The sequence below is a fragment of the Acomys russatus genome, chromosome 1 (genome assembly GCF_903995435.1).
Source record: "Acomys russatus chromosome 1, mAcoRus1.1, whole genome shotgun sequence".
Lineage (NCBI taxonomy): Eukaryota > Metazoa > Chordata > Mammalia > Rodentia > Muridae > Acomys > Acomys russatus.
Genome location: NC_067137.1, coordinates 52885224 through 53029402, shown reverse-complemented (window position 1 = coordinate 53029402; position 144179 = coordinate 52885224). Strand labels below are relative to the sequence as shown.

At 41.3% G+C, this 144179-nt stretch overlaps 2 protein-coding genes across 2 annotated transcripts; both read left to right on the top strand.

Annotated features, from left to right (window-relative positions):
- Positions 1-34714: 34714 nt before the first annotated feature.
- On the top strand, positions 34715-107510 carry Scin (scinderin). The gene is made up of 16 exons (XM_051145087.1): positions 34715-35007; positions 40875-41029; positions 45296-45457; positions 61876-62025; positions 82954-83046; positions 85478-85610; positions 86935-87023; positions 88133-88348; positions 90612-90733; positions 91078-91168; positions 94772-94942; positions 98344-98521; positions 98760-98881; positions 103566-103643; positions 105759-105819; positions 106326-107510. Exons 1-16 carry the CDS (start codon positions 34809-34811, stop codon positions 106451-106453), a joined length of 2148 nt encoding a protein of 715 aa, XP_051001044.1. The 5' UTR covers positions 34715-34808; the 3' UTR covers positions 106454-107510.
- A 15050-nt stretch (positions 107511-122560) lies between these two features.
- Positions 122561-123388, top strand: Arl4a (ADP ribosylation factor like GTPase 4A). Its single transcript, XM_051145086.1, has one exon. The coding sequence runs from the start codon at positions 122615-122617 to the stop codon at positions 123215-123217; it is 603 nt and encodes a 200-aa protein (XP_051001043.1). The 5' UTR covers positions 122561-122614; the 3' UTR covers positions 123218-123388.
- Positions 123389-144179: the final 20791 nt, after the last annotated feature.

The window sequence follows — 144179 nt, the reverse complement described above, 5'->3', positions numbered from 1 at the left end:
ACTTAAAACGGTTGCTATGTAACAAATCCATGCGTACAATACTTCACTGAGCAAAATAAGTAGTTCAGATTCAGCAGCGAATGGCAAGAGCAAGTGTGGAATCACTGGCTGCTGTTCCTGATGGGTTTATCTGTGCGGTAAATGAGCCAGGTCTGGAAGGTGCTTTCTTTTTTTCTCTTTTAAAATTTATTTAGTATGCATACAGTGCTCTTGCCTGCCACATACACTTGCACACCAGAAGAAGGCATTTGAGCATATTATAGATGGTTGTGAGCCCCATGTGGTTCTGGGAATCGAACTCAGGACCTCTGGAAGAGTGAAGCAGGCAGCGCTCTTAAGCTCTGAGCCCAGGAAGGAGCTTTCTTAAGTTTGAGAAAAATATTTTAGATATGATTAGAGAATCAGACGCCGTTTACCAGGAGTGTATAATATATATAGTAGTAATAAAGCAAGTTCATGGAACAAATGCATGGACAAATGAAGCTTTTTCTTTTTTAAGAGGGCTGTCTATTTTACCTTTATACTGTTCTGATATAAAAAGTAACTAAAAACAAATTAGATCTGTGAGAGTTTCATAACCGTGTTTTGATAATAGTTATACCTTCTCTCAACCCCTTCCAGATTTGACTCTCCCCTTTTACCCCAAATGTGTGTCCTTTTTCTTTTATTTATTTATTTATTTGTTTGTTTGTTTGTTTGTTTTTCGAGACAGGGTTTCTCTGTGTAGCCTTGGCTGTCCTGGACTCGCTTTGTAGACCAGGCTGGCCTCGAACTCACAGCGATCTGCCTGCCTCTGCCTCCCAAGTGCTAGGATTAAAGGCTGCGCCACCACACCCTTTTTCTTTTAATACTATGAAGATCAGTTTGTGCTTCCTGAGTATACTTGAATGTGTCATCTTCCACTGTAGTATGGCAGACTTACCAGGGCTTTACTCTCAGAGAAAGTCATCTCTTCTGTGGCCTGGGGTGAGATTTCACGCCCGCTACCTTCTGTGCTGGGATTTGGTGGCGTGGGCTTGCGCAGGTTTGAGCATGCTGTCCCAAGTGCTGTGAATTCGCCCTCGCAATGGCCCAGACATATTCAGAAGACACTGTTTCCTTGTAGTCACTCATCACCTCTAGCTTTTACATTCTGTCGGTGCCTCCTCTGCAGGTATACCTGAGCTGTTTGAAGGTGATAGGAAGGCACGATGTATGTTTCCTTCAGGGTTGAGCATTCAGCAATCTCATATTTTCTGTTCTGTACCTCAGTCGGTTTTGTGTTCATCATCAACTTCAAACAGAAGTTTCTCAGCCAAGGGTTGAGATATGTATTGACCTGAGTATCAACAGCACTGTGTTTGTAGCTTTCAGTTTGGTCGCTGCGCAGGCGTATCTACCCTGTAGATCAGACGCGGTGCACCGCCGCCATATTGGATCTCTCCAGAATGAAGATTATTTAAAAAGGATATCTCCTTATTTAATATGTTTCTTTCTGATGATTAACAATTTAATCTATAGTCAAGAATTGGGTTTATAATTGAAAAGGATATAATGAAATGCAGAAGCAGAAATGAGGTAAAATACAATTCTATCACAATATGGATATATTCTACTACAAGAAAACCAGTTTCAGCATATACATACGACTCTTCCTATGCAAAGAGAAAAAAATAAGAGGGCAGATACTGCACAAATGTGAGAAAAATAATGAATTTCTTTTATTTATAGTTTACTTGTAAAAGTGTGGTTCCCAGGGTCAGATTGTTTTTTTCATACTCTCCACTAGCTGTGCATAGTCCTATCGAGCCTCTTATTTATAAATGGGATTAACAGTAAGAATTCTAAATATTGATGGCGGTGTAAAGTGCTTACAGCTGGGCCTGGCTTACTTAAGTATTCAATGACTATCAACCTTACGACATTTTCATACTTGTTAGTGTAGATGCTGAGAAACCACAGGCAACAATTGTCTTGTTGAGGGAATCAAATCACTTCTACCCACAAGTGAAATACCGGGCTGTTGGAGATAGGGGCCAAGGAAACATTGTGTTTCATTTGTGCATGGTCATCAGTTGCACATGGTTTCTGAGGCTTCCTTAAATATTTCTCAAATCCTAGTTAGAATTTTAAGACTTATGAAGTAAAGTTCAAGCAATGAAGTACAATTTTATTTTAACGGAATTAGTTTCTGCAAATGAGTGAATTGGAAGCATAGTGTTACAACTGTTGTAACCACCAGATGGCAGTATTGTTATAGATGGATTTCAATGTGGCCTTAATACTGTTCAGTGTTTCCTGTGTGCTGTGGGAGGATTCATAGCTACTCATTAAGAAGAGTGCCCTGCTGAACTTCTGCTTGCTACTGTCAATGTTCCCTGTTCTGGGCCATGTCAGTTCTACTTTTGAAGAGAGACCCTTGTATTTTATTTGAGCATACAAATTTTATTTCAGCTCAATGTAGTTCATTTAAGTAATTAAAAAAAAAAAAGCCCTCACTTACTTTACAGCTTATTAAAAGCAATTAATTGTTACTCTGATTTAGGCATGTTTTGATACTTTTGCTATATCCCTTAAGCAAGTTCCCCTCAAAGCAAACAAAACCAAACTCAAAGCATACCTCTCAAACAAACTCAAGTAATTCCATCTGTAATTAATATTAAGTTGCCAACGTGGCCAAAGGACCTCATGGAACCCATGAACAACCCAAGCTGTTAGTTGATCTCTACAAACTGATTTTAAGTCCCTATTGCTAAAGACAAGACCTATACAACTTGTTGAACGTGGAGAGAGGATAAGTTGGTGTCTACCTAAAGCCTTCACTTCTACGGACTTGAAGGCACTCTGCATGATTGCAAAGGAGAAAGGTAAACATCAACCAGCTACAAAGTCTTTGCAATCTACAATGGTGACCTGACTTCAGGATACCACTACTGCAACAGTGGCACAAAGCTGTGGGAGTAACCAGTCACTATCTGATTGGATTTAAGGCCACTCTACACGATGGAACTCATATCACTGACACCTCTTTGAGTGGCCTGGCTAAGAACTGGAGCTAGGCCAGGAACCTAGGGGAAAACCAAATACCACTGTTCTGCTGAAAGAATATGGCTGTAAAACAACTCCTAATGATGGTCTACTATACTGAGAGAGAGAGAGAGAGAGAGAGAGAGAGAGAGAGAGAGAGAGAGAGAGAGAGAGAGAGGCAGAGAGAAAGACAGAGACAGGCAGAAAGACACAGACAGACAGAGAGACAGAGAGACAGAGAGTCCTTGGAACACTCAATCCGAACAGGGAGGTCTCTATCAAACCCCTGTCCTCAGCATACACAGAACCCTACATAAGAGGAGGTAGGAAGACTGCGAGAACCAGAGGGGATGGAGAACACTGAGAGATGTATGCATGTGTATGTGCTTGTGTATAAAGTGTATTCTTGTACCTGCATACCAGGGTATACATGTGGATGTCAGATGATAACTTTGGGGAGTCAGTTTTCTCCTTCCACAGAAGATTCTGGAATTAAACTCAGGTCACCAGGCTTGTTTGGCAAATGCTGAGCTGTACTACTAGTCTGATCTCTCTCTCTCTCTCTCTCTCTCTCTGTGTGTGTGTGTGTGTGTGTGTGTGCATGCTAGCATGTGCAAGCCTATCTGTCTGTCTGTCTCTGTCACTCTCTCCCTTGCCTTACTCTCTTGTTTGGTTGGTAAAATGTTTGATATAAAATCACAAGAACCTGAGCTCAATTCCTAGAACACCATGTAAAAATGCTGCATGTAACAGCAAGCGCAGAGATAATCCCAGTCTTGGGAAAGCAGAAATAAGTGGATGCCTGGAGGTCACTGGCAAGCCTACACTATTCCATGAGTAGGGCAAGTGAGAGTGCCTAGCTCAAAAAGTAAAATGGCTTGTTCCTGAGGAAGCTAACCTTAACACACACATATACATGTATCTCTATACACATACACAAAAATAATTCCCACACACACATAAACAGTAGTTCCTAATTATTCAGGAATAATTAAAACATATTTAAAGAAGTTCACAGCCACCCTTTGTTACATAGAGAGTTTAATAACAGCCTAAGACACTGGTGACTCTGTCTTAAATCCCAGCCCTTTGGGAGGCAGAGGCAGGCGGATTGCTGTGAGTTCGAGGCCCTGTCACCACTGTGCTTGGCTGAGTTCATAAATCTGTGGTTCTGGAAACTTTGGTGGTGGTCATGGGGTTTTGGTGGCAATGACAATTTTGGCTGCGGTGGCTTGGGTGGCAGTTGTGGTGGTGGTGGATGTGGTGGCAGTGGGGATGGCTGTAATGGATTTGGTAACAATGGAAGCAGTTTTGGAGGTGGTGGAAGCTACGGTGATTTTGGCAATTACAACAACTAGTCTTCAAATTTTGAACCAATGAAAGAAGGACACTTTGGAGACCGGAGCTCTGGTCTTCATGGTGGGTGGAGGAGCCAAAGAAGTGATGGGAAACTACAGGTTACAGCAGATTTGTGAACTCAGGCAAGTCCAGTGGTGGCAGAGCCTCGTACTTACTTTATTTGTGACTAATTGTATACCAGGTTATTTTGGTTTCTGATCTATGGAAGTGTGAAACATTCCAACAGAAGGTTTTGCTGTAGACCCCCTTTCACCTCTGCTGTTGATTGTTAAATGTAATAGTCTGATCATGACACTGAATAAATGTGTCTTTTTCATTTTGTTTTGTTTTGTTTTCGAGACAGGGTTTCTCTGTGTAGCCCTGGCTGCCCTGGAGCCACTTTGTAGACCAGGCTGGCCTGGAACTCACAGTGATCTGCCTGCCTCTGCCTCTGGAGTGCTGGGATTAAATGCATGAGCCACCATACCCAGCTTTTCTTTTCTTCTTTTTCTTGTGTGTGTTTGTGTGTGTGAGTGTGTGTGTGTGTGCGCTGTGTAAGTTAGTCTACTCTGAACCTATCTTGGTAAACTTCTCCAACAGTGTGAAATTCCTTCAGAGTGGTTCTAAGTTCCATCTGGAATTTATTCATGGTTACTTGGGTAGAGAGGCCATTGTCTTTTAAACCCTTGGTGTAGTTAAATCGCCCATTACTATTGTGACTTCATTGAGTTTCACTATTGAAAAGGTCATCCAGGCAAGGTCACAGTTTGCTTATAAAATGGTTGTTGGCACACCCTATGAAATACCAAAATTGAATAATGGTACGAGATAAAGTAACAGATGGGAATGAAACTGATGTAGCATCCATTATCATGCGTAACCAATCAATAAACACTTTAATTCTCTTTGGGAAATATGTGCCATTCACATTACAATGTCCCTGGGGAAGGAGGTGCTTTAGAGAGAGACTTCCAGGGAGCAGAAGGTGGACTTGGAGCTGGGCTTTGCAGGGCAAGACTAACTTCAGCACACCTACCAGAAGGGAGAAGTAAATCTAACAGTTTGCCTTTCCTGGGTCCTAACCGCCAAAGTAGGTACCTAGGCAGCCGCATCATGTGCAAACACATCATGTGCATGGATATGTTGTGGTAACTTTCTTGTTTTGTCTTTGTGTTATGTTCAGTACATGCCTGTGGCCACTGAAAAGATGATACACAAGACAGCACAGAAAGACTTGTCACCTTCAAGCCTTGTGACTGCACTTAAGATTCAAAACTAACTGTACGAAATTTTCACAGGCTTTTTTTTTTTGAGAGAGAGAGAGAGAGACAGACAGACAGACAGAGACAGACAGACAGACAGACAGACAGACAGACAGAGACAGAGAGAGACTCTTTGTAGCCCTGACTATCCTGGAACTTGATATATAGTTTACGATGCCCTTGAACCCACAGAAATCTGCCTCTGCCTTCCAAGTGCTGGAGTTAAAAGTGTATGCCACCATATCTGGATTTTTAAAAGATGTGACTAAGTCTTTTCCTCCACATGTGTGAGCATGTGTAGTGTCCCAAAGGACAGAAGACAGCACTGGATCTACTGGAACTGGAGTTGCCCACTGTGTGAGTGGCCTGTGTGGGTGCTGGGAGCTGAACTCATGTCATCTACAAGAGCAGCACGTTCTCCAGCCACTGAGGCAACTCTCCAGCATCACAGCTTTCAAGTCAGAGTATGTCCAGCGTTGTTGCTCACAGCACATCGGAACAGGAGTTTTTACTGAATGGTGAGAACCCTGCCTTTTTCTTAAAATGTGAAGAGTCATTATTTGGATTATTTTTATTTTCCCTCTAATTATGACTATCGTTGATATAGCAGGTTGAAGGCTGAGTGCTGTGAGGACTGTTTCCCAAATCTCCCCTTCTCCCTACTGGGAGCCCATGGGCCTCAGCTTAGTGAGTTTAAATATTATATTCAAAGAGGAAGTTCTGACGAGAAGTCCTGTTCCCCCTTTCTCTCTCCTTCTCTCCCTCTCCATCCTTCTCCCTTGCCCACACACAGTTGAGAAAACATACTTTTATGATGGTTTAAAGTCTACCCTAAGCAAATAAGACAGTTCTGTAATTTCTGAGGTCTAGATGAACAAGATATTTGCTTGGTGCACAGCTAAGCATTTAGAGCACACCTCCTCATCATCTGAGATACGAGCTCCCTGTGTAGCTAGGTTAGGCTAGAAAGCACTGTATGCCTGAGGATTGTCATCTTCCTATCTCAACTTCCTGGGTGTAGGATTAGAGGGTGTGTGTGACCAGGCCTGGCTCTAAAGCAAAGATTCATAGCTACCAATTTAGAAAAAAAAAAAATACCTACTAAAGTCAATGCATTTTTGCTTTTGCTGGTCTCCTTTGTAACATCTTCCATGAGACACACAGCAGGCAGCAAGGAATATGCACAGTACATTTGCAGACTGTGTGGGAAAAGTTTATGAAGACATACCCAAGTAGGCAGGCAGAGAATTCAGGATTTGTTGCTGGATGCCTACTACACAATTATTTTTTTTAACTCAAATAGACTCTAGCCCAGAAAAATTATAATACCATAAGAACACTGGATAAAGTATTTTCTTTGTGCTCAAAGCATTTTAAGTGGAGATAGAAAGACCCAATAATTATTATTTTCTCAGGTTTTAGTGAATTTTGAAAACCATCAGTAGACTGGCAGCTTTTAGATTTCTCAGAAGTATTAGCAGTCATCCATGTTTATTTTCCCAATGTCTATGACTGGAGAGCGTTTTTGCCAGGCTTCCACTGGGGAGTGTCTATACATCCTTGCCCGAGCCTTTGTCTGGGAGCTGGGGCTGCCCACAGCAGGTCTGAAGAGCCAGAGGGTCTCAATAGTGCCCATCCAACAACTGCTGAAGTTCTGCTTGACCCTGTTCCCTAGAATGCCCCACAGGGGTCAAGGTTCAATATGTGCTCCTTTGCCATTTCTGCCCCCACTTGCCCACACTCTCGCCTTTCTTTTGAGAGGCTCCCGTACTTTCAGCAGCATCTGGATTCAGTGTCTGCTTCTGGGGAACCCAACCCAGACACCAGGAAGCAGAGGAGTGATGCTGGGAGGCAGGAAGCCAGGCCAGGGATCCTACCTGGCATGCAGTCTTGGACATGTTAGGCACACAGACTCTCTCTCAGGCGTTTACCCATGAGATGGCAATCATGTCTTCTAACCCGAGATGGAGACACTGGACTCTGAGTAACCTGGTGCCCACTCACTTCTCACATCTCTCCTTATGAGAAGGGGAGAAGTAGCAGATTCATATAGAGCACGAGTTGACCTGTAATTATGTGATACTGAATTATTTACTTAAAATTTTGAATCTAGTTTCTTGGGTCTTTAGATCATTATAAAATATGACATATATGAACTGTGGATGCAGCCACTGATATCACTTTGATTCAATTATTATTTAGAACTATTGATGATATAGTCACTCATGTTGCTTGACAGCAGGGATATACTGAGAAGTGGACTTCAGGATGTTTTTTGTTGTTGTGTGGACATCCTAGAGTGACTTCACATGGATCCAGGTGGTACCCATGTATGCTACATACCCAGGCTCTATGGTATGCGTATTGCTTCTAGGGCTAAGGTAGAATGAAAAGACAGGGCCAAGTGTGGGCACAAGGAAGGGAAAGGCTCCTCCACACTGGGATTCCGTTTACATGCTTTTTGGATGAGAGTCAGGAACAGCAACACAACTAATGCAATCACCTAGACAGATGAAAGTAGTTTTCCTAAAGACGTCTCAAGCAAGGGAGTTCAAAACAACAAAGGAAGTGGGCCTGAATGTTTGTGGTCTTGAGGGATATTTTTCCCTGACAAATAAAAGAGGTATAGAAAACTTTTATATTTGTTTATTCATTTTTGCTCAAGGTAACCAGTGCTATTGATGCAGAAGAGAAAAGTGATTAAAAACCCACCAATTCTCTTAATGCTTACAAAACTGATATAACATTAAACTTAATTTTCTTAGAATGCACATATTTCTTACGCTAGTAACAAGGACCAAGTTGTATCTGTAGATATGTAGATGTGAATATATAATGGAAGCCACCATTAGGCTTCCTCTTCTGGACATATGCCAAGACAGTCTGTCTTCATAAAAGGCAACTGGAGCCCGAGGATGCTTTTATTAGTCAATGTTCTGTTCCTGGGAAGAGACACCATGACCATGGCAACTCATATAAAGCAAAGCATTTCATTGGGGCTTGTTTATAGTTTCAGAGCTTTAACCCATTGTTATCCAGGTAGGGAGCATGGTGGCCTGCAGGTAGACAAGGTGCTGGGAGGGAACTGCTTCCACCTGCCTGTCAACCTGAATCCATATTTCTAAGGCCACGGTCATATTTGAATTGGAATAAACCCTGTCTTCTCTTTCAGGTGGGGTCTGTGTTTCATATCAACAACCAAAACTCAAGTTGACTAGCTCAGCGCAGTTCTAATTCCGTGTCACAGCTGTAGTCATGCTCAGCCTTTTCCTCCCCATGCCTGTCTGACGTTGGCTCCAGATAGCTGCATGGGAGGGATGGAGTGGACAATGTTGAGCCGTCAGACTTGCAGTCCTACGCTCGAGGGACCTAGGAGTGAAGCTTCAGTCTTGAGCTGGCTCTGTAGTCTGGTCTCATCTTTCTTTGCTGCTTCTCTGGAAAGCTGATGGAGAAAACAACATAAGATGTCCTGAAATCCCCTCAGATGATCTGAGCATCTCCTAATGAGAATGCTGATGAATTGTGGCACCAGCCTGAATTCCAGAGATGTCTGCACGCTCCCAGAGACACGAGGAACTTCTAAAACAACACATGTTTCCAGGCAGAGTTGTGAAACTTGAAACTCCCTCGTTGCAACATGGGTGTGATTATTGTCACACAGTTTTTCTTTTGTTTGTCAAGTTTGCACTTTGCAGCTATGAATGAGTGCCTGTGGAAGTTTTACTTTCCATTGCTGTGCAGAGTTCAGGAGGTGCTCCAGGCTGAGGTTAACTAAGAAGAGGCAGACAAGGGGGGAAAAAACTCACTGTTTTTGACCACTCAGCCTCTCTATGGCAGGTACTGTAATTTAATGTCCAAGTCCTTTGGAGAAAAAGAGGTCTGTATATCACATCCTGTCTCTTAAAGGCTGGCTACACTGCTGCACGGAGAGGAGTAATTATTGGGTGTACATATAAGGGTTTTATTTACAAACTAGAAGACAGTGTGGCAGCCAGAGTTGAAGCTGCTCAGAATCAAAAGGGTACTTGCCTAGCGGGGCGTTATCCCACGATAAAGGATGGGAAGGCTTCATTTATGGCACAGACAAATAATGTTGCTAAAAAACATGTTAGGTTGAGAGTTGGAGGAAGGTGACAGGTAGTTTGTAATAGTGTTTACTTCTAAGGAAAACAACAAACAAACCAAGAGTGACATGCCGGAGCACTTTGTATACACAAAGTGCCACAGGGCCTGGAACAAACTCTTCTTGCTGTATTTATGGATGTTGAGGTCAATAGCTGGATCGTTTTTGTTTGTATTTTTCCTAATACAGTAGTCTGAGCCTCTCAAATACATTAAGAAGGAGAAGACATCTAAGAATAAGACATTAAATGTCTACCCTGACGATCATGAGGCTGAGGCATCAATCACAGTTTCAAGGGACTGAAACGCTCCCCTTTTAGCGATGGAACTGTTTTCTAAAAGGCTGTTTTGAAAGGCTGTTGAAAATGAAACCAATGACTTGACACCGCTGTTCTGTTTCTGATCAAGGCTTGATAATCATTTCATGGAGGAGGAAAGGAGAGGTCAGACTGGGTTATCTTATTTCCTTCGGGATTTATTCCCTGGGAAAACTAGCCAAAATAAGGTCAGTCGGATCTTACTATCTCTGAGCAGAAGCAGCACTCTCTGGAAAGACGAGGGAAAGAATTCTACCACTTAAAAAAGGGTTCTCTGCGCCGCTCAGGCTCCCTGAAAAGGATCCACGGAAAAGGGCTATATTCTTTTCAAAAGCAAATACAGAAATGTAGCAAATATTGGTTTCACTACATTTCTATGGTGAATTTACTCAGGAAATGTGACTGGAGAGGTTGGAATGCCCCGGATTTAGTCCTTGGCCTCATTCTTTTTTTTTTTTTTTTAATTTTATTTTATTAATTTATTCATATTACATCTCAGTGGTTATCCCATCCCTTGTATCCTCCCATTCCTCCCTCCCTCCCATTTTCCCCTTACTCCTCTCCCCTATGACTGTGACTGAGGGGGACTTCCTCCCCCTTTATATGCTCATAGGGTATCAAGTCTCTTCTTGGTAGTCTGTTATCCTTCCTCCGAGTGCCACCATGTCTCCCCATCCAGGGATCGTGGTCAAATATGAGGCACCAGAGTACATGTGAAAGTCATACCCCACTCTCCACTCAACTGTAGAGAATGTCCTGTCCATTGGCTAGATGTTGGTAGGGGTTTGATGTTTACGGCCTGTATTGTCCTTGGCTTGTGCCATAGTTTGAGCAGGACCCCTGGGCCCAAATCCGCCCATCATAATGTTCTCTTGGCCTCATTCTTTCTCATCTCCACACTTGTCCGGGCTGTCTTCTGGCTTATACTTTTCTACGTACACACTTCACCCTGATATTTCTCCTATACCCACACTCATGAACTCTTGTCCATGATAACCTATTTGGCACCTCTCTACCCACTCCAATAATCCTTGGCTCCCTATAGTCAATACTCACCCCTTCCCTCATGCTCAACCCTCTCATGGGCTTCTCATCTCTGTGATTGTCTTCTTCCACAAGCTCAGGCAAAAGCAAAAATAGTGCGGTGCCAACCTTGTTTGCTTTATTATCCCCTGCCCCATAAGCTCTTGCCTCACAAGCCTAAACACTTTTCAAACCCTCTAGTAGACATACTGGTCTAAATCCCAGTCTCTTTTGTTTGAATTTTTGAAGTGGGGTCCCATCTGGGTCCCCTGGAGACCCAGGCCCAGCTCAGTCTAGTCACAAAACAGCAATGGCTGTTTCGTTCTGTTGAAATGCAGTTCCCATCATGTTACTCATTTCCCTGAAACCTCTCAGTGTCTGCATCATATGTGAACGTCTTTCAGTGGTCCACTGTCCTTTGGGCAGGTCATTTCTCTGTGCTCACGTCCACTTCCTCAGATCACTCCATCTTCTTTCTAACAGAAGTACTTCATGAACTCAGAGAGATTTGTCCTGTGCTCTCTATGGTGTCCCAGCACCAAATAAAGCATCAAATGCTCGAGAAATGACTCCACTTGAAAAGCTGAGTGCCACGTATAGAGCAAAGGTGCCCATGAAGAGCAAATGGCTTCTCAAGATAGGGAACACTTAAGCATTTTAGGATTTCTCCTGTTCTCCTTCTCTTTTTCCTCCTCCTCCTCCTTTCTTCACTCCCCCTCTTTCTCCTTTTTCTCTTTCATTTCCTTTTCCGCCTCCTCTTCCTCCTTCTCCTCCTTTACTTCCTCCTCCTCTTCCTCCTTTACTTTCTCCTTCTTCTTCTCCCTCCTTCCGCTTACAGCTTGAGCTCCTTCCCCCTCCCCCCCCGCCCAAAACAGGTAGTTGTTGAGTTTTAAATCTCTTGTGTTGACTTCTTTGTCTCTGAATAGCCATGTAGGATCAGCTGGAGAGAGAGTGACTTGAGAACATTGGCATCCTACTGGATGAGACAGGCAGCTTTTCCAGAAAAATTTGGCAGAAGCATCTTTAAAAAATAGGTGCACAATAGTACTGATTTGGACTTCCTAAAGCTATTCATAATGAAGAAAGTGAAGCAATGAAGAAAGTGACCCACATTTATATTAACTTGAGCAACCATGGTGACCTAAGGATGACCTGGACTCATATGCACTGTCAAACAATTGAGTTTTCCACAAGCCTTCTGCTCAGCAGCTTGTAGCTCCCTTCATGACAGTTCTGAGAAAGTAAAAACCTTGAGCAGGCTTTTTTTTTTTTTTTTTGACATGGACCACCTAAACAGTGACATCATTGTCAAGGTTATGTGGGAATTATCAAGCACTTCTTTTAGAGAGAGAAAAGAGACCCATGGCTTACAAGGCTAGTATCAGCCAGATACAGGTTAATTCAAAAGAAATAGTTTCTCAGCCAGACAATGGCAGTTCTTAGTGGTTTTGGCACAGTTTTCAGGATCCTTTAAGTGCATAGCTGCAGACTGTATTTTTGTTTCTGTCTGCATAAAAAATATGGAAAATTCAAAACAATTATTGTGCCAAACATACATATTCATTGCTATTTATTATAAATTAGATATAAACATCATTCTGGAGTAAGAATAACTAATTTTTAGTGAGCCCCTTCTGTAAATATTATAGCTATTTGTTTCATTATGTGTAATGTAACTTACACTATACATATGCATATTTTATACACACATTATATGATGAAATTATATATATTATCATTTATATTAATCATTATATAGAAGTATGTGTGTTAAGGAAATTATTCATTTTCCAGTGGCCACAGAGCTGTATAAAGAGGATGGTTGTAATGAAATCAAGATAGAATTAATTTTCTTTTATTGCAGTGTCTGGCTTGTGAACTACTGACTTCCCTTGCTTTGCCTTCAGAGCAGGCAAAGGCAAGAAACAGGGTCCAAGGAGTCTTTCCATCCCAACTTTTGCCACTGAAAACAAATTTTACTAAACTCTACCTCCCTAACCAGGTACTAGACATACATGTTCATATGTCTACAGATTGTGATGCAGAGAGTAAAAGGTATATTATTTTAAAATTGAAGGGTGTCCTTTCTATGGTTTTGGAAAAATTAAAATATAATTGCTCATTTCTTAATGACTACAAATTATTGTATTTTATGATTGGATACAAATATTAAACTATTTGCATGCAAAATTAAAATATTCAGATTTCAAGTGACTTACCTGTCATTGAGATAGTACTATAAGCCTTTTATTTTATTTGGTTTTGTTTTCTTCTTCAACTTCATGAACAAAAATTCTCATTTTTTTTGTTTGTGGTGCTGGAGTATCTTGGTAGCTAATTTCTCTACCACTGGACCTTCATTTATGGAACTTTTAAGCCTCTTAAAGGTGGGCAAATTTTTTTGTAGAAAAAAATCTAGCATTAATAATCTTATGAGGAAATATTAAAGGCTATTTTACTTAAACTGAGAATATTCATGGGTCATTTAAATAATGCTAAAGAAGACAAGCTCCTTGAAGACCTGAAGATGCCACCCTCCTCTAAAGACTAGGATTATTATTTTACTCTTCTTATTCTATGTGATCATGGCAAGAGGCTGAAGAGGTAAGGTGTCATACTTAAAGCCTGAAGGGAGAGGCCTCCTGAATTATTTTAATTAACATATTAACATTCTCTTACTGATTTTTCATCTACTAAAATGTTTAAATTATCATGAAATGTCATAACCAATGGTGTAAATAGATATTATAACATAGGAGAGGCTCTTTAAAATGAGTTGATCATTAGTCTAAATATGTCAAAATGATTAGCTGATTATAGGTATTTTGTGCAGTTGTTCTTTGAGCTATCTTTAAAAAAACCTAGGAAATGGAGTCAGCATAGATGTCCATCAACCAACAAATGGATAATGATAATATAGTCATATGAATAATGGGATTTATTCAGCTGTAAAGAAAATTTAAATTATGAAAATTTCAGGAAAAGTGAGGTAACCCAGACCTAAAAAGATAATTCTAACATGCTTTTTCTTTTTCATTCTCTCTCTCTCTCTCTCTCTCTCTCTCTCTCTCTCTGTCCCCCACTTTGACCTTCCCCTTTGATGTTTTGAGACAGGTTCCATCTCTGGTGCCTCTGGCCTAGAACCCACTATATAGACCAAGCTAGCTCTGAAATCATGGAGATTTGCCTGTCTCTGGTTGCCAACTGCTGAGATTAAAGGCATGTGCCACCACACCCAGCTCTCATGTGTTTTCTTTCATCTGTATACTCTAGACTTGAATCTAAAAAGTACTCTATTTGCTTAATTTGGAATGTCTGTAAAGATCTGAAAGTAAGGATGAGGTCATGGTGGCAGTAGGGAGGCCTTAAAAGGGGGGGGGGGGCTGATATAATAGAGCATGAAAATAGAGGTAGGAAATACTGGAGGTGACAAAGATTAAATAGGAATGAGGTGGGGGTAGGAAAGAAGAGGAATGTTGGGGGGGGCAGTAACCAAAACTAAAGAAGTCATATGAAAATCTGCTATTTTATATGCTATTTACAAAACATAATTCAAAAGAGTTTGAATCAAGGTATCCTCCAGTGTCAGATGGGGGATACTGCTGTTGTTGTTTTAAATGAAAATGACCCCAATAGAGTCACAGGGAGAGGCGTTATTGGGGGTGTGGCCTGATTGGAGTAGGTGGGGCTTTGCTGGAGGAAGTGTCTACCTGGAGATGGGCTTTGAGGTTTCAGAAGCTCAAGCGTCACTTTCTCTTCTGGATGCCCACAGATCCAGATGTATAACTTTCAGCTCCTCTCTGGCACCATGTCTGCTTGCATGCCACTGTGCTCTGGCCATGATGCTTATGGACTAAATCTCTGAACTATAAGCCAGCCACAATTAAGTGTTTTCCTTTGTAAGAAGAATTGCTGTGGTCATAGCATCTCTTCATGGCAATACAACCATAACTAAGATAACATCCCTGTGAGTTTTTGGCCGGGAAGGCTCCAGAGGTCTCCAAAGCTATACCGCTTATTGTCATTCTCCTTTGTAAGACTCCATTGGTGAAGATACCACACACTTTGGTTGTAGAACACAAAGAGACCATGATAGAACTGAATGAACTACCAGCTTTCTCTCTGCTTCCTAGCTCTCCTAGTGCTGGAAATTTCTGTGTAGTCAGCTTGAGGAGAAAAATCAGCAACTGTCTTTCTAAGCTTTGGGTCTTGCATGTTACATTACACACTTGCAAGACAGGATATGCTTACGGTGCAAGAGAGGCACAAATTTTATGGGAGATAACCAACTGACTTCTTAATGGATCCACAGCGGGCTGCTAATGCTGGTCCAAGATAAGATCATTTAGCGCCTGGACATGCAACATTCCAACTTCTCCACGTCACTGCAGTTCAATTCAGTCTTTGCAGGCACAGCTTCTTTCCGTGAATGCTTACTCACAAAATGTTGGTTCAGAATCGGGACCATGGACTCCTGAAAATACATCTTACTACACTGCCCTAAGCATACCCCGTGGCACTTACAGTTTAATGATTTTTAAAACTACATAATGCTTTAGTTTTTTATCCTTTTAATATGTAGTCAAGATCTTTAAACATTATAGAAGCAATAGGATTGTGAACCCTATCTGCAAATCACCAAGCATAATAATTACTATCACTTGGGAAATTCTATTTTACCTGCCTTTTCATAATTTGTTTTTGGAATTCATGAAACTAAATACTCTTATTCACAAATATTTTTTACTCTATCTCTAAACGAGAAGGAAAAGCTTGTATCCTTTTTACCCTTTTATTGCATGAGTATGCATATATCAACACTTCATTACCATTATTTAATTCAGTATTGAAATCACAATAAAAAGACGTAGGTGCAGAGAGGGAAAGCATATTAAGCCTCAGCCCTACACAAGAATTACAGGCAACTAAGAAACTCTGAGAGTGGGAAAAGAGACTTCCCCTGGGAAGAGCACATCAATTGGTTACTCAATACCTAATGGCTGTCCCCCAAAACATATACCTGTAAGTAACATTGTACAGAGTGATCAGGCTGTATTCATTTATTAAACTCTGTCTCTCTCTCTCTCTGCTTGTTAACATATGTTAACAAGGAAAAAGTGACCATGATATGGGACAGGGATGTGCACAAGAGGAGTTGAAGTGAAGAGAAGAGAAGGAAAGTGATGTAACTACATTATCATCTCAAAAGATTAAAAAAAAATATGAAAAAGACCCCCAGAAAAACATCAGTGCAAGAGGATAATGGTTGAGACCAGTGGCTGCAGCAAAGAGAGAAGAAATTATGGGAACCCATGCCAAATTCTGCCATGTCAGAAATCCTGTGCTTAGGCTGTATGCTGTGACCTTCGAGTTGCTGACCTTCGCCTCATGAGGGCTTGTGTTCCAAGCTATCCTTGGACTATTTACCTTTGAAAGAAGTAGGGAAATCTCAACTTGGAACCACCCAGAGGATCTAGGAAGTTCTTACAAGGAACTACTCAGAGAACTAGGAAATTCTACAAGGAGCAATTTAGGCTATTGTATTCTTGCCCTGGTGCTAGGGTGAGTGAGATAAGAATAGATTCTATTGACCTTGCTCTATATATGTTCCTGCTAGTCAGCAATAAAGTGAATCTTGATCAGAAATTTCCTGACTTGATTTCTTGCATCTCTGTATCCTACTTTCAATCCCCACTCCCTCTTTCAGGTGAACCCTGATTCGATTTTTCCCTCGGGCTGGGACCCAACAAGAAATGTTTTTCTTTGCTTACGTGTACTCGAAACACCCAGCGAGCCATATCCTTTGTGTTGCGTACCTACCTCAAAAATATACCTCACGGCTTGCTAGAATATTTGTTGCTGCATAACATGTCCCAAATCCATGCTATATGAAGCATACTATTCTTAACACTCATTTGAATGTTTTCACGACAGCTTTTAGGCTATAAAAAAAAAATCTAAATCATAAATACAAGTATTTCTCTGAACATTCCTAAGCTAGATAGTAATAAAATAGTCAATGAGTAACTCAGGTTTCACAGTCCATGTGAAACATTTCCGGAATTAAAAAAAAAAAAAAAAAAAAGTCACCAAAGTTAATAGTATACAGTAATGGAACACAAACCACTACCTTTACTTCCAATAATTCTCAAAAATCTTCCAACTTCCTCTAAATTCCTAAGTAGTTTTTTTTTTAATGGCAACTATAAAATTTGCACACAGGTAGAAAATCACTTAAAAATCTGCTGTTTACATCTAAAAGTAAAATGTAAAAGTGTTTGTTTGTTTGTTTTTTGAGATAGAGTCTTATGACATAGCCTTGTTTAGTCTGGAGCTTTCTATCCTTGAGCTTGGCCTTGTTAGCACAGGCGTCACAGGTGTGCGCCACCTCACCTGACATGCTTTAAAACCTTACTCATGTTTTGTGTTGTGTTATGATTCTGAATCTCAGGTGCACAGAACTGAATTGGTGGTATTCTTTGGTTTCTGGCTTTTTATTGTTGTTATTTGTTTTTCATCCTGAGGATTAAACCTAGACCTTCATGTATGCTAGTCAAGTACTCTATTAGATATCTTTTTACTTTTTATGTTGAGGCAGGGTCTCTCTAAGTTGCCCTGGCTGGCCTTGAACTCACTCTGTAGCCTAGACTAGCCTAGAACTTTTGATCTTCCTTCCTCAGTGTTATAAGCCCCTGAGTTTACAGGTCTGAGCCATCAGTCCTGATGTCTTAGCATGACTCCCACTTATTATTGACCTATGCTGTTTCCTGCTCTTAAGTTTTATTGCATGGCTACTTCATTTGCCCCTCCAATTTCTTTCTTTCTTTCTTTTATCCTTCCTTCCTTCCTTTCTCTTGCTTGCTTTCTTTTTCTTTTTCTTTTCTTTCTCTCTGTTTCTTTCTTTTCTTTTTTAAGACAGGTTTCTCTGTGTAGCCTTGGCTGTCCTGCACTCACTTTGTAGACCAGGCTGGCCTTGAACTCACAGAGATCCTCTTGCCTCTGCCTCCATGAGTGCTGGGATTATAGGTGTGCGCCCCTGCGCCCGGCTTGCTCCTCCATTTTCATTCTCCTTTCTATTCTTCCCAAGCACCTGCTCACGTTCAATTTAGGTATACTCTTCCACATTACATTTCAAACGTTTTCCAATATTTGCAAACATGCTAACCAATGACATTCATTTTTGCTAATATAAGCATGCTTTTTTTTATTGCTCTATTTTATTTGGCTTTATAATTTTGAAATCTGTCCATAGCATTCTTGCCTCTGACTCTGCTGTCTTTCTTCCCACAAGCATCCATCTCCTATACTGTAATTATACATGTTCTTATTCTCCTTATTCAACTTCCTCATTGTTTGACTGCCTTTGGGGGACAAGTTCTCACACAGTTTTGAGTTGGACTCAAGCTCACTATGTAATTGAAGATCACCTTGAACTTCTGATCCTGCTGCTACTCATCCCAATTTCCACAATTAGGTCTGTACCCCACCCCATGGCTTTGAAGTGTTGGGGGGGGTGAACACAGGCTATTATGCATGCTAGGCAAGCATTCCACCAACTGACCTACACCCCAGCTCTGCTTTCCATTTCTTTCTATCACATATATGGTCTGGCAAGTATCATTGTTCATGCCTCCTGATGAGGAGCATCTGGGAAGCACTCCGAGACCAACAGAATACAGGAGTACAAGTCTTAATTAAAGTATTAGTATATACCTGCACTTTTCACTAAATATCATCAGACTACTTAAAAACTGTCCCCATCATGTCAGATCTGCCCACAGGTCTCTCCTTTCCTCACATTCTGACTGGACTCTGATGTTCTAGAACTGGAATCTTTCTGGTTGTAAACAAACCGACAGCTTTAAAATAGTGTCACAGATGCAGGACAATCACATCAGTTGTACTGTTGGGGCCTGGTCTTAGGTAAACAATGGGGATTCAGGTTCCATGTCTACATCTGGTGTTTGTGCAACTCAGTTCCTATTTTGTAGTCTGTAACACAGACAGATACACAAGTCAGAGCTGCGGTGAGTAAGAATCAGGAATGCATTTAAAAGGGCTTAGAATGAGCCTGCTAGTATCAAGCACATGGATAATGCCTGTCCTGGCCTTTCTTTCATTAATGACTACTTGTTTTTGTTTGTTTGTTCATTTGGTTTGAGATAGGCTCTCATTATGTAGCCCTGGCTAACGTGGAACTCTCTATGTAGACCTGGCCTCAAACTCACAGAGATCAATCTGCCTCTGCCTTCTGAGTGCTGAGATTAATGGCATGTATAATTATTTAGTTATGTTTAATGTTCAATTATAAAGTGTTTAAGAATTGTATAAAATCTGGAATATGATTTCCAGCTATACTAATATGGGAACAAATTCTGAGATAATAGCACATCTCAAAAGGGCAGATGATATCAACAATAAAAATTGATGTTCAATTAATTTTTAGTTTTCTGTGGAAAAATATGGGAGCATTGATAAGCATTGATAACAAAACAAACAAACAAAACCCCACCCACCCAACCAACCAAAAGCCAGAATGTTGCCATGTGAAAAGAAAACATACCCACAAATATATATAAAAAGTTACAAAGTAAGAATTTTTTTTTAAATATTTTATTTTATTTGAATTGGTGTTTTGCCTGCATATATGTCTGTGAGAGGGTGTCAGACCCTCTGGAACTGGAGTTACAGACAGTTGTAAGCTGCCATGTGGGTGTCAGGAATTGAACTCAGGACCTCTGGAAGAACGAGCAGCCAGTGCTCTTAACCATTGAGCCATCTCTCCAGCCCCCAAAGTAAGAATTTTATGTATGAAAAATACTAAGATTCATGTGAGAAATAATGTCTTCAGAACAAAAGAACTGAACACTGATGCTGGATCAGACCTGACAGGATTCATTCTTCCCAGCATGCTAAACACTGACATTCTGCATGCTCCAGGTTCCAGCCCCAGGCGCCTCAATTGCTGTCACCCATCAGAACTGGACAGCTTCCAGGACAGTGTTGTAGAAAACATCTGATCCCAGTTGGTCCAGCATTTCAGACTGTTCTGCACAGGACTCCTATTAAGGCTGGAATTTCTCAACATTTAGAAATGGGACCACAAATGCTATCCCTGGCTTGCTTAACCATTTCTCCAAATTTTTTTGGCCCCTTCAAAGGTATTATTTGTCCTAAATAAGCCTGAAAATACCTTAAGAGAACAATGTCCCATTTCCTGTAAGGGGGTTGGGTAGGTCTGTTTGCTCTCTTGGTCTACAAATGCTTATTTTCATCAGAAAGTGGTTATAAGTTATTATTGGTCTTATACAGAGAGAAAGCTAGGTTGGACTCAGGGACATCTCTCTTTTCTATTATCTTTCTTCGTAGGTAAGGAGATAGGAGCTGAAAAGAAAGAAAGGGGGATATAGAAATATTGAGAGGGGATAGAACAAAAGGTAGATTATTGAATCTACCACTCAACTCAATGCCTTAATTGTTACTCACAAATAAGGTTATTTTTAATTCATTGGTATAGAATTTGGTATATTGATGCAAATCATGGCCATGTCAAAAACTATAATTTTATTACAAGAATATATATGCTAGGTCTAATAGATAGATATGATTCTGAAGATATATAAGGTAAAATAATTAAATAAGCTCCTGAAAAGCCTCAGAGACCTACAGAATATGGCATTTAAAGATGTTTTTATTATTCTAAAGGTTCTTTGACAACAAGACAAGTTAACTCCAGCCTACCTCAAAGAAGACGATGAACATCAAAGAACCTCCTTATGGAGCTGGCTTCAAATGTGGCAAACCAGCCACTGGGCAAAATGTCTTCATTTCTGCAACAGACAGAGTTCTGCCTAAAAATGGGCAAGTTTAGATGCAGGCAGAGTTGACAGCTGAACTCTGCCAGGACAGGGTAAGCAAGTCCTCAATAGTTCCTGCCTTGCAAATATATCTATCAGAGATATTGGACTAAAAGACTGAAGATGATGCTCCAATGTTATAGAGAGAGTTGGGTGACTGTTCAGGCAGTAAACTGTCTCAGTCATTGTTTCATTTTGGAAGCTGCTAACTTGCCCCCCGGGTTCACTCAGATATTTAAGTTTTATTCCTTCTCAAGTCTCTGATGGGTTTGAAGACCAGATAGTTTAGTCTTCCAATTAAGCTTAGTAGGTTAGGTGTTAAGGTGTTTTTAGATCAAGATAGATATTTTAAGTTAATAGAGATGAGATATGATAGATACTGGTTTTCATTCAGAAATTTAGACCCAACAAGATAGGAAAAATGCTTTCTTCATGTTTGCCAAATACAAATAGCCAAATTACTATGGATGTAACATTTATATAACTCCTGATTGTCTCATGGTTCTTCCTGCTGTATATAGTTTATTTTATTCATGTGTAATAATATAAATGTATATGTTTAAAAATAAACATAATAAAAACACTGAAAACAGAAAAACACTAAGCTTCAATTCAGCATCTGCAAATAGATTACTAAAGAAGGTATACTGAGAAATGTGATCATCAATTTGGACAAAGATTAAATTTCTATATTATATGATAGCACAAATATATTTCAAATGGGGCAAGAGTCCAAAAAGGAAAAAAGATCTACCATTTTTATAACAGAGCATATGGGGATGCTATATTTTTCTTTTTCTTTTTTTCTAATTTATTATATTTTATTCAGATTACATCCAGAATGTTATTCCCTGGCTTGTATCTTCCCGTTCCCACACTCCCCGCCCCCCCCTACTTTGTCCCTATTCCCTCCCCTAGATCTCTGACAGAAAGGGACTTCCTCCCCCCAACATATGTTCACAGCATATCAAGTCTCATCTGGATAGCCTGGTTCCCCTTCTTCTGTGTGCCCACTGGGCCTCCCCACCAAGGGAAAGTGATCAGATCGTATTTTTCATTTACACAATGAAATACTACTCAGCTATTAAAAACAAGGAAATATTGAAATTGGAAGGCAAATGGATGGAACTAGAAATGATCATCCTGAGTGAGGTAACCCAGACCCAGAAACACACACATGGCATATACTCACTTATAAGTGGGTATTAGCCCATATAGATGTCCTCTGAGAGACTCTACCTAGTGGGGGATTGGAATAGATGGTGGGACTCACTGCTGGATTGTGTTCCAGAGGTACACAGAAATGTTCACCCCTGAGAGTAGCCTGATTGGGAGGAAATACCTAGCGCAATGTATTAGAAATACCCAAGCTGAGACCATCTAAGATGGCGTTGATTGCATACTGTGTCTGATCCATGGAACAGCAGTGACTGCACAGTCACCAAAGGACCATACTGAGAGCTCCAAAACACAGTGCTGGTGTTTCCCAGAAAGAAAGTCATGTGGATCATCCATGCCCTCCCTCTGCAGCACCATGGGAACACGCTCAGGCCTCACAGACCTGCTCTCAGGGTCGGGGCCATGTTCAGTGCTGAGAGCTGGATCCTGCAGAGGTGGATACTAGGTGAAGCACCAAGGTGGGGCCCCAATATGGATGGAGCATGGAATGGAACTAGAGACTCAGAGGGTGCAAATCAGCAGTGCCACAAGTTCCCGGGGACAAGAAGCTGAGCTGGGCCAACATCAATGATTTCTGTGAGCTACTCAACGAAGACTTTGAGAGACCTCCGCTTGCCATCTGCTTGATGGCCCACAAGATCCAGTACCCACAGGACTAGGAGGCAATCCAGGCCTTGACGGCCAGCAACAATCTGGCAAATTGAACAGAAACAGGAGAGCTGGCCCGAGGACATGGAAGCAGGAGAGCTGACCCCAAGGACACAAGAACAGGAGAGCTGGCCCTTAGGACATGGGAACAGGTGAGTCAGCCCTGGGGACATGGGAGCCTGAGAACTGACCCTGCCTTGAGGACACAGGAGCAGGAGAGCTGTTCCTGTCCTGAGGATACGGAAGTGGGAGAACGAGCCCCACTCCGAGGACATGGGAGCAGGAGAACCTGCCCTGACGGAGAACACAGGAGAAGGAGAGCTGGCCCTGCCCTGAGGACAAGGGAGTGGGCCCTGATGCAGGGCTCCGAGTGAATCTCACCCCAACATCTATCCCATGTATAATATGCTGGAGCACATGAAGGGGCTGGACCTGCAGATTCAAAGACTAAGAATCTTCTTGACACACAGCAACAACAGGGTATCCGACAACAATCCCAGTGAGGACCCAGTAACAATACTGTAGGCCTCCAACCAGACCCATGACTTGTAGCAATGAACATTTGAAAGTAAACATATGTGGACAAAGGGCTCTACTGTGTGATACACTACAGATTCTGTGACAAGAATTTTTTGTTTGTCTGTTTGTTTTATTTTACTGGGGGGAGGAGAGGGGTTTTGGTGCATGACGTGTAAATCATAGACGTTCAATAAAAGTAAAAAAAAAAATTGGTTAGGGGATTGATAAAAACATGATTATAAAAATAACTCTGTTCTGTCATGGTTTACCAATGATGACTAAACTTATGACCAAGGAAAGGTTAAAACACATGTCCGGGCACAAAAATGATCTGATCTATGTTTTAGAACAGCATGCAACTATCCCTGCCAACTGAATTCTGTATAAATAAAAATAAAACACTCTGATTATGAGTCAGTCAGGATGTAAAACTCCTCCTGAGGCAGGGTGAAAAATGAGAGTCACTGGCTCATGAGATCTATTCAGGCTAACAAAGACAGATTTAAAGACATATATTTAACCCCCTTGTTCTCACTAGCAATATTGAGAAATAACTATTTTTTTTTTTTATAAACTGGGTCATACAGGGAACTGCTGTGTTCTGTAGTGATATGCCATGTGGGGAGTCAGGAAAGTTCCCAGTCTCTGTACTTAGATATCTTGATGCTGAAGGAACTTCAGTTCAATGGTTGTCATTTTATTATGGACTGTTAAATATAATTGGGACATGCAGATTGTCGGTTGCCTCATAAATGATTGTAGTCTTTATTATATCCTTGACTGTGCTTGTGGTCATGATTGATTGCCAGGGCAGGCTTTATTTGACCTCCTACATTTGTTTCAAAATTAAACAAAGGTAAATAACTAAATTGTTGCATATTGTTAAGGATAATATGAGATGCAAGTTGATGGTCAGTCATATCAGGCAATCAATTGCTTGACAATTAACACAGAGGCAGGAAAGACTATTTTCAAGCAACTAACATAAAAATGTTAATGGTAAATGCCAGACTGCCACCCGTCCCTTTCAATAGAAATTAAAGGAGATATTAAAGATTATCTGCTTTTATGTTGATATTGGGGCTTCATATACTCAGGCCATATCTGAAAAGAAAAAAATAGAGCAACAAAATCCTTTAAAAAATCTCTCTTCTAAGGGCAAAGCTCATAAAATCTTGGGTGAATGGTGTGACTACAAAATTGTCTCTTGCTATGTTGTCTCTGTTAAATGCACCCATTACTGCTGTAACATATTGGACTTATGTGCCTGATCTTCCTTTGCTTCACTTTGTTAACTGAAAAAAAGAGAATAATATTCATATTTATAACAAGAAATTTTAGAACTTGGATGCCACTGTTTATGATTATATTAAGCAAAGATAATTTGACTATTGATATTCAGGCTTTGCATGATAAAATTTTAAAATAAATTTAAAATAAAATAAAAAATTAACTCTTGTAATATATAAAAATACAGAGGCCAACCAACAAATCCAATCTAAAGAGATTTATTGTATGGAGATGGAGAAAAAATAGACAATGGGAGAGCCTAAATGGAGAGAGAAAGAGAGAGAGAGAGAGAGACACAGAGAGAGAGACAGAGAGAGAGAGACAGAGAGAGAGAGACAGAGAGAGATATGGAGAGATACAGAGAAGAGGGAGGGAAGAAAGAATGAGAGAGAGAGAAACCCGGGAGAGAGCAGGAGAAAAGAAAGGTGCCCTATTCTCAAGGTGGGATGAATAGTTTTTGGATTTCCAACAGACTTTTATAGTCATTTTAGGAAGGTTGGTTGCAAGTTGCTAATGGTCTCGATCAGGGAGAAAACAATATGTAATTTATAACACATAACTAAAGACAGAGGTTTAACTCAGATATGCTAACCCTCAAGCTTGTCAGACATCTGCTGAATATGGCATTAAATATATTTAAGCTTTTTATGACAGAGGCTTCCCAAATACTAGCAGGAATTCCCTAAGGTCTTCAAGAAGATTTGGACACAGTGACAGATGACTTCAACTCTGTTTTGTGGTGTTCTAACCACTTGGCAAGACTGCCCCCAATGCCTCACCAACTGTTATGGTCTAGCCTGAACTGTGGACAAACTAGATACTCGGGGAGTTATTGTTAGTCTTTCTTATGTTCCCCCCCCCTTTTTTTTTTCACAGAAATAGCCTCTGGTCTTCTGTGCATGATGGCCAGACTGCCTCTGTTCATGGTGCCCACAGAAATCACTGGAGACAACTGTGTAGATGGTGGGCTGCCCAGTCATCTGTCATTCTCTGTGATACATAGATTCATCTAGGTTATCTCTCTCAGGTCTTTGATCACACTGGCTAATGGTAACTTGACAGCTAGAGGACAATTAGATCCACTGTCAGTTCATTAGTCAATTCATTAGCTAGTTAAACCTACTAGGTACTAGGTCTCTTATTTTAAAGGCGAGCAGGTTTGCCTTACTCATAGGTGTTATGTTAAAAGGTAAAAGGATTTCAACTATTCCTTCATTTAAATGACTGCTCCCAATAATCAATGGCCCATGCCTCCTGGTGAATAACTGAATAGAAAAAACATAGCCGGGCGTGGTGGCGCACGCCTTTAATCCCAGCACTCGGGAGGCAGAGGCAGGCGGATCGCTGTGAGTTCAAGACCAGCCTGGTCTACAAAGTGAGTCCAGGATGGCCAAGGCTACACAGAGAAACCCTGTCTCGAAAAACCAAAAAAAAAAAAAAAAAAAAAAAAAAAGAAAAAACATAAGGTTTATATAAGGTCTGAATAGATGAAAGTTTAAATAAGGATCTAACAGTTGTATTGGCTGGAGAAAGTAATTTGATAATATTGTAAAACTTAGCCACATTCCTGCCTAGTATTTTCCCACTCAGGAGATAAGAGCAGGAGGATGAATTGTTCAAAATCTTCCTTGGTCTCATAGTGAGTTTGAGACCAGCCTGAACTTCAAGAGATTTTGTCTCATAAAAGCCAAAAGACCTGTAAGCTTTTTTAAAATGTAGAAGTTGCATGCTCGTAAGCAGTGCTGGGTAGGCTGAGGTAGGATGATTAAGAGCTTAAGGCCAGCAGGACCCTGGCCAAAAGACCAAACAAAACAATTAAAAGCGATTTAGTCTAATAATTATATTTTTAGAAGTCTACTTTATAGAAATAGCACTGTGCATATTCCAAAAACAGCATGCATGGAAATTTTTTCTTGAGATATTATTAAAGGAGATACATTTTGAGGCAACTAGAAGTACTCCAGTAAGGAAATAGTGTAATATTATATCATATCATATAATATTATGAAATACAAAGTCATCATTTTTAGGCAAGTAAATGTTTGCACACACACTTGAAAGGCTCTTCATAATTAAGTAGCACTTATATGTTTTGTATATAATGGGAGCTATATGCCATCATGATTCAAATGCCTGTGGGTAGGTGTGGACATTCATGTCAACCTGAACCACACGTCTGTATTGAGAGCTATATTTGTTGTCCAGAACAATTTTAAGAACTTAGTTGCACACTCCTTTAGTTCCTGTAACAATGACACCACATGGTCCTCTCAGTTTAGATCTCAGAACGTCGAGTTTCAGAGTCACTTTCTGGCAGCTACACAGCTGGAACCTGCAAAGCAGGGATCCAGGATAGCTGCTGCCAGAGCCTGTGCTGCACTCTCTACCAGTGAAAGATGGACAGACAGGTGGGACATGGGCATGGCTAAACCATCTCAAAACTTTATAAAGAGTGCATATCAATTTGTTAAGAAAGCCAGTCAATATTTTAATAATGCAGTCTCTTAGAAATAGAATTAAGTTGACCTATAAACAATCATGCAGTGATGTGTGTGTGTGTGTGTGTCTGTTAAAGATTCTCTGACAACAAGACAAGTTAACTCTTGGCAACACCCAGCCTGCCTCAAAGAAGAAGATGAGCGAGGCTGGCCGTGGTGGTGCATGCCTTTAATCCCAGCACTTGGGAGGCAGAGGCAGGCGGATCGCTGTGAGTTCGAGGCCAGCCTGGTCTACAAAGTGAGTCCAGGACAGCCAAGGCTACACAGAAAAACCCTGTCTCAAAAATCAAAAAAAAAAAAAAAAAAAAGAAAGAAAGAAAAAAAAATGAGCATCAAAGAACCTCCTTATGGAGTTGGCTTCAAATATGGCAAGCCAGCCACTGGGCAAAATGTCCTCGTTTCTGCCACAGACAGAATTCTGCCTAAAAAATGGGCAAGCTTAGATGCAGGCAGAGTCGATGGCCAAACTCTGCCAAGACAGGGTAAGCAAGTCCTCAATAGTTCCTGCCTCGCAAATATATATGTCAGAGATTTTGGGCTAGAAGGCTGAAGATGATGCTCCAATGTTATAGAGAGTGTTGGGTGACTGTTCAGGCAGTAAACTGTCTCAGTCATTGTTTCATTTTGGAAGCTGCTAACCTGCACTCTGGGTTCACTCAGGTATTTAAGTTTTATCCCTTCTCAAGTCTCTGATGAGTTTGAAGACCAGATAGTTTAGTCTTTCAATTAAGCTTAGTGGGTTAGGGGTTGAGATGTTTTTAGATCAAGATAGTTGTTTTAAGTTAATAAAGATGAGATATAATAGATATTAATCTCCATTCAGAAATTTAGACCCAACAACATAGGAAAGATGTTTACTTCAAGTTTGCCAAATGCAAATAGCCAAATCACTATGAATGTAACATTTATATAATTCCTGATTGCCTCATGGTTCTTCCTGCTGTATGTAGTTTATTTTACTCATGTGTAATAATATAAATGTATATGCCAAAAAGAAACATAATAAGAAATATCTTCAAAAAAAAAAAAAGAAAGAAAAGCATTATTTCAGTTCGCAGCTCAGGGGTACAGGGCTCTGTGGCAGAAAGCAGGGTGGCAGGGGCTTGAGGCAATTGCCCAAATGGCTTCTGCAATCAGGAAGCAGAGAGGGGTGAGTGCGGGTGCTCAGCTTGCTTTCTCCTTTTTATTCATCCAGAACCTCAGCCCATGCAATGATGGCACCCTTGTTTAGGGTGGGTCTTTCCATGTCAATTAATGAAGTCTAGCCCTTCACACACATGTCCAGGAATTCCTCTCCAGTGTTATTCTGGATCTTGTCAATTTGACAGTATTAACTGCCACAATGTGTAACTACTGTAGCAGTTAAAAGTGCACAATAAGGATAGCACAGAAAGTCAAAGAAAAGTGTTTTCTCATCTATGGAAAATGGCCATAGTGTCCCAGTGACCCAGGGCTCCTGGCAAAGTGTCCTGCCTTCTGTCATGAGTGTGTGGTGTCCAGGAAGGGTTGGTGAATGGCTTATTGACAACAGGAGAGGAACAGTGTAGACACAAAGGGACGAAGGTTCTCTTCAATAGACATCAAAGTACAGTGTTTCCTGAAGTATCTAAGACATACCTGACTGCTTCCTGCCTTGTGGTTTCAGGGAAATCTCAAAATACCAAAATGAGGGGAAGCAAAGAGTGAAAGAGTGACTGGATCATCCGTTGTACTGCACAGTGTCGACTCACCTGAAGGCAGGCAGATGCAGGAGCAAGATGGAAAGGTTCTAAAGGAAGCGTGACCTCTGGCTAACACAAGTAAGCCTCAAACAACAAACTTTGTTTTTTCATTTAGGTGAATCAATCCATTTCCAGGAAAATGGTTGTCTGGTTGTATTTGGCCTTCATTCTTTTCTTTTTTCTTTTTTAAATTTTCATTTATTTATTTATATTTATTTTTATTTCTTTTTTCCCATTCTTTTCTGTAGTCACATATTCCTGACATTTAAATGTGGCTGACAGATTCCTTGAAACTCTGAAGTGGCTAAGCCAGGACTACAAACCAGACATAGCATGTTAACTGTGGTCATTGGTGAAGAGACACAGCTGGAAAATCATACAAAAGAGAACAAGATGCCGCCACAGTGCCAGGCAGCATAAGCTCAGCTTTCTTTCGAACCATCTTTCCTCCAGTTGCAAAAATTTGTGCTTAAAGGATAAAGATGAATATTTTAAATCATAAATCTCTGTGATGATGAAACTGGTCCTCAACCTGTATTATCATTACTAGCTTACTCTGTTACATAAAGACCTCACAAGTCACCACAATGTCATCTCTCAGGACAAAATTTAGATGCAACCACCAAGCAGTTATAATCTTCTGTGCTGTGTTGGTTTTAAAAACATCATCAGCACAAAAAGGTTGAACCAAATAGAAATAAATTCTATTGATTCTCTTCCTGGTGCTGCTAATGAATCAGAAGGGTTTATCACAACAGTGGACCTTCAGCACCAATAAACGTTCACCTTAGTCCTGAGCCATGAACTATGCCTCTATAATACCAATAGTCTATTAATGTTAAAGACTCTTTTACCTGAGGGACAGTGCTCAAGTCCTTTATTGAAGCTTAAAAACAAAACAAAGCAAAACATTATGATCATTTCTAGTTCAATCCATTTGAGTTTCACACAAACTTTGGTGCCCCATATTTGACCACGTCCCCTGGATGGAGAGACCTGGAGGCACTCAGAGGAAGGATAGCAGGTTACCAAGAAGAGACTTGATACCTTATGAGCATATACAGGGGGAGGAGGTCCCCCTCAGTCACAGACATAGGGGAGGGGAGCAGAGGGAAAGCGGAGGGAGGGAGGAATGGGAGGATACAAGGAATGGGATAACAATTGAGATGTAATATGAATAAATTAATAAACTATATTAAAACAAAACAAAACACCTTACTAGAGCCAGAGAGATGGCTCAGCTGGCAAAGGTGCTTGCCACCTGATGACACAAGCTCGACAAAGCGAATCTGATCCTAGAACCCAAGTAAAGGTGGAAGAAGAAAAGTGGCTCCACAAAGTTGTCTCCTGACCTCCACAGGCACACCATAGTTTCATGCCCTGCCCCCGAGCAACAACAGCAATAGCAATGATAATAATAATGAAAACCTAGAAACTTGTAACCTGTCTCCTTGGGCTGCTGGATAATTCACCCCCACAGTACATTTCCACTTGAGTCTCCAAGCCTTGCAAAGGGCTTTTGCAAATTATTAACTGTGTTTATTGACTGTGCACTTGGGGTTTGACATGCATAGTCGTTTATTCCCTGCAACGCTCAAGTCTTCTGACCCCAGGTTCTATGTTTATGCCTGCAAATGCTTTGGTACATAAAACAGGAATCATTATAGTTTAGCAGAAGGGCCAGTAAAATAAATGTATTTTAACTGCATTCAGTTTACAATTTATAATAAAAGAAGAGTCATAAGTAAAACGTGTGAAGCGTCTCCCCTCAAGTGAACTTCCTGTCATTCATGTGTGTTTGGTTTTAACAACTGTGGCTGCTCTACAGTGAATAGAAATATGGTGACTAGCCTGGCATGGTGGCTCAGGCCTTTAATCCCCGCACTCAGGGAGTCAGAGGCAGGTGGATCTCTGTGAATTCAAGGCCAGCGTGGACTACAAAGTGAGTCCAGGACAGCCAAGGCTACACAACCAAACCAAAATCAAAACCAAAAACAACAAAAAAACTCAACCACACGAAAGAAAGAAGAAACTGGCAACTGTCCCCATACATCACACACCACATGGAGCCTTATTGGTGTATTATAAAACTGTTAACAAAAAGGGAAGTCTGAGGGAACTTGGACTCTCATTCTGAAGTGGTAACTACCAACATTTGCTCAAAAAATAGTTACTTTGTATTTTTGTAACTCAAAAGTAGCTATTAGTACATTTCCGAGATATAATAGGAGAAAAAAACAATTTTGGAAGAATACATAAATATGTAAGGAGAGACTAATGAATATACTTTCAGTAGTTGATTTCATGAGTAGATATGATGACATAAATATTGAGGTTTTATGTATGATTAAAAGAAGAATTATTAAATCTTTCAAGTTTTTCTTTTTCTGTGTACGTTTCTGTCTGTGTGGCTGCATGCCACCTGTGTGCAGGTGCTCGTCGTCAGAAGAGGGCAACTTGTCTCTGGGAGCTGGAGTTAAAAGCATTTGTGAACCAACCAGTGCAGGTACTGGAAACTGAACTTGGGTTAAGCAAGTTCTCTTAACCACTGGGCCATCTCCCTAACCTCCTCTCTTAGGCCTTTTACAAAACAGACAAATCAAGAAGAAAACCTTTACATAGCACGTGTGTGTGTGTGTGTGTGTGTGTGTGTGTGTGTGTTTTCCTGTTGCTGCTGACCTGCAAGAGAATATACTTTGCACATGCAGGTGAAAAGCTTGCAGTTTTTCTATATAAAAAACTATAGACATTTAATATTTAACTGTTCTTAAAAGGCATGGGGGCAGCCATGGTGGCACATACCTTTAATCCCAACTCTCACGAGGGAGAGGTAGCCAGTTCTTTATGAGTTTGAGGCTGGTCAGTCTACATGAGTTCTGAGACAAACAAGGCCATATAAAAAGAACCTATCTCAAAACTCTAAAAGAAAATAAATAAGAAAAGAAAAGAAAAAAAATCTTTTAAATTCCATTCTGTGAATTGAGGACTGACAAGCACTTGAAGCCAGTTTTTAAAAGTTATTATTATTTTATCTCATGTGTGTGGGTGTTTTGTGTGCATGTGTGTCTGTGAACCACATGTGTGTTTGGCACCTGCAGAGGCTGGAGGGACCTTGATTCTCCTGTAACTAGAATCATAGATGGTTGTAAGTTGCCATGTGTGAGCTGAGAATTGAACCCAGGTCCTTTGGAAGAGCAGTCAGTGCTCTTAACCACTGAGCCATCTCTCCAGCCCCAAGTCAGATGTCTTTACTAGCCTGCTCTAACAACTCACAAAGACTCAATTATATAAGTCGACATACTACTGTTTCAAGGATCAGACAATGAGGTATTTTCCCCCTTGGACATCAGCTCTCCAGAACACCAACCTTGAATCAGTCACAAGGCCCCAAATCCCAAGCCTTTGACTTTGGTAAAAGACTTGTTCCCATTGGCTTTTTCATTTTGGGATGATATAACTTATAGATTGATGAAAAGTAAATATAAAATAATACAAAACAACAGTTCAGTCATACCTATTCAACATACATTACAGTAATGCCAGGGGACATTGAGATGTCAGTCTTTATGTGGGCCTATGATCTGATTTTTAAACCTTCCTAATGCTGAGCCCCTTTAATATGATTCCTCATGTTTTAGTGACCCAAAGCATGAAAATTATTTTCTTTGCTACTTCACAACTGTGATTTTGCTGCTGTTATGAATTGTAATGTAACGATCTGTGCTTTCCAAGGGTCTTAGGCAACTCCTGTGAAAGGGTGTTCAACCTCCAAAGAGGCTCACAATATTATTTGCAAAATATAGACACAATTTAAACGCCTATGAACCTGGATAGACCAAATATAGTTGTATTAGATAGCATTTTATGTCGTCTATGCAAGAGGCAGCTCTACGAATATGGAGTGTTGCTATTCATTCTCTCTCTCTCTCTCTCTCTCTCTCTCTCTCTCTCTCTTCTTTCTTTCATCCCTCTATCCCTCTGTGTGTATGTCTGTCTGCCTCTGCCTCTCTGTCTCTCTGTCTCCCTATCTCTCTGTCTCTCTCCCCCCCTCAGTCTCTGTCTGTGCTATTGTCAGGAAAATGTAATCAGGACACATACGTCCATGGAGTACTTCCAGGAGGCTTTACAACTTTCTCCTGAGCTTAGGATATACACACGTACACAGTAAGGCCTGGCATGTGTCTCAGTTACTAGAGCAGCATCCATGAAGCCCTGGTTTGGTCCCCTGCACCAAATAAGCTTAAGATGTGGTAGCACACACTTGTAACTCTCCATTTGAGAGGTAGGGGGCTAAAAACAAACAAAAACCCCTCACAAACAAACAAACCCCACAACAATAACGACCCTTACAAGATATATACATATAATACAGAGACAGATGTAGTTGTTGCTGCTGTTTAAAAATAGCTGCATTATGCATATTCTTGTCGATTAATAATTTCTTTAGAAAAAATGAACAGTAAACTGGCAACCATTGGGGAAAGCAGTGGTGTGGCAGTGTGAAACGCAGAGGACTATTTATTGTACTTTTTATTTATTTTTTTGGTGGTGGTGGTGGTGGTTTTGAGTACGGATCTCACAGTGTAGCTCTGGCTGGCTGGCTGGCCTGGACTCCTCAACAATCTCCCTTCCTTGGCCTCTGGGATTACAGACCAGCACAGATTTTGTGCTATTTAATTTTTAACACTCAATGCATTACTTATTTTAAAATGTTCCTTTAGAAAAAAATAGGACGACGCCCTTACTATTAATGGCCTTCCAGGTGGTTCTGCAATTAGAGAGAAACAGTGAAACAGTTTACATACATTAAAAAGTCAACTGTCTAATCCTTTGTGTAGTTTCTGATTTGCGTTTTAAATAATAGAATTCTCTACCACAGTAGTTTCTAAATGCAATGAAGTGAACATAAATTATTCTCTAGAGAGCAAAACAAAGAAGTGTCGGTGAAACAATGAGAAAGGAGAGGCTGGAAACCAGGTAATTAAAATCTGAGCCCAGCACAGAGCATCCCCGGAGGGCCGCTGTTGTGTTTTGCAGCGACTTTCTTGGCTACCACAGACGTTACCACAGTTCCTGGACGCCAGGGAATATGCCGAGCTCTTACACTGGTAACACAGATAGTCTGTCAGATATTTATCTTTTTAAAAAATTTATTTATTTTTTGTTAATTTATTCTGATTACAACTCAATTGTTATCCCATCACTTGTATCCTCCCGTTCCTCCCTCCCGCCCGCTTTCACCCTATTCCCCTCCCCTAGGTCTATTACCGAGGGGGACCTCCTCCCCCACTACTTATCTTTTCTAGATAACCTGATGTGCTGTTGTACACGGAGCTTCCAAAGTTAGCCAAAGAGAAACTTGTGGCCACCAGGAGTGGAGAAGGTGTACAACACGAATCAAGAGAGCCGGCAATGTGGGACTTTTTCATTTTCAATATTTTTATTTTAAAAAATCTTTATATATTCACTTTACATCCTTATCGTAGCTCCCTCCTTCCTTTCCTCCTGGTCCCTCCCTCCAACCTCATCCCCGTATCTACCCTCACCAACCAAAAATGCCGGACTTTTCGCGCAATACTACTCTTCCGTGCTTGTCAAAGGGATACAGCCAGTCATTCCGACTCCTTGCCAGACCTATTTTGCGAGCTGAGGATACTAGTTCCTAACGCTTCCTCTCCTCGCCCTGGCATCACAGGATGAACTCCAGCAGGGAAGGAACAGGGGCTGCAGGGACCAGCGTGCACCAGCCGGGGTGATGAAGACAGAAGCCATCTGCTGCCAGGTAAAATGCCTCTTACAATATTTACTTACTTATTTGTTTTAGGAGGAAGACATTTCTTAGAGTTTTGATCAGCTGGGTTCAATCTGAGACTCAGGGGTCGGGCGTGGCTATTGGCTGCCCTCCCGGTCCCGCCTCCGGTCTAGGAGAGCCCTATAAAAGCTAGGCGAGCAGGTTCGCTTTCAACCGGCTCTAGCTTGGGCTTAGGGCGAGATCCGAGTCGCCACCTTTGATAGCATCACAGCAACCATGGCGCAGGCACTGCAGCACCCCGAGTTCGCACGCGCTGGCCAACAGGCGGGGCTGCAGGTGTGGAGGGTCGAGAAGCTGGAACTAGTACCAGTGCCCCAGGGTGTCTATGGTGACTTTTACGTTGGAGACGCCTACCTGGTGCTGCACACTGCCAAGGCGAGCCGGGGCTTTTCCTACCGCCTGCACTTCTGGCTGGGTAAGCAGTGAGCGGCTCAGGGCAAAGGTGGGCTCAGGGTCTGAGAGTTTTAGATAGTCACCTGGGCTGGTTGGGTGACACTCAGCCAACACCCTCCTGTAGCCTCGGGCCAGTTCCTGGCGTGCTGCAAACTCTGGTGAGGCTAGTCACCCAGGAGCTGTACGCACCAGCTTTGACCAAGCTACTTCTTGGGGTTCGCGATCATTCCAAGGTCTTTTCCCCCTTTAACTTCAAACACCAGTCTTTTCCTGGGACCCAGGCTGCTTGTGAGAAGCCCAAGGCTGGGTGCTGGCCAAGGTCTGAGCACCCTCCCGCAAGTTCAGTCCTGGTCTCTCAGGCAGGGTGGAGATGAAATCAAATTTGTTTGTGGATATCTGCTGCAGCTGGCGAGAAAAAATCCACGCCCAGCTCCAAACTTTTATTTCTTTTTATTTGTGGCCTTGGGGCACCAGTTTAGATTTCTCCGCTAATTGAGGTTGCTTGCCTGTGCCACTCCAAACCAAGATTCTCCCCGCACGACACTGCTTACGTGTTTGGGAAAAGATAAAGACATCACTTTTTTTTTTTTTTTTTAAAGTTTCCCTATGTGACTGTTGTATTTCTTGAGCTAGGTTACTTTGTTTTAAATTATTCATTTATTATTCATCTGTTTTTTTTTTTAAACAAGGACACAGTGTGGACCAGAACAGCTCCTTCAGCGGTCCTAATTATTTTGAGTTGTCTTGGTGCCAGACTTTCAGGACACTGGCCGTGTGTTCCACTTTCTCCACCTTCTACTTTTACCCGTAAACATCCTGAATGTTCACGCTCTCTCTCAGTGAGGTCTTGTGCCAGTAGGCACACCCTGTCTGACCGCGTGTGGATCATCTGAGCCTTCTTTTCAAGCTAGCTTGCCTTATACTAGTGTTTCTTTCAGTATATTTATTCTTGAGCTGGGGCGGCGGGGGGGCTGGCAGGGGAGAACATACAACTTTGAAAGCCACCGTTTCATTTCAATTTCAAACATCTGAAACATTTAAGAAACAAGTAAGAACATTTAAAAGTGATTTTGCAAGCATTAGCCGACACCAGGAGCAAGCATCTGAGCCGGGAAACACACTGGGAAAGGAAGTGCCCTTAATTATGGCACTGGGTACTTGCTTGTGGTGCCTGAGCTCCCATTGCTGTTCCCTCTTGCGACACTACTCCAGTCATAATCCACATGACATAGTAATGTATGCTCTATTCACAGAACAGTGACGCCAGGTAGAACAGCATTCCCACCTTGAACTTGAGTCTGGGATAGCTGAGTGTTTAAGTGTCAGCTGGGTGACTTTAAATGGGTGAGGAGAACTCAGCTTGCTGTTCATAGCAGCCATGTTTGGCTTCATCAGAAGACAGTTCAAAGAACACGAGGAGTCTAATTCTTTGATTCAGTACATTTCTTTTTATCCAAGCAGGGTCCTTAAGAACTGGGCTCTGCCAGGTTTGTAGATTCACTTCAACTATTTCTGTGTTTCTTTGAGACAGGAGCTTATAGCCAGGATGGCCCAGAACTCTCTGCAACTTAAGTGTAGCCCAAATTGGCCTCTCCTACTCTCTGCTCCTGCTTCCATATGCCGAGTGCCTGGCTCACTTATACTCTTAATCATCCATTTAGTGCTAACCAATTTCACAATTATATTAGGGCAGTTTGGGCAGAAACAGCTTACAGTCTTAAAAATCTGCAAAAGCTAAAGTTAATAGCATAGCAATTACAATCTAATTAATTTACAACTTTTCAGTCTTCCCAGGAGCCTCTAAGTACAGGATATTGATAGTTTATGAAACTTTCCAGATAATTTACCATCCCAAAAGTGCAATAAGGAAAAATAAGATAAACCGCTCGTGGTAGACTGTGATTAGTGACATGACAAGTGATTTACAGGCTTTGTGCTATACGAGCAAGTAGCCTTGATGGACACAGGGGAATAAAGGTGAGTGGGGAGGGTCCTGTGCCAAGACATAACCATCCGCAGAGGAGGAGGCAGGGCACGACCAGGCTTTCCCAGCTGCCTTTCTGACTTCAGTTCTTCAGGTATCGGAAAGAGTTTGTTCTGAGATTCGAACAGGGAAAAGGAGGATTGGAGGTTGCCTGAAGCCAGTTCCGGGAGGGAGATCCGAGAGGTCAGGGGAAAGAATGCTTGAGTCCACGGAAGAAGCTAGAAGGTCAACAAGAAGAAGTGAAGTTAAAGGCACACAGTGTACAAGTGAGGGGATAGACCCAACAGGAGGAAGTGGGGGTGGATGGGAGGGAGTCCGGACTAAGCTAGGGGAAATGCAGACAGTCTTCCTCTTATGTCTGTCCATGAAGTGTCTCCATAACACCAGGGCGTGTCTCAGATAACTGTGGTAATATCATATGTGTAGATGCAGTGAAAATAAGATGTTGTTGCATGTGACTGCAAATATTTTGGATTGTTCCTTCTTAGAAAACATCTTAGTATTGTACCTAGCCGTTGAACTGCGTCCACCTTTTGCCTGTAGCTCCTCTCAGCACCGTCTGTGGGTAGGGTTAGTTTAAAGCTGCTGTTGTGCCTGCAGCCTATATTACAAACACCTTCCCTCACCCTTTCTTCTTTGCCAGATTTAGATGTGACTTTAATCTATTTAAAAATAGCATGCATTTATGTCATAACTTGTATGTAGGTAGCCTTACACAGGGTACTGGGACACAAAAAGACTAGGTCACAATATATAAAATATAATATACAATACAAGGGCCTCATACTATACAAAGAGCTAGTGACAATACCAAGGAACCAATTATTGGGCCAACAAGTTGGCTTAGTGATTAAAGGAGCTTGCTGCCAAGGCCAACACCAACTGCCCATGTCCCATCCCTAGAACTTGCACGTGGAAGGAGAGAAGCAAGTCCTGAAAGTTGTTCTCTGAGCTCCACACATGTGCGGTGGCATGAACGTGCCTTTGCCTAAACTAAGTAAATAAATGTAGAAAAAATTTTTACAGAAAACAGCATGAGGGTCTCCTTAGCAATGAAGGTCTTTAGTATCTGGACACTGAAGGCAGGCATATGAATTAATTCTCAGTAAACCTGCAGAGAACTAACTTCGTATAGACACATCAGTGCGAACAAGGAACACTGGGGAAGCACAAGTAAGATGGACTGCATCCCTGTGGTACCCCAGTTGACATCCTCCGTGAAAGTCTGTACTTGCTTATACTTCGGTGTATCATACTATATATTAAGCCATACACACTATTAGCTCCCATGCATTTTCAGTTGGCACTACTCATCATATTGAAGATGCTCGTTCTTGTCTGTTCCTTATGTGCCAGGACTTTTAAAATCAGGAATGAGAACTAGGTACGTGCAGTTGTGAGACCTCTTTTTTGTTTGTAAAAGCAAAATACCTTCCAGTTTTTGGAGGGTCACATCGTACGTACAAGTGTAACAGCACATACCAAAATATAAAGCAGCACGTCACAGCGTGGCATAGCAGGCATCGGAAGAACTAGCTTTGGAAAGCAAGGGATGAGGTCACAGAATTCACATGGGAAATCAAGGGAAGTCAGAAGCAGAATTCATGGATGGACATATCTGAGTACCTGCTAGAATTTCGTCATGATTCAATAGACTTTCACTCAGTTCAATACATTAAAAAGGTTGATATTGGCTTCATCACGTCTTTCCAACCTTTGCAGGCTAGGGCTTTAGTTTATTATTTCTGATATCTCTGGCCCAGCACAGTACATAAACATCAACAGAAGAGAGCATGACCTAAGTAACTTATTTCCATCTCATTCATCACTTTCATGTCTACCATTCATGCCTACCTCAAAAGAGTCATGTTTCAACTTGTCAGGTAACACTGTTTCTGCCAAATATATCATCTTTAATAGCTCTGCTACCAACCTTGACTTAAGAATCTTCTTAAAGCATCTCCGTATGAAATTTACATTAAGAGCTGTTATTATGAGAACTGGAAAAATGAGCAAAGATTACAAAACTTCTATCATATCATGTCAAGATATTATTTTTTATTGTGTCAAGAACTGTTCTGGCTACTGAAGTTTTGATTGAGAAGATTCTTGCTATATAGGTCACCTGTGAACATGGAAGGGGGATTGTAAAGGAATTTGACCATTTCCCTAGTTTAGGTAACTGGTTTCCTTTCCTCAATTTTGGTGAATTTCAATTGGCATTATCCAGGGAAATACTGCTACTGCTTTCAAATTAATGGCTCGCTGGGGAAAGTTACATAGTGTGATCACCAAAGAATTTGCCACTAATAAGAATTGTAGCAAATGAATGCATGTGGGGCTGAGCAGATGGCCCAGCGGTTGGGAGCTCTTACTGCTCTTGCAGAAGCCATGAGTTCTGCTCCCAGCACCCTCACTGGGTGGCTCACACTGCCTGTAACTTCAGCTCTGAGCTGAAGTTCAGTGTCTTCCTCTGGCCCCCAGCACATACAGACAAGCATAGGGATGATTTTTAAAAATTTCCTTTAAAGCTTGTGTATTGTCCTTCCTCAGGGCTTGCTCTTTAGAGTTCTATAAACCTGTTTTAAAGTCTTTTATAACCTCAGGAGTATTCAGCCTCTCTCCGTGCCCATGATCTTCACAGCACCATAGTATAAAACAGGTCTGTTTCAGGGGGCTACTTGAATGTTATTCATATAAAACACCAGTACTATGTGGTCCTTGGAAAGAGTAGCATACATGTGTTGGTATTTGCATTATTATCCATTATACTTTCATACAGCTCAGATATAGTAACTGTTTTGAAGGTTTAGGATTGGGATTTAAAAAAAAAAATGAACTGTGAGTCTCCCTCAAGCCTCTTGTAGTTCTGAACATCACATACACTGTAGACATTGATCTTCAAGAATTTGACTTCAGCCAAGATGACTGATGCATTCTACTTCATACTTGTGAAAGTCCTAATTCTATCAGACACACAGCATTTAAGAGATGTCATCAATTAGTCCCTTTACCTGTTTTTCCATTAGTGATTATTTCATACAACAAAAGTAAGAAGACAGTGTGTGGAAACAGGATAAAAAATAGAGGACAGGTAAAGTTTTATTCATTTTCCTAACTTAAAAATTATAAAGATATTTAATTCTGGCCCTTAACGTATGTATTCATCAGTGACATACTGAAGTGTGGTGATAAAGCAGTTCCAAAATATTTTCCTGGGAGGATCTTAATAACTGTATGAAACTAATGCTTTCCTGAATCATGATAGCATACATTGATTTTCCCCCAAGCAGATCTGTATGATAGTGTTTCTTTTAAAACTTTTAAAAAAGAAACTGGAAAAGGCAGGAACATGGAAAATTATTGGTTACGAGCTTATCGTTTATCACAAGTTTATGTGATAAAACTTGTCACATGTTGGTTCTGATAAAGGATCTTTCAGCCCCAGACAGCTCTCTTGAAACATCACTGAGAAGAAAGATTCTGAGTATTAACTTGTCCATTGATATTGTCATTGTTCCACTGGGAGAGCAAGAAATTAGCCTCTCCTAGGCATGAGCTCCTTAATAACTAGTTACCCAATATAGACTGGCCAGTCCTGAAACCAAGTACACACAAACAAGAAAAATCACGCAGAAGATTGTTTCAATGTATTTGTGCATATATATTATACATATTCAAAGAATATAAAATATTCAAATATATACACACAGAAAAAGAGGATATCAATTTGAGAAAGAGAGATAGGAGGGGCTGGAGAGAGGAAAAAGAAAGGGGGGAGTGGTATGATTATATTTTAATTAAAGTGCATAAAAGAGAGAGAGTGCACTTCTGGTGTCCTTTGCATTGACTCTTTAGCCTCTGAGCTTTTTTCTCAAGTAATTGAGGGCCTGTGTTGGTTTCAGGGAAGGAATGTTCCCAGGATGAAAGCACAGCAGCGGCCATCTTCACGGTCCAGATGGATGACTATTTGGGCGGCAAGCCAATACAGAGCCGAGAACTTCAAGGCTACGAGTCTACTGACTTTGTAGGCTACTTCAAAGGCGGCCTGAAATACAAGGTGAGTGCTTCTCTCGGACACTTTCTACTGTGACATTTTTTCAAACAGTTTTTCTTCCTGATCATCCACACTTTATGTTTTCGTGGATTACAACTTCCACTGAGGGCATGAATTTGTTTGTTTGTTTGTTTTGTCTTAGAATCTGTTTTGTTGTTGTTTTTATATTTCAGGGTTTTTTGAGACTTATCCTCATATTTGTTGCATATTTGTTAGACATTAGAAGGTACTCAGTAAATGAAACTCAGTTTTAGACTGTGTGGTATGATGTAAATTATTATGACCTAATTTTTGTGGGCAATTTTTTTGAGACACCATCTCTTGTAGCCTTAGGCTAGCTTCAAATTCACTATGCAGTCAAAGGTGACCTTGAACTCCTGATCCTTCTGCCTCTACCTCCCAAGTGCTGGAATTATAGATGTGTGCTGCCATCTGGTTTATGCTGTATTTGAGATAGAGCCCAGAGATTTCCAAATGCTAAACAAACACTTTAGCAACTTTGATATACTCTGATTCTTTATAATAAAAAGTATATGCACTAATAGTTAAACAGGCCTACCTCTTAAAGCAATGCACAATGAAAGCTAGACCCCTTCTCTCTTACCCTTATTCTCCCATTGAGCTTTGCAGTTGGATCATCCTTCCTGACTCCTTGCCTCCCTGTCCCCATGTTCAGTTAAAACATGAGGAATGCCCTCCGCAGATGGACACCCCAAAGGCAAGCCTTCTCTTCAGAGGACATGCACCAGTGGGCACTCTGCACACTCTCTGCCTCACTCCTGCTGTGTCCCTAAGACATTAGAGCTAAGTTGGATTTCTGAACATATGTTAGTTTGTCTTTTAAAGTGGAAGATTTAAGTCAGGCTTGGAAATGCATATCCATATTCCCAACATTTGGGAAGTTGAGGCAGCGCAATCATGGATGAGTTCAAGGCCAGCCTGAACTATATAGCTATACTCTATATTAAAGTTTGAAGCAAACAAAAAACCAACCAACCAACAAACTAAGTAACCAGCCACACAAAACCAAAAACAATGGCTAAAAGGTGTCAGGCTTATGTCTAACTTTATCTGACTGTATCTTTGGTTGAATGTTTGCGATACCATGAGAGCAGAACAAAAGAACCATAAGGTTCCTTCTGTCGCTTGAAATCATTATTTCACACTAGGATGTAAACCACTTCAAACATGAGACCTCTACCTGTCGTTTTATCTATTTCCATGAGTTCCTCTGGTTTATGTCAAAAGAGCCTGAAGTTTCCTTCATGCCAACGAACCCAAGTTTGAGGAGCTTAAGAGCTTGTGTTTGTTCAAAGTGGGTGAGGTAGCGTCACCTTGTTAGAAACCGTTTTATCCACAGGTGACTGGCTTGCCTCAGGGAAGTGCCTAAGCTTTTTCAAATCCTTGGTCTTCTGGAATGTACAACATATTTTTACTAGCATTGCCCAGGGATTAAACATTACAGTAAGCAATAAAATTCAAATATACCACATACTCAGAACAAACTTGGCTATTAATAGGACCTTGGAAACCAAATTCTTGGATACATATGCCAAAATGGACATAGTAAACAGTAACTCTGTACTTGGTGGGTAAATATGGACCCAACAACACAATGCCACAAATCAGAATTTTTCAAAAAGGGGATTTTTTAAGTGGAGGTCACATGGATCATGGAGACAAGCCGATGCTCTGTCAGCAGCACAGTGCTGCTGTGAGAGGCTGCAGGAGCAACAGCTTGCTAGAACACGTGGCTTCAGAGATAACTAGCCACTCAGAATGGCAGTGATGGTCATGCAATGCCACTTCACCCTACTTTTATTTTCAAGTTTATAGATTATGCTAATCATGACACGCACATTACCTCATTTAATATAAACTCCCAGCAGGTGCATTTGCCATCATTACTACTCTGTTCAGCTAATTAAGGCAAGATTAAGAGGGTGTATGCAACCTACAAGGGTCTTTACTAATAAATATGTGACTGACTTACCCTGTGCTTCAGCTGGTAATCACCATTCTCGGCTTCTCTCAACATAAATAAGTGACTCATACATCAGGACAAAGATATAATGGAAGAGTACTTAGGAAGCCGTTTATTATTTTGAGTAGGCCAACTTGACAGAGCCTATTATTAACAGGTCTGTGAAAATCATGTCAAGTTGCTGTTCACCAGTGAGGGTCAGCTGGGAACTGTCAGGATCGCCTTCCTGTCTCAGTGTTTGGGTCATGTCTCTCTGGGCACTTTTAAGGCCAGCAAAGATACAGAAGTCCATTACCCTGGCAATGCATTTCTGGCTGACATACTTTTCTCAAGCACAGTGAGTCCCTTCACTCAGCCATGATTATAGGCAGCGATCCATCAGATATGTTCCTCTCACAAAACTGTGCTCACGGTCCCATTGGTTAGGAGGGTCATATGCTTTGCTGTGGCCACTATTGGTGAAATCAGAAAAGGTCTGGAAGCTTCTAGTTTCCATGCAGTGTTCATAAAAGAGCTATTTACTCACCAGTACAGACATATGTATGGTGTTTACTTTATTATTATTATTATTATTATTATTATTATTATTATTATTATTATTATTATTGTGTGTCTGTATGATATGCATTGGGGCAGGCCATTGCATGAGTGTGGAAGACAACTCTGTGCAGTCAGTTCTCTCCTTTTACATCCATGTAAGTTCCTAGGATTCAATTCAGGTCAGCAGGCTCGCCAGGCAAGTGCCTTTACCCACAGACCCACCTTGCCGGCCTGGCAACACACAGCTTTTTTTCTTGGGCATTTGTGGCATTGAATATTAGAGACAGTATTATTTTTAACTTTTAAAATTATATTTATTTATATCATGGGGTGTGTGCGTGTGTGTGTGTATGTGTGTGTGTGTCCATGTACATGCACCCCACACTTCTGGAAGTCAGAGGAAAACATTCAGGAGTCACTTCTCTCCTTTCTCCAACCATGTGGGTCCTGGGGGGTCAACACCAGGTTGTCAGACTTGGTGACAAGCAACTTTACCTACTCAGCCATCTCTGGCCAGAGAAAGAATTATATTTTTTATAAGAATGTTAAAATTTCAAAGTATACATTATTCTGATGGTTCACTCCATGGGACTGAATGTTTTATACCTGTCTGTGTGAGAGAAATGGGCAAGAGATATCAGTCTAAATCTGATTTTACATTATAAATGTTCACGTGTAGCATCCTTTACTATTTTTAAAAACCAGATCATATAGTATTCCTACTTATTTTTAAAAAGTGGGATGTTCCTCAGAAGCTGGAGCAGGATGTTATCAACTTGAGAATATCCTGGGCAGCTTAACACTACTGTTTAAGAAATGTGTGCATGTAGGTCTGTATATGTATGTGTGTATGTATAAAAATGCTAATACCAAATATAATGCAAAATAATTATGCACATTATCTGATTGATTGATTATGAAAACAAAGATACAGTTCCTAACATTTAATTAGGAATAGAGAAAATGTAAAAGATGATTGCAATACTATAAGATGTAGTGGGATCAGTTATACTTTTTTCCCTCAGAAACTCTCATTCAGTGCTCTTCGTTTTGCTGTGTTTGGGGATGGAGACTCAAGATTCTATATCTCCATTAACTTAAAGTAAAAATACTCATTCCTATTTTATTTGTTTTGTTGTTTATTTGGTTGGTTTTTTTGTTTTGTATTCTTCATAGGAACTCATGTTTAGCCACATCTATTTCCTTTTCTGCTCTGAGACAGTGGGGCAGTTGTAAGCTCTTCTCTGTAGTGACACTGGGAAGGTTGGGCCTTTGCTCCGCTCTGTGATGGTGGGAAGGTTGGTGGTCCTCTTTTCTATGAGTGACAATAAGAAGGTTGGGTTCCTGTTCTGAGCTACTGTAGCTGAGGCTTCTCATCCCCAATTTTTTTCCAGCCTCTTGTTGCTTTCTTGCCTACAATCCGACTGACATGAGCCATCTGGGAAACATCAGGGCAATCAATATTGACTTTTCTTTTTATGTAGCAGGGTATTCCTCACTGAGCGTCCTCAGGAAATATTTTTAATTTTATATTAAATATTTATAATGGGGGGAAAAAAGAGCAACTGCATCACCTGTTGATTTTACCAATAATTCTCCTTCATTTCACTTCCCACCAGTGCTGAGGTGGCCCATTTATCCTGGCCTCCTCTGTGCATTCCTGCCTTGAGACTTGTGCCTTGCTCTGTCTGGGTAGTAGACTCACCTCTCTTGGTTTTGTGTTGTGTTTTCTTCCCCATGGCCAGGCTGGAGGTGTGGCTTCTGGACTAAACCATGTTCTTACCAACGACCTGACAGCAAAAAGACTCCTGCACGTGAAGGGTCGGCGAGTGGTCAGGGCCACGGAAGTTCCCCTCAGCTGGGAGAGCTTCAACAAGGGTGACTGCTTCATCATTGACCTTGGCACCGTAAGTTTCAGAGGCATGTGGAGACATCCATGGGCATTTGCTACATCAGATCCGATGCACACGCCTTTAAAGATAACTTCTTTTACGTACTTGGCAGTCATTGAAATGGCACACAATGCGGGCCTTCAAAGACTCTTTGTTCCTTGATAGGTTTAGAATAGAAGGGTGATTTGGTTCTTCCTACATTAGAACAGAAAGTGAATGGTTGTCAGTGTATTTCCCCATGACTCTGGACAGTTTTGGCTCATTATGTTTGCCTTTGATTGTGTGGGAGGAAAATGTGGCATGGGGGTTGGGGGAATGGTTCTCTAAGCAACTAAAGGTTCCAGAATTTAAACTGGCTATATGGTAAGTCCAAACAACTTGAAGAACTACGAAGAAAATGTTTTAACATATAAGCATACATAAATGTGTGTGTGTGTGTGTGTGTGTGTGTGTGTGTGTGTGTGTGTACCATAGTACTTCGAGGTTTTCAATGACATTAGGATTATGAGATGAAAAGCCAGAAGTATAAATATTACATGTCATCTTAATGGCATGAGAAGTGGCATATTATATATAACTTACATTTTACCCCAAGAAATAGGTCCCTCTAATGTCAGGCAAATTTCTTAATCATTCTCATTATGACAAAGAAGAATTGTAAGGCCTACAGTAGAACCTCATAGGCATGGTTTATATTGTGTCTTCTAGACTTTCAAAGTCATAGTGAAGGGCATTTCCTGCCATTGAAGAACCATACGCCATGGCACAAGAAGGCAGGGAAGATGGATCCTGATTGTGTGATTGTGTTTTCTTCTTCCCTTCTCCTTGTGACTCCCATTCTTACCACGTGATTCACAGCCATGTTCTGATAGCTATTTCTTACACTGTGAGGCAAGCCCATCAGGTAGCATGCAGTTTGAATTGCCTGCCTTCCCATTCAAGGTTTCATAGACAGTAAATGGTGCAGCCTGAATGAGAGTCCAGGTTTTTCTGAGTCTTTTCTAAGCATTTTGTTTTACTGTGTCTAACTGGGCAGTATTTTGAGATAAAGTATCACATAGGCACCAAAAGGGTTTATTCTACATGCACAGAGCAGGGAGCAGTAGTGATTCTAAAAGTGGAGTTACGTGGTTAGTTCCATTTGAGTAACATGATTTGGCAACAACAAAGGCATCTGTCAGGGTTATAGTTTGGAGAACAGCCTAGAAACATAAGCTTCATCAGTTACTCTAAGTTAGGGTGTGCCTATTGCTTCAATACTGGTAGTCCACATTTTGATTGTTTGGGTTCATAGCATCTTGTGTGTGTGACTGAGATTCCAACAATACCAATGTTAAAATTACACTGCACCAGACATCTGTACAGGAGAATGGCCACTTTCTTATTCTGAAGTCTCATGGTCAATTTTATGAGAAATATCTTCCAACTTCAAAACCCAATCCACTCTGCTAACCAGATTTAAGATCTGGCCTTCATATCTAGGCACAAACCAGCCAGTAGACCGCTCCATCGTTATCCTACACCAGAAATAAGAAATACTTAGTGGAAGTAAAAGCCCAGAGGCGTCATCAAGCCACACGGTTCTAAAAATCAGCTACAATTGTCCTTCAAGGCCTGTGCCCTATTGTTTGTCTCAGCTGTAATTGAATTAATAATTAATTAATTTTAATGATAATTTTCTTTTTGAAACATAATAAAATAAAATATAATAAGATAAAACAAAAAAACTCAGCATATTGAAGTTGGACAGGGCAAACCAACAGAAGGAAAGAGCCCAAGGGAAAGCACAAAAAAAATCAGAGGCCTCCTCATTAACACATGCAGGAGTCCCATAAAAATGCTAACCTGAAAGCTACAATACACGTGCAGAGGATCTGGTATGGACCTGTGTTGGCCCTATGCTTTCTGCTTCAGTGTCTGTGAATTCACAGCATTGCACAATTGATTTAGAGGGCCTTCTTCTGGTGTCCTCCATCCCATTTGGCTCTTTCAGTCTTTATTCTCCATCTTCTGAAGGACTTCCTGAGATCTGAGGAAAAGAATTTGATGGAGAAATCACATTTAGAGCTGTGCGTACCACGTTTTGCTTGTCTGCCCCTCCTCCTGCCCTGTGTGTGTGTGTGTGTGTGTGTGTGTGTGTGTGTGTGTGTATATGTTTGTGTGTGTGTGTATGTGTGTGTTGTCTAGCTATGGGTCTCTGTAGTTGTTACCGTCTGTGGGAGAGGGAAGCTTCTCTGATGATGACTAAATGAGACACTGATCTGCAAGTATAGCATAATGTCATTAGGAGTTATTTTATCACTATTTTTTTTTTTTTTTTTTAAGACCAGAAGTACTTGGTTTTGCCCTAGGTCTCTGGTCTATCTACTCTCTGGTTCTTGGTCATCCAAGCAATATCAGGAATGGGTTCTATTTTGTGGGGTGTGCCTTAACTGAAATCACATATTGGTTGGTTACTCTCACAAGCTTTGCAACCATTGCACCAGCATATTTTGCAGGCAGGACAGGATTGTAGATCAAAGGGCTTGTGGCTGAGTCAGTATTTACCTTTCTCCTTTGGTAGCTTGCAGGGTACCCTCTTGTACCAAACCACTAGAAGATAGGAATGAAGGTCCTAAGTAGGCACCAGCTCAACCTCTCCATATTTCATGAGCTGTGTGGGTGTTATCTTCAACAATGGGACCTTGCTGTCAGTTTGTGGAGAGCAACCTATTCTTTTGGCAACAGCATGAGTAGTTTGGGGATTTCCATGCAACTCCTGTAGCCAAAACTTAATTGGGTACAACCCAGTCCTAGTACTGGAGACTTCATTTGGTAAGAAGAGATGACCAGCTGGGACTCCATCTTCCTCATTATTTGGAGACTTCATTAGGATCAACTTCATATATTTTTAGGAAGTTTCCATTGCATTAGGTTTCCATATCATCCTTCGAATGCCCCTCAATTCTAGCTGTTTCTCCCCACATCCCCTTCCCATCTCCCCTTCCCCTCACCACCTTATTCTCTCATTCTTAACCCCCTGCTCCAAGTCCACCCATAAAATCTATTCTATTTCTCCCTCCTAGGGAGACACACGCGTCCCTCCTAGTCCTTCCTCTATACCTAACATCTCTGGGTCTACAGATTATAGCTTGGTTATGATTTACTTAATGGCTAGTGTCCACATAAAGATATTTATCTTTCTTGGTCTGGGTTACCTCACTCAGGATGACTTTTTTCTAGTTCTATCCATTTGCCTTCAAATTTCATGATGTTATATATATATTTTTTTAACAGTTGAGTAATAATCCATTGTGTAAATGTACCACATTTTCTTGATCTATTCTTTCATTGAAGAATATCTAGGTTGTTTCCGCTTTTTGGCTATTGTGACTAGAGCACCAATGAATATGGCTGAGCAATTGTTCCTATGGTAAGATAGCATCCTTTGGGTATCTGCCCAAGAGTAATATAGCTGGATCTTGAGTTATATTGACCCCATCTTTCTGAGTAACTTTCACACTGATCTCCAATAGTGGCTGTACAAATCTGTACTCCCACCAGCAATGGGTGAGTATTTCCATTTTTCTACATCCTTGTTAGCATGATCTGCCATGTATGCTATCGATCTTAGCTATTCTGACAGCTCAGATGGGACCTCAAAGTGTTGTTTTGCATTTCTCTGATGGCTAAGGATGTTGGACCTTTTTAAAAGTGTTTCTTGGCCATTTGAATTTCCTTTATTCTTTATTTAGATCTGTACTTCATTTTTTAATTGGATTATTTAGTTTTTTGATATCTAGTTTCTTGCTGCCACTTCGTCTGAATGATAGCATCTTTTGCCTAGTTTAACAAGTCGCATTTATTAATTACTGATCTTGTTGTCTATGCTAATGGTGTTCTGCTTAGAAAGTCATCTCCTATACCAATGAGTTTAAAAAGCTATCCACCCACTTTCTCTTCTATCAGGTCTTTGATCTACTTGGATTTGAGTTTTGTGCAGGATTTTAAGTATGAATCTATTTGGATTCTTTTAGATGCAGACCTCCAGTTAGACCAGCACCATTTGTGGAAGATGCTGTTTTTTCCCCCAGTGTTTATTTCTGGCTGCTTTGTCAAAAAAATCAGGTGTCCATAGGTGTGTGGGATTATGTGATACCTCCAGCAGTTCCTTCATTATTCGGGGTTATTTTAGATATCCTGTTTTTGTTGTTGTTGTTGTTGTTGTGTGTTAGTGCTTCCATATAAAGCTGAAAATTATCCTTTCAAGATTTGTGAAGAACTGTATTGGAACTTCAATGGGAATTGCATTGAATCTGTCGATTGCCTTGGGTGGGATGGCTACTCCTTCATTATCACCAAAAGTAAAGAAATACTTATAGGGAGTAAAAGCCCAGAAGCATCATTAAGCCACAGAGTTCTAAAAATCAACTGCAATTATCCCCCAAACCTGTGCACTGAGTGCTTTTCTTAGCGCTTTAACACGTATCTTAAAGCTCTTTGCAAGTGTTTTTGCATATGAAATGGTATCACTTTGAAAGATAAAGAAGATCTCAGTTCCAGTTCAGGCTCTCATCTCTGATTAAGATGTTTCTGGAGACTTTAAACAAGAGGCACTTTCCCGTGGTGTGCTTCATCATGCTAGCAAGTCTTTGCTTTCTGAATTTGATGTGTTATGCAATTGCAGGAACGCCACAATCTATTAGATTATCATGAATGGCTTCCAATTCAGCTTTCTATCTGTCTACTCTTTGACCTTAGGCAAATGATTAACCTCTGGAACCTTGGGTTTTCTCTTCTTCCCACATCCTGCCCTGGCTTCCGGTTCCCTCTGTCACCTTACCTGACTGTGGTTCAGTCTCAGCTGACACACATCTGAGATGCAACAGTCATCGTTTTAGAAGTGTGAAGGAACAAAGTCCTTGAAGGTGTGTGAAAGTAACTTCATATCAAACGCTTGTCACTTGCCAAAGCTACCTTGTGGTGTGTGAGATAGTATGGGGCTGAATGTCTTGAAATATTTTACAATCTGCTGAATTCAAATCTGACAATACAAACCTGTCTGTCTGAGATTCTCCTGAAAGTTGTTTTCATGAAACTGTTATTTTTTGAAACAAATATTGAGGTCCACAATGGACTAGGTAGTGGGATGTGCTAGGCAGGTTGAGGTTCTAATGACAGGTGCTTCTTCTCATAGGCAATGCCGGCCTGTGGGTATATGGCCCATAAAACCTGACAGGATCAGGCTGTCTATAACCTAAGACATATGCTTGTTAGCAATTAATTTTTTTAAAAAAAGATTTTGCTTTTCTGTTAGTTGTGTGTCTACATGTGTGGCTATGTGTGAGTATGTGCACACGGGCTGAGGAGACCAGAAGAAGGCATCGAATCCCCTAGAATAGGAGTTACAGTTGACTGTGGGTCATCCAATGTGGGTTTTGGGAATTGAACTCTCCAAGAAAAGTATATGCTATTAACTGCTGAGCCATTTCTCCAGCTCTCAAACTATCCTTATTTTATGTAATTACCTTCAGCAACGCTCAAGTTTTTCCTGCTTTGGGGCCTCCTAGATCAGATGTGGAGGCAGTGTGTTTAGCTATCTCTCCTAGCATGGAATTTTCCTACACTCTGAAGGAATACCCAGGCAGGAGCCCTCTGACTCTAGAGAAAATGCCCAGACGATCTGTGTCTGAGTTACTAACCTTTGACCCAGTGACTTGTCAGTAAATGTTTCTAATAGTGATAATATCTTGTGATTATCTTAATAACTTTATTTGGGGGTGTGGTACAGTGAAGGCCATTGGATAAAATTTTTCTGAACCCTAATTTTTTAAAGGCAGCTTTGAGCTAATTATTCAAAGATCTCTATCTGCCTTAGAAGGCACTGACATGAAGCCATTGTACTTTAGGGTTGTTTTTACTACCCAAGTATGACAAATGCAAGTTAAATGCCCAAAGCTATCACTGAACCAAAGCCAGCTGGACAAAACTTAGCTTATGTGTGCAACTTAAATTCCATTGTTAATAATGTTTGAGAAATGCAGCTTTTGTGATAAACAGTATTGCTAACACGAGTTATATGTGCCTTAGAAGCACTTACTTTTCTGTAGGGTCTTCTGTAGGCTGTGGACACATTCCCTAAGCTTATAATGTAAATTGCTGAGCGCGAGACACCAGATTGTAAGGTAACAACTTTAATCAGTCAGTATGAAAGAAAATTGTGACCATCTTAGAGAGTGACTTATATATTTGTATTATTGTGATATGTCATTAGAAAATAACACAGGATGTGCTGGGTCTTCCCCCAGACCCCAGTACATGAGAGGTAGAGGTAAAAGAATCAGGAGTTCAGGGTCCTTCATTACATAGTGAATCCAATGTTAGTCTGAGAAACGTGAAACCCTGTCTCAAAAGAAACAACAGTCACAGCAAAGCACTGGTAACTTAGGAGCCGGAGCATGCCTCAGAGGGCTGTGTTCTCAGGGTTTGGGACATGAGGTTCACAAATACCCCTGAGTCAGCCACAAGTGGAGAATGAAGCCTCACCTGAGGGGAATTCCTGTGATGACTTTCTAACCCCACCCTTCTGCTTCTTCTGTTTCCCTGTTAATCCACTGGGCCAGCTACAAAGCTCACCCTACTCTGCTCACTGTGGCCTGCCACCCTCCCCCAATGTCCAACCACCTCGCTTTGAAAAAGCAGTCTCTACTTCCTTATTCACCAGGCCCCAGTCCACAGTATCTGAATTATACTCCCATCATTTCTTGGAGAGGATCTGTGATATGACTGATGGCTATAACCTTCGAACACCTCCATCACCTTTGTCCCCTCCATCTCTGGGCTGCGGTGAGCATGTGTGTTACTCCCACCTGGGCTGTGGTGAGCATGTGTGTTACTCCCACCTGGGCTGTGGTGGGCATGTGTGTTACTCCCACCTGGGCTGTGGTGAGCATGTGTGTTACTCCCATCTGGGCTGTGGTAGGCATGTGTGTTACTCCCACCTGGGCTGCGGTGAGCATGTGTGTTACTCCCACCTGGGCTGCGGTGAGCATGTGTGTTACTCCCACCTGGGCTGTGGTGAGCATGTGTGTTACTCCCACCTGGGCTGTGGTGAGCATGTGTGTTACTCCCACCTGGGCTGTGGTAAGCATGTGTGTTACTCCCATCTGGGCTGTGGTGAGCATGTGTGTTACTCCCACCTGGGCTGTGGTGGGCATGTGTGTTACTCCCACCTGGGCTGTGGTAAGCATGTGTGTTACTCCCATCTGGGCTGTGGTAGGCATGTGTGTTACTCCCACCTGGGCTATGGTGGGCATGTGTGTTACTCCCACCTGGGCTGTGGTGGGCATGTGTGTTACTCCCACCTGGGCTGTGGTAAGCATGTGTGTTACTCCCACCTGGGCTGTGGTGGGCATGTGTGTTACTCCCACCTGGGCTGTGGTGAACATGCATGTTACTCCTACCTTCAGCTTTGCTCCTCCCCTGCCTTCTTCATCTTCCTTTCAGGATACCCATTCTCATCTCTCTTTGTCTGATCTGAGTGCCCACCTACCATGAAGCGTCTTTTTTTAAGTTGATACCACTTTTAATAATTTTCTTGCTATCACACATCTTTTGTATCATACTCCCACAGTAATTTAACTGCCATGCACTGACAATTCTCAATATCATAGCCTAGCTCTGAGTTCAGGGTATGTTTGACTTGCCCAGATATCTCAACTTCAACTTTAAATGTATCATAAGACTCTTAAACTGAACAAGTTAAAAAACATCTAAATAAATAAATAAATAAGAAAAGAAGACCACCAACTTCACTCTCATTTCAGAGTGTTTCTCCTCCTATTGTCCTTAACTTGTAATGGTACCACTGCTTGCCTGGGCTGCCGAACTCCAAAGCCAGAGTCCCGCTGATAACTTCTCCCATGTGCCCCTTGCAGTTAGTCACTCTCCAAGCCTATTCTAGTCCTGTACATTCTTTTATCACTATGCCACCCAAGATACTGTGTGTGACATGCTTCCTCCGGAGACCACGTCTTTGCTTTTCCAGGTGGTTTCCTTCTCCTGGAATATTTTCCTTTTCTATGACCCCTTTCTCTAGCAAGTATCCAACTGCATCTCGTGCATAAAGCCTGGTACTTCACCATTCAGCATATATCGCTACAAAGGTGCATCTATGCAGCAGAGCTCATGTAGACCCATGGGAGCTTGTGGTCAGAGATGAGATTTTAATTTCCATCTACAACTCAGCCTGACTTTATCCTCATGGAGCTCTTTTTATGGGAGGGTCTAAAATGTAAATCATATACACATAGATTTAGAAACAAGGGTTCCTAGTACATTCTAGTACCGAAGGGGAAGACCATGCTGCTTCTTGAATACAAATCATCTTTGTGGCCATCATTCTTTCAATCTCTTTTCAGAAGAAAGAGCTTTTTAGTTGAGGCTGTGGCTTGGGGGTAGAGTGTTTGTCTCTACCCATGATGCCTTCGGTTCAACCTTTCTGCTGATAGGAAAAGACAAAGAAAAAGAACAACAACAAAAAACTACTTCTGGCAAAATCACATATTTTTTAAAAATTTAAACAGTGTTAAGTTTTCAAATGTTTACTTTTGCTTTAGGTAAAAAAAAAAAAATCTTAGTTTAAAAATAAAGGCAGGATAAACAAGTGTTCTTTATTCTGAATAAAGTTGTCCTTAGTCCAAAGTAATACGTAATACTAGTTTCATAAGAGGAAAAACTTTGTGGTAAGAAGAAAAGATAAGAAGAAAGATAAACTCAATCTAAGCTCTTACACTATACCCTGCAGTAAAAGCAGGGACGAATGGCAGTGCCTATGTGCTGCATGGTGGATAAGGGCGAGGAGCAGGTAACCTTTAACCTCTAGGTATGAGGCACAGAGTGGGACAGGGTAGAAGGTGAGCATGCTGGAGACAAGGCACAGTTGCTCTATAGTTGAGTTGTGCCTTTGTGTTTGAGTATTTTTGGGGAAAAATTAATGCCAAGCTTATCATTTGACCACAAAGGATTCTAAATTTGAAGATTTGGGTGACACTTTGGTGTGGATGACTTTTGAAGCTCCTTCTCCATGGGCTATTTATTCTAAAGTGCTGTGGATGTTGACAACCACTTCAGGATAGGAACTCTGTAATGGTGCTGGACAGCTCAGGGTCATAGGCACGGAGACTGTGTAAGTCATTTGAGTAGTTGAGTCACCAATGTATATGGCTACTAGAAATGGCTTTTGGCAAAGCATGACTGTAAACCTTTGATTTGTCAAACACTTCGCTAGTACAGATAAACCCTACTGTGAGGCTGGGCTAAGACACCTTCTGAAGCTAGCTGTTCACCTGGAGTTGGTGGGTGGCATTACCATCAGCAGATTTGCCCCAATTGTCCAAGTTGTTTATCCTTTCTTTGTCCCTCTAGTGCACTGGTTCTCAGCTTCCTAATGTTGTGACTCTTTAATACAGTTCATGCGGTGGTGACACCAACCATAAAATTATTTTCATTGCTACTTCATAAGAGTACTTTTGCTACTGTTATGGATTGTAATGTAAATATCTGTTCTTTCTGATGGTCTTAGGTAACTACTGTGAAAAGGACATTCAATCCCCCTGAAAAGGTTGCAACCCATGGGTTGAGAACCCTTGCTCTAGGACATTACTGAGTGGTACTGTCCATCAGTCCTGCAGATTTTACCCTTCTACATAGCCTCAGTTCTTTTCTGTTACTTCTGCTCTGCCCAAGTTAGGATGCAGTAACTTCTGGTCACCAAGTGTTCATTCCTCATCTAAAGAAGAATGAGCTAGTGAGAGGGAACAGCCTTAAAGGCAGGTGCCACTAAGCCTGGCAGCCCAAATGTGATCCCCAGGACTCACGTGGTGGAAGGAGAGAACCGACTCCTGCAAGTTGTTCTCTGATCTTCTCATGTGTATCATGGTATACACAAACACACACACACACACACACACACACACACACACACGCATACAAGCATGCATACAAATGATGCAATTCTAAAATAAAAGTAAATTAAAATGTATTAAAAGGAAATAAGTACACATTGAGAATGTTGAATTAAGTTGGTTATAGTATATAAACAAACATCTCTTTCTCTAAAAACCAAAGAAGTTAAAAGAAGATGTTGGATTTGAGGAGGTATCCTTCAAATCATTGTTTTACGCTTAGAGAACTTCTGGGCAAACGAATAGCTTGATGAATTTCTGTGTTTAATTAATTACGTCTAAGAACAACTAAACACAGGAAAAGCCAAAGAGAAGAAGAGGGAAAGTCTAAGCCACCATTTTTTGGTAAGGTTTTTAGAATAAATAACTTTGAAAAAGAACCCAAAGGCAGTGTAGCTCTGCCAACTTTACAGCGTTGTGAGTCAACATCACATGAGCTGCTTTGTGCCCTTTTCAATTAACTTCCAAAGGCATCATTGAGCACTAGTTTATTTTTGCCTTTATTTCCTGTCTCCAAGTGATGTTTGCCTCCCCTTTGATACCTTACTTATTAACTTTGACCACACAGCTGAAAGAAACATTTTGAAACTGCTGGCTGTGTAGACAAGAACTAGGCCCCCCTCCTCAAACGTGCCTGTTTCTGTGATTGTCATTTGCTTGCTTCTATTTCTGGCTACTCATGGATCAGACTAATTGATAATAACAGGTTGTCTTTAGGTCCTCATTTCTTCCTTTCCCAATTATACAGAATACTTCTGTTTTCTTTTAGCAGCCTGGATGGAAAAGTTACTACTGGAGGGTAGGGTTTCCTGCTGGGAGGATTTCTATGTCTGTGACGAGACAGACGCCATGACCACTGCAACTCTTATGAAGGAAAGTGTTTAATTAGGGCTGGCTTACAGTTCAGAGATTTAGTCCATTATCAGGATGGCAGGAAGCATGGTGGCACATAGGCAGACACAGTGCTGAAGAGAAGGCAAGAGTTCTGCATCTTAATCTGCAGGTGGCAGGAAGAGACTGAGCCACACTGGCCTGGCTTGAGCATCTGAGACCTCAAGACCCTCCCTCAGTGATACACTTTCTCCAACAAGGCCACACCTACTCCTGCAAGGCCACACCTCCTAATAGTGCCTCTCCCTATGAGCCTATGGGGGCCATTTTCCTTCAAACCACCACAGTAGGCATGGGCAATATGTATATCAACAACTAAAAATATAAACAAATTTCATTTCGACCTGTATGGGTGTGTCCAGATTTACAGAGATTTTTAAAAATATTCTTTATCCAAAGAAATACCACATCTAGTATTTACTAAATGCCTTAGTATCTTAGAAGGTAAAACAGTTGCCTCTGAAACCATGTTTACTTTATAATTTTTGTTGACTAATACACTGAGACTGACGAAGATGTTTTCAGTTAAATTCCATGAAAGTATTATAAACAGAGTAACTTAGGTTATGATGGAATTTTTGTTGTAATGGTATATATTAAACTATCATGCCAATCTAGACATCTCTTGTTTTTTATTATATTCTACACAGAATTGCCTTTTTAATCAAATCTAGAAAAAAGAACAAGTTGAGTTATAGGAGAATTTTCTGAAGTATGGTGCCAATTGAATACACAGTGTCCTTGTGTGGAATGGCTAAGCAGTCTTTCCACCTACCTCTGAATAAAAGGAGTGTTGGGCAGTGTAGTCTATTAATAGCTCCATCCACACTGCTTGCACACTGGGGCTCTGTTAAAATGAAACACCCTAGACACAGCGTCATATGTGAAGTATAAGCTGTTTAAATGGAAGGGATTACTATAATTCTGCTTATACTTTTAAAACAAGCTTTAACATGCTACTGCCGGCAGTCAGCCAACTACTTGCATATCAGATTAAAAGGATTAAACAGACTAGGGTTTAATTAAGGTGACTCTTCAAACTATTCCAACTTTTTACCATTGAAAGTCAAGTTTAGTAAGAAAATGTCATTTGTCTATAAATATGATGGAAATACTAACATAACATAACACAGATCATTCACTTGCATGCCAAACTGAGGCTGTTATTATTTTTTTTACAACAATTTTAGCTGTTTAGGCATTTGAAGTTCAAAGGAAGACTTGACTTAAAATGTTTACTGTTTTAAACATGGGTAATTCTTACCTTTTTTTTTTCCTAATTGGACCATAGAGACTGGTGTCTGTTTAAGCACTAGTGAGGAGTATTTATTACAACTGATAACTTATTTTATTGGTGAATTGATAAGCACACAAAGAGCTCCATCCAAAATTATAGGTAACATTTTGGAATCCATAGAGCATTATAAAATAGATATGTATATTATAATAAACCTATTATGATTAATAATGTTTATGAAATTGTAATTATCTATCAGACAATGTATATACAATCCACTGTTTCTGTAAGATTTTACAGATGGTAATAGAATTACTGATTTTACATAAATCTCTGAACTAGATGAGAGCTAATTGTACAAAGGAGACAGTGAAGACATAAACACAAGTTAGATGACTATGTAAGTATGGAGAAATTCTGTCATGAAGGTTACTAATTAGTCTGAGGAACCTAGAGAGTTATTTTACTGTATTATAAAATATTGTCACTCAAGCTTACTTTCTTACATCTACTACGAAAGGAATTACTTGCAAACAGTCATCAGCTGGGGTCAGGAAAGGACTCTGAGCTAAGACCCAGGGCTGTACTCAGCAGAATGGTGAGCTGGGTGCCATGTATGTTTTGTGTGCCCAAGGTGGCCGGCAGTGGTTTTGAGGCTAGTGTTTTCTGGAATCTCCCAGGTATCTTTCAATGAGTAGTTTCTCAGAAAGTCTCTCAGGGCAGAGCATTCTGTGAAGGCAGTCTGGCAGAAAGCCAAATAATTAAACATGCTTCTAATATCTGGAATTTCTGTGTTTTTATACTACAGAATGATTCAGCATGAACCGTGAAAGCAAAAGAAACTCCCATCTCTGTATATAACTCTGTGGTATTTTTTTTTTTTTTTAATGCCCTTTCTGCTCCATTGATCTACATTCTCAGTGACTAATTGTTAGTCATCGGAAGCCATGTGTTTTCATGCATTGTGATTGCTGACCTTGGCGTGGAATTCAAGTGGCTCTGCATGTATACCTCAAATTCCAATGTGCGGGTTCAGAAATGGGGCTGGAGAGGAAATAATAGGAATATACCACTCTGCTAGAAATATGGAAAACATGTACTTGATGCTATTGAGTAATGAAATCGTATTCTAGAACAAAATGGAATACGAGACACAGGTCTTTGTATTTCTTATCAAAGTCTGAGTTACTAATAGGTCTGTTTGTTCTTAAACAGGATTAAGGGTTAATAAGTCAGTTGGGAGCATGATAAAGAAAAGGCTTAGAAAGACAGTTGCAAGCCCATGTTGCTCAAAGCTGTGCCTCGGCACCCACAAGGAAGCTTATTCTCTTTTGGTGAGCTGTTTCTGAGTGACAAAATGACTCTGGAGTGAAGACATCCTACAGTGTGAGTGTAATTTCGTTTTGTTGTTAGTATCCATTGTATACACTACATCCCTGACTATATCCAAAGCCCGCAAACACACTGACATATCAGGGAGTAGCCACCCAGACCCTCCTTGTTCACACTTAGGGCTCCCTTACACGCAGCTGACACACTAACTACTTTCCACAGCTCGCTAGGTGAGACTCATGCAAGTTGGTGGAAAAAAAAAAAAAAGGTGGTGCAGATAAATATGTTAGGGCATGTGTTTCTCTGCACATCCACGCTGGTGGTTTTGTCATATTCAATTCTCTTTCTCCAGAACTGTCCTCACACCGAGCCCTACGCAAATGAATGGGACAGTAGTGGGTTTCTCTCAAGCTGGCCATGCCTCCATAGATCTCAAAGTTATGACTTCTCAAATACCTTTCTTTGTAGCCAGTGCACATTTTTTTGCTCTACTTAACTGTGTTCTGTGGCTTTATTTTATTCTTCCTAGTTTACCTGAGTGATCTCTATACCATATCAGAACATATACCTTCATTTTCATCTCTGAGTATCCTATATGGCGGTTTCATAACAATCCCTCTATTGATGTTTTTTTTTCCCTATCGCAGCTCACGTTGTATCCTTTCTGTAGTACAGAACCACAGAAGCTCCTGATATTAGAAGCATGTTTAAAGCCTTGGTCTACTGCTAGACTGCTCACACAGGATGTTCCTGTAGGTTTCTGTCACCTAAATAGTGTGTGATAATTTGGACCTGTCTGCTAGGCTGGGTGTGTAGGAAATAACTAACTTCTTTTATTTATTAAACCACATGGGTTTTTGTTGTTGTTGTTTGTTTTGTTTTGTTGTTGTTGTTGTTGTTTTTTTTTGATAAAATGTCTTCTTCTTAGGGAGCAAGGACATATGGGAGGTTTGGAGGGAAGAAAGGAGTAATGACATTATATTATAATCTCAAAAATAATATGTTTCAAATGTGTTTATTTTATGGTTGTAGCTCTATGTATTATGACCACTGTTATCAGTCTTAAATCTGTAATGTTTCAACCCAAATGATACATATTATAATCTCTGTGATATAACAAATGACTTTTCCTATTTCTCTTTATTCCTGGGCTAAGAGTAATTTTAGTAGTTCACCATCCAGTTCTCTCTATGCATCTTAACTTAAACATCTTATCATGTTTTGGAATATTTCATAGCTTCGTAATGCCTCACTAAGATCATATAATAGCTACAATTCTTGTAGACGTAGGTTTTTCTTCTCTTTTAAATAATTATTTTTTATAATTTATTCAGATTATGTCCTGATTGTTATCCACTCACTTGTATCTTCCGTTCCCCCCTCCCGCTTCTCTTCTATTCCCCTCACCTAGACCTCTGACAGAAGGGGACCTCCTCCCCCACTAGCTGACCACAGCATATCAGATCTCTTCCTGAGAGCCTGCTTCTCCTTCCTCTGTGTGCTCGCCAGGCCTCCCCACTAAGGGGAAGTGATCAAATAGGGGCACCAGAGTTCATGTTGGAGTCAGTCCCTGCTCTCCCCACAACTGTGGAGAATGAGCTGTCCATTGGCTGGATCTGAACAGGGAGTCTAGGTTTATTGTATGCCTTCTCCTTGGTTGGTACAACAGTTTGTGCAGCCCCCCATGAATAATTACTAAAATGAATCGTAAGTCAAAGATCATTAACTCTTTTTATGGCTCTTGATAAGAATTGTTGAGTGATTTTAGATGTCTTAGTTTCTTAGATTTAGTCAATCAATAATATATATATTTTAAAGATCCATGTTGTATGGGATTATTTATATATATTACATATATATATTATAGATGTAATTTATATAAATTGTATTGGCTAATTTTTAAAGAAATCAGCAAATGAATAAATTATTTGTCAAAAGTGTTAGTTATATCACATTTATGACCATCAAAGTTTAATACTTTAATAGATTTTGACTGTAGTTCTGAAATAAGGTACTTACAAATTTTAATCTAAGTAATCTATGTAAATTTACATTTATGAATTATAGTTAGTAGATATTATAAACACAGAGTGATGATAGATATCTGTATTTTTCATTTGAATGCCTTCTTTATAATGCTATCAAATCAATAAGATGCAGATAAAGACATAAATTTTTGCATACCTTAATAGTAGCTGATTGTAATTTTCTTTTTAAAAGATTCAATCTTTATATTTATTACTTGAGAGTTTCCTACACATATACAGCCCATTTTGGTCCTTCTCATTCTCCCTCAGTTCCTCCCTGTGGTTCCCTCCCAGCTTCATATATTTTGTTTTTTTTTATAACCCACTAAATCTAACTAGTGCTGCTTTTATGCACATGGGCGTGAGGCCATCCACTGGGCACACCCCTAAAGAAAACAGACTTTCTCTCCTAGCAGCTACCAACTGTCAGTGGTTCCTCAGCTAGATGTGGGGCTGGGTAGCCCTTCTGAAGGCTTTTGGGAGTTTTGATTGTGTTATCTTGTGCAGAACTCGTGTAAACAGCCACAGCTGCTGTGTGTTCAGGAGTGGAAGCAGACCCATCATGTCCAGAAGACACCGTTTTACCCACTTTTCCCTGACCTCTGGCTCTTAAAATCTTTCCACTCCCTTCTTCCTTGATGTTATCTGAGCTATTGTCAAAGAGTATGTGACATTGGTGCTTGAGTTATGGCTGAGCACTCTGAAGACAGTTATTCTTTGTACTTTGACAGTTGTGAGTTTCTTTGAACTATGATCCTCTGTTTATTCTATTATGTATTATTATGCCTCTGTATTTTTATTAAATTATATTTATTAAGCACTGTGAATTTAATGACTTTCTATTAACTACTGCCTTGAACTACGATCCTCTGTTTATTCTATTATATATTTTTATGCCTCTGTATTTTTATTAAATTACATTTATTAAGCACTACGAATTTAATACTAAGGCTGAAAGTCCTCTATATACTTTAGTTCAAAAGATCTGTCTTTTTCTCTTAGGAAATTTACCAGTGGTGCGGTTCCTCATGCAACAAATATGAGCGTCTGAAAGCAAGCCAGGTCGCCACTGGCATTCGGAACAATGAAAGGAAGGGACGGTCTCAGCTCATTGTGGTGGAAGAAGGAAGTGAACCCTTGGAGCTTCTGAAGGTACTGTTGAAAAGTCTGAGGCACACACAAGTGTGTGTGCGTGTGTGTGTGTGTGTGTGTGTGTGTGTGTGAGAGAGAGAGAGAGAGAGAGAGAGAGAGAGAGAGAGAGAGAGAGAGAGAGAGAGAGAGAGAGAGAGAGACTGAGAGACTGAGCAAGAGAGACACAGAGAGAGGCTAGGGGCTAGGGGAAGTGGGTAGGATCAGACATATTTTCAAATGGGTAGCCTGGCCTAAAATGAACTTTTTAAAAAAGCACAAAGGTTATGTAAGTCATGGTGCCATGAAAATTCAGTCATACCTGCTTTGTTTCAGGATCTCTTGATCCTAATTTATCTTTCTTTATTTGTCCTTTTGTCAGTATTGGTGCTTTTCAGTATTGGGCCCTGAGTATGATAGGCAAGTAAGTCACCTACCACTGAGCTCATCATCATATATTTTGAAGTTTATAATAGTTTAATCATCTAGATTTAGTTCTTTTTAATTGTACTAATTTTATTTAACTTAAAATGCTAACAACAACTTCATTAAAAGAATGAAAAGTCTAGGGCTGAAATAATAGCTCACCAGTTAAGACCACTGGCAACTCCTCTAGAGGACTCAGGTTCGACTCCCAACCCCCACATGGCTGGGAATGGCAGCCCAAAACCGTCTGTGACTCTAGTTTCAGGGGATCCAATGCCTTCTTTTATCCTCTGTGGGCACCAGGAATACATATTGTACACAGATATATAAGCAGACAAAACACTGATACACACACAAAGATAACACAATAAAAACACATTTTAAAAAGGATGGAAAAATCTTGTACCAGAGTGTTAAACATACCAGTGTTTTACATATTTTAACCAAGCTAAGAATCTTGTCGTATTATAAATAGAATATTTATGGCCTTACTGAAGTGAGGCCATTTTTAAGTGAATATGGAAATTAAATAAACATAGCTTTATTGAACTCACCGTTTATGTGCTGACTAGTTTTTATGTCAACACGACACAAACAAGAGTCATTTGGGAAGAAGGAACCTCAATTGAGAAAATGCCCCCGTCGATTTAGCTTTTGGGCATGCATATTCTTAATTCAGGAGTGACATGGATGGGCCTGTCACACAGGAGGTGGTGCCACACCAGGGTAGGTGGTCCTGGGTGGTATAAAAAGGCAGACTATGGGCAGCAAGCCCATGAGCAATGATCCTCTGTAGCAGTTGCTTCAGTTCCTGCCTCCAGGTTCCTGCCTTGAGTTTCTGCCCTGACTCTCTTTCATGATGGATTGTGATTGGAACACATGAACTGAAATAAACCCTTTCCTCCCTAAGTTGCTTTTAGTCATGGTGTTTTACCAAGGCAATAGAAACCCTAACTAAGACACTTTTCCTTCACACTAATCTCTGACAATTACTTGCAGCACAGTGGCATGGACACTCATGCTTGGAGTCCTTGCTTATTGTGTTTCTTTCAAAAAACTGAAAAAGAAAATGTAAGCATCCGATACATTGTGTTGTGCCAATAAATATTCAAATGCGAGTGGAAGGGAGATAAAACCTAAAGATACGAATTTAACTTTGAAATACTAGAGAGTTGGAAAGAGTTCCAATTGCTAAGATGCTGTTTGCTTCTCAGAGACTTTCTTTTTTTTTTTTTTAAACTCTTTAGCAATCTGTGCATGGGTGGTGTCTCTCCTCGGTATGTTCAGTTTCTGTGCTGCAGTTTCTCTCACAGCTCTTACTGGCATAGCGAACTGCAGTGAACTTCCAGTGAAGGCCTTCCTTAAGTGAAAGGGAGGTGTGTGTGTGTGTGTGTGTGTGTGTGTGTGTATCCTTCTGTCATGGGTGAACCCTGATGGCAACAGTGGTTTTCTGATGAACTAACTAAGCACCTATGGGAAACCAGTTTAACCTCTAGAATTTTCAGAGTTGGTAACTGTGACAATAGAATTCAAGAAGACTTCAACTTGGTTGGAAATTACAACTGTGTTTTCGTGCATTTCATGAATGTGGCACTTCCTTGAACTGTGAGTGAGTGCTACAAGACAAAAGAGCATGACCGTTCTTGTGACTATGCAGACCACATTTCAGTTACTGTGGAGAGCCTCAAAATATCAGTCAGCTTCATCACAACTTGGTGGTTACATTTGACATCTGCTGCTCGGTGACGTGCAATGAGCTGATGACAAAGCTGGGTTTTGTTTTGATTCCTGAGACAGGGTCTCTCTACCTATTCCTGGCTGCCCTGGTACTCACTGTGTAGAACAGGATGGCCTCTAACTCACAGAGACCATCTTGCCTCTGTCTTTCAAGCGCTGAGATTAAAGGTGTGCTCCACTGCACCTGAAAGAGGCTCATATATTAACTGGCTTCTTAGAAATATACTTAGGACCTGGGAATGACACAGTAAATTGAACCCCTGCACTCTGGAGGTGAAGGGAAGAGATCAAGGAGTCAAGGGCATTCTTGGCCCATGGCAAGTTCAAGTCCATTCTGGGATACATGAGACCCTGTCTTCAAACAGAACAAAATAACAAATAGGTAGATGATAGATTGGCTGATAGTTATATTCCAATATAATTGTTTTTCATTGTAATACTTTGTTTTATTTTATGCATAAAAATTATTTTTCTCAGGGGGATCCAAAGTGCTTTATAACATACAAACACAGAAATGGTCCGTAGCTCACACCCCGATCTCCTTGAGACTCTGATGCAGTGGTGATCTTGTTAGAGGGGTCTAAAAATCTAAATATCTTTCAAAAATACCCTTCACATTTCACTGTTAGTCATTTGTGCAGAGGACAATGTAAGTCACTTAACTCTGAAACTTTAAATGTCTGTATGAGAAAGGAAAGCCTCAAAATTAGGGATTGTCCAGTCATTGACTGATCCAGTGGCCATGACTTTGTACCTAATGCTCAGTGCTTGGGCGTATGTAGAACATGGCCATGGCCACTGGGCCATTTGTCTGTTGATCTATCATTCCACACAATGTAAATACACCTTATCTTGGACCAAAGCACTTTGTGAAGTAAAATTATTCTACAGCAGACAGGGCATGGTAAAGGCACATTATCAAGACTGTCTAGGGACGCAGGATGTGTGGTTGCCCTATTTTTGGCTGTGTGTTTAGCACATTTAACAGCCCCTGTGACTAACTGTGAAAGCAATCCGATGTGATGAAGCCACGAAAACCTTAGCTGGTCACATTTGGCTCTGTGCTTTTTTTTCTTGCGTATAAACATATTTGCCATGAAAGGCTGCATATAAATTATGTAAAGGTTTTTCCTGGTCTCTTTTTCTCTTATTTAAAATAACCATTGAATATGAAGGGGGATAGCTCACTAGCCCTAAGGCCCCAAAGTTTGTTCCTTGTCTGTATTCTTCTTTACACACTGGGAGGGAAGCTAAAAGATAATTTGTCTGTTTGAATATGGGCTTTTTAAATTTTTAAGATAGCATCTGGTAAGATGAGAGACTGAAGGTGGGACAAGTTGTTTTCTAATTCAGACAGATCTTTTAAAACATAATATAATGAATTTGACTGTATCACCATTATCAATGCTGGTGGCAAATACCAGCCATAAAACAGCACAGCAGATGCAGGTAGCTGCTGTGGGATTGAACTGGCTCCTTTCTTGTTTGTATAAAAATAACTGTAAGGCTCCTTGCAAAGTTATATGTTCAAACATTGTTTCATATTCTCTATAAAGAATAAAATTGGAAGGAAAGTCAGAATATCCTATTATGTCTCATAGTGTTCACTGAGTTTTTGGGTTGTGTCTTAGTTACTGTTCTATTGCTATGACAAGATGTCACGACCCAGGCAACTTATAAAAGGAAACATTTAGTTCAGGGCTCACTTACAGCTTCAGAGGGTGAGTCCTCAGTCATCATGGTGGAAAGCACAGTAGCAGGCAGCAGGTAGGCACAATGCTGGGGAGGTAGATGAGAGAGTACACCTGATCCTCAAGTTAGAGACACAGAGAGGGAGACTAGGCCTGGCTTGGGTGTTTGAAACCTCAAAAACAACACCTCCTAATCCTTCCTAAACAGTCCACCCGCTAGGAACCAAACATTCAAATGTATGAGACTATGGGGGTGATTCTCTGTGGGAAAGATTAAACTTTGTCACAGGTGGAAACAGTCTTGGTGGCTTTACCCTTGGGGCATCCCATGTATACCTTGTGACAGACTGAGTGGAGCCATCCTGGGCCTGGAATTCAGGGAGCAGACCTGGGAACCCCACCTGGACTATTGTTTTTCTAATTGACCCTCAAGAGAGCAGGAGACTTCCCTTCCCACGTGACTCAGGCAGGTAGGGAGGAGAGAACAACAGGTTCAGACTGGGCTTGAGTGCGGTGGAGCAGCGAACAGGCTGGACCAGCACACAGGCCAGAGAGACACCTAAGGACCTGTCCCATGGAACGGATACTGGAAGATTCACTCTTTTGTCCCTTTAACCTTTTTTCCTTCTTGTGTAAGCTAGTTGGGTTGTATAATAAAGTTTAATTGTTAAGAAACAGAACCAACAATTCTCATTCAAACGACCACAGGTTTGCTCCCAATAAAGATTAAAGTCCCAGCTTATTTTACTGTCTAGCAGAGGCGCTAAACACTAGAAAAGGAAAGGAGTGGTAACAACTGCTGAGGGCCACACACTTCCCAGAGCAGGGGTGTCACGTTTACTGGAAGCCTTCTTACGAACTTTGTATTCCAGACTCTTTGATAGTCACAGATTACTTAACATTAACCTCCAAAGCTGCTCCCAGTCTATGAATTGGGCTATTATAATTTTTATCAGTCATAAATGATAATAGTAAAATAATCTATCCAGTTTCTTTGCAAGTTGATTGGGTATTTAATATACATAGATCTAGGAAGCTGGTAAGTAAAGACTAGAATTGAGTACATTGAATGGCTCTTAAATCAACTTTCCTATTTAGTGAAAGAGGAACAATTTAGTGATATTCTCCCAAAGCATGCTGTCAAATGAAATCTGTATCTTATTCATGCCACTCCAAGTCCTTGAAATGAGACTTTGTTTTTATATTTGTGTAGCTTTCACAGCTCTCGTGCATTGCTGTGTAACGTTTAGGTAGTGTGACACACATATACCAGAAACTGAGCCAGTTTTCTGTTCTCTAAAGGTCACGATGACAGTGTTGGAGAAAATCTATGAACAAAGCCATATTCTTGATCAGAATACATCATAAGAGCAATTGCATTTCTGTAGGAATAACCAGCATTTAGATGAGAATAAGTCACGTATTTGGCTAGTCTTTTTTTTTTTTTGGTTTTTCGAGACAGGGTTTCTCTGTGTATCCCTGGCTGTCCTAGAGTCACTTTGTAGACCAGGTTGACCTGCCTCTGCCTCCCAAGTGCTGGGATTACAGGCCTGCGCCACCACACCCAGCTGGCTAGTCTTTCTTGACATGGTAGATGGGTGCAGAAAGTACCTGCCGTGTTCTGAGACAGTCATAGCGACTGAAACAACAGCCCACATTCCCAGCAAGCGGCACGGGTTCCGGATGGAGTCCTGAGTGCCGGAACACAGGCAGCCACAGTCGAAAGCTACTTGTGCCTTGGATAACAGCACATAGTTCCCCATCTATAAGATCTTCCTTCTTCCTTCAGGTCAGATTCCTATATGTTGTCCAGCAGCCACAAAAGCCTGGGCTACCTCTCCCTGTAACCACAATACTGCTATCCCTGGCCTTGGTCACCTGGCTTGCCTATTGTCCCAGTATTGCCCCTTCAAGATTCATTAGCACCCCTCTTATGGCTCTGCCTTAAGCTGAATGCTACCAGAACCTTAAAGAACGGCACAACTCAACAGCTTTAGTGTGTGTTTTTTTTTAATCATCCACTTTATGTCTTTTCCTTTCCCCAACTTAACAGTAAAAGGCTATGCACATTTCCAGTGTTCATGTAGGTCTCATGCATCTTCCGTTTATAGAAACTGGAATGATTTTGAACTTTGTGATGTAAGCTTTGGACACTCATACATATCATCCATCCATACTGTGCATGTAAAGCACTAAGAAAGAAATTAGACTGGAAAAAAGAGATGTGGGATTTTGTCAAACCTGCCATGGGTGCTGGGAACCAAACCAGTCTTCTGCAAAAGCAGTATGTCCTCCTAACCACCTACCCATCGTTCCAGTGTCAGGGTCTTTTAGCTAAAACATTATTATGCATTTAACTCAAACAGTTTTTCAAATGTCTTCTAGGGAGAGGATAGGACACTATTTCCTAGGGAATGCTTCTGATTAGATAAATCAGTCTCCACTTATCTTCGTAGAGTCAGAATGAAGTCAACCACAGAGGGTAAGACCTGGGTGCTGATGTGAAAATCTTTAGCAATCATTTTGGAACAATGAATACACTGTTTTTAAAGGCTCTAAAGCTTCATGGGAAAATACAATTAGTAAGAATAAAAACTACCCTGTGTCTTTTTATAAGAGAACAAGCATGGGCATTTTGGGCTTCTTAAATGTAAGAAAGACCCAAGACTGGTTTCTATAATATACATGTTTTTTAAAAAACACAGCTGGGCAGTGGTGGTGCATGCCTTTAATCCCAGCACTTGGGAGGGAGAGACAGTTTTTTTGTTTTTTGTTTTTTGTTTTTTATGAGTTCGAGGCCAGCTGGGTCTTCAGAGTGAGTTCCTGGGACACCTAGGGCTACACAGAAAAACCCTGTCTCAAAAAAAAAAAAAAATTATAGGGAAAGGGATAGGTGGTTGAGTGGAGGGAGGGGGCATTGAGTGGAAGGCGGGGAGGTTGCAGTCAAGATGTATTGTTTGAGAGAAAAAAAAAAACCCACAACTTAAGCTGTTTTCTGTAGCTAGCCAATTTATTTCTTTGTTAGTCAAAACTCTGCACTTTGTAAGACTGGAAATTTGAGTTGCCTAAGAAGTTTATTTGGTCAATAGACACAGTAATCATTTAGCAGTGAGAGATGATAAGAAAGCTATGTTTGCCTTTGTGTGCTTTGCAAGTAGTGCTGGGCTCAGTGTCGATTCTTCCTCTGCTCTCCCGGACCTTTTTGTAAGTTCTTGAGAAACTGAACAGTGTCTTCAGTATTTTCGAATCCCCCATCCCTATAGCACAGCACCTTGTACATGGGTGATGGTCACCAGAACTTATTATCTGATTGAAACAAAATTATTATCAGAACTAGGTGAGAGAGGACTTTCTTTTTCATAGTTTACTGTTCAAAATAATTTTGTTAAAGGGATCAACTATTTGCCACTGTGCCCTGATCAATCCTGAGGTTGTGTCACCTGCACAGAATAAACGGAGTACCAAAGGCACCAGAAAGCAGGTGCAGGAAATAATGTCTTCGATTTTCCTTTAAAGCAATGAGACTCTGCACAATAGACAGCCAAGCAAGCACAGTGGCCAACATTGGATTACACTTGCTGTAGTTATTTACAACTACTTTATTGCAAGTACTGTTCAAAGCAACATTCGTTTAATTGTTTTATTTTTGTCAGTATTGAGGATTGAACCCAGGACCTTAAGCATGCAGGGCCAATAGTCTACCATTGAGGTATGCCATTCCCCCATTACCATTTATTTTGATAGGCCCGATTCAGTTGTGCAGGCTGATCTTGACATTACTCTGTAGCCCAGTCAGGCTTTGAACACAGTCCTCCTGGCTTAGTCTCCAGAATACCTGGGGTTACAGGTCTGCACCACTAGGCTTGATTCAGTCATTTAATTCAATGGATCTATTATTTGAATTTCTGTTATTTAGTTTACTCCAATATGCATTTTGTCCCTTCTCAAATGCTTCTGATGAGAGGGATTGAAATATTCTGAACCAAGATAAGAAATGTGTAGGTGATAGGACAGTCAGCCATATGCTGGCATAAAGTGACAATATCTTAGATAACTGTCACTGTCTCATCAAAGGTCAGCCTGGAGACTCGTGACCTTACCGGTAAGATCGCACCTTCACAGTATCAGCTTGACTTGATACTGCATGGCCGGCATTTCTCAATAACTTTCCTCTTTACTGTGTCGTGGAAGTGAGAGAATAGCCGTAGAGCCTGTAAATGGCGTGATGCGATCCCAAGATATGTGGACTCAGCGAACATGGGGGAGCAGTGAGACTTTGCCCCCAAAGTATACATTTGAATCAGTAAGTTAATGTAAATATTAAACTAGATAAACTACTACAAATACTGAACTGGGATGGCAGGTTTCAGCTCCATCACTTAAGTGTCACTTGTGCTGATTACATGTTATCAATATTATTAAATAACTAATAGTAAGCAAATTTCTTTTTAATCTCTTATGCGAAAAATTAACCAACCCCTTATACTAATGGCTAAATTGTTTACTTAATGGTTTATGCTCCTTTGTGTTTGCTTTATAAATATCATAGTTTTAAAGTATAAACAGTAACACTAAGTTTATGTCAGCTTCCTCTTATGCTTTGTCCTAAGGATTTTTTTGAGCCCAAAGGAGAAGGTCATAAATGGATCCGCATCACAGAACTGCTGTACGCGGAAGCTGCTCTTTCTATAAAACCCATGGAAAGTACAGCAAGCAGCTGCTGGAATCACAAGCCAAAAAAAGATAGTTGAAAAAGCCAGGGGCTGAACTTTATTGTGCATTCTAAGCCTCATGCATTTGGTGTAGAAGGGGAAGTCTAAGCTAAGCCAAGAGCTAAAGGACAAAAAGGGACCAAAAAGATAGACAGGAAGGATGAAAAGGACCACAAAGGCTCAAAAAGGCAGGACAAGAAGTGAGGACAAATGGGACCACAAAGCGCCGATCAGAAAGGGGCAGAAAGGCGACCCTCACATGGGAATCCGGGGTTCTTAAGCGCTGTGAGTCGTAAAAGATGAGATCCCAGAATATGACTTCTGTTTATACTAAATATCTTGAGAACCTTATTTTAGGAATGGGAAACAGTCCTTGGTAATCCAGAGGTGGCTTTGAAGTTTTATCATAGCAGGAGCAGGTCTGTGACACCTCTTACCAGATGGGATTTGGGGGGAGTCGTCCCCTTTTCTGAGCACATCAGAATGGCTAAGCAGAGGGGGGAGTGGGCTTCGACCTGGCTCAGCAATGCCCCACAGGCCTTTTGTGTAACAATAAAAATGCTTCTGGAAGGTGGTTCGGCATTCAGTCTGTCAGAGACTATTCCACCAGGCTACTAGGAAGCCTTAGTACATCTTCAGTGTCTCTCCTCAGTCCACCCTGTTGCCTGTATTGTGGCTGTAACTCAAAACAGCAGCATTAAGTCAACGTGTTCATTCTTTTCTCCTATTTGCTCAGATGTGAAGTAACTGCCTGACCGTGTTAATGTCTTCTTCTATAGACTCATCTGGTAGCCCCTGCCCACATAGGACTTATCAAGGACCAGGAAACACACACACATCCCTGCATTGAAAGCCTACTGGTCGAAGGCCAAAGGCTAACTTGCTAAGGGTTATCACCCCTGCTGTCTTCCATGGAACTGGTACACCTTAGACTCTCCTAGAGTAAATCTTGCCCAACTGATATTTCTTGCCTCACTAAAATAAAGTCCCATGCGCAAGACTGTTGCAGGAGATAACACTTAAACACATGGGAGGAGAAAAGAATTTATTTTATAACCGAGCCCTAGTGGCATTTATACACACCATAAATGCAGAGATAACGCAACAGGAAGAAATGTCTCTTCAGGGCATTGCTAATCACACCCTGCTGATCACACAGGCTCTCTGCTTTCCTTAGAGAGGGATAGACAGACCCATCTTCACTTTGAAGTTTTAAGTCTAAAATATAAGATCTGACCAGGTGACGGGGATAGAGCTAAGTTAGTAGAGTGCTTTCCTAGCATTCATGAAGCCCCGAGTTTGAGCCCCAACATCACATAAACTGAACATAGTGGTCCACACTTGTAATCCCAGCACTTAGGTGGTAGAAGCAGGAGGATCAGAAGTTCAGGGTCATTTTCTGCCAAATACTGAATTTAAGGCCAACCTGGGATGTGTGAGATAGACCTTGTCTCTAATTAATTTAGAAATTGACAAGATATACTATCTTGATGTACAGTCTGATTCGCAAAAATAATTAGACTAAGATATGAAAAAATAATAAGAAAGTATAAGTTCACAAGGAGATAGAAGTTGATGGTGAAACCATTATGAAAACGATTCAAGGTCGGTGTGGCAATGGATCCCAATAGTTGGGACACTGAGGCAGGTGGGTCACTGCAAGCTAGTTGGCTGCATGATGAAGACACTGTCTTAAGAAGACACATTCAAATAAGAGTATGCAGGCCTTTTAAAGGGGGAAGAATGAAGCTTGGCCAGAGTTACTGTCCACACATGGAGGACTTGGCTTTTGTTCTCACAGTGTGCCAGTAATATTACCAATCACTTCACATGCATTTTTGATTAATCACATTAATTAAGTTATACCCATCATCACAGCATTTTAAGCGTAGGAGCATGTTCAGGAGCCTTACCAGAGCTCCTTCTTGCCTGATCCTGCTGAATGAGAGATCATTCAAAGAGCAAGAGGGTAACACACAGGAAAGCCAAAAGCAAATGCTGGCAATAGCTGTTCAAGTCCTGGGCAGACAGAGATGTTCAAAGTGGATTTGAGGTCTTATAGGAGAATGTTTAGGCATGTCCGGAAATCTTTACCTGGTACTCGCTTTGGAGCAACTTTCAGACCACCCTGCTGCTTGCCCAGGGAAGGTATGCAGGGGAGCAAAGCGGACATCAGAATGCTTAGCTAGGGAAGGTATGCAGGGGAGCAAAGCAGACATCAGAATGCTTAGCTGCACTGTCCTGTAGAGGAGGTGGGTGGTGCAGACTCAGTACTGGCCCCTGCTGAATCTTTAGATTACATTATCAGACTGGGCCAGCAGGGCTTAGGCTGTGCATGCACAGTGTTAGGATAAGGCATCAGTCTGCACTTTATCCTCAAATATTGCTGTTACCTTTTCTAACTGTCCAGATAGTTCTGATATGCAACTGGGTGAAAACAATTGCTGGATTTTTAATACATGGGTCGGGGCACGGTAGAATCAAATGCTGGCTTTTTGTATTAGTTAGGGTTTCTATTGCAGATATAAAACACAATGACAATAAAGTATGCTGGGGAGGAAAAGGGTTATTTGGCTTCCACTTCCCCTATGCTGTTCATTACCAAAGGAAGTCAGGACAGGCACTCAAGCAGGCCAGGGACCTGGAGACAGGAGCTGATACAGAGGCCATGGAGGAATGCTGTTTACTGGATTACTCTCCATGGCTTGTTCAGTCTGCTTTCTTATAGCTGGACCGCCTACAACGGGCTGGGCCCTCCCCCATTGATCACTAATTGAGCAAATGTCTTACAGCTGGATCTTATGGAGGCATTTTCTCAACTGAGGCCCCCTCCTCTCTGCTGATTCTAGCTTGTGTCAAATTGACATAAAACCAGCCAGTACACTTTTTGTCCTGTACATTTTTAACAGTTTTGGAGTTCATTTTCCACATTAGAGTAGCTCCCATATTCACTCTTGTTAACTTTCCATTTAGTAACTTTGAATCTATTTTCAATGAGAATGATATATGACTTTGCTCTCTTGGGAGTCTGCCCCTTGAAATCAGATTTCTCATGTATGGATTCTAGAACAATACTATGTGACTAGACCAATATTTCAACTTCCCCAGGCATTTTTGTTGTTGTGGTGTTGTTGCTTTTCTGAGACAGGGTTTCTCTGTGTAGCCTTGACTGTCCTGGACTCGCTTTGTAGACCAGGCTGGCCTTGAACTCACAGCGATCCATCTGCCTCTGCCTCCTGAGTGCTGGGATTAAAGGCGTGCACCACTACACCCAGCCTTGGCCTCGAGCTCTTAAACCTCCCAGAATATCATGATACGTATAGCTTCTTCAATATCTATGCTATCATTTAATTGAATAAAATAAAGTTTTAAATTCAGTTAGTCACAGTGACCACACTCCAAGGGATCAGTAGTGACAAATGGCTGGTGACAGTGGTGTTCAGCAACACTGCTGTGGGGCATTGCTTCGTTGTTGTGAGTCCTAGTGGATAGCCGTGTGCTAGATCATTTCACTGATGCTACATTCACTTTATCAAGATGTGCCTCCTGCTTGCCTCACCCGAAAACACCTCTACTAACCTAACACAGCAAAGTCCCCTGTATCCGATAAAGCAGAAAGGAGCAAGAATATTTAAGAGGCTGGGAAGCTCATAGCTGAGATCGGGTGCTGGGATCAGACATGCAGGAGAGGCGGCTGCTCCAGGAGGTCACAGCCCTTCCTTGGAAGTCCCTGTGTTTACTTCTCTAAGCATCTTCCCTTTTGTCAAATATTTGTCTTTACTAAGTCACAAAATGCCCCGCAGCAAGTAAATACAGTAGAGGACCTGCTTTCAATTTTATTATTGATTTCTGTGTTCTATGTGCTTGCAGTTGTTCTGCTAGAGTTTCTTTTAGGGAAAGGAACACAGATACCAAAATTAATCAGGGTTAAAATGTTCTCTCAGGAAACCATAGAGCTTTCTTTGCTTATTGTGAAAAGAGAAGGAAAGCCGTGCATTCTAAAGTGATTAAGATACGAGTAGAGAGGTCTCAGTTTCCGTGTACAGAAACTTCAGTGGTGGTCATGGTGCTGGTAACGATAATCAGGAATTTCTGAGGCAGGAGACTGCGGGTCCCAGGCAGGGATGGCTTATTTGTAAATATAAAGATATTCTGGCTTATTTAGCACTGAGCTCTTGCTGAAGATGGAAGAGCAGCAGAAAGAGTGGCTAATTCTGATGAAGGACAAGAAACCATGTTTATATAGATTTCCAACCTCTTGAATGCTGAAAGGAGCCTCAGGCTGTAGATTGCTTCCAGTACTTTTATTGACAAAACTGAGAAGAAACGCAGGCTACAGCCACTTCCTGCTCAGCTCCCACCCTTTACAATAGCCACTGTGATCTGAGGAGAGATCTTAATTCTTCCTTGAAAGACCGAGGCTGCCAGGCTGCTCTCTTGGTCACATCGAGATCTTTGGGTTAATGCTTCTTTGATACAGTGCTGTAGGACAGCTAGAAATCCACTAAGAAAACTTATGGTGTTTTCACTTGAGCGGCTGAGATGTCAGGTAGATTGTGATGAACAGGAAATGATAATTACTCTAAGTGAAGTAAGGGCATAGTTATTCTGTTCTGGAAGGAAAAAAGAAACACAAAACAAAATAGGAAGTATTTTTTGTGTAGTAAAATAGTTTACTGTTTTATAAAAGAAATAAACATACTTAAAAATTTATGGAGAAAAATTTACCTCAAACACTATACTTGAAGAAAATAAATATCTGTCTTTTAATATTTTTCTATAAACATTATCATTTTATGAGTTCATGTTGTTGATAATGCTCTGTAGCCTAAATTTTTATTTGAAATATGAATATTTTCCTTTCCATAAAATAATTTTATAAATTTTAGAGTCTGTGTAGTTTTGCATAATTTGGCTATAGTCAGGCACTCAATGGTTTGCCCTTTTAAATACAAAATATTATCATGAAAATTCATCATGTTATTTTATGTGTATTCCCCCACCCCCCACCCCGCCCCACCACAGGATTTCTCTGTGTAGCCTTGGCTATCCTGGACTCACTCTGTGGACCAGGCTGCCTCAAACTCACAGGTATCTGCCTGCCTCTGCCTTCAGAGAACTGGCATCAAAGGCGTGTGCTACCACTGCCCAGCTTAATTTTTTCTTTAGACTAAAGTGCCACACTAAAAGTACTGAGTTAAGTACTTGGCATGTCTTCTGTTACCTATGGCTAAATCACATTCTATGATTTCCCTTCACAGCAGAGAGTGATTGTTGGTCACATTTCTTTCACATCATAGATTGTTGATCCTCACTTTTTAGTGTTTTTACTTATTCTATTTTGGGACAAAGTCTCTGGTATCCCAGGCTGGCCTCAAACTCAAGGACAGCAGTGAACTCATGATCCTCCTGTCCCCACCTCCTGAGTGCTGGGATTATAGGTGTGTGCCACCACGCCCAGTTTTATGTAGTGCAGAGGATTCGACGCAGAGTCTCGTGTATCCTAGCAAGCACTCTGGCCAACCCAGCTTCACCGCAGCCTACTATTTCTTCTCTTAAGGTCTTTTAGCCATTATGACACTCTGATAAGATATTTCAGAATGTAATGGCCACAGCATAGGCAGGTGCAAGAAGGAAGAAAAGAAAGAGACAGAAAAGAAAGAGAAAGGTGGAAACAAGTTCTGTGGAATGGGGAATCGCACACTCTAACTCCGGTGAATGGAGTATGTGCTTCCTAGTCTCGCCCCGACCCTGGGCTAGCCCCAGTGGGAGAACTGAAGGTATAATCCTGTGCGATCTGTGCAGAGATGAACCCTCAGAGGTACCTGCAAAGCAAGCACGGTGTGTTAGTTATGAATAGATAGTCTGAAACCAGAGTTCACACTGATTCATCACTTAAAGCAGTGCAGCCTTGGATGAGGTACTCAGCCTTTCCTTCTCCGTTTCCAAATGTGCACTTGTAGAATGGGGTAAATATCAGGGCTAGTTTCCAGGGTCATTGTGACAGCAAATGACTTAATGCAGAGTGCTTAGAGAGGTGTCTAGTGCATCTGTGAAATTGGACTTTAAGAGTACTTGGCATTGCACATAACAGCACTTAGAAGTTCTGGCTGAGAGGAAAAAGTACATGCGCAGACCCTGTCCAATATGCATGGTTTGGACAAGTTGAGTGCTGATCTTTAAGGGTAATTTTCAAAGAAGTGAAGCCAAATGAATGGAGTCTTATAGCAATATACAAGGTCTGCCTTAGTTACTTTTCTATTGCTGCAACAAAACACCATAACAAAGTCAAGTTATAAAAAGAAAGCTTTTAAATGGGCGGCCTCATGGTTCAAGAACAGTGGTTTTCAACTTCCCTAATGTTGTGATGCTTTAATACAGTTCCTTATGTTATAGTGACCCCCAACCATAAAATTATTTCATTGCTAATTCAAAACTGTAATATTTCTACCATCATGAGTTGTAATGTAAATATCTGGTATGAAATCCCCGTAGAGGTTGAGACCCATAGATTGAGAACCACTGTTTTAGAACCTTAGTGTCTATGGCCATTTGGCAGGGAGCATAGTCACAAGCAGGAAGGCATGGCGCCGGAGCAGTGGCTGAAATGTTGCGAAAACAGCCATGAGGAAGAGAGGAGGCCAACTGCAATGGCATGGCTTATTTGAAACCTGAAAAGTCTACCTGCTGGGACACACCTACCAAAGCCACGCCTCCTAATCCTTCTCAAACAGTTTCACCAGCTGCAGACCAAGTATTCAAACATGCGTGCCATTCTCCTCTGACCACCACAGACTGATGTCAAAGATTGCACGTAACTCACTCCTTAGTTAGGGAAGCCTCCAAAGGGCAGGCGTGTGCACGCAGCAGTCGTGCGGAAGCGAACTTGCAAGTAGGTGCCATGCTGGCTTCTTGTGCAGTGTAGAGGCGATTTTTATCTCTAGCAGACAAAATCCTGTGTCTCTCTGTGGAAAAAAAAAATCACTTGATGTCATCTATTTTCTACAGAACTAGATCATAGATCAAGGGAGAGATGCAGACACCTGTGGCATTAGGTTGCTGGAGGTGCACCTTAACGTTATGAAATGAACCTTTTTGTCTTGTTCAAAAACTTGAAAAGCTTCCCCAGGTTTAGGGGAATAACCAATTATTTTGAGTTAACTAAGAGGCAGTAAGTCAACATGAGTGAGCTGGGCGTGGTAACTTACACCTGTAATCCCAGGACTTGGGGAGGCAGAGGCAGGCGATTGCTGTGAGTTCGAGGTCAGCCTGGTCTACAAAGTGAGTCCAGGACAGCCAAGACTACACAGAGAAACACTGTGTTGAAAAACAAACAAACAAAGCAAACCAGGAAGCATCACCCCTCCATGGCCTGCATCACCTCCTGCCTCCAAGTTTCAGCTGTGCTTGAGTTCCTGTCCAGACTTCCATGATGACCAGCAGCATGGAAGAATAAGGCAAATAAACCCTTTCCTCTACAAGTTGCTTTGGTCATGGAGTTTCTTAGCAATTCAAACCCTAACTAAGACAAGCTGGTACCAGGATTGTGCAGTATTGCTGTAATAGCCTTGGGCATGTTGGTTTGGGGAGGATTGTGGAAACACTTTAGAACCTGATGCAAGAAAAGCCGCTAAATGTTCACTGCTTGCTGAGCTGCTGAATAGGAACTGAGAAGATAAAGATGTTGAGGACATTGCGGAAGATGGACAGCTGGCTTGCAAAGTTTCAGATGGGAGTTTGGAGCCTCTATTGGGGCTGTTTGTTATTTGGAATTAAGATTCTGTGGTTCTGGTTAAAGTGGGGCTGAAAAATGAGCTGAGATCAACAAGATATCAGAACTACCAAAGTGAAGTTTTGTACTCCGTGCTGGTCAGCTGGGGAGGAAGAGACCAGCGTCATCACTGAAGTGAAATCTTCCGGGAGGTGTTACCTGAGAGCACACGGAACTGTGTTCTAGAGAAGGGTAGGGTTGCGCCTCGTGCTGGCGGCTGTACTTGGTGGTGTAAGAGTCTCCCAGGTGGTACTGATTTTGAAGGCACGAAGGAGTTATGGAGAGAAGCTGGGTCTGGGCACTGTGTGGCAGGGCTGAAATTCCTGAAGAGAACCCAGGAGAGGCTATTGGTGAAAGTGCAGCCCAGTTGCAGCAAGAGGTACCGGTGCTGTAGGATGACCACCAAGAACAGCAGTGGTCGAGTGGAGCCAGCCTAAGCCGAGAAGATAGCTGTGTGTGCCACAGAGGGCAGAGCCGGAAAAGCAACTCAAGTCCTTTGGAAGAGCCCAGCGAGGACCTTCATGGCCTGGGAGGTGAATTATCCTGAGCAGAAACCCACTAAAAGGAGATCTTCGGAGTGAGATGAAGAAACAACCACAGGAGCCAGCAACAAATGACTGAGAGGACCTTCATCATGAGACGTAGAAGCCAGTGAAAATCAGACACACAATTAGTGCCAAAGCCACCATTCAAAACCAGCCTCATTCATCTTGACATCACTGTCTAATTCAGAAATCTGGGATGCCTTGGAGCCTCAAAATAGAACAGAACAGAAGACCAACAAGGAGACTGGAGCTCTGCAGCTTGGGAGTGCAGGCACCTGATCATGCTAAACCCAGAGCATCCCCAGCAGTACAGAGACACTGGCTTTGGGAGGTGGTCTGTTAAGGTCCTGAGCACCAATGCACAGTGTCTGCCTTAAATTACAAAGTGTGGGAGCCATAGTCAGGGAATGGAGTTATAAGAGGTACTCCCTTCTAACCATACCAGGGGATATGGTGACATAAAATATGCCATATTGATTGTGTACCTTGAGTGCCCAAGCCCAGTAACAGACAACTGCAGTGATGTGGCATGGTGGTCACTTGATCTGGGACTGTGGTCACAGATGGAGGAACAGTGCTGAGAGAGAACAGAAAGATGGCTATACGTGGGCGGAAAGGAAGGAAACATCGCAGGCAGCCCATGAGCATATGGCTAATCACGCTGGTAATTATTATTGGTGCTAAGTGTACTGATAAAAGCATAAGCTTCTAAGTGTGTTCTAGGCTCTCCCAAGCCCTCTCACTTTCATTACGAAGTAACACAGCAACCCTTGGAGGTGGGAATACTCGTGGGAACATCTTGAAGGGCTCTGAAGTACAGAGGAGTGAAACACCTTAGCAAAGTTCCTACAGCTCCCACCCAGTGGTGGAGCTGGCTCTAAAGCTCTGTAGTCTGAATCCAAAGTCCAAATCCCAAAGCCCCAAGTGTGTCACAAGATATAATATTTTACTCCCAGAAGGACTACGAGTATGTAAAGATGAAGTGTGGAGGGATTTGGATCACCTATGTGTCTCTGAAGTCACAGCGGGTCTTTAAAACCATAGCCTATATACTGGGCACGTTCCCACCCATCTATGCGTCAACACATGTATATATATGTATTCAAGGGGTGGATATTAAACTCTATGCTTTGTCTTCCTTGTTAACAAAAAGAAAAACAAACAAACAAACAAGGAAAAATGAGTGGGAATCTTGGCCTCAATACTTATCAGTTAGCTATATGGAATTGTGTCAGCTCTTTGAGTATCAGCCCTTTTCTGTGAGATTAGGGTCACAGTTCCTGGTTCATAGAGCTCTCATAAGGATGAAATTACATGACTAACACTCCTGATGTGACTCACAGCCTTTCAAGGAGCAGAGACTATTATGGACTTAATTATAACTAACTGAGCTAGGTATGGAATAATTGGTTAGTTTTGCTTGTGCCACACCCATCACCCAGGTAGAAGCTACATCCAGAAAGAGGAAAACCTCAAGGGAAAGATAGGGCATGACTCCCACAGGGGACATGGAGGATATCATCCTGATCAGAGAAAGGAGGAGCTGGAGAGAGAGAAAGCACTGAGAAACAACAACATGCAGCATCTGGAAGAGCTCTGAGATCCCCATGGAGGAGGCTTGGCCTGACAGAACAGGCAGTCAGCTTCACATTGGCTGAGACGCAGTTCCCTAGGCCTTAGCCTAAACTTGTTGACTTAGCTGCTGCCAGTTGACCTGTATTTGTCAAGTCACCCAGATGCTGCCTGAATACCCTGAAGTTTAAAAATGATTGCTGCAGAATAAGTAAAAATCCTTTTGTTTTTATTTTTCTATCAAGTTTGAAGTACAATCGATAATATTTATATATACTGAAGGTAGACAAAGTGATATTTAGTTTTGGCGTTCACTTATATTTGTGAACTAACTATTACAATCAAGCTAATTAGAATAAAATTCTCTCTCTCTCTCTCTCTGTCTCTGTCTCTGTCTCTCTCTCTCTCTCTCTCTCTCTCTCTCTCTCTCTGTGTGTGTGTGTGTAAAATTAGGATCCACTCTCTTAGAAAATTTTAAGTTTTTAACTAGTTACTGTGCTGTTCATTAGGTTTCTAGAAATTTTTCATCTTATAACTGAAATTTGAATCCCAACAAAAGTTTTATTTCTGCCATGTCCTGATCTCAGGACTCCACTATTTTCTCCTGCTTCTAGAGTTCAAATGCTTCAGAGTCCACATATAAGTGAGGGCCTGCCATATCTTTCCTCCTGTGTCTGGCTTATTTCACTTAGCAGAATGTCCTCCAGGTTCATACATACTTCACATGTCAGGATTTTCCTGGTCAAGTTATATTGTTAAAACATAGGAACAGTATCAAATAAGGGTCGGTGGCTATGTGCTAAGCAGCTTATGATGAGAAAATGAGGTGAGGCTGAAGGCAGGAGGGGGTTGGCAGCTTAACTGTGGCCCATGGCAGGAGGGATGTGGCCTTCACTGGAGTCCACATGAAGGACCCCTTGCCATGAGCATAAAGGGGGGCACTTAGTGACTCAGTGGAGAGCAGGCTTTAAAGTCCAAGAAGAGGGGATTGGAGCTATCCTGATGCAAAGAAGGCAATGAGAGCAGCTACTTGGAAATTTCTAGATGATGATGATGTTTTAAACAGATACCGGAGAGGAAAGACAAGCAAATCTAAGCTTGAGTGACAGGTCTGAGCTAGAACTAGAGAGTTTTATGGCTGTCAGAACACACCATTCTACACACAAAGACTCAACTCGTGGACCATACGCTAACCATATAGAACTGAAAATGAAGATGCTTTACACTTATGTTCAATCTTGTTTGGAATGAAGTGTAAACGGTGCATGAGCAGTCTGTTTCAAAGATCAAAACGCACAGGATAGTTGACACGGTGATGTAGCTTAATTATTTTGTTCTTTCTAGGCAGGGTGTAAAATCCATAAGGGACAGTCAAGGTGTTTAGAAACCCACTTACATTCCCCTGTGAGGTACTTTGTAAATGTTAGCTGATGAACTGAGGTTTAAGATGGTCCTTAGAGAGATGTGAGCATATGCCGCCTTTCTCCTGGAGTTAGCCTGTTTTCATCAAGTTGCATTGGTTCAGTTCCCAACTGGGCTAGCATCCTTTGAGGGGCTAATTAAGACACTTGGCTAATATGGGAATTGTTGTCTGGAAATTAAAAGTTAAAGTATACTTCAGTTCCCAGACTCAGTTGGTCCAAAGGGAGCCTTGCCAGGATGAGTTATACCTTTAACCAGAAGTGTTTATTCCCAACTGTATCCTGGTTGGGGTAGAATGACAGAAGCTTCATGAGGAGCCAGGGTGATTCTTCCATGCCATACTTGGTTTTTCAAACTAAAAATGCCTTTTAAAAGAGCTTTTGGTTTCAAGTTTTTTTGTTTTTTTTGTTTTTTTTTTTGTTTTTTTTTCGAGACAGGGTTTGTCTATGTAGCCTTGGTTGTCCTGGACTCGCTTTGTAGACCAGGCTGGCCTCAAACTCACAGCGATCTGCCTGCCTATGCCTCCCGAGTGCTGGGATTAAAGGTGTGGGCCACCACACCCAGTTTCAAGTATTTTAACACGAGTTATGATCTAACTTTTAGCAGAAAAGAAACTCCATTGCAACCTTTTAGATTATATAATGATTAAAATGTTTCATTGTGTAAATAAAAAATGGACTAGTGGACTAGTGGCCAGGTGAATTTCCAAACTTGAGAGTATACACATGCGAACAGAGGTTTATCTACACTTGTATTGTTTGACATTCAGTAATGGATATTTTCATGCAATATCAGTGTCTTAGTTACTTTTGTTTTGCTGCAACAATGACACCATAACCAAGGAAATTCACATGGGCATTTTGAAAGTTCGTGTCACCTGCAGGCATAGCATTTGTTTACTTCATGCCACCTGCATGACCCATGGGAAGAGGCTTGCCTTATAGAAATTGATGAGAAACTCACGACTCTGGTATTTTAATTGCATGGGTTTTTATGACTGATGTCTTTATAAACGTAAGATAATTCGTGGTTTTTAAAGTTCTGCACAACTTTTCCCTCTCTTCCCCTTTTCCCAGGTTTTAGGGAGAAAGCCTGAGCTTCCAGATGGGAGCAGTGATGACGATGCCGTGGCAGACATAAGTAACAGGAAGATGGCGAAACTCTACATGGTGAGTCTGCCGGGCTACTGGGGAGACCATCTCTTCTGCAGTAGGGAATCTCCTTGCCCACATAGAAAAATATGTGGGGAATTTTTCACCTGTATGCATTAAAGCGATCACTGCTATAGTTTTTATCCTTTTCATGAATGACAACAAAGTTACTGCTATAACTTACACAATACTGGAAAGTTATCTGTTAGTTTGTTGTATTTTGATATAGTACAGTTGATAAAATGTTTTCTTTCTAGAATAAAACATTTTGTAAGCCTTTTCTCAAAAATTCTTTTTAACATTGTAAAATCTTCATCTTTAGAATATCTTTTAAAGCCAGGCATGGTGGCACAGACCTGTAATCCCAGCACTTGCGAGGCAACAGCAGGTAGATTGCTGTGAGTTCGAGGCCAGCCTGGTCTACAAAGTGAGTCCAGGACAGCCAAGGCTACAGAGAGAAACCCTGACTCAAAAAAACAGAACAAAACAAAAACTCCAAAAAACCAAAACAACAACAACAACAACAAAAATCCTTTCAGTGCAAAAAGGCTTTCTTTGTTTCAGGAAGGTAAACCCTCAACTCAGTCAGCTGAAAGGAAAGAGGGTGGAAACAGCCTTGGGCCTAGTGCCCAGTCACTTCTGTGATGGATGACAGGGCAGGGCTGTCCTTTGGAGCCTGCTTTCTGAAAGGGAAGGAGACCAGGAGGAAGAGGAGCGGCATGGAGAGAAAGTGGTTTAATTAGTCGATTATTCAGTTTCTTCCAGTGATAGAATTTTGAATCTATTCTTGCTGAAAGTGACAAAAGCCACAAAGCCAAGAGTCTTCAAGTCTTCCTCCCTCTTTCCCTCGCTCCCTCCCCCCCTCTCTTTCTCTCCCTCCCTTCCTCCCTCTTTCTGACAACTTTCTAAGGAAGGATTTGGAGCAGGTGATAATCTTCCTGCACAATTTAGTGATTTTCTTCTTTTCAACAGGAAGAAATTGTATCTGGTGGTCTTTAAGAAACTTTCATGGTTTTGTTTTGGTTTTGGTTTGTTTGAGACAGGATCTCTCTATGTAGTCCTGGACGTCCTGGAACTCACTATATAGGCCAGACTGGCCTGGAACTCACACAGAGAGGTGGAGATCTGCCTCTGCCTCCTGAGTGCTAGGATTAAAGGCTTACACAGCCACACCTGGCTTGTTTAAGGAACCAAGTTCATAGTTCTGAATGAAGATGGATTACTAATTTGTGCAACATAATTTTGATTTTATAATTAGGAATTGGCTTCTTTTCCTCCTAGGTGATAAAGGAAAATATGATCATATCTGCTACATTCTGATGTTTGTGCTTGCTTTGGCAGCAGATATACTAAACACTGATGTTTTTAACATGATCTAACAGAGATTGTTAGCTAAATACTTCGTGGCTTCATTACTCTTTTTTAAGTCTAACAAATGTCATGTATTCCCCATCATTGATCAAAAACTCTTTCCTTTTGGACAGCATTATTTTGACATATGAAAATATTAATCTTGAACCATGGCTCCCTCTAGTGGAGAGATACTATATTGTACAATTTAAGATGTATCATCTTGGAAATAATTTGAGGCCAAATAAAACGGCCAAATAAGCCACGGAAGTCAAATCACTGTGGGGACTTTCTAGATATACAGAATGCAAACTCCCCTTGCTGATACAAAACTTGCCTACTGATTGAAATCAGTGGTGGAGCCTTCATATTTAACAAGTAAGCAGCTGACCTCCTTGCCTTGTACCAGCTGACCAGTGCATTGCGATGGTGCATAAATGAGTATCACCTTCAACTTTATACGACAACCTACAAATTTTCCTTAAAAGCTTTATCTCTACCTGTGACAGAAAATTTACCTTGATATTTTTTTCAAAACATAGTTAAATTTCGGGACTTAGACTGTAAGATATCTATAGCCATAAACTGCACTCTGTCCATGCTTTTCTCAGTAGAGTGGCTGCCATTTGCTAAGGACCCAACGACAGAAACCTAAACAAGTTTATACTCAGCTTTTTGTGTACATATAGTGGGTACAGGATCATTACCTACTTGAAAAGTTTGTTCTAAATTTTCAGATAAATGATCATGGAACAAAAGGACTCAGGGAACTTAGTACACACTAGCATTGTGATGACCCTTACCCAGTATGATTATAACCATGGTTTCTGATGTTTTAGAGATGGTGTCAACATTTGGCTTTCTGTTGGAAGTTCTTCTGCGTCTAAAAATTTTGTACAGATGTATTTGGGGTGTAATTGAGCTCAGGGATGCTTTGGCTCTTTGTTTTGAATCAGCTTTGATCTATACTGTAAGGCTTGTGTTCTCAGAGTATGCAGCCCACTCTCACTACATCCACAGCACATGGCTGTCACCATGACACAATTTGAGGATGTCTCCTCCCAAGATGAAGCCATGGAGTGCATGTCTTTCCTGTTAGGTTTCAGATGCAAGTGGGTCCATGCAAGTGACTCTGGCTGCTGAGGAGAACCCCTTCTCTATGGCAATGCTGCTCTCTGAAGAATGCTTCATTTTGGACCATGGTACTGCAAAACAAGTCTTTGTATGGAAAGGTAAGAGATGCTGCTGATAGGGCTGCTGTATTTCAGATCTGATGCTCTTTTCTCAGGAGAGAAAGAAACCATCCTGATTTTAAAGAATAGCATCCCTCTTGAGAGACAGATAAATATCTCATGTAAGATAAAGCTAGTGGTCAAGCTTTTGAAACCATTCAGCAAAGGTTAGCAAGCTAAGGAAATCATTTGAGTAACAGAAATATATCCTGTCAATTACTGTGATATTAAATGTATTTAATGTGCCAGGGACTTTTGCCATTCTTCTATTGCTATATTCAAATTAAATTATTTTATATTTGTTTTCGGTATACAAGCATTTCTTTCTTTTCTTTTTCTTTTCTTTTCATTTTTTATTTGTTTGAAACAGGGTTTCTCTGTGCAGCCTTGGCTGCCCTAGACTCACTTTGTAGCCCAGGCTGGCCTCGAACTCACATCGATCCACCCACCTCTTGCTTCCCCGAGTGCTAGGATTAAAGGTGTTCCCCACCACACCTGGCTCACAAGTATTTCTTCCTTCCTTTTTAAAGATTTATTTTTTATTTTATGTACATGAGCACACTATCTTCATGCACACCAGAAGAAGGCATCAGATCACATTATGGATGGTTGTAAGCCACCATGTGGTTGCTGGGAATTGAACTCAAGACCTCTGGAAAAACAGCCAGTGCTCTTAAATGCTAAGCCATCTCTCCAGCCCCCACAAGTATTTCTTAATCATACAGAGTGTTCCCATCATCCAAGGACTGACCAGTTGGGCCCTGTTTAGATTCCAAGACCAGATGAGGTGTGGGCGTGTTCAGGGTGGCATGGCCATGCACAATGCTGGCGTGTTCAGGGTGGCATGGCCACACACAATGCTGGCGTGTTCAGGGTGGCATGGCCATACACAATGCTGGCGTGTTCAGGGTGGCATGGCCACACACAGTGCTGGCGTGTTCAGGTGGCATGGCCACACACAATGCTGGTGTGTTCAGGGTGGCATGGCCACACACAATGCTGACGTGTTCAGGGTGGCATGGCCACACACAATGCTGGCGTGTTCAGGGTGGCATGGCCATGCACAATGCTGACATGTTCAGGGTGGCATGGCCATGCACAATGCTGGCGTGTTCAGGGTGGCATGGCCCCACACAGTGCTGGCGTGTTCAGGTGGCATGGCCACACACAATGCTGGTGTATTCAGGGTGGCACGGCCACACACAATGCTGGCGTGTTCAGGGTGGCATGGCCACACACAATGCTGCCGTGTTCAGGGTGGCATGGCCACACACAATGCTGTGTATCTCCTTCTGTAATTCTATATCTCTTTGTCTTTCTTTAGGTAAAAATGCTAACCCACAGGAGAGGAAGACTGCGATGAAGACAGCCGAGGAGTTTCTACAGAAAATGAATTATTCTACCAAAACCCAAGTATGTGTGAAAAGAAAGCACTAGATAGGCTATAAAACTTGTTACAAAGTTTCCACACCGCTCATAAAAAGTTTGCTTCAAAGCTGTGTGTGTGTGTGTGTAGTCATTCTCTAGCTGTGTAAATGCCATCTTGTGTCATGTGTCCCTAGAAGACTTTGTGTGAGGAAAGTTTTGCACAAAGTGGAGGTCAGAGTATAGGGCTACACAGAGCTGAGGATGCTTTGATAGGATGCTTGTCTGATGTCCACGAAGCCTGGGCTCCATCTCCAGGACTGCATAAGACTGGGTGTGTGGCAGTGCACACCTGTAACCCCAGCACTGGGTAGGTGCAAGCAGAGGGATCACTCTAAGGATATTTTCAAGCCAGGCGTGGTGGCGCACGCCTTTAATCCCAGCACGTGGGAGGCAGAGGCAGGCAGATCGCTGTGAGTTCGAGGCCAGCCTGGTCTACAAAGTGAGTCCAGGATGGCCAAGGCTACACAGAGAAACCCTGTCTTGAAAAACCAAACAAATAAACAAAAAAGGACATTCTCAGCAATGTAGACAGTTTGAAGTCAGCCTGGGGTGCACGAAACCCTGTCTCAAAACAAATTATAACATCCTTAGAGACTATCAACTGATCTTTAGACTATTATGAAGACTTGAGTAACAGTCCCATCATATTTGGTTCCCCCTGATGAACTCAGACGTTGAGTAGCTACTGTTTTTCTCCATGAATCTCTTACTTCATTGACTCCCTTCCTATATCTACCCATACACCTGCACACTTACATGCACGTACACAGACACACACACACACACACACACACACACACACACACACACACACACACACACACACCTGGTCAGATCTCTTGACAACCTAACATGGAGAAATATTTGTGCAGTGGTAACACATGAAAACTTTCCCTCATCTTTATCATTCAAATTCAGCAGCAATGACTTTAGGGGTGAGAAAAGGCTAGGTTGGATTACTGTAGTTGCACAGACTTGTAAACTTACAAGTGTAGTCGTAGAGGCAAGGACAGTATTTTCATTACTTCATTCTTTCTGCTGTTGTAGATATTTTGTTCCATCTCTTTCACATTGATTATTAATTTAAATTGCAGATTCAGGTGCTTCCAGAAGGTGGCGAAACACCAATTTTCAAACAGTTCTTTAAGGACTGGAGAGATAAAGACCAGAGCGATGGCTTTGGGAAGGTCTATATCACAGAGAAAGTGGCCCAGATACAACAGATTCCATTTGATGCATCCAAACTGCACAATTCTCCGCAGATGGCAGCCCAGCACAACATGGTGGACAATGGCTCTGGCACAGTGGAGGTATTTTTTACATCTATCTTTTTCTATTTGTGCAGGTTTAAAAAAAAAAAAAAGATGTATTTATTACGTATACAGTGTTCCACTTGCATGCATGCGTGCACGTCAGAAGAGGATACCCAACCTCATAGATGGTTGTGAGCCACCATGTGGTTGCTGGGAACTGAACGCCGGACCTTTGGGAGAGCAGCAGGTGTTCTTAACCTCTGAACCATCTCTCCAGCCCTTCTATGTATGTTTTTATCAGATCTCTTTATGGATGTATATGGGTGGGGGGAGTATAAACTGAATCGTGGGAGTTACAGACAAGAGTGCTGCTGGGCTCCAGGCCCATTTGTGCATGTTCATGTTGACTCTTTTTAAGCTTTTTCAGTCAGAAGGCCTTTGTCTGGGGTGGTACACAGAACATACCAACTACTATCTATGTTTCCCTCTCTCTCTGTGTCCGAAGCATTCATGAAACAAGATGAGCTGAAAGCAGATGTTTTCTGAGCATTCAGCTTGAGTGTATTTATTATCTCAGTTAAAACTCCTCTTATTGTCTTAAACTCACATCTCTTCAGATGCAGTCCACTCTCCAGTTATCTAACTTGTTGTGTTCTGGATGATATCATCTCACCTCTAAACTGTCTGTATGGCTCTCCAGCTCTTTTGAAGGTGTCCCTCCTTGATGGAAGCTTCAGGATTTGACCCTGTGTCTCCTCTTGCCATCTGAAGTGTCCCCATTCCTCCATGCACCACTGTCCAACAGTGTCCCCATTCCTCCATGCACCACTGTCCAACAGTGTCCCCATTCCTCCATGCACCACTGTCCAACAGTGTCCCCATTCCTCCATGTACCACTGTCCAACAGTGTCCCCATTCCTTTGTGCACCATTGTCCAACAGTGTCCCCATTCCTTTGTGCACCATTGTTCAATAGTGTCCACATTCCTCCATGCACTATTGTCCAACAGTCTCCTTTCCTAGTAACTTAGGCAGTAGCAGCCATGCCCCTTCTGAGGAGCACTGAACAGGGCTTCCTGGGTGCATGTGGGTGGTACTTTTCACAAACATATCACATAATATCACAGAATTGCTGGATTATTAGATCTCTCATCAGTTTCTTGAGGAAAGGAGTTAAATACTTCATATGTGCATTCCTAGGTTTTCTCACAATGCTTGAGCCAAGTATAGTTGATAAATTTGGGGAATAATACTTCCTCTATTCAAAGAACTGACGTATGATGCACAGCTGCATAGGTGTTGGGGAGCAGGACATGACAAGATCCTAAATGTTCAGACCCCGCCCTCAAAGGCAGATCAACTTCCTGGTCCGCATCCCTCTCCTGATTGGGCATGCTCACTGGAGCTCAGCATCAGGCACTTAGCTGGAATGTGCTTGAGCAGACTGAGCTCCTCATCACCAGGTCTGCCTCCTGTGTCGCACTAGGGATGCTTAAGCCTGGTGGCTCTGTTTAGGCTTGAGGTAGGTGAGGCTGTGCTGCTGAGCCCTGAGCTCTTTAGAAGGTATGGTGCAGGCATGCTTCTCCTAGAAGCCCTGCACTCTTCTCCTGGTTGGTTGCTCACTCCATATTCCAAAGCCATGTACTGTCCTGCTTCTCCCCAGCACCTATGTGGGAGGAATTGTGACATTTATAGGTGCACAATGCCATTCCTTGTATCCTCCCATTCCTCCTTCCCACCCATTTTCCCCTTACTCCCCTCCCCTATGATGGTGACTGAGGGGGACTTCCTTCCCCGTATATGCTCATAGGGTATCAAGTCTCTTCTTGGTAGCCTTCTATCTTTCCTCTGAGTGCCACCAGGTCTCCATATTATTTTCATTAATTGAAAGACACACACACACACACACATACATACACACACACACACCAGTAGTCTCAGAACTACTGAGTATGGAGGCACATTTCCATAATTTTATCACTTAGCAAGCTAAGGCAGAAGGATCATGCATTCAGAATCAGCCTGGAATACATAGGGAAATCCTATCTCAACACAAAACTTAAGAACCGAACCATAAACAACAAAATTCTCAGAACTGACTGACTATTGTGGAGGAAGCAAAAGGAATGTAAGATTCTAAAAGTCAGTAAGTTGTCAGATTCACTGGCCTTCTTGCTTTTGCTTGATTAAAAACTGGTTAGAAAAGTAACTTAAACGTCACTCGATGATGGGTCTAAAATGGAAATAAATGATGTATAGATTCTGAGCAGTATTTTAGGTCAGTAACTTTTAACAGTGTATGTCTATTCTGTCTCTTTCAGATCTGGCGGGTAGAAAACAGTGGTAGGGTCCAGATTGACCCAAACTCCTATGGCGAGTTCTACGGTGGGGACTGCTACATTATCCTTTACACTTACCCTAGAGGGCAGATCATCTACACATGGTGAGTCTTTCCAGAGCTTGAGTGCCACAAGCCATGCTACAAATGAGTGCATTTCATGCATCTGTACAGATGCAGACACTGCTCAGCTTATGTGCCTAGGGAGCTAAGGCTCAGTGTCTTTAAAATGGAGATGAAAATGCCCACTGTATATATTCCTAGAAATGCACAGGGCAATCCAGGATTAGTACTTACAAAACAACAGTAGCCTTGATTGCTCTGGTCATATTGAACTCATTGCTTCCTTTTGATGTTTTGCTGTATCTTAAGTCTCTTTTAGAAATGGCTTCATGAGAAGGTGTTAAAACTTAACTGCAAGCCAATGTAATTTGCTTACATTTCTCTAGGCAAGGAGCAAATGCTACAAGAGATGAGCTGACCATGTCTGCATTCCTGACTGTTCAGTTGGATCGGTCCCTTGGAGGGCAGGCTGTGCAGGTTGGTATACTTTACCTTCCCAACTCATGCAATTCCAGATTTTCTATCCTACTTCCTAGTGGAAAGCTCACTTCCCATATTCAGAAGGGATTTACAATTTTTTAGGTTGATTTCTTTTTATTTTGAAATTCAAATATTTCATATTTGTTGATTCACATTAACAATTTAAGAGTCCAAGAAGAAAGCAAAAAGAGACCTTTTTTTAGAATCTATCATAGGAAGCCAGGTGCAGTAGGGCATACTGTTAATCCTAGCACTTGGAAGGCAGAGGCAGGCAGATCTCTGTGAGTTCAAGGCCAGCCTGGCTACAAAATGAGTCCAGGGCAGCCAGGGCTACATGGAGAAACCCTGTCTCAAAAAGCCAAAGAAGAAGGAGAAGAGGAGGAGGAAGAGGAGAAGGAGGAAGAAAGAAAGAAAGAAAGAAAGAAAGAAAGAAAGAAAGAAAGAATGATCTTCTAAAGCTAGGCTGTAATCCCAGCACTCAGGAGGCAGAGGCAGATGGATCTTTGTGAGCTCGAGGCCAGGCTGGTCTACAAAGTGAGTTCTAGGACAGCTAGGGCTACATAGTGAAAACTTGTCTCAAAAAAGCCAAAAAACAAAACAAACAAACGAACAAAAACCCAAAACCCAAACAAACAGATAACAGCAACAAAACAAACTACCATATGGCAGTTATTTGACATTTCCAGCTGTGAACAAACAATTGTAATATATAAGATTATGTGTTGATATGCTCACATTCTATCCCTGAGGCCCTATGAAAATGTTACATTAAAATTGAAGACAGAATCATAGTTGCTCATCAGCTGGCCTCAAGTTAGGGAGAGGATCTGGGAGTACTGGGCAATGCAAAGCATTTGCCAATGCCTTAGGAGTCAGCTAGGGAGACAGAGGGAGAGTGATGTGATGAACACTGCTAGAGGACTGCTGGCTTTAGGGGAGAAAGGGACCCAGGAAGGAATGCAGGCAACATCTAGGAGCTGAAAAGTCAGGGAAAATAATGCATTCCAGAGTTCTTGCATATCTTACTCACTGTTCTATTGCTGTGAAGAGACACCGTGACGAGGCTATTTATAGAAGGAAGCATTAAACTGGGTGGGGGCTTACTTACAGGGTCAGAGGGTGAACCAGAGGGTGGGAATCATGGTAGCAGGCTGGCAGGCACGGTGTTGGAGTAGGAGCTAAGTGTTTTCATCCTAATCTGCAGGCAGTAGGCAGAGTAATACTGGACCTAGCTCAAAATCCCCCTCCAACACTTGTCCAGTCACAAGGACACACCTCCTAATCCTTCCCAAACAGTTCCACTAATGGGACCAAGCATTCAAACATATAATCAATGGGGGACATTCATATATCATGCTGCACTGGCCAGTTTCTAGCCCGGTGAGTAAACTCTTATAGATTTTAATCCAGTGACTATAGTAGGGTAATAACTCACTTAAAAATTATGGTCTTTCAAAGTGTAAGATGATGGCTTTATGTATGATAATTGCTACAGTAGCAAAAAGAAATAACAACAGTACAAAGCAAGCACAACTGAACAATTTCTAGTTATCTATGGGTAAAAACACAGAACAATATTTTGAACATTTTGAACATTCCTATACAGGTCCCTAAGTTATGGTTCACACAGGCATGCTGAAATCAACCTTGACAGAGATATCGATCTATATTTTCCCTCTTAGGGACCAGAATCTTGCTTGAAATAAAGTCCATTGGCAACAAGTGAGAGAAATGTCAGGGAGGGAATAAGAAGGACAAACCTGGGCGGGGAAAGGAGAGAACCAAAGGAAAGAAGGAAAGCGGGCAAGGGGGGACAAAAAGAGACGCTAAGGAAAAGAGGTGCTGTGAGGGAGGGGAGAGACGGGTCCCGCGTTTGGTGTTTCTGAAAATTGAAAACAACAAACAAACAAACAAACAAACAAAACAACTAACCTGTTGAGAATGACTGAACCCTGAGCTAAAATCACACACACACACACACACACACACACACACACACACACAATTTGTGTCTACAAGAGGGGAAACAGCTAATTTGATAATAAGCACACAGTGTAAGTACCTATGTCTACATGTCTCTGCTGTGTTGAAGAGGCTGTTTCCAGTGGGTTTCAATGTCAACATTTTTTCTTCAAGTTCTGCTTTTCCTCTTATGCTGGAGTGTCTGCCACATCTCAGGACTGTTACCAATAACTACAGGAAATGTGTGGTCTTTGCCTGCAGCATATCTGTCTATTCTTGTTATCTGCAGAGCGGCACTTGCTTGTACCTTGGCCTTTTACCTAGCTGGAGATCTCTCTGTCTCCCTGTCTCCCTGTCTCCCTGTCTCCCTGTCTCTCTGCCTCTGTCTCTGTCTCTCTCTGTCTGTCTCTGTCTCTGTCTCTCTCTCTCTCTCTTTCTCTCTCTCCCCCTCCCTCTCTCTCCTATTTCCTCTTTTAATAACTGCCTACCACTTGGCTGTATCCTCTGGCTGCTTTGGGGGATGACATTTGTTTCCTTGTGCTCAGAGAAACGTCTTCTAGACAGTTCCCTTGGCCTGTTTGTGAGAGTTCTGATTCAGCATCATGGAGTGTGAAGTGTTCTTTTCACAATGTGTCAGCTTAGCTACCTCATGTCTGATGTCAGGCGAGCTCAGGATCTACGTGGCATAAAAGGTGTTTTGCTCACCAACCTTTATCAATGTGCAATTTGGTTTCTGAATGTAATAAGTCAGCAGAGAGGTGAGTCAGGTACCTCAGGACATAAGATTGGAGGCTGAATTTGATCTCTCACTGGTTTCTTTCCATCTTGGTATAAAGTAATAGATGCACCAAGGAAGCTGGATCTACATGTAAAGGGACACATCGACCATGTTTACAAATTAACCTGATTAACAAAATGGTTGGATTCTTTGGGTGCATGCAGCTCCATTCCTAATCAAGTCTTTTATTCATTTTAAGATAATATTTATAGCTAAGAAGAGATATCGCCTGTGCCATGTAGTTAAGCTTAAACCTGTTCATCACAAACGACTCAAAATGTTCAACAGCAACACATTGTGCTTTGAAATTTCACAGTACGGTAGATGACACACAATTAATGAATTTTCAGGAACTAGCCAGCGGAATCCTACAACTGGTGAAATGGTAGTTTTATATTGGATCACTAGATGGCAGTGGTTCACGATAATGATTTTTAAAATCTGAATGCTCTGCATTGCTCTTTAGGTATTTTGCAGGGAGTAACTTGGAAGTAGTTAAACAATTTACTAAGCAATTTAATCTACCATTTTCCCTCTTTCATCTCCTTTGGAGTAAAGCATGGACCTTAATGAGTGACCCATTCCTCTAATGTTGGCAATTGCCCTTTTTTTGAGGGTTATGTGACATCTTAGTGGTTTTCACTACTCCCTCCTACACTTTTCCAACTGTGCAACATGCCAGAAGATGCTTCATAAGGAGCTGATCACCCATTTTAGGTGTCATAGTTGCATGTATCTATGAAGTCATTGATTTTCAGCATTCCCCAAGCCCCTATAATTGAGAATGTCTTTGAACTCACATTTTCCTGGCCTCTGGAAGCTCTTGTCCACACTTCTGTTCCCCTGCCCTGTGCACGCAGGTCCGTGTCTCTCAAGGCAAAGAGCCTGCTCACCTGCTGAGTTTGTTCAAAGACAAACCACTCATTATTTATAAGAATGGAACATCCAGGAAAGAAGGACAGGCACCGGCTCCCCCTACACGCCTCTTTCAAGTCCGGAGGAACCTGGCATCTATCACCAGAATTGTGGAGGTAAGGCTATGCATTCTGGGAAAATGCTCTGAGTATGTACTGCCCAACATATCTGGCCATTAGCAATGTTAGCCTCTACACACTGGCAAGTAAATGTCCTTTACCTCAACAGTGCAAACCACTGGAAGAAGGGACAGTGAATGAGAGGGCAGCTTAGGTTTTTTAACTGCCCTGAACCCAAACAAATGAGTTTTGAGGATATCATAGGCAGTGAAACTGGCAAGGGGCAGAAAGCAGCTACAGCTAGCTCTATTTTAAAGCGTCTGGGGCAGAAGGATTGTGACGCATGATCAGATGACCATGAAAGCTGGGCATATCTGAGAAGGAGGACCTTTGGGCAAGGAAATATGGCCACTCAAGTGATCTGTCACACCTTGACTTCTAGTCACCCCTGAAATCCAGGTCTCTCCCATCACTCCATTGCCATGTGTCGCCCCACATCTGGAGCTTTTCTTTTTCAAGAGTCACTCAGCCCAGCTCTGAAAATTCAATCCAATCTTGCTTCGATCTACCAGCACTCTCACTGAGTCTCCTGCCTCATCTCTGGCTGTCGTCTGAGGACTGACTCCAGCCAGCCTCTCAGTGGAAGCTCTAATTCCTCTCAGGCCAGGAGGACCCCCAGGGTGGGCTGGAAAAGGCGGTGCCCTTAGTCTCTGAGGCCCTCTGATTCCTCTTCTTAGTTTGCCCCTCCCCCATCTTCTCCACTAATGCAGGCCTGCTCCCCTGCAGCCCCTCCACTAATGCAGGCCTGCTCCCCTGCAGCCCCTCCACTAATGCAGGCCTGCTCCCCTGCAGCCCCTCTACCCACAGCCCTCTTCTGCTGTTGTCTGCTGAGAAGCTCGTCCTTGCTCTGTCACTGTGATGGCTTCAGCCATGGTCTCTGTCACTTTCATTCTGCTCTTTTCAACAACCTCCTCCTTGCATATCATTTCTTCTCTCTCAGAGAGGAAGTGAACGTAACCACACACAGATCATCAGGTCTGCTCTCCCATAGTGCCACTAACTATATCTGTGCTCGGATATTATCTTCTCCTCTGGGTTATGAAATATTTAAAACTTTCAATTGATTTGCATTTTAAAAATAATTCATATGCTAGTAAGTTATATAAAAGTGATGAGGTGTTTTATCAATTAATATCAACGTTACCCATAAATTATAAATTTTATGGCAATTTGTTAAGTTGTCTAATAAATACTTATTCCATAGAATAAAAGGGTATGGCTTCTATACAAAACCAAATTGCTCCCACCTCTTTCTCTGCTCTGCCTAGGTTCCCCTCTCTGGCTTTGCTTAGGCTTTCTTTGATTTCAATCCCCATGCATACACTCTACTTGTAGGTGGCCCTGACTACAGACTGTAATCTTGGACCTCAAAGCCATGATGAATTTATTCTTGTACCCTGGATCTTTTTGTTTTTGTTTTGTTTTGTTTTTCGAGACAGGGTTTCTTTGTGTAGTCTTGGCTGTCCTAGACTCACTTTGTAGACCAGGCTGGCCTTGAACTCATAGCGATCCGCCTGCCTCTGCCTCCCAAGTGCTGGGATTAAAGGTGTGCACCACAACTGCCCGGTGCACCCTGGATCTTGTACTGCTGGTCAAGACACTTAATTTTTTACTGACAGCTTGCCTGCTTTAATTAATTAGTTAGTTAGCTAGTAAATTAATTTTGAGACAATCTCTTTATGTAGTCATTGTTTGAAAAGAAATTCTGTAGAAACTAACTCTTGCCTTCTCCTCAATTTTTTGTTTGTTTGTTTCTGCCCCCCCCCCCACTCCTCCCCTAGAGTACACATTGCTGAAAGCCTAAGTATGTAAGCTGGCTGAATGAGAACAATGCTTTCAAAGGCCACTTCTCTGATCTTGTTTTTCTTAATCTGCCACAGGCATTTGCCACAGTTAACTTGTACTATTTATTGACCATCTTTTTCTGGTGAGGTAGCTGAGTCAGCACTCCTGGAGTGGGTTTTACTGGGGCTTACTCGGCCTGGCCTCTAAGCCCTTGAGAGATCTCATGTGGTCATATCATTTAAATGTGGCCCCCCTACTGATCTCACCTACAACACTTTGGGCATAGGTTCTTATGTGTTCAATCATAACTTTCCTTTTTTAATCTATTAAGTTTAGAGCAGGGTTCTTATCTGTGGACGCTCATTTGATTTTAATGCGAGAGTCAATCACAATGCTCCACGTTGACCTCCTGGTCTTTTCCATAGTGGTCACCTCTTTAGGAGGTGTCATCAGGTGGATCTCAAGCATTGCCTTTTCCCCTGCAGCATTCTGAATCAGCCTTTACCTCTCCAATTTCTCTGACATGATTTTTGTGTGGCCTTTTGTCTTGTCTCCTGGCAAGCTGGTTTTCCTAAACAGAGTGTTCTCCTTCCTTAGTCTCACCTCAATCTGGGCATTGGCTTCTGTTACCTTTCGTCATATGAAGAAGCATTTCTTCATATTGCTTCTTCTGCATTAAAAGAAGTGGTTTTATGTATTTTAGGGTTCCCTCTAATTAATACCACAAACATTCTCTTCAGTGGGGAGAAAAAAGGGACTGTCTTTGAGTTATGTTTGTCATTTGATATTGCACCCTCTCTTCAGACACCAGATGTAGCTTGTCCTGTTCCTTTGTAGTATCTCTATAAATATTATTTTCATTACTTTGTCAAGTCATCAGTTGGATTGCTTTGTTTTTTTAATTTTTGTGAGTATGTGTCCATCTACTATGTTGGTCTGCCATGTTTGCCTGCCAGAAAAGGATGTTGGATCTCCTGGAGCTGGAGTTGCAGGCAGCTGGCAGCTGCCTGATGCTGGTGACACAGCTCAAGTCCTCCATAGAGCAGTGTGTGCCCCTAACCATAGAGCTGTCTCTCCAGCCCTCATGCCTTGTTTTTGAGATGGTGCCTTCTGTGTAGCTTAGGCTAGACTTTTCATGGTCCTTCTGCTTCAGCCGCCAGAGTGCTGGGGGTCATAGGTGTGAACTACCTCTGGCCAAGACACTTAATTTTTAACTAACAGCTTGCCTGCTTTAATTAAATTAATTAATTAATTAGTTAGCTAGTAGGCTAATTTTGAGACAGTCTCTTTATGTAGTTGTTGCTGGCCTGAGATGTCTATGTAGACCAGGCTGGCCTTGAATTCACAGAGATTTGCCTGCTTCTGCCTCTTAAGTTCTGGGATTAAAGTCTTGGGGATACCACACTCTCCCAAACTGTTGACATTTTAAAGCTCTGTTTTATTGTCTGAGGGCAGCTGAGCATCATGTGATGTGGACCACTCCAGTGTTTCAGGTACCTATTGTGACCTGTGTCTTGAATTAATTTCCTGGGGTCAGGCAGAAGGCTCTGAATGGCTCTGCACAGCTTCAATAGTAAATTTGTATCATTGTGTTGTTCTTCCTCATGCTCTAGGTTGATGTTGATGCAAGTTCACTGAATTCCAATGACACTTTTGTCCTAAAACTTCCAAAAAACAATGGCTTCATCTGGATGGGAAAAGGTGCTAGCCAGGAAGAGGAGAAAGGAGCAGAGTATGTGGCTGATGTCCTCAAGTGTAAAACTGCAAGAATTCAGGAAGGCAATGAACCAGGTGTGTGCTGTGGGGCCAAGGACACCACTTTTATATTCAGTGTGCTTAATTGACTTCATTCAATAAACAATCATTTATTTATCATTAGAGTTGGGAAAATTTACCTTCTTTAATTGCAAAAGTGTTGATGGCATCTGGTATAATTAAGTTAGGATGAAATAATATTGCCATTAATGTAAAATCTTGCCAAATATATGGCCCTGAAGATGCACTGGCTAACTCATTGTGCATTCCATAGAGGAGTTCTGGAACTCTCTTGGAGGGAGAGGAGACTACCAGACTTCACCATTGCTAGAAACACGAGCTGAAGACCATCCACCTCGGCTTTATGGCTGCTCCAACAAAACTGGAAGATTCATTGTAAGTGTCTTAAGTAGACAGAGCCTAATGTCAGGGGAGGCATTTTCTTCTGACTCAGAGAACTTCCAAATGTGGGACTGCTGTGAGTCCTAGGTTTGGCTTCTTGGAAAACCGTGGGTGATAATCTTCACCCTGTACAAGGGGGTTAAGGCTCAATGATGTGACAGATACAGAAACATCTAGAAAAATCAAAAGTAATATTTAAATCAAAATGCCTTTAAAAATATCTACCTCTTATCTGTATCAGCACTTAGTGTTTCTTTGTGATCTATGGAAGGCTGGTTCTGCTCACATAGTAATTAGATGCTTTCTTGGGAGAAGTGGGGTGTATGGAAGCATTACTTCTTCTCATCTAAGTGTAAATTTTACAGGTAGTTTCACAGAGGAATACAATTTTTGTCCAGGCTGATGGAAAAAAACCAATAGTATGGAGTTATGAAGGTCATTGAACAGTCACAGAGAACTTTGCACTCCCTTGAAAATTAACTGACATCAACAGGAATGTTTTGTTTTATAGTCCTTTACAATCCAGGCAATTAAAAGTAAACTTAAAAGAGTGTGAATGTCTATTGTGTGACACTATTCCTAGGGAGATGGGAACAAACATCTACTCACTCCAGACAGGGAACCAAACTAAAGTAAGGATACAACCAAAGTCCAATTTGGTGAACCAATGAGTTTTATTAGTGTTACTTACAGGAGCAGAAATGACTCAAAGACAGTTAGTTACATAATCAAATGCCATCTCCTACATGGCTGGCAGCTCATGAAAACTGGAAACTTGAGAGTATACTATAAACTCTCAGACAGATCAATGAGTTGGAAGATGTCTCTTTCAAGCATCTTGTCTTGGTCTGACAGTGTCTCTCAGCAGTCCTTACTTACTTACATATGTTTTGAGAGGGAGGAGCTTAATGCATTTAATCAGTTTCAGGGACTTCCTGAAGCTTCTCAATTGTTTACTTCATGACTTCAATATAGGATAGATTGTTTAACCTCGCTTTAGGACATCCTGAGTCAGAATGTGCTTCCCTGTAGATGGAATGTTTCATGTGGGAGGAAACTTGCACAACAAAGTCTTAGTTTAAGTTGTTACAACACAAATGTAGTAGTTTGGAGTGTTTAAAAAGTAAGCTTGGCTTTCTCACATCCTGGAGCCTGGGAGACCCAAGAACAAGGCACCAGCCTGTCTGTTATCTGAAGAGGGCCTTTCTAGCATCTACACATAGCCCAGGGAGCTGAGTCTGTCTCTTCTTAGTACACTGCTCTTATCACTGGCCCTTATCCTTGTGACCTCAACCAAACCTAATTACCTCACATCAGCCTCCACCTCCTGATACTGAACGCAAACAAGCAGCCCATAACAGTACATAATGTTATCTTGGGTTCTGAAATTTCATCCTGGACTATAGCCATTTACCTGAACTTAATCAGAAAAGATTGGCCGTCTTTGACTGATAGGCTTTTGTGTAAACTTAAAGGAGGGCTTCTTCTCATCCTGTTAAATAAAATCTTAATTTTCATCACACAAAATTTCCCAAAGTTCTCACCAGATACACTACTAAAGAAACCTGAAAATTTAAGATGTAATGATGGATAGTGACAGATATTCATTCTTGGGACCACAATTTGTCACCTACTTTGTAGAAAATTCTTGAACTTGCTGTATTTTATAAGTTTACTACATGAAAAGTCTATTTTATTGAGTATTAAGATTTCATTGTATCCAAATAGCTTCTTTTTGATATATGGTTTACACACACTCATATAATTTGTTTTATTTGCTAATATTTCTATAAACTAGATTCTTAAACTTCTTTTATAATTTCATACATGAGTACTGTATTTACATCATTCGCATCTACTCCTCCTTCCCATCCAGTGCCATTCGTGTTCTTCCCACTCCCTCTCAAATTCATGATCACTTTTGGTACACACACACACACACACACACACACACACACACACATACATACACACATACACACACATACACACACACATACACACACACATACACACACACATACACACACACATACACACACATACACACACACATACACACATACACACACATACACACACATACACACACACATACACACACACACACACACACACACCATGTTACATTCATTTAGTGTTCCTTGTATGTACATATGTATATCTGCTTGACTGCTTGGGACTGGCTCTGAAGGGGCTTATTCTTGGGGAAAACTGATTTCTCTCCTCTCAGTAGCCATTCGTTTCCTGTGGCTCTTCATATGGGGGTAAGGACTCCTGAAATTTTGCCATGCATGTTGGCATGCTGAATGATATTGTCCTTATGCAGGTCTCATTAGGAAACCCTATTTTTGAGACAGCACGGCTGCAGCTTCCCTGTCGTGTCTGGAAGACACTACCTAGGAGTTCATGTTGCCAGAGTTTTCTGACACAAGGGTGTCTTGGAAACCAGGAGCAGAGGACCACTCAAAGCCACACCATGCAACAAACTTCACACAAGACACTTATTAAGGAGAAACAGAGTGGCAGCTGCCTCTGAGTGGAAACAGAGACAACAGCAGGCTGGGAGGAGGAGCAGGCTCTTATAGGGTCTTAGCAGCATGTGCAGTGCGCTTGTAGAAAAGTACAGCATAGCCACAAGTATTGCTTGGCCAGCCGTCAACCCTGAGTCATGGGGGTGGGGGTTCCTAAGTCCTGGGTTTGAGGACAGGCGAGGGGCAGGGTGATTTTCCACCAGGCTCTTACCCAATGGAGTCCTAATTATATGGCCTTTTACAATCTTCCCACCCTCTCTTTCGTGTTGTTCTCTGACATTTAGGGCTTGCATTGCAGGTCTACCAATTGTAGTTGGGTACCCCCACAGTGTCAGGAAGATATATTTTGTAAAAATAGGCAATCTGGCTTCACTCTCAGTCAGATTTTAAAAACCACATATTAGCCTCTATTAGTCTTTACTTTTTTTTTTTTTTGGCCTGTTCATGCTCATATAAGCTATTATCAGAAATACATATTTCTTCTGTACCTACGCTTTGTCTTATGTGATATTTAGAAACTTTCTTGTTCTTTTCACAGTTTAATAAAGTAGAATTATTCCAATATGTGTTTGAGCTTACAATAATAGGCTTAAGCAAATAGACTAGTACATGGCAACAGAGCCTGTTGGTTAAAAGCCTGATGTTAAAACAGCTTTTAGAAAAAAACCTCCCTAGCTAATATCACCGACTCGATGATGTCGCATGCTATATGGGTGACCCTAGGCAGTTCGTCTGCACTCTCTGAGCTCATGCTATCATTTTAAAATGTGGAACCCACAGTATTTACTTCATATGGTTGCTGTGTTGATGATTTGTGTAAAAAAATCAAAACAATGTGCAGAGGAGAAGTGATATTTAACGTTTTGTATTTTATATGATCAGGTGATTGGTAAATACTCTGTAAGAAGACAGTACAGGCTTGGCCGATGGCACAGCGGTTAAAAGTCTATAGTGTAGAGAACTCAAGTTCAGTTCGCAGCATGCTCGTCACTCAGCTCACGGCCACTTGTAGCTCCAGTTCCAAAGAATCCACGACAACCTCTTTTGTCTTTCTAGGATCTTATACATCATGTACACACCCCTCTCTCTCTCTCTCTCTCTCTCTCTCTCTCTCTCTCTCTCTCACACACACACACACACACACATTTTAAAACAATATTTAAAACAAAAAGACAATATGAAGCCATTTACTCCTCTCTGAACATGTTAGGCTGCCTTTTGGTTTGTTTTGCTTTTGCTTTGAGTGAGTGAGTGTGTGTGTGTGTGTGTGTGTGTGTGTGTGTGTGTGTGTGTGTGTGTTATTTTAAAGATTTCAAAATCTCCTCAGGGCACAGCAGACATGTAAGAAGATGCCTGCTTAGCTTGTTCTAGGCATCCTGGAGCTTCTGCCTATCTTCCTGTGAGAATCAAGAGCACAGGAAAGCCCTGCTAAGTCCCATTGCTAATACAGACTGGTAGAAGCCAAGGTCAACTCTATCCACATGACTGCTTAGAGGGAGAATGCAAGGAACTGGGAATCAAAACCTAAACTGGCAAACCTTCCCAAGAATCAGGAAGAATTGCAGAAATCTCTAAAAACTTTGAACTTCAGGTCAATATATGTTTACTCACATGGGTCATAGTCATGCAGTAATTCAATTACCATCTAATGGTAGAAAAACATTTATTCTATTAGAAATAAAAACAATAATATTTGTATATATTATATTATGGTGCCTTATTAAATTTGCTGATTTATAAAAATAACCAGATCTACTGTCTCTTAAGTAAAATAAACTTATGAAAGAAAGATAACTTCATACCCAGACCATTAAATCAAATGCCTTAAGACTAGGCAGGCAACAAAACGTGTGATGCCTTTGTTGTGAGACACTGCAAGGACAGAGGAGCCAGGTTTACACTGATGGTACACATTTACCCTAAAGGTGTTCAGATCCTATGTTTATAGTAAGTACTTTCCTGGCCAGACTGAACCATCAGTTTGTGTACTTGGTTACACAGATAAATCTGTTCCCCTAAATTAAGAAATAAATGACTAATCATGCTTTTCACTGCCATCCAAAGTACTAGAGGGCATTTGGCCCCTGTGTATCACAAACTTTCTTGCTGTATTGTTTGGTCATAAAGTTCTTCAAACATTTCAGATTGAAGAGGTTCCGGGAGAGTTCACCCAAGATGACTTGGCAGAAGATGATGTCATGCTACTTGATGCGTGGGAACAGGTAGAGCTATATTTAGCCTATAACAAGGCAACTGACAATACTTTCTTTGAGAAGTGACAATTGAGGTAATAAATTAGTTTGAGGACCTAGGCTGTACTCAAGAGACATTTCACAGAGTTTAGCAATAAAACTCATGTGTAAGGGAAGTTGATTTCTTACTCTAAAATAATTCTACAGCTTCCACATTTTATAGCTTTAGATGAAAAAAACTTTCAACTTTTCATTTATTTGTAAACTATACTCGCTTTATTTGTGCATTCATTACATTAACAAGTACACGAATATGTACAAAGCCCTGGCAGAGACCAAAATATTGAGAATTTTGACAAAATTTCATAAGGAACTCATTGCTTGGGAAAAAACTTGAGGCACAGGATAGGTTTAAATCTAAGCAGCACAATATGTTACTTTTTATAATTCTTAATTTAGAAGAAAATCAGTGATTACTTGACAAAAACCATATATAATATGAATATATATATACATATATATGTACTTTTAAAAACTTTATGTAAAGCAACAACTGTGAAAAGGACAAACATATGTTAAGAATCAAATTATATAGAACAATATGTAAAACATTGATTAGGCCTAGTTTTAGAGTTAGCTGCAAATTTGTTTTCTGATCCTATTTTTCTTTCCTTCCTTCTTTCTTATTTATTTCTCTCTCTTTCTCTTTCTTTCTTTCTTTCTTTCTTTCTTTCTTTCTTTCTTTCTTTCTTTCTTTCTTTCTTTCTTTCTTTCTTTCAAGACTTATTTTGGGCTGGAGAATTGGCTCAGTGTTTAAGGGCACCTGTTGTAAAAGACTTGGGTTTGGGGGCTGAAGAGATGGGTCAGAGGTTAAGAGCACTGACTGTTCTTCCAAAGGTCCTGAGTTCAATTCCAGGCAACCGCATGGTGGCTCACAACCATCTATAATGAGATCTGGTGCCCTCTTTTGGTGTACAGGTGTACATGCAGGCAAAACACTGTATGCTTAATAAATAAATCTTAAAAAAAAAAAAAAAAAAAGACTCCACCTCCTTGGGCACCAAGCACACATATGGTGCACAAATATAGGCAAAACAGTCATATGCATAAACAATAATAAAAATAAGTCTAAAAATATTTTAAAAATATTTATTTTATGTGCATGAGTGCTTTGCTGCAGAAGTCATAAGAGGACATCATAGCCTCTGGAACTGAGTTAATGGATGGTTGTTAGCTACCATGTGGTTGCTGGAAATCAAACTCATATCCTCTGCAAGAACAAGTGCTTTTAACCACTTAGCCCTTGGGTTTCTAGTAGCTAAGCCACTAGTAAGGCATACCTTGGCCTTTTGTCTTCATGAAACATATTTGACTTGGGGATTCAACCCTATTTCCTCCCAGTACTACATTTCATTAAAAAAAATAATAAATTATCTCTTTTATCCGAGATACTGTGCTGTGATGGTGACTTCTGTGCTCCAACACATTGCGTGTGAATTAGAACACAATGGAAGTTTATTTTGACCAAGGTTGCTCAGCCAAGGGATATAACTCAGGAGAGCGCTTCAGCATTAAGATCACTCATACATTTGGCAAAGGAATGGACATACACAGATTACATGTTGACATGTTTATTTTATATGGACTATGTATGTAACATTTTAAATAAGAAACCCAAACCCTTGATATTTAAATTCTGAACGTTATAGTGCTTTAGCAAAATTTTATAGGGCACTATCCTACAAGGAAACACTAGATAGAAGCCAGAGAGTTCCGAAGACTGCCAGAAACAAGCCCTGCATCTACATGAGGTCCTCTGCTGCTTAGACCTAACAGCTTGGGATGGAGATGAATGCCACACAGGCCCAGGAGATGGATGTAAGAAGTAAAAAGCTGTTGGTGCTGTGAAAGCAAGCAAACAAGCTCACTTTATAGCTAGAATAGCCCATGCAAACATGTTCAAGTGTAAACTGTAGCTGAGAGGCTGCCTGTCAGTGCAAGGGTCTCCTGGTGAGATGCAACCTTGAGAAAGCCACAGAGCTTCCACAGGCCCCACCTTCACCTTCCTGTGTGGGGGTTCTAAAGGTAAAGGTGGTAGTGTGGGCAGAGCACCAAAGCAGCACATGCTTTCTTTCCATTTTTCAGATCTTTATTTGGATTGGCAAAGATGCCAATGAAGTTGAGAAAAAGGAATCAATGAAGTCTGGTAAGTTGTACTGGGACAACTGTAGCAGTGAGCAGCAGGGTTATCACAGCCGGCCTGGCCATCCTTTCCTACCCTGTCTTCCAAATCTGAGATGTCCAGCTGCTCATCAGAGCCTGAGTAATAGCATCTTTTAAAGTGAACGAGTTTCATGACAGATACAAGAAAAATGTTCTGTTGTCTAATTTAGAATAAGATTCTTTGTGAAATGTGGAATATGCTTATTTCTGAAAACTTTTGGTCATGGTGTCCTTTTTAAGCAGTTTTCTATTTACTGAAGTGTCACAATAATTATATCATAAAGATTATTCATAAAGTTTGCAATTCTTTTAGGCAACAATGAGATGTTATATGGTACTTTCCATGGCAGATGAGGGAAACAACTAGACTGTTTATATTTGGTACTTGGGGTAAAAAGAATTTAATTCTTTACTTGTATGAAAGAATTTTCACTATGTATTTCAGTTTAACTGAAACTAAGTGACTTTTGTCATTTCAATCCTTTTTAGCTAAAATGTACCTTGAGACAGACCCTTCTGGAAGAGATAAGAGGACACCAATTGTCATCATAAAACAAGGCCATGAGCCACCTACATTCACAGGCTGGTTTCTGGGCTGGGACTCAAGCAGGTGGTAAACTGAGTTTCAAATTTTAAAAAGTGAGCAGCAAATATTCTGGCTGCATTAGGGCAACTGGCCCAATTTGTTGTTGGGGATTTGTTTACTTTTTGCTGTTTGGCTTTAGAAGATAAACTTCTGTCAAATGGCTATTTTTTAAAAATGAATGATATACTCTTCTTGTCTTCTTTTGTTCCTCCTCCTCCTCCTCCTCCTTCTTCTTCCTCTTCTGCCTCCTTCCTCTATCTTTTTTAATGAATTGTCATATGTTACTATATTGAAATAACAAACATTTGTTTTGGATCAATTTTACCTTTCATATAATCTAAAAGTAAAAGATTATACAATCTAGGGGAATTTCTGAGAAAGGTGTTTTGTAATTGAGCAACCACTAGCCAAACTTGTCTTAGCACATCAGAGAAGAAAGCCACAGTGCTTCTGAGCATCTTCCCTTCTGGGTATCCTCTGTTCGCAGTAAGGTTTGCATTACCATGGCTCTAACAACGCCTTGCTGTTTCCCACCTGAAATCAATGTGACTTGGATGCCATTCATTCACAAGTGTTCTTTTATAAGAGGAACTTCTTCAGCTTTTTAGAAAACTGAAATCACAGGCCCTTCATGATTTAAAAAAATGTATCCCTATCAGTTTAACTTTTTATATTTGACAGCATATGCTTACTATCATAAAGAGTATGTATTGAATGTTGTTTTTCACCATTAAATACATCTTTTTGGAAAATATTTTGACACTTTTGTCAAAGTTGATGAGTTAATGACAATTAATTTTATAGCTTGATACTTTTGTGTATAAGTAAATATAAATTTAGTATTTTCTAAATCTTATCTAATGGTCAAATGACTTCTATAGGTAGAGTATTATAATACTTTAGTATCACAGAGTGTATAAAAATACAGGCTCCAGAGGCCAGAAGTTGGGGAAGAGTCTAGAACTCCAGTAACATAGACAGTAGACAGAGTTTGGCAGAGATGTGCTGGGTGCAGCTTTAATAGAGTAGTTTGAGCAGGTATGACTGGGTGGATATTTTATCAATAGAAGCTAGAGAGAAAAATCAAAACCAAATGATTAGACCCAGGCAGGAGTGCCAAGCTCTTGAAGAGAAAGCATATCAAACAAACAAGAAAGCCTTGTGCACACCTGTAATCCCAGCACTCAGGGCGGCAGAAGCAGGCAGATCTCTGCGAGTTCATGGTCTACAAAGTGAGACTAGGCCAGCCAAGGCTACACAGAGAAACCCTGTCTTGAAAAACCAACAGGTGGGGGCGCCTCACAAACAACAACAAAGCATAAATGGGTGGCCTAGGGAGCGAATATAGTCAAAGATGACAAATCAAAGGCTGAGCCCTGGCATGTTCCATCGACTAGAGGTTACTTCAGTGAGGCAGCAGGAAGAACAATGGCATCCCAGAGGATGCTTTCTTCAGACTGTTGACCTTCTTTACACATGTGGATTTGTGGAAACACCATCTATGCTGTTTTGATCCTTTCCCTACCAAAACATCCAAATGTCCCCGTGAATGCTAAGTGGGTTACCACCAAATTGTGGTAATAGTTTTCACCCAGGACCAAGTTTGTTTCCGAGGGGACCACTGTGAGGACCTGGTGCCATTCTTGTTCACAGCTCTGTACACTGAATGCTTTGGCATAAGCAGGGCCTGATGGTGCTCTAAATATCCTATGATGCCCAGGATAACTGTCACCTACCACAACAAAGAGTTATGTGGTCCCAAATGTCAACAGTGCCAAAGCCAAAGAACCTGTAAACTAAGCCCTAAACCAGTGGTTCTCACTCAACCCGTGCGTTGCAACCCATTTGGATTAGAAGTCTTGCAAATCCGATACTTACAATTCATAATAGTAGCAAAATTACAGTTATGAAGTAGCAATGAATTAATTTTATGGTTGGGGGGGGGTCACCACAACATGAGAAACTCTGTTAAATGGTTATAGCATTAGGAAGGTTGAGAACCACTATAGGGGTCTATAGTAACCATTCTGTTACTATAGTAGACTTTTAAGAAAACAAACTAAAATGAAGTGCCAGCTGTCTTCAAGTTTAAAGATATAGTGTTTCACAAAAAGGACCAAATGAGAAAGAGTTGGCCACACCCATCATATTCCAGCCTCATGAAATAAGACAATCTACTGAAAACCTAATATATTTAACAGATGCTATATGTGTAGATAGAGGTAAATACATTCAGTTGTCTTTTAATGCTTTCAAACACTACAAATTTTATGCTGCTATATGTGGGATATTATTTATTAAATATTTACTCAAATTTCTAATTGGGTAAGCTTTTTTATTAAATAATATTTTTTTATCTATTCTTTGAACATTTCATAGATTACACAATGTATATTGATCATATCCACTTGCTACCTTGCTCCAGCTTCCCCCTAACATTATGTTTTCTTTTTTGTTATTATTAGGATCTTTTTGTTATTGTTATTAATAACTCCATTAGTCCAACTAGTGCTGCCCATGTTGAACCTCTTTTCTAATTCTACTATAAAAAAAAAAAAAAGCCGCCACACACTCAGAGGAAGGACAGCAGGCTACCAAGAAGAGACCTGATACCCTATGAGCATATACAGGGGGAGGAGGTCCCCCTCAGTCACAGTCATAGGGGAGGGGAGTAGGGGGAAAGCGGGAGGGAGGGAGGGAGGAATGGGAGGATACAAGGGATGGGATAACTATTGAGATGTAAAATGAATCAATTAATTTAAAAAAATTTTTAAAAAAGAAAAAGAAAAGCCACCACAATCTTAGTGGCCTAAAGCAGTGTACATAGTGTATAGTTTTGATGTTAGGAATCCTAAAATAGGTGAACAGAGATGCATTCTGGAGTTCTAGAGAAGAAACCATTTCCTTCATTTTCCTGATCCTAGTGGCTGTCTATATTCGCTGGCTTGTGGACACTTCCTCTACCTCACCGACTAGCAAAACAGATTTTTAAAACTCTGTGCCCCATCTCCCTTCTTCCTTTGTTACTGTTATTAAAATATACTTATACCTTTTCCCTGTGTTCTGTTTTCTTTATCCAGTTCCTCCCATGTCCCCCTCACATTCCTGGCTTTTCCTCTTCTTTATGATTGGTCTTCTCTCTTCTTACTCTCGCTCTTTCATTGATAAGGATCCCTTTGCTCACATTGGGTTCAGTGGGTTACTGGGTTGTGGCGTGTTGGGAGCCGAGAGACCCTGGCTGAGCTGAGAGACCCTGGTTGCGTTGAACTCCAGCTGACCCTTTCCAGCCCGCCTATACAGAAAGAACTTATCAAACATTTTGCCTGGGTACGGACAAACCGCAAACATCGTGCTTGGCCCCAGGAGAGGGAACTTGGCCCTGAGAAAAGGAACACTCAGTGTACCGTGGCTTTGTAGCCTTTCTCAGAAGTCACGGTACATGAACATCTGACATGCTGTGGTCTCTGGGAAAAGACTGCGGGGCCACCTGTCTCCTCTCCCCACCCCACACATTGTCCCAGGGGTTCCTACCCCGGAAGATTCTGTATTTTCCCACTGCTCTCCCTCCTTCCCCCGCCCTTCCTGAAGCACACTTTAAAAATCATACACCTGCTTTCAGTAAAGGACTCTTGATAAGACATACTTTCTTGAGTCGTGTCTTCTCTCTCGCCCATTCTTCATTTACAGGCCGCGACCCCCTTCGAGACCCCGAATAACTGAACCCGCGGGACGGGGACAGTGGAGTGATCCAAGATAGTGTTCTTATCTCAACATTCTTAATCATACTTCAAAGTCGCTTTTGTTGTGTGAGGTAGCATATGGAATTCACAATCTTTGCTGTTGTATATGGATAGCTTTGGGGCATGAGGCTATTAGCCAGTCTTGACAGGAAGGTATGCAAAACAACTAATATTCTATTTTTAGATACAGTGAAAAGTTGGTAGATTTTCCTATATTCTGTTAACCATACCTTCTGCCTACAGATTTATTTCTAAAATATAAAACTTAGTGACAAGGGGAAAGAGAATATAGATACTGTTTCTTCTTTGTTCTAATCCTTATAAAACTGCTGTTCTTATTCCAAGTTGGAAATTCACAAACTCAGGTTGTACTGGGTTAACAGACATTTTACTGTTACCTGAAGAATTATGGAGACACTACTGGAAAACCGGGAGCATAGAGAGCATCTGTAGACACCATAGAGTTGGTAGTGTATTTCAGAGTGTTTAACCAAACCCCAAATGTTTTAAACTAATAGTCTGATTTAATAAGAAAATGGTGAAGCCCCCACCCACCCAATTTCCTTTTGCTTTGGAGTGGCATTTTCCTAGTCTTGACCACAGGCTATTTGTGAATTTTATGTTATTTGGACATCCAGTAAGGACATTACTAGAATGATGCTATCAGTGGGTCCTCAGGTAGACAATGGGCCTCTAGAGGCACAAGTTCAAACAAGAAATGCCACTGTGTTGAGTTCTAATTTCAAATATAATTAATAGTGCTTATAAAAAGTAAAAAATACTTTATAAGGGTAAACATTGTTTTACATGAACTTTTCTGAGAGCACCAAATGAAACACTGTCCCATCCCAATGGGACATATCAAACAGGTTCTCTGAAAGAGGGAGCTCAGAGTGAAAGAGGGGGGGACAGAGACATGAGAAATATGGATCGAAGACAAGAAATCCTGATCAAGGTTCTCTTTATTCCACAAAAGGCACAGCTTATAAGCAAGGACACCACAAGCTCCATTACAATTTCACTTCTTCCTAGCCTCCAGGCAAGAATATACTCCTCTGAGTAGTTCCCTGTAAGAACTTCCTTATTTCTTTATTTTTAATTAATTAATTTATTTATGTGCATTGGTGTTTTGTCTGCATGTATGTCTGTATGAGGGTGTCAGATCTTGGAGTTACAGACCGTTGTGAGCTGCCATGTGGGTGTTAGAAATTGAACCTGGGTCCTTTGGAAGAGCAGTCAAGTCTCCTAACCGCTGAGCCATCTCTCCAGCCCCCTTATTTCTTTCAAAGGTAAACAATCTAAAGACAGCCTAAATACAGCAGCCTCCTTCAGTAAAGGTCAACAATTGGAAGGTCACAGCATGCAGCCTAAGCACAGGATTTCTAGCATGGTTGTTTTCGTCTAGCATGGCTCCCCACATCTCGCCCTTCATTAATTTATATGAAGCAGCTGTCTCAGGTTGGCGAACTGAAAACCCTGCTTACCCGTCATCAAGGTCCCGGATACAATTTTCACGGGCCTCTGTCTTAGAGTAATAGGGATTTAGAATCACTCTTACCTGTCATTGGCTGCCTTCTTGTCACACAGGATTAGGGGAGTGCTTCAGCTCTATACCACGCACTTGTGCTTGTATCAACTGCAATCGCTGAGGCACAAACTGTGTCAGGCAAGGAAGGAAGGAAGGCACAGGCTATAATTTCAAGCCTTGTCTTCCCTGCCTTGTCTTCCCCGCCAAGGATAATCCATGCTGTAGAATAGTTAATTCTAAAGAGATGATGCTTTGATTGTCTCTCTTAGCTAAGCTAACCTTTTCTTCCAGAGTTAGAACCTGTCCTCGAAGTTTTTCATTGGGGTCCTGTTGCACCACGGAAAAAGCTGGAGGCGCTGGGGGAAGAGGCTGCCAGTTAGGCTCATAATAGCAAGCAGCCTACTTTTCTTGATCTTCCTCAACACTAGTCCTGGATTCCCAGGGGGCAGACAGCAACGTGACTTTGGTCCCTCTACTAACTTAGCTCCGCTGGGTTCACTGTATCTGCTGGGCTCACTGTTTCGTACCCAAGTGGGCTAAATTGCTGGGAGGCAGGGAGAAAGATCTCTAAACAGAGAGCTGCTCCCAAGGCACTGCCGGTAGTGCCCGCCTTTAATCTCAGTACTCAGGAAGCAGAAGCAGGCAGATCTCTCTGAGTGCAAGGCCAGCCTTGTCTACAGGGAGAGTTCCAGGACATCCAGGGCTACATAGAGAAACCTTGTCTCAAAAATAAATAAATAAATAAATAAAATCCCATGTTGGCCTGAAACTCAATATGTAGCCTGATGACTGTGAACTTCTTCTCCTCGCTTCCCTTCCTTAGCGCTAAGATCACTAGGTGTTTGTACCACCATAACCAGTAGGTGCAGGCCTAAGACTCAAACCTAGGGCTTTGTGAATGCTCGTCAAGCCTTCTACCGCCTTAGCTACATTCCCACTTTTTATATCTGCCACAAATAGTTCCTACCATCAGACACATTAGTAAGAGATTCAAATTTTGTGAAACAGTTCAGTAAGTACAAGGTAGAAATTTAGAGTATTCTCTGTAGCACTCAAAATACATCCAAGAGTGATTTTAATGGTACGGAGAGTGAAACAAAGGTACTATGATGTTCCTGCTGATTGCTACCTTAGAGCTGATGAAGTCTGAATTTTTAAAGTCATATCTCTGCTGAAAATATATAATTTTGTGAGTCACTTAGAAGCTAAAAACCTGCTTTCTAAATGTGCTAGTTGGTTTTGTTGACTAGTCACAGGCTAGGCTCATCTGAGAAGAGGAGACCTCTGTTGAGATAATGCCTCCATCAATTGGTCTGTAAGGCAAGTCTGTGGGGGCATTTCCTTAAAGACTGATGTAGGAGGGCCCAGCCTATTGTGAGTGGTGCCTCCCTTGGACAGGATGATTAACCCATCAGAAGAATGCCGTTACTTCTTCATGGTCTGTTTCAGTTTTGGCCTCTAGGTTCCTACCTTGAGTTCCGGCCTTGAGTTCCTTCCTGCTGTGGCTTCCCTCAATGGACCATGACTCAGGATGTGTAAACCAATAAACACTTTCCTCTTCAAGTTACTTTTAGTCATGGTCTTTATTGCAACAATACAAAGTAAACTAAGACATTAAATATGTGTCTTATTTCCCCCAAAGTGGTATGAAAAAAAAAATCAAGAGAGCAGCAAAATACATAGTGATTAGTTTGATATCTTCATTTTGTATTCTATCTTGCCATTCAACAACAGAAACTCCACTTGCACATTTTGCAGATCTCATCCTCTGATCCTCCACCAGTCAAAACTGCGGTCACTTGACAGTTCTGGAAAATGTCATGAAAGCAGCATTTTGGGCTAGGAGGGCATGTTTCCTGACACTCTCTTCAAAAGAAAGCTTGCAGCCACCCATCTTCTGTTCCTCACCAGCTGGAAAATGAGCTCAGAGACAGAAGCCAGTAGCAAACGGCAGGGTTCCCTTCCCTTTACAGTAGGATCTGCTCACTTTAAGACAGAAAGAAGATCCCCTGGTATTCAAATCATAGCACTTTGAACCTCTTCTCTTTCTAAAGATCACCTTACACTGTAATAGAAAAATTGATGCCAAAAGTGGCTATAATGATGCTTGGTGTGGCAGACAGGGTAGATGCTGAGAGGTCCTAAACAAGCATCATAGGCGGGGGGTAAAGCAATCTTTTATTTAGCTTAAAAACATTAAGTAAAACTTTTACCAGCAGTAACTAAGACGGTAGGTTATATTTCTCCTGGGAAGAAATGAGGAAAATTCAGGATACTAAGGCAAACGGACTGCTCTTTCCTCCTTTCAGCAGCATGCTCCGTACCAGGGACTGGGATTGGGAACAGGATTAAGGAGTTAAACAGAAATGAAAAGAGCTCTGCTGCCACTCTATTCTCAGCAGGTGGCATGCAATCTGAATTGACTGAGGGATTTGTAACTGGGAAAAGCCGCAAGTGTCTGTAAACAAAATAACTCTAGATCAAGATGTCACTCAGACCTTGCTCAAGGGCTTTCCAGCCAAGCCAGATACAACATCAGACTAAGGGTGTTGTCTTCATATTGAAAGTAGCTGCTATTAACTCAAAAGATAAAGGGCTAATAACACTGTCAGGGTACTATTTAGACAAAACCTTCAGCTGTGGCTTCCGTCACAGGCAACTCTCTGGAACCAAATAGACCAGAAGTTTTCTGGTTGAGTAAATTATTTTGCCAAATTTTTGAATGCTTAGTCTATAAATGCTTGCATTATTTGACCAATGAACACCTTTTGAGACCCAATTCTGTATCAAGTGAGAAACTCATTCTGAGTTCAGCTCAAAACACAGGATTCCTTGTCCACCCTCACATCTACTGAAGAAGAGATGTATACCTTTCAACACACGCTGTAGATGTGACCCACAACATTATGGGAAGAGAAAAATTTCCCAGAGGGCAAAGTCCGCGGGACTTTGGGCAGGGCATTTCCATATGGAACAGAGGCAAATTCATCAACCAACTACCAATTATCAGAGAAAAACCTGTGAAAAATTTTGCCCAGAAAGCTTTCAGCATTTTATGGCCCTGAATATTTCCAGTTGTTCTTTTCCAACTAGTAATTTTCATATAGTTCATAGGAAGGAATAAAAGGACCAAAGAAATAATGAAAAATTTCTTTCTCTAAGGTGCTCATAATTAAATTTATAATCTAGCAGAAGAAAATTATTGTCTATTTGTGAAATAGGTAAAATTTTAAATATGAAAGCATTAGGAGTCATTAAAGTGTGGACTCAACTTTATCAGGGGCTGGAGAGATGGCTCAGAGGTTAAGAGCACTGACTGCTCTTCCAAAGGTCATGAGTTCAATTTCCAGTAACCACATGTTGGCTCACAACCATCTATAACGAGATTTGTATACATACAAATAAATCTTTAAAAAAAAAAAAAGAACACTGTTAAAGGGTGCTTAGAATACTCAGGTTGTTTTGACCCACGCACAGTGGTATCTTTGTTTAAACACACACATAAAGCATTGAACTGTCAAACACAGGTATTAGAGTGAGTACCAACAGAGAGGGAGATAGGGCTTCTCAAACAAGCTAGTATATGCACTGGCATTCTTTCCAAGTGACATATTGGCATATCTTGGCAGTATTTACTATTTAGGAAGGGCCAAAAGACCCAGAAGCTCCTTGTCAGAAGGGTCAGCCTCATCTTTCCTGATTCCAAAGGAGGATGCTTAGCTTAGTCAGATGGAACTCCTGCAGTTCTCTATAAGAGCACAAGCATTAGTGAGCTCATGTCCTGCCTCAACTATGGATCCAATAATTTCCCCACCACTTATTTTTGCCATCATACTTCTACATTTTGAATGTTAGTCTGCAGTAATGGCTAGAGACTCATTAATGTTAAAATGCCAAGGATCCGTATACAGCTGCTCTATTTTATACTTAGTGAACATGATAGTGGTGTGTGTGCTTTTCTAGAACACATTCGGTTACCCATTTGTCTGTGGATTGAACGTGTTGCTCTGTGGATAGTAAACAAGATTTGGTTGTGTTTAAAACAATCTTCAAACTCAAGAGACAGAGTTGAGGAGACAGGTCAGTCCATAAAGTATATGCCACATAAGTCTGAAGCCTGAATTTCATCCCCAGAACCCGTATGAAAAGCTGAGGATGGTGATACACACTTAAAATTCATTGGAAAAAGAGAAAGGGGCTTGCTGACCAGCCACTCTAGTCTAATTGGCTGTCCCCAGGTCCTACTGAGTGGTCCCATCTTAAAAATTAAGGTGGTTGGTGCCTGAGGATGACATCTGAGGTTGATCTCTAGCTACCATATTACACACACACACACACACACACACACACACACACACACACACACACACACAAGTATCAAGCAGCAAGGCTTGTCAATGGAAGCAGAATATTCCCTTAACTGATGGGACTGGAATAGAGCTAAGGATGTGCCAGATATCAGATGATACTTTGGGGTGGAACTTGAACCCAGGACTTTGTGTATGGTAAACAAATTCTACCAAGTAAACTGCATCACCAGAAAGCCACTGTGAACAATTTTATACTAAAGAAATAAAGCACAGGAATCAGATATCTAAAGGAAGAAAACAGCCTAAGTAGTGCTTTATGCTTCTCCTTAACCTGGAGGAGAATGGGATGCTGTAAATAGCATAAACCAGCCTCTCTTCTGCACCGGACAGCAGCTACAGTGGCTGAATAAAACGGCATGGCAGTAAATCCTTGCCATGGAGAGCTCCCTACTTGACATGTACCATAGGCCACACCTTGGAGTTCTCAGATACACAGAGTGTTGCATGTGGGTATTTGATGTTCCTGACAGCCACACTTGTTAATGTCATGTGGACATTAGTAAAGGTAGTTTCATGACAGAAAGTCTTATGTGTAGTTTTTATTGCTCTCTGATAAATTGCAGGTAGAGTTATAAAGTCATGGCTGTGACTACTTATTGTTTTTATTTATGAGAGGTGGAGATTATGGCAGATGTGTAGCCCTAAAGCAGGTAGGCTATGGGGTAACCTAAACAGGAAATTTCTTGCTTCAGGATATAGTGAATTAGTGCCACTGGTGCTATGCAGCTAAACAACCACCACCACCACCACCAAAACCAACAGCTACAAAACAGCTTTCACAAATATAAACCCCATTGATAGGGTCTCAGGTAACACCGACTGGCTCTGAGCTCTTTAGCGAGCTGAGAATGGTCTTCAATTCCTGACTGTACTGCCTCTATCTCTAAATTCTGGCCTTACCGACATGCCTCCCATGCTCACTGCCTTTTGTGTAAATTGCTGAGCTTAGTTACAGCCTCCTGGGATTATGCCATCTTCTGCCATAGCCTTCCCAGCGGCTGTGGTGTGCTTAGTGTGCTACCATGTCCAGCAGTAATTTCAATTTTTAGACAAAGTGGTGCTATTTTTGAGGTCAGTCAGAGGTCAAGTGGAAGCAGGTTTCTAACTACATAAGACTGAGATGAATCAGAGTAAAAGGAAACTTTTTTCTGAACATCTGTGGCCATCTTAAAAAATAATATATGCATAGCCCTGGCATACACATGCTTGTGTGAGTAACGTGATATTGTCGAGATTTGAATAGTTACTTGTAAGAAATCATTGAGCGTAACGCTTAATTTTATTTTTTCATACTGTGCAAATTATGCATTTAGTATCTTTTGCATTGATATAATAGAATAGGTTATTTGGTTATTTTTGTTTTTTTTGAAACAGGGTTTCTCTGTGGAGCCCTGGCTGTTGTGAAACTCACTCTGCAGACCAGGATGGCCTTGAACACAGAGATCCACCTGCCTGTGCCTATCAAGTGCTGGGATTAAAGTGATACTACTATCACTAGGCTTAAATAGGTAATTTATAAAGACAAGTTTTAAGTGCTCCACACTCTGGAAGGTCAAGAGTATGGTGCAGACATCATCAGCTGTGGAGAGGGCTTCATGGTAGATGCCTTCACAAAAGGTGAAACATGGAGAAAAAGAAAGTAAAAGAAGATGGAGGAGAGGCCAGGCTCACTCTAACAACCCACTCTGGTGATTCACTCCTTGGTACCAGCATGGGCCCTGTCTGAGGGCAGTACCACTATGATCTAATTACCTTCCATTGGGCCCCATCTTTTAAGGTTTCCATCATCTTCATACCAATGCACCAGAGACTAAGCATTCAGTACACAGTACAACCAGATATAATTGTGTATCTGTATTTGTTTCTATAGATTCTTTATTACACTTACATAAAGTAAAATAAGAAAGCTACACATCAATATTGTGACTCACATTTCTCTATATAACTGCTTAGGGAAAAAAATTAGATGGGACTACACTGAGGAAGATAACAAAGGAATATAGACTTGTCATTTTCTCAATATGGTAGCGATCAGAGACTGCACAACATTGGCCGAGCATGACGTGAACCCAGTTGTTTGGCTCCAATGTGTATTCTTCCAGTTTCTACGTGGGTCATGACCCATAGAGAACCACTGCTGTAGAGAAACCTCTTAACCCCATCTGCTTGAAATAGACAGATAAGCACTGTCTATGAGGAAACCAGCCCTCATCTGATATAGAACCTGTCTTTATTTTCTCAGGCTCCAAAAATGTGAAAAACAAGTTCCTGTTGTATATAAGCTGTTTTCCCCATGTTTTGTCACAGCAGTCAAATCAGATGATAATTAAGTTCTTAACGTATTGGGTATTTGGCAGAAGGGATCAAACTACAGTTGGAAACTGAACCTAAATAAATAAAACTTTCTGAATGACAATGATACATTTCTTAAGAAACCATATATATTATATATATTTATATTTTATTATACATTAATATAATATATATTATACACTTGCATATTCACAAAATTCCCATTTAGCATATCCATTTTTCCACTATGAGAGATGAGAATTTTATCTTTTAGATGTGCTTGAATATTTCTTCACCTCATATATCTATATTTTGACTTTGCTTCAACCTGCAATTCTTCCTCCCACCCATGTGGTGAAGAGTTCTATTAATATCCAGCTAAAAAATGGCATTTTTCTTTCTGTTCATTTGTCTAAGTATAAGCCTTGATAGTATTTTAGTTTACAATTCAGAAACTCAATTGAAAATCTTAGTAATTATATATTTGTACATCTAAAAGATCCATTGACTTTTTTTTTTCAATCAAATGTTACTCTTCCTATTTACATGGATCTTCCACTTGGAGATTCTAGTAAAAATATAGTTAAACAAAAAGAGTAGAAACATGGCAACGCTTAGGAAGGACATGCTACTTTCAGTATGTACTTTCAGTATCACATGGTAGATTATAGACAAGAAGGCAGGTATTACATGTATCAGAAGTTCTCCAGGGTTGGATGTGGTTAAAAACAGAAAGACTGTCAGTTCATCAGCAGAGTTATTGGAAAGAAAAACTTTATTTCTTTTAAAGTTGCTCAAAATGGCTTGTCATTAACTAAACAGAATACTTACTTGAAACCCGACCATCAGGCCTTGCTCCTTCTTTTGATAGCTCTGACTTGAGGGGTCTTAAGCTGAGTGTGGAAACTAACTAAAAGTAGCTCTCACATGCTGGGCGTGGTGGCGCACACCTTTAATCTCAGCACTTGGGAGGCTGAGGCAGGCAGACCGCTGTGAGTTTGAGGCCAGCCTGGTCTACAAAGGGAGTCCAGCATAATCAAGGCTACACAGGAAACCCTGTCTCAAAAAAACAAAACAAAACAAAACAAAAAAACCCAAACCAAACCAAACAAACAAACAACAAACAAAAACCACCACCAACAACAAAAAAGTAGCTCTCAGGCCCCAAAGTCTGCCTAACCTTGTCAGAATGTCTCAGAATACTTTTAACATTTGTATTTATTTGGATGGACGTGAACAACTTAATAGCTGTAGTTGCAAACATAGTCCAACAGATGTCAGTGCTGCCCTCAAAATCTCCTACTGAACCCCCCCCCCCATGTTCCCCAAGGCACCCCAGGGAGCAGCAGTGCAGCACCCTACTAAAACTATCATAAATTGAAGTATAGCCCAAATGTAACATCTTTCTGAATAACACACGTGAATGGGCTCTGTACAGCCAAGTGTAAAGTGAGTCTCAGAAATTTCACGGCCTTTTAATCATTTATTGCTGTTTTTATATGGTTATTATTGCTTATAGAACCATACCAAACATTTTTTTCCTACATAAAGGTAGAGGGGAAATACTTTTAGCTTTGTAGGGGAACAGATTGTCTATATTGCATAGTTTTTCTTTCTGTTGGAGTTCTTTAATACATAGGAAAAACCCTAACCTCTCACATTCAACTCACAGTCTGCTGGTCAAAAGCCCTGTGTAAAACACTCACCTGCAGCTCAGAGGGGCGATTTCCCCAAGGCTGGACTCTCAGTGCTTTCAGAGCTCACCTGTTAAGTGTCTTAGACTGCAAAAATGCAACTAAGCACGAAATATTTGAAGGGCTTTCTTGATCTAAAACTATTGTAAATGGTAGAATTTTACTTTAAATTGTTCTGATTTGCAAGCAATTCCAGCTTAATAAAGAATCCCTGTCAATTTAATCCCAGCTCTCCGGAGGCAGAGGCAGGCGGATCTCTGTGAGTTCGAGGCCAGCCTGGTCTACAAAGTGAGTCCAGGATGGCCAAGGCTACACAGAGAAACCCTGTCTCGAAAAACCAAAAACAAACAAAAAAAAAAAACCTCCCACAAAACAAACAAACGAAACAAAACCTAAAAAACAAAAACCCAAACAAACCCAAAACAGAAAAAAGTCCCAACCTTTTTATGTTATTCATAAAATATATATCACTGGCAATAGTGGTCTGGAGAAACTTTCTTAGGGACGTTATGATCTATATTTTTGTTTTTTGAGTCAGGGTCTTACTATACAGCCTTAGCTGGCCTGAAACTATGTAGCTCAGGCTGGCCTTGAAGCCTCGAGATCCACCTGCTTCCGCCTTCCAAGTGTTGGCGTGTTTGGTCAGAATTTATAATTTAAAGTACATTTTAAATTTGTACCACTATTATAGTCTTCCAAATGAAATTTTTGTATGGGCTTCACCTTTTTGTTATAAACACCCTAAAACTATTGCTGGTCATATTCTATAACTGGTTCATGAATCAATTTGGTTCACTCTTGTCTTACAAAGAATGGAATAATAGCAAAACGACAGTTTGCCTTCTACAGTCAAACATATAGAGTGGGACAAAATTACATTATGCAACCCTACGGACAGTACTATGCGCCTAACCACAGGTTACTAGATGCAGCTTCATCACCAGTTTTTCTTGGGCCCCTGGAAACATTTAGCGTTTCGGCGTGCATTTCCTCTAGCGTAATAGGGGCACTGGTTCTAGATTCAACGGTTCTGGGGCTTAGCTAGATTCACTTCGGAGGGAACGCTCGGCTTACTCAAGGTAGGAAGTTACCACCACCTAGCCAGCAGGTGCTGAGGAGCACGGACGCGGAGATCCCCCCCATCCCGTCCTCCCTCCTCGGCCGCCCAGTGTCCTCTAGCATCCTGGACCCTGAGTCACCGCCGCCGCCCCGGGATGACTGGAAGACGTGCGGTACGGGCGACGCCTTCTAGCACCCGGCCCGAGGCGGCCGAGGCCCGCCCGTCTCCGCCCGCGGCGAGCGCCGGGAGGGCTGGAACCTGACCTTGTTTGGGCGTTGCTAGGAGACGCGGCCACCGGGTGCGCGCGCTGGCGCGCGACCCCCACCGGCAGGCGCGGCGCGAGGGGCGGAGCCGCGGCCCGCGGCTAGGCTGGCGAGCACCGTTACCGCGGCGGGCGCGCGGCGTCGGCCGGGCCGCCGTCAGGCCTCGCCGCTGCCAGGGGACAGACTCCCCGGCAGCTGACAGCCGCGGGGGGTGGGCGCGGGACAACGACGGGGGACCGTCGGCCAGGTGAGTGGCGCGGGGTCACGCCGGGGAGGAGGCCCGCGGGCGGCCGCGCCCAGCGAGCCGCAGCGCACAGGCGGGCTGTGGCGGCGGTTGGCAGCTGCGGCCCCCGGGACCGAGGCCGCATCGCTCGGACCATACTGCAGGTGCGTGGGGCGGGCGGCCGGGGCTGGCTCCCTCCGATGTGCCTCGTTTCCCTCTCCGGGCAACAGGTGGTGCCGGAGGGCCGAGAGCGAGCCCGGCGCGGCGGTTCAGGGAGCGGCAGATACCCTCGCCAATTAGGGCGCCGGGGTGGGAGTGGCGTGGCCACCCCGACGCTCTGACCAATGGGATCGCGGGGTCTGGGTGGGCCGTGAGGGTGGGCGTGGCCAGAGGCCGAGTCCAGGCTTCCCTGTAGGGCGGCCGCCAGAGCGGCGCGGAGGTCTCGGCTGGGAGGTTCTGTTGCGCGTTCCCGGCGCCGAGAGTCACCGGCCAATGGTTCCCCACTGGGATCTGGACTCCAGCCCCGGAGGTGAGAGCCTTGGTGTCGGGGACGGGGCCTGGAAAGTGATCCTGGGTACGCGGTGAAACATGCCGGCATAAGCTCCCAGATAGGGTTGCCTGTTTTAATTTTCTGTCAAGAAAAGGCACTTTGGTATATACGGTGACGTGCACCAGATATCGGTGATTGGGTTGTCTTCAGAATGTGCTTTTGAGGTTCGGGGGCGGGGGTCATGGAGAATAGAGAGAAAGTACATGTTACTGCATTTAGAGTGAATCAAAGCCTTTCGGTGACAATTATTCATCGTTTGTTTTAGATTGCGTAGATTTACCGTGTCCTCTGGTGTGTTTACTTACAACAAGTTTTATTAAGTTCCTCATGGAGTCCCTCTGTTTTTAGTGAAAGTAGAGAAAACCAGTTTAATGTGTTTACTCCTTTCCTCCCCAGTGTAGCTTGATCGCCCAGAAATTCTAAGGAGATAAAGGAGAACGCGTTCAGTTTGGGACACCATTTGCAGCTGGAAATGGGGAATGGACTGTCAGACCAGACTTCCATCCTGTCCAGCCTGCCGTCCTTTCAATCCTTTCACATTGTTATTCTGGGTTTGGACTGCGCTGGGAAGACAACAGTTTTATACAGGCTGCAGTTCAATGAATTTGTAAATACCGTACCGACCAAAGGATTTAACACTGAGAAAATTAAGGTAACCTTGGGCAATTCCAAAACAGTCACTTTTCACTTTTGGGATGTAGGTGGTCAAGAGAAATTAAGGCCACTGTGGAAGTCGTACACCCGATGCACAGACGGCATTGTGTTTGTGGTGGACTCTGTCGATGTGGAGAGAATGGAAGAAGCCAAAACTGAACTTCATAAAATAACTAGGATATCAGAGAATCAAGGAGTCCCCGTGCTTATCGTTGCTAACAAACAAGACCTGAGGAACTCACTCTCTCTCTCAGAGATCGAGAAGTTGTTGGCGATGGGTGAGCTGAGCTCAGCGACTCCTTGGCATTTGCAGCCCACCTGCGCAATCATAGGAGACGGACTAAAGGAAGGACTTGAGAAACTACATGAGATGATAATTAAAAGAAGAAAAATGCTGCGGCAACAGAAAAAGAAGAGATGAGCGCCAGTGCCTTCTGTGTGGGTGTGGAATAGGTTTCCTTGGCCTGGTTCTGACAAGCTGAAGAGTGTCTGCAGCCTGGTTTGCCCGTCTGCCCTCCTGGATGCTATTAAAGCTTTGTTTTGTTGAACAAGTCAGATACCCAACTCTGTTGCCTTGTGGAAGATGAGTAGATGCAGTGCTTCTTAAAGTGGTCTCTTCTCCCTGACCCACAAATCTTTTGGTACTACCATTTTGCGAAGCCAAAAAAGGCTAGTAATTGAGCAGAAAACAATTTTGTGGAAATTTCACCTGAAGTTAGTGAAATAAAACTTTGAAGAGTGTATGCCTAGTGTTTTGTGTTTATATCTTTTTTTGGGGGAAGCCTTTGCCAAAAAATTGCAAACAAGGCTTTGTAAACACAAAATGCTAATGAATGGAAATGTTAAGGTAGTGTGTGTGTACATGTGCGCACACACATACACTTAAATTGAACACACAGGAATAAGAAGGAAGTATTTTTTTTGAGGTTTTTATTATGGAATCAATTTAATGCTGTCTCTTTAATTCTAGACAATGTTTAATTTAGTTCTAGTAATATTTGAGGTATATTCAAATGCATGGATTAGTTTTCTTGACAAGCATGTTTTGGTGTGTAGTCCTTAGAAATAGCTATGCATCTGTCTACACAGGTTTAAAACAACTTTTGGGGGGTATTAGAGATAATGTAGAAATAGTTCGTTGTCAGAAACGCACTGTTAACTTGAATCTAAAAATGACTAATATGATAAAAATGGCCATAGTGACTAAATGCATATGCTGGACTACATGAATGGATTTATGGTGAAAGTGATGGGGCACTCCGAAGGAGTTCCTGTAATGCATAGTCTTTAAATCTAGCTAAAAGATACTTGTTTTATTATTACTATTTGCTGGCTGGAAACATTTTTTTTTTTCATATATTTTTGTAGCATTTTGGGAGGAATGGAAGCTTTCTAATCAGCTAGTGCACTGTGGAGTGAAAATGTAAGGTACTTTTGGATATGTGTTCTGAGCTTTAATTTTTTGTTAGTCAGCTGGACAGTATCTGCAGACCTTCCCAGTAAGAAGAAATGGGCCAGCACTGCAGATAGGAATTAGGTCCTAGAAAATGAAGGGAAAAGTAGCAAGCCATTGTGAAACAGTTAACTGGTGCTGTTTCTACTGAAATAAAAGCAAAGTGGAATTACAAGGAGAGGAGGACTTTCTTATCTCCAGGAAAAGACTTATTTCCAGTAATCTCATATAGCAAACCAGCATGCTTCCTATGTTTGAAGCCAACAGCTGTTTGTTCTGAAATCACCAAAGGAAGTACATTTTGCTAGCAGGAGTCATTTTGGTTTTGAGCTTTTAATTTTTTTTTTTTTTTTCAGTGACACAGCTGAATTTTCAGAACCTTGATTCTTGTTACAAAATGAGTTAGCTCTTGGTGGAACGTTGATTTCAAATGTACCTGCACTAGTGATGGTCACCTAGAATGTTAGTATTTTTAGAGCTGTGGACTATAATTTCCAACAAATGAGAACTTTTATCAGCTGGGCCATTTAATTTTACAGTAGTTTGGGTTTCCTCTGGTGAGGTTTCCACAGAACTCTATTTTCTGGGAGATTTTCCCCCCATTTATACTGAATTTAGTATCCTCTCCCAAATCCCTAAGTCCATGATGTGGTAATCATGCTTGTCTTCCTCAGTTCTAAATCATTCTGGATATTTCACTCTACCTTCCTTTACTCTTACTATATAAAGTAGCATGGTGGCACATGCCTTTAATCCTAGCTCTTGGGAGGCGGATCTCTGAGTTCAGGACAGCCAGGGCTACACTAAGAGGCACTGTCTCAAAAAGAAAAAAGTAATTTGTGCTAACTTTTGACCCTTGTTTTGTATCCAAGAATTGGACCAGCAAATCCATGTTATCTGAATTTAGAAATCAGCAAAGTGAGGATTTCATAAAAATGTAATTATATGAGCCATTTTAATTAAAAATTTATAGTTAAGTAAATTCAAATTTTCTACCACCTGTTAGAGCTATTAATCTATCTAGGTATTTGTGTTTTTGAAATGTCAAGGATCAAACCCTGGGCCCCACATACATAAAGCAAGCATCCTACCAATGAAGTACATCCCCAGCATCTAAAGTATATTTCAAAAATAGTTAATTGTATTTGATAAGAGTTGGTTTAATACAAATTATTAATTGGGTTAAACATTCTAAATTCAAATACTAGTGTAGAACAAAGTTTCAAAATATCTTTAGATATTTAAAGACTCAAATTTGCAAAAATAGATTATGTTATGGTTTAGACTGGAGAGATTCATTGGTAATCAAAATGAGTTAAATCTTTATTGGAAGCTAAAAAATGCAGTGTTAGGATATGTTGATGGAAATCAATAACTAGTCTGTGGGCCTATGGATGGTGGTTTAAGAACAAGAGTAAAGGGCACATAAATTAGAATGTTTTTGTAGGAATTAGGATTATGGAGCATGGCAGGCGTTTGCCTATCAGGTGCAAGGCTCTGGGTTTGACTCCTGGCACTGCAAATGAAAACTAAGGCATTTACAGGGCTGGTTTGTTTACAAGAGTTTAATCTTATTGACCTTGAGAGAAATCTGGTATAGTATTTCAGTATTCTATTTAATGTAACAGTCTGGTCATACATATAACAATGATTTTAGCAGTAACAAAGACACAAAAATGTTTCTTCAAAATAAATTAATGCAACTTGAGATCTTGGGTTAGACTATCATTTTAATTTTTTATGGTTGGTTTTCTGAAATAAGGTTTCACTATGTAGCCAGTCTCCTCAGCCTCCTGGCTACTGGTTGGAATTAGCAATGTACTACCACATTTGGACTGAGGTATTAAAGTTTAATTTTTGCAGAACGTGGATAGTATTAATGTAGAATACCCAGGTTGTTGATTTGTTGTTCTTCTTCTTTTTTTGAATACTTTCATATGAGCAAACAGAGGATGCCAAATATTAAAGTACTTGAAGACCAGTGACATTCCCAATAAACTACAGTCACAGAATGTTCCAATTCTATGCAAATTGAAAATACAGGAGTATCTAATGAGAGGTTAGATTTTGGGGAAGAATAATTACTAAAACAGAATTTTCAGAGTTAGTATCCAGATCCTGGCATTTTTCTGTTATACATGTCACTCTGAGCAAATTCATTGAGACTTGTGAATGTTGTGGTAACGTAGACTCACGCCGCTTGAGAAGATTGAAATAGGTGTACAAGCCATTCTTAACTGCATAGCAACTTACTGAGATGGAATGAGGCGTCACTGCTCATGGCCACACAAGCCTGAGCTTGATAATGGAACCTACTTACTAGGTTTGTCTTGGTCAGCTTAATACCTGCTTTTAGTTTGTTTGTAAGCGGAGGATCATATCTACGGTTAGGATTTGTTTCATTGAAAAAAAGGTTTAAAAGCAATAATAGTTAGAGGACTTGGCCCACAGTAAGCATTGAATACATGCTGGGATATTTCCTTGTATGTGTATTTGAAGAAAAGACATCTTGAGTAGGAATGACAAAAGCTCACTGTATGGTTTTTCTTAGATCTGTGTGCCATAGCACAACATGGCAGCTTGGTAGAACTTAGGAAAGTTGAAACAACTACAGCTCCTTGAAGTCTAGGTTTTTTTTTTTTATTTTTTATTTTTTGGTTTTTTGAGACAGGATTTCTCTGTGTAATAGCTCTGGCTCTCCTGGAACTTGCTCTGTAGACCAGGCTGGCCTGGAACTCACAGAGATCTGTCTGCCTCTGCCTCTTAAGTGCTGGGATTAAGGGCGTGTACCACCACACCTGGCTTTTTTTTTTAAACAGTATTTGGGTACAATATAAATTTTACCATTTACCCAAGAACCGAATGTTAAAGTATTGGTTATTTTCTTTTTTAAAAAAAAGTTTATTTTATGTATATGAGTGCTTTATCTGCATGTACATTTGCATACCCAAAGAGGGCATGAGAGGGTATAGATGGTTGCGAGCCACTGTGTGGTTGCTGGGAATTGAATTCAGGACCTCTGGAAGAGCAGACAGTGTTCTTAACCACTGAGCCATCTTTCCAGCCCCTGGTTATTTTCTAGGTACTGATAAAATACTACTTTGCCTCACAGAAATTAAAAATCCAGAACTAAAGTGTGAATTTTCAAAACATTTTTTTAAAAATTTATTTTAACACAGATTTAATTAGAATAGCATTTTTTTTGGTAGAACATAGGATTCCCTGACCCCCTCCTGTCTTTTTTAAAAAATGTGTTTTATTAATTTATTCATATTGCATCTCAATGGTTATCCCTCCCTTTTATCCTCCCATTCCTCCCTCCCTCCCATTTTCCCCTTACTCCCCTCCCCTATGACTGTGACTGAGGGGGACCTCCTCCCCCTGTATATGCTCATAGGGTATCAAGTCTCTTCTTGGTAGCCTGCTATCCTTCCTCTTGAGTGCCACCAGGCCTCCCTCTCCAGGGGACATGGTCAAATATGGGGCACCAGAGTAACGTGTGTAAGTCAGACCCCACTCTCCACTCAACTGTGAAGAATGTCCTGTCCATTGGCTAGATCTGGGTAGGGGTTCGAAGTTTACTGCAGGTATTGTCCTTGTCTGGTGCCATAGTTTGAGCAGGACCCCTGGGCCCAGATCCGCCCATCATAATGTTCTTGTAGGTTTCTAGGACCCTCTGGATCCTTCTATTTCCCCATTCTCCCATGCTTCTCTCACCTAGAGTCCCAATAGTATGTCCTCCCCTCTGACCCACTTTCCTGGTGAGTGAAGACTTTCATGGGACATGCCCCTTGGGCTAGTGACCAGATATAAGTGAGTATATACTATTTGAGTCTTTCTGCTTCTGGGTGAACTCACCATTATGATCATTTCTAGTTCAATCCATTTGTCCACAAATTTCAGAAATTCCTTGTTTTTAATAGCTGAGTAGTGTTCCATAGTGTAAATGTACCACAGTTTCTTTAACCATTTTTCTACTGAGGGACACTTAGGCTGTTTCCATGTTCTGGCTATTATGAATAAGGCTACTATGAACATGGTTGAGAAAATGTTCTTGTGTGCTGGAGCATCTTCTGAGTATATTCCAAGGAGTGGAATAGCTGGGTCTTGAGGAAGATTTTTAAAATTTCTATTTGAGGGTCTTTTGCATCTCATCCCCCATACTGAGATTGAACCTAGAGACTTGAATGCCAGGCAGATATTCTACCACTGAGCTGTCTCCCAAGTTCTGGTCATATTTTAATTTTTTAAAAACTTGTATTACTCAAAATGGGCAAGATGGTTTTACAAGTAAATTAGGTTTTTTAAAAAAAAAATCCCAAATTATTAGTCTAAGTAAATCGTATTTGCGTACAGGGGAGGTCTTTACCACAGTTTTATAAGGGAGAACTAAAGCATCGCCGAAAGGCTGCAGATGGCCTATCCCTGAAAGCACACATTAATCTTGCAGAAGACCAGAGTTCAAGTCCCAGCACCCACACTGAGCAGGCAGTCCATTGCTGCCTGTTAACTCCAGCTCCAGGGGAGACACCTGTGGCCTCCTTGGGTACCTGAACTTATGTGCATCTGCCCTCACAATACACATAATTAAAAATAATAAAAATAATCTTTAAAGCATTGCCGTAACAATCATCCAGAGGATTGTCCCATGCTTAGTGCAGATGTGAATATGCTACCAGGTTACTGCTTCTAAATGACTGCAGCTGGACTGCCGTGATGGCCTAGAAGCGTTACTAGCTAGGAACCTGTTGGAAGCACAAACCCCAGCCTCCACTGCAGGCCTAGGAATGTGAAACTCTAGGGTTGGGTCCAGCATTCTTTGTGCTTACAACATCCAGGTGATTTGGTATTCATTAAAGTCAACCATTACATTAACATAAAATCCAGTCATTTGTTTTAGAAAACAAGAAGACTGGAGAGATAGAGTGTATGTTTGATGCCTTTCGTTCAATTTCCAGTACCGGAAAGAAAATTGTAAGAAACTTTGTAATGTAAAACATATTGTTTAATACTATATAATTTAGACCTCTTTATTTTGCCTTGGTTTTGAAGACAGTGTCTACTCAGTTGCCTAGGCTATACTGGAATTCTCTATGTAGCCCAAGCTGGTCTTGAATGCTTAATCCTGCCTTACCTTACTGAGTATTAGGGTCCCAGCCTCTACAACTCAGACCTGTTAAAAAGTACTTTCACAGAAAGAAACACAGTGCTTCCCTTCATTTTGTTTGTTTGTTTGTTTAAGATAGAGTCTCTGTAGCTTAGGGTGAACTGGAAATCACTGTGTCAGTCCAGGATGGCTTTGAGCCCAGGGTGATCTTCCTACCTCAGCCTCAAGGATTACAGATGTGAGCTGCCATCCTGGCTTTACAGTAGTTGCTTTATAGTACACACTTAGCAAATCCTTGAGTGAATTTTAATCAAAGCCAACAGAGACACTGTTTTGTTAAGTGTCAAATCCCATACATTAATTTTTATACATAGATGCAAAAGAAGGCACTTTGCTTTTGAGTTAGCTGAGTGTCTTAAGATGTGCTCTGAAACATTCTGAAACGGGTAGTTAGAGATGTTCAAGCAGATACATTTACAATAGGCTGTTTTCAGATTTTATAAGTACTATCTAATGTCAAATTTCAGACTTTCTCAGAAGTTAGACCAGCATAATTTTGTTGGTCAGCTTTTCACTACTGTGACAAAATAGTTAGGGTAATGTTAAAAAGAGGAAAGGTTTGTTATTTTGGTTCACAGTTTCAGAGCTTTCGGTCCATGATCCCTGCATCTCTTGCACTAGGCCTGCCATAGCACGGTAGATCATGCCAGGAACACGTGGGGATGGAGGAACCAAGAGGAGGAGGAGGGGGTAGGAAGAGGTCTGTTTACCTCTGTGGCTGGGGAGTACAGAAGGGGCTGGAGTCCTAGAATTTCTGTTAGGAGCATGCCCCAAAGGAGTTAAATTCTTCTAATAGGCTGTATCTCCTCACTGTCCTGCCTCCAAGTCTGTTTCATGTCTAAACCAAAGCAATTACCAACACCCAAAATAACTCATTTTGTTTGATTGATAACTCAGGACCAATATGGTTTCCTCTGTTTGTCTACTTGGTGTTTAGTTTGACCTGGTGACAAAATTCTTTTTTTTGAAACTTTAAAATCATGAGCCAGTGTGATGGCTCAGCCTGTAAAGGTGCCTGAAGCCAAGCCTGATACCTGTGTCCCATCCCTAGAACCATCAGGTTAGAAGGAGAGACCCAGCCCCAGCAACTTGTCCTTCAGTCTCCACACACTGGATGTTTCATGTGGACACACACATACCAAAATATTTGTAAAATGCAATCTTAGAGTCAGGATCCTACCAAATTTGGTCCGTATATTGGGCTTTGTTGATGCACATCTCCTTAGGTTTTTCTTGTTTTTATTGCATTCTTTATGGTATTTTTTTTTCCCTATGCAGTTTCCTATGCTCTAAAACAGGGGTTCTCAACCTGTGGGTCATGACTCCTTGGGTTACATATCATATGTTTATGATTCATAACAGTAGCAAAATTACAGTAACAACAAAATAACTTTATGGCTGGGGGGTCACCACAACTTGAGGAGCTGTGTTAAAGGGTCGCAACGTTACGAAGATTGAGAAGCTGTGCACTAGACCTTGCTGAACACGTCTCAGTAGTGTTGTGTGTTAATAACATATTTCTTTGTGCTTTGGTTTTTCTGTTGTTGCTCTTTTCGTAACATTGTACGTTATTGATTGTCACCATTGTAGTGGCAGTGGAACTGCCTATGGCACTGTAAATACTCTTTATGTTGTCAAATATGGTAGCTTTGTGTAGCTATTGAGTGCTTAAATATGACATATGTATTTGAGGAATTGTGGCTTAAGTTTATACAGAAATTCATGTTACAGAACACATGTGGCTGTTGCTACTAAATTAGACAGGGCTAGGAAGTCTTTCCATTCAATAATATTTTCCAAAAGTTATTACCAGGCTTTTTGTACTATTTGAGTATTTTTATAATAAACTTCCTGTTTAGTTCTTGCTGAACTCAGAGTTACTATGTAGATTTATTAAGTGGACTTCAAATTTGCAGGGAACCTTCTGTCTCTGCCTACTTGGTGCTACAATTACAGGATTATAACAATGAATCATGCTAGGCACTATTTATTAGCACTTTAAAGATTTACTTTGTTAATTTTTTATTCATGTGTATGTGTTAGTATCCATATGTGTGTTTGCCACGCACACATAGGGACATTGGTACCCATGGAGGGCAAAAGAGGGAGGTAGATCCCCTGGGGCCAGAGTTACAGGTAGATGTGAGCCAACTGACACAGGCTGGCCAGGTGAACTCCAGCTGCTTCGTATTAGCTCTTTAAATCATGTAATTCCATTGTCTTTTTGCTTCCATGGTTTTTGCTGGCAAAGGAGCTACTAGAATAATTTTGCTCTTGTTCTTCTTTTGCCACTTTTGATGTTTTTGGCAAGTTGATTATGTGTCTAGGGGTGCTTTTCTTTCTGTTCTTTTGACAGGATATACATAGAATTGTACATTTCAATATCCAGCACCACAATAAATAAATTTTTAAAACTGCTCTTGATTTTACCCATTAGTATAGGCCCCAGGACCTGCTGTTAACCCTTGTCTTATGAAACTATAAAGTTCCATTTCAAATACACCTTAAATTTTTAAAAGTGGTTTGAACATAGTAGAATTTTTTTGTTTTTCTTCCTTCAGGTGCTGGTGATTGAGTTTAAAGCTTTGTGCATGGTGGGCAAGTGCTTTTTTACCGAACCACCTAATCCATCTCCACCAGTGAATTCCTTATGTCTACAGGATTTTCTGAGAACTCTACATTTGAAATGCTGTAACAGGAGCTGATAGATAAGATGGAAAAGCTGACAGCACAAGTGCTGGCGATGACTTAGAGGACCTCATCAGGAGAGAAAAATGTTGCTAATTAATAAGACTTGATTTCTCAAGCCAGACTGTTAAAAATGCTATCTGGTTGTAATTGCCACTTACCAGCTACTTTGAGTAGGATACTAAACCTTTCTGTAGCACACTGTTCTCAACTGCAGAATGGGCTATTAGTATACTGGATTAAAATTAAAATTAAAGCATCAATAGATGCTCTTTAGTATTCAAGTATTCTTAGTATACATTCAGTGCATTACTGTTAGGTTACAAATGAAATTTTATCTGAAGCGCTATAGACTCTGAGGGTTTGCATAGGTAATCTTAAATCCCTTCCCTGGCATTCTGTCAAGTAATGCAGTTTTAGAATTTTGTTCCCATGCACATGAGCTGTGGCTTGCTCTCAGTGTGGTATTGTTGGTGGTGTCATTTCATAAAAGAAATTGTACTGCCATTTCTTTACATAGCCTCTGTGCTTGGAGTGAATGATGGTGGATAAGAACAAGCAAATGCTTATGTCAAAGCCAGTGTTGGAGAAGGGAATCAGAGATGCTGGTGCAGGGAAGCATTGGAGGATTACAGAGGCTTTGACGACGTAGCATTAAATTTTTCTTTGCGGGGGGGGGGGGCGGGAGATGACTGTCCTGGGGTCTCTGATGTGAAGGAAGAAGCAGCAAGCCCACCACAGTTATTCTCCTGCCTCTGACCACCTGAGAGTCAGGACAGAGAACTTGTGCGTTGCCCAGGAAGACACCAGTATTCTCAGTAATAGATGTCTTCACTTTGATTGCGCAGCCTGGCTGAAGTGTGAGTGGCCTGGGGTTTCAAAGGTGCAGTATGCTACTTAATTGGCCATGCACAAACAGGAAGTCATTGTCATTCCTTACAAACTACCGAACAGTAATTTGGTAATGTGTGGACACCTGGATTGGTGCCTCCTCTAACCTGAAGCCCAAGGGAGAAGAAGAGTGTGAGTCGTCCTTTTTCCCTTTGTGACATTTGTGATATTTCCTTATCTTTGTAAGCATATGTAAGCATGGTGTTAGGATGTGTCTAATGCACATGTTAGTTCTGGGGTTTTTTGAAGGATAACCTGAAGGGAGCCATTACTTCAGCTGAATTAGGAATGACAACACGGGTGCTGCATGGTTAACACTAAAACAACAACTGCTAATTCTTTGGTGATGCATTTGATGAGTCAGCATTTACTGTGTTTTTCATGGTGAGCAAGCGTGGCTCTCCAAATGTGCCACTTTTCTAGTGTTTCTGGGGAGTCATAGTCAGCCGAACAGGCTAGGGTGGCACTCTTGGTATGGACACCCGCTCACTGGAGTCACAGTCACAGAGAGTCACAGGTTGAGAGTGTATTATTCACTTTTGAGTTTGAAACAGTTTCAAACTTGGATAAGAGTTACAGACATCACACAAGAGATGTCTGCAACCTTTCACCCAGAGCCACCCTCCTGGCCATTCGATTCAACAGTGTTCTTTATGACACGGGGATGCAGTCCAGGCCCAGTGACACAGCTGGTCTCATTTACCCTGGAACAGTTCCTCCTTCCTTCCTTGACTTCGATGCCACGCCCTTTATGAAGATTATGGGTCAGTTGTTGCAGAAATAGCCACTGAGTTGAATTTGGGCTTATCTAGTATTTCTTCATAATTTTGTCCAAGCAATCCCAATTTTGACGAGATTTTCACAGTTACGCTAATTTTCTTACATTCCATCATGTAGTATATGGTGTCAAAGTTTTCTCTTTCTTGATGCTGTCTGGTTTAGTTATTTTAATAAGATAGTGTTTGTGGGGCTAGGCGTAGTGGCACACACTTCAATCCCTGCACTGGAGAGGCAGAGGCAGGAGGATCTCTGTGAGCTCAGGGCCTCCAAGGCTACATAGTAAGACCCTACCTCAAGAAAATGAACAAAGAAAAACAGGTTATATTTGTGAAGTTCCTCTATTGGAAGTATACTATTCTGTTACTGAAATCGGGAGGTACTCTGTAAAGAGTAATCCTGAGGCTAAGATGCCCTTCTGCTACGCCTGCTTTTGTCTGTTACCTTTAGCATTAATTGCCCAATTATTATATTGACTAAAAACATTCTGATTTTTAGTGCCTCCATTCAATATTATTTTATCCTAAACTCCCACTTATGTGTTACTTATGCCATTGCGGATTGATTTATTTGTGTCACTATGATTTCCTGAAATCTTATTACCTAGTGAGCTCTAATTTAGTTTACCGTGATTTAATTCAGTGATTACATTGTCTGACATTTGCGTAGTATGAATGAGCACTCTTAAGGACATGCTGTGTATATTGTTTTTATTTATTTATTTACTTACTTACTATTTATTTTAGTTTTTCCGAGACAGGGTTTCTCTGTGTAGCCTTGGCTAGCCTGGAACTCAAGAGATCTGCCTGCCTCTGCCTCTGGAGTGCTGGGATTAAAGGTGTATGACACCACCTCGCAGCTTATTTATTTTTAGTGTACGATCTCCTGAAGCTCAGACTGTAGGCTGGTCTGGAAGTCACTGTGTGCCCTAGGGTAGCCTTGAATCTCTTGATCCTCCTGCTTTGGCCATTTGAGTGCTAGGCATTTTGTTTGCTGAGACAAGTTCTCTGTGCGTAGCCCAGGCTGGCCTGGCACTTGCCTTCCTCCTGCCTCAGCCCCTTGCATGCTGAGATTGTAGCCATGAGGCACCATGCTCTGCGTGACTACTGTGTCCCTTTGACTTGTCCCTAGCATTCTTTCAGCACTTCCTCAGTTTATGGCACAGTTTGAGGATCCAGGCTCACTTCTTTTTCCCTATAGTAAAATCAGCTATTTCTTTGGGGAGAGTGGCATTAGGAACCAGCTACTGGATTCTGGGTGCTTCTATGTAGACGGTGCTACCCCTAGGCATTTCTCAGTGGACAAATAGTCCTCATACATACATGTTCATTCTATGTGTACATATGTGCCAATCACCATATACATTTATGTATGACCATGGGAGCACATGTATACCTGTGGTTCCTACTTTCTCTCATCATGGCTTATTATAGTCTCATTCTTTGTCAAAGTGTCCTCCCTTCCCTGACAGTAAGGAGATAATGGTCCCTGTGGTTCAATTGCTCAGTTCCCCACATGTAGTCATCTGGCAGGCTTGCTAGACTGCCTTGATATCCATTTGAACCTTGCTTTTCAGTAAATAGTAAGGAGCAGAGAAAATAGGAAGGAGACGGAAGGAAGGAAAGAATAAAATATTTAAAATGTGAGTCAGAATTTATAGATTTTTAGAGATGTTTTGATGTGTAGATATTATAAAACTAAGATTCTGGTAATCAAGCGTTCGTTCGTTCATTCATTCATTCATTCATTCATTCATTCATTCATTCATCAGGATCCATGAGCCCAGGCTGGATTTAACTCCACAAAGCTGATGACTTGGTGCTTTTGCTTTCACCTCCCAAGCATCAGAAGTACAGGTGTGTACTAACACATCAGGCTCAACCAAATTTGCTTTTAATTTTTTTTTCGTGAGTCTATATTCTAACATTTTTTTTTTATTCATTTATAGGACTTAACAGTCACCAAAATTAGATGTATGAAGAGGAATGAGATATAGTCTGCAAAAGACCTGAGTATAATAACAGGCAGATATATTATCTCCTGTCGCCACATAGAGTCATAGGAAAACACAAAGAATTTCAGGAGCAAAGAGAATATATGCTTTGCATAGGCAGCTAGAATGTATAATTAACTAAAGGCTTCATTTCCACTTGACCTTCAAAATCCTGCCTTTTCTGGATCTTCTGCTGGACTCGTCCTGTGGAGGCTGGGGAAGGTCAGCGGGCAAAGTGTCTCTTGGACACAACAGTTACCAAGCACAGGAAATGGAGCTAGTATGAAGTTGTTGTATGTTTTCAATGAATTTTATAAAATGTTTATATTATCGAGTAATGCTAATCTTCTAGAAGTTTTGGAACGGCATTATGTGTACCTCAAGGACTCGATAGGCAGATGATTTCATTTTACTCCCCCCTTTTTTGTTTAAAGACTCTCCATTGTGCAAAGTGTCTTTAAAGTATGCATATTAAGTGTCTCAACGAGGCGGAGATGTAGGCTGGGTTTCTCAGTCTTCAGTTAAAAGTTATTGCTCTATGGCTTCTTAAGAGGTAAGTTAGGGCACGTGGAGAAGCTGATCCCATATTGCATAGTGCAAGTAGAATAAATAAATGCATGTTGAATCTCAACACGGCTGCTGCTCTAAGTTGCCTGAATGAGAAGAAGACAAATTTAATGGACACACATATGAGAGTGTAAAGAAGGCAATAGAGACACAACACAAAATCTTTGTAGGCTACCTTTCTTCATTATAGAAGTGAGTCTTCAAATATTAATGCACCTACCATGCTCCCCTAACTGTATACTTTACATTTTAAAAGATACACTTTAAATTAGGCACCACTGTTAGTTCCCATTGAAACCCTTTGAGTGCTGATTACGAAATGTGGAAGCCGGGCAAGGTGGTACATGCCTGTAATCCCAGCACTCCTGGAGGCAGAGGCAAGAGAATCTCTGTGAGATCAAGGCCAGCCTGGTCTACAGAGCGAAGTCCAGAATAGCACAAAGTGCATAGTGACACTTCCTTTATGATATAAGAGTTCAGAGAGTTCACAGGCAATTCTCATAAACCCCAGCATTCAAGTAGCCACATAAAAAGCTACTGGCCCTTCAGGGACTTGCAAGTCTCAAGTCTGCTGAACACTTTGCTCTCTGAATTTTTAAGAAGGTACAGTTACCCCTCAGAACTTCGGATTGAGCTGTATCCCACTTTAAAAGACACTGACAGGAGCTAAAAGCACCTGCTCAAAGTTGTGAGAACTGGTATTCCCTTCTGTTTGGTTTCAGTCATAAGTCCAGTTCAAAAGAGAGCTGACACATGAGTAGATGACAATTTTTTAAAAAATTGTTCTCGAAGGTGCTAAAGAAGACAGACCTCAGAGATTTATCTCCTGGATTATTCTAACAAGATGTTTGTGGCGATATTTTTACAAGCACTTCATCAAACATCTGTCAAGTTGTACTAACCTCGTTATAAGGGTCTCAGGGAATAGGCAGTGAGTGATTCCTCACATTTAGTGGTGGAACCCTTAGGGCTGCTGGGGAGTAGTGCTTTCAACCTTGACTGCTCTGTGGCTGAACGAGCCATCTGATGAACACACACTGAAAGTATCCGAGACAGCAGTGACAGCAATAATAAGACAGGGTGGCCTCGCCTCGTATGATTCTTGCGTAAGACATAATTAACAAACCACCGAAACCACAGAGGAACATCTTGTCACATGGCTTAGGAGACCTTTGTCCTCAGGTTTGTTCACTAATGGAGTCTCTAATTATTGGGCAGGCAACTGCACTATTGTTTTTAAGATGTTTGGGCCTACACAGTAAAGCTATGAAACCCCATGGAAGACTGAGGATTGTTATCTTTCTTCTGAACTGTCAGTATGTTTTGGTTGCCAGAGGAATACCTCACGGATCTCTCTCTTAGCAGATGACATTAAATGCCAGGAACAGACTTTCATTTTGAAATCCAACAATTGCACAAACCTACCTACTGAAATCATGTTAATAATTGCTAAACTTTACTGGCATAAATACAGCATAGTAGAAACAAGGCTTTGGGTTTTGGTAAGCCAATCCATTCCCTTGAATTTTTGAAACAAACTAACAAACAAAAAAAGAAGACATATCAGCAGTATTTGGAATTTCTTTATGTCAGGAAACATCAGAAGTAAATGTATTTTTAAGTGAATCTCCATGAGTTGGGTACGGTAGTATATACCTATTATCCCACTCTCCAGAAAGCTGAGGTAAGATAAGCATTGCCTGGGCCAGCTGGGACAACAGGGAATTCCAGGCCAACGTGCACTACATAATAAGACCTTGTCTCAGAACAAAACCAAAAGCAACATATATTATATCTGTGATAAGAATAAACAGCAAGGGATGGGATAACAATTTAGGTGTAATATGAATAAATTAATAATAATAATAAAAAGAAACAGCAAGCCCTTTAAGGCATAAAGGCTTGAGGAATAGAAGTTCTGTTAGATGCGTTGTCATAGTGACGATAAATATGAATGCTAAAATGGCTGCAAGTTTGGCTGAGGACTTGCTGGGATTAAATTTGTAAAATTTGTTTGCAAGAAAGAAAACATTCGGGGGCTGAGAATGTACCTGGGCGATAGGGAGCTTGTATGGTACATACAGAAGTTTGAGTTTGATTCCCAGATTTAAAGAGATTGAAAGCATTTCTTTTTCATTCTTGACTGTTCTAAGTTCATGTCTCAGTGATTCTTATTTCATGTTGGCTCTGGTACAAACAAAACAAAACAAAACAAACCTGTTCTGTTGATTAAGCTGTTGGCCCTAAATTTAATAATGTCAGTTTTTACACCATCTACCAGATATTGCTACATTTCACTTGGAGTTTGGAAATATTCTGTGATGCTCCCTGCGAGTTCACAAGAGCGTGGTTTGGAACTGTATTAGGAGTCTCCAGGGAAACAGAAAAATAGGGTAAGTATAAAGGGTTTAATGGACTGGCTCATGTAGTTAGAGGCTGCGAAGTCCTGCAGTGGCTGTCTGTAGGCTGTGTGCACGGTCACAGAAACATGTAGCTAGGTGCTGAGTGAAGAAGGTAGACATTAGGGGGGCGGGGAGAGAGCAAGAGAGGGAATATGAGAATCGCCCATCCCCCATCCAAGACCAAATGTCCAAAAGCCATCCATATAGCCAATGGTGTGAGTCTCTGTGTTGTAGAGTAGACAGTTTTTGATTGTTTTGATTGTTTGGTCTTTTGCGATAGGGCTTTTCTGTGTAGCCCTGGCTGTCCTGGAACTTAATCTGTAGACCAGGCTGGCCTCAAACTCAGAGATCCCACTGTCTCTGCCTCCCGAGTGCTGGGAATAAAGGTGTGCACCACCACTGCCCAGCAAGTAGAAAGTTTTAGATTCATGAGCCTGGTTCCCCCTGGACTGCAGCAAAATCCTCAGGCCACAGCAGAGGACTCCAGACCTGCTCAGTGACTGAAGTCGTGAGCGGAAGGGCTCTTTGTCTTTTCTTTCTATCCCGGCCCCTAGCCTACGTTCTCCCTCACTCAGTTTGCTAACCCACACATTAGTCTTCTGTAGAGCCCTTCCAGACACAGCTGGATGTGTGCTCTATCAATTCTCTGGGTATCCCTCAGTTCAGCCAACTTGACCACCAAATCCAACCACCACAGGAACCGTGAGGCTGTCAACATTCACAGCAGAACACTAACATTGACTCCAGAGTTCACCAACTGGGAGGTGTTTAGACGATAGCAAGTCTCTATGATCGTATACTGTGAGGGAGTTAAAAAGAATAAAGTAGAACTCATATCCCAGGGCCATCTTTAATACTTCAGTGAGAACTGGAGATTTGCAGAGAAAGGCTGATACAGTAGCATGTGAATTTCATGTACCTGTAGCTGAGTGTGTTGGTGTATTTCTGTAATCTGTATATCTATCCTTGGGAGCAGCAGGAGGATTCTGAGGCTTCCCCCTCGCCCCCCGATAGTTTCCCGCATGCTTCCAACATGTGGCTTTAAACCCAACCTCATTTCCCTGCCTTCATATCCCGTGTCTTCTTCCTGATTAGTCTCTGCGGCTACATCATTGTACAAATAACGTCCTCTCCCTCAGTAGCTAGTAACAACTTAGGAAGGGCTGGGGCCCTGTGTGGGTACCTCCTCTACCTCTGGTGGAATGTCAGGGGCTCAGTTGTGTGCTGGGATCTGTTGCTTCTATGTGTATATGATGAGTCTCAAGTCAGAGAGTGAGAACAGGACCCTCATTTTCTTATGGCTTCCATCTGTACACACTTGGGTGTGTATGCACACCTAAGCACACATATGTGCACTCACCATAAATATATATTCCACCACATACCTCCCCCTGGAATTCCAGCACACACACACACACACACACACACACACACAGAGTTGGACATGACATGTTCCTGCATTCCAAGTGTTAGTGGAGCAGGCTGTCAGTGGCTTGCTGGTGATCCAGTCAAGCCAAATCAGTGAGTTCCAGGTTCATTGAGTGACTCTGGCTCAAAACATAAGATGATGCACAACAGAGGACTTGACATTGACCTCTGGCCTCCACACACATAAGCACGTGCATTCATGTGTTCACACATGCATGTATACACACACACATACATATACCACACACACACATGATAAATATTTCTCCATCATAATTAAAAATGTGCAGATAAAGTTTGATGACACTTGTCAAAGAGATTTTAACAATGAACTCTAATGCCCTTAAATTTTATATATGTAAGTATATCTTACTTTAAAAATTTTATTACATGTAAAATATGTAATGGTCTAGTAACTATTATCCTAGTACATTAAGATTAATTTGCTGGGCTTAGTGGTGCATGCTTGTAATCCCAGAACTTGGGGAGACAGAGGCAGGAGGATCACTGTGACCTTGAGGCCAGCCTGGACAGCCAAGGCTACCCAAAGAAACATTGTCTTGAGAAAACAAAAATGAAAACAAAAGATTAGTTTGAAAGTCTGATTTACCTAAAATATAAATGAATACAAATAAATATTGAGGAAAATTCCATGCTAAAATAACTATAAAGACACACACACACATACCCTTTTTTCCTTCCTTTCCTGACCTATGATGCTGGCTCAGAAAATACATTTAGGAGTGGAGATGTGGCACATAGCAGAAGGCACATTATATATACTTATGTGCTGGGCCCTGGGTTCAGTACCCAGCCCCACAGCACATTAAATCCACAGAGCCTACTACTGGCAGCTGACATCTTAGTTCAGCCTGGCCTCTAGTAAAGGGGCTCAGAACACTAACAGTGGCCTCCGATAGTTGAGACACCATCTAACCCCAAACCTATTTTATTGTAAAGCATTAGATGTCTCATGTAACTTATTATCCTAAAGATGGAAAACAGAATGCTTTTGCAGGTGTACTCTCACAATAGTGCCAAGTTGAACAATGGTAATTCAGGGACCATATCTATACTACAAACCACTGAATTTGACGCTTGAAATTAGCAATATAAAGCTGGTTGTGGTGGTGCACACCTTTATTCCCAGCACTTGGGAGGCAGAGACAGATCTCTGATGTTAAGGCCAGCATGGTCTGCAGAGTGAGTTCCATTTTGGGAAAAAAATAGCAATATGAATTACATTATAATAAAGCTACGTCTCAATAAAGCTTCATTTTTAACATAAATTAATTACAAGTGAGAAATATGAGTCTTCACTTTTACCCACAGTTTAATATATTAACATACACCTACACACATGAAGGCTTCCTTGTATCACTTAAATTTAGAGCTGGGCATGGTGGCGCAAATCTGTAATCCCAGTACTCAGGGAGGCAGAGGAAGGTGGGTCCCTGTGAGTTTGAGACCAGCCCAATCTACAAAGCAAGTTCAGGACAGCCAAGGTTACACAGAGAAACCCAGGCTCAAACAAAGCAAAACAAAACAAAGCAACAACAAACAAATAAACAAAAAACCCCCAGATTTATAGAATTTCCCAGATCACATGGTCTAGGCCTGCCAGAAGACTTGATGACTAGCACTGAAGATTTTGAGAACCTCTCACCCCATTGTAGTTTCTGGGGCAGTGGGGTTGGGGGTGGGGCAGGTGCCTTGCTTTCTATGCAGTTCTACTACCATGTAATCACAGACAGCAAAGCTCATTCTTTACTGCCCCCAGGTATGTACTTCAGAAGTGTGTGTGTGTGTGTGTGTGTGTGTGTGTGTGTGTGTTCCAGGCAAAGTCCCTGTGATGGTTGGTGGTGTCAGCTTGATAGAATGTAGTCACCTTGAAACAGGCTTAAGGACCCCGCTGGGAGGGGTTATTCAATTACTTTAGCTTTAGGAATGCCCATGGATTTTCATGAGGTTGATGTTAGGTCCTGCTGCAGGGCATGGCTGGCATGGCCTGCCCTCTACCTAGGGGCAAGGCTTCCCTCTCCCAGAGACCCTTCGCTATATAAACCAGACATTTTGGTTCCCCTGCACCCTGGCCCTCTCCCCCCACTTCCCTGCCTTCACTCCTTCCCTTCTCCCCACCCACTGAGAGAGCACTCTCCCCACCCCTTCCCCCTCTAGAGCTGCTTCCAATAAACCTGCATTTACATATGATAGCTTTGTTGACTGATAGTTGCGGGTAGGATCCTGGTCTGTACAAAACAAGGAGGTGAGTTGAGCACTAGCATTCACCTCTCTCTGTTCCTTACTGCGGATCCAGTGTGGCCATGCTTCCCAGTCATGATGACCCATGAGCCCCAGTAAGCCCTTTCTTTCACATCTCCTTTGTCATTGCTTTCTGTTGAAGCACCAGGAAAAGGAACTGTCCCCCATGTTAGTTCAGGCTGGCCTGAAACACAAAACAGCCAGCCCAAGTTGGGCTCAAACTCTTGACTATTCTGCCCTGCCTCCCAAGTGCTGGCTTTAGAAACCAGGCTTCTTTCCAAAGAATGAAAATTGTGTCATGTGATACAGTGAAAGAAACAAAGGCCTTGAAATTATTAAAAATGAGACAGAACAAGCGGAACCATTCAGTGAACTGTAATAATCTTTCTGAGTGTATTTTAAGTGTTTTCAGAGATTACATAAAATCATCTAAGAACATAGCAGTTTCCCGTTCACAGAGACATTCAACTTACTAGATTGCCTCCTGGTTGGCGTCACATGCTTTTTGTCTCCAAAAAAATCTCTGATAGTAAAACTTTTCTAACTATCCATGTGTAGTTTTCAACTATTTTTTTCAAATGGCATTATATGAAATACGAACTTTCAGAAACTTTCTGAACTAAAACTATATCTACTAGATGGCAAGATGGGGTGGGAGGAAGGGGAAGATGGAGGAAGCAATGTTGAATTATGCTGAACAGAAGTACATAGTGGTGTGAAAATGTCCTTGTGTGACACAGTACTGTGTAACAATGAATATATGCAGTGAGAACAAAGGAAGAACACATTTAAGTGCCTGCTGGTGGTGGCACACGCCTTTAATCCCAGCACTCGGGAGGCAGAGGCAGGCGGATCACTGTGAGTTCGAGGCCAGCCTGGTCTACAGAGTTAGTCCAGAACAGCAAAGCTAACACAGACCCTGTCTCAAAAAACCAAAAACCAAACCAAAACAAAACAACAACAACAACCCCCCCCCCAAAAAAAAAAAAACCAAAAAAGTGCTTGTACTACTTTCCTTTCTGATATTTTAAGGAAAAGCAATTAGTTCTGGTCAGTGGCTTTTTTTTTTTTTTTTTTAACCTAAATGTGAATCCTTGGGATTTAAATTCCATACCTCACTGATCTGTGATAGAGCACAAACCAATATCTAATAACCTTCTTCTTGCTAAATTGTTTCTACAGCTTCTTTGGGCAAAATTACCTAAGTGAAATTTAAAATGAGCAATTATGAAAGAAATGTAAACATTGTGGATGGTTTGTGAAAAATTCATACCTCTGGGTCTTTTAATTATTTACAGGAATCAGAGTATTTAAGTTATATAACAGTTTATATAGATTGTACTCTATTTAGATGAAGCCTAATGTGGTAGAAGTGTGTGTGTGTGTGTGTGTGTGTGTGTGTGTGTGTGTGAGAGAGAGAGAGAGAGAGAGAGAGAGAGAGAGAGAGAGAGAGAGAGAGAGAGAGAGAGAGAGAGAGAGAGAGAGACTTCTGATAGCTTTTTAATTCTCTAATTTGTACACATGAAATACCTAACAAAGCACTATTTTGTTTCCAAAACACTAGCCTTCCATTGGACAGTAGCAACCAAAACATCTGTGATTATTTCATGATATTCAGAAATCTACTCTGTATTAATGAGGATGTTTGATTTGCAGCCCTGGTAAGGGCATAGCCCATAGGTGCTGAGCGTTACCAGCGGGCTCCTTCCCCGCCCCCTCCCCCGCCTGAGGGAAACTGATGGTTTTACTCGAAAG

Bases quoted from the DNA above. Each gene is read 5' to 3' on its own strand.
- Arl4a (XM_051145086.1), top strand. From the start codon at position 122,615: ATGGGGAATGGACTGTCAGACCAGACTTCCATCCTGTCCAGCCTGCCG.
- Scin (XM_051145087.1), top strand. From the start codon at position 34,809: ATGGCGCAGGCACTGCAGCACCCCGAGTTCGCACGCGCTGGCCAACAG. The intron at 90,734-91,077 runs GTGAGTCTTTCC...ACATTTCTCTAG, and splicing joins GGGCAGATCATCTACACATG to GCAAGGAGCAAATGCTACAA. The intron at 91,169-94,771 runs GTTGGTATACTT...CTGTGCACGCAG, and splicing joins TTGGAGGGCAGGCTGTGCAG to GTCCGTGTCTCTCAAGGCAA.